This window comes from Acomys russatus, chromosome 29, assembly GCF_903995435.1.
Source record: "Acomys russatus chromosome 29, mAcoRus1.1, whole genome shotgun sequence".
Taxonomy (NCBI): domain Eukaryota; kingdom Metazoa; phylum Chordata; class Mammalia; order Rodentia; family Muridae; genus Acomys; species Acomys russatus.
The window spans coordinates 10,022,266-10,154,228 of NC_067165.1; the positions used below are offsets into that span (position 1 = coordinate 10,022,266).

At 38.6% G+C, this 131,963-nt stretch overlaps 1 protein-coding gene and 1 non-coding gene across 2 annotated transcripts; one reads left to right on the top strand and one right to left on the bottom strand.

Annotated features, from left to right (window-relative positions):
- Positions 1-3,534: 3,534 nt before the first annotated feature.
- Spata6 (spermatogenesis associated 6) lies at positions 3,535-104,308 on the top strand. The gene is made up of 13 exons (XM_051171140.1): positions 3,535-3,787; positions 25,682-25,819; positions 26,959-27,007; positions 40,471-40,512; positions 41,472-41,596; positions 44,576-44,656; positions 49,933-50,226; positions 54,395-54,482; positions 63,654-63,694; positions 74,216-74,400; positions 78,817-78,940; positions 92,649-92,740; positions 103,718-104,308. The coding sequence occupies exons 1-13, from the start codon at positions 3,737-3,739 to the stop codon at positions 103,896-103,898; spliced, it is 1,491 nt and encodes a 496-aa protein (XP_051027097.1). The 5' UTR covers positions 3,535-3,736; the 3' UTR covers positions 103,899-104,308.
- On the bottom strand, positions 29,545-29,648 carry LOC127212124 (U6 spliceosomal RNA). The gene has a single exon (XR_007833507.1). It is a non-coding gene; the product is annotated as a U6 spliceosomal RNA (small nuclear RNA).
- Positions 104,309-131,963: the final 27,655 nt, after the last annotated feature.

Consider the following 131,963-nt stretch of genomic DNA (forward strand, 5'->3'; position numbering starts at 1 on the left):
GACATATGCATATATGGGGTTTGTTCATATACCACTTCCAACTCCCTCTTCTCCAGCTTCTCTCCTTTCTCTCATAGGAGAATAGTCACCCATAAATACGTCCAAATATGTCACTCCTAAATAAGGACTATTTAAAAATACTTTAATTTATCTTTATCTTTATTTTTAATTATGTCTATATGCGCATCTGCACATTGGTATGTTTATATGAGTGCAAGCATCTGCAGAAGCCAGAACAGGGCATCAGAGCCACTGGTGCTGAAGTTATAGGCAGTTTTGAGCTACCCCACATGAGTGCTGGGAAATGGTTTTGTAGAAGAGAAGCAAGCATTTATAACTGATGCCATCTCTTCATCCATAGCCAAACAAGACCTGTAGCCATACTTTTAAAATCTATTATATTTTTGTTCCTTATATCTCTTTCTCCCTTCTCCACTTGAATCCCTTCCAACATCCCAGCACTAGGTAGGAGAAAAATAGTAGTGGGGAGAAGGGGCATGGCTCTCTTTGGCTACTTCCTGCTGTTTAGGGAGTCTGGTTCTTTGGGGCTATACCAATCTCCGTTGTCTGGATATTCAGCGAGCATCAGCAAACGTAGCAGCGGCCTTCTCTTCCTCCCCCAACAGTTTCCTCCAAGCATTCTTCTCATAGCCCTGGTTCCTGTAACAATAGAAACCAGAGTAACAAGTCACTACAGATCTTTAAAGAACAATCAGTACGGCACTGGAACAGAATACAAAGAGCAATGGGCCACTGAGTGTTTAGTAGACCGAGTTGGGAAATGTCATTTAGTCTGGTCAGGGGAGAAACTGAATCTTGGCTTATTTGAACATCACGCACAAGGAACCAGTCTTCATTTATTCAGAAACATAACGTGAAAGTAAATATATAATGTGCATGGGGAAAACATGTTACATGAAAGGAAACAAAAACTATGACTGTAGTTTTCTCAAAATGTGAGAAACTCAAACACAGACTGTGGTGGTTTGAAAGAAAAACCCTATGGGCTTGTATATTTGGTCACCAGTTAGTGGAAGTGTTTGGGAAAATTTAGGCGTGTCTCTAGTGGATGTAAACATGGTTTTGTTTTGATCCCAAATGTGGGCTGTGACACAGACTTATATAAGGGTGTGCAGTGTTTTTCTGCTGAAAACAGAATTGTGAGAGAGCAGGTGATGTTTGTCCACTGGAAGAGGAACTGCCTCTTGTAGGGGCATGGTCTTTGACAACTAATAAACATCCTAGTATAGACTCTAAGAGGATATGTATGTATATATATCCAAAACAAGAGACGGAGTTTTTTTGGTCTTGGCTGTTCATCACTCTACTTCAAGATGCTGCTGGAGAGAAGTGCTCCAGCGAAGGCTTCAAGGCTCAGGGTCCCAGCTGCTGCTCTGGGCTCTGGCTGTTGCTCTGGAATCCAGCAGCTGCAGTTACAGTTGCCTTCACTGAATTGCTGTTTTGCTGTTTAACGGGTCTATTGGAATACTGCGGACTACGCCAGTGGAATTGCTCCAAGAAACTGAGTATAAAAAGGCCTATCTCTTCTGTTCCTATTAACCTCTTTTCTCTCCTATCTAGGGTAAGTGCATTGGAAGGCAGATGTAAACATTAAAGAACCCCAAATAAAGTAGGTACTGATCACTAGTAACCTGACAAAATCAAAAGCAAGATGGTACTTTCCATGTTGAGGCAACCATGAGAGCTCAATAGTGCACTGTTGGGAGGAATAATACGGGGCTGTGGCCTTCAGATGTCAGTTGCATGATTTGTTCACACTTCAAGACTTAGCCACTTTTCTGCTCCTCACACACATATATACGTATTTGTGCATGAGAAATTAGAAATCAAGTACAAAGAAGGAAGTGTATTTGCAACGCACAGAATAGACAAAAGAAAAACAGAGAGGGAAACAACTGAATGAAAAGCGGTTCTTGGGGCTACCAGGCAGGTTGTAGAGAGTGGACTGCTAACGAAGCCATGCACAGGCGTTCAACCTCAGCAGTAGTCAGAGATGCAAAACTAAACCATAACGAACACCAAAACCACAAAGATTAAAAATGCAAACACCAGTGGTGGCAAGAGTGAAAAACAGCACTCATTTTTCTTGACGAAGCAGGAATTGGTGTAGCTTTGGAAGGTAGTGTATTACCTTAAAAATAACACATATGCAAAAGCTACACAGTGTCCGTTCCTATTTACCACACATTAATAGACATTCTAAAGGTTTAAAAATTGCGTGTGTATGTGTACATGTATACACATAACTGTACCAGAATGACAGAAGAGCATGCCGGATCGCCTGCAGCTGGAATTACAGGCAGTTGTGAGCTACCCAAAGTGGGTACTGGGAATTGAACTCTTGTCCTCTGGAAGAGCAAGTGCTCTTAGCCGCCGAACCATTTCTCAAGTGGTAACATATTCCAGAATGTTCATAACAGTATTGCTAATGAGAGCTAAAATATGAACAATATAAGTGATCATCAATAGGACTAGAATAAAAAATGTACACTTATAAATCAATGTACATTTCTGTTTTGGGATGTTATCTAATAATGGGAGAAACTTCAAATACTTCGCATCAATATTGGATGGCTCCCACAACATAAGGAGATAAGCAAATCACAGAAGACTATACAAGTATTAAATCTATTTAACGTAAAACAAGAAAATTGAACAGTAATGTAGTTTGGAAATGGATACATGAACAGAAGACTTACTATAATGAAAGTCATTGCAGGATTTACTCCCAGGGAAAAGCTAGTAAGGCATTGTAGAGGGCTTTTTTTTTTTTTTTTGGCTCAATAACATCCTGTTTCTTAACTGAGTGATAAAAACACAGGCACTTTCCCCTCCATTGTTAGAATGTGTTCTATATCCTTCAATACAGTTAATGTATTTTATAGTAAAATAACTTTAACACGGACTTTAACTGGACAGCCTTTTAGGCTCTTTTTATCTTTGAAGATCTGTGGGCGCGTTATAGAGAGTTCAGACTGAGCAACAGGCAGTGAGGTTCACACAGTGGTGAAAATCAGGAAATCTTGAAGGGAAATAGGTACACACTGAAAGAGGATCACAGAACAGGTGACTAAGAAGATGACCATGATGGTGATTCTGGGAGACATCTGGGATTTTACTTGAGAGATCCTGGGTTCCAGCCATATTTTTGCCTTTGTCTTCGGGGATAATTTCCTGTATCCTATATTGTTTTTGTAAACTGTATCATAAAATTCAAAATTAAGGAAGATTACTAATTATAGTACAGTTGGGGATATTGAGGCCGTAGGTTGACGCCACATGCCCATGATTCCATCACTGCTTTGGAACTCAGGGATTTCCAGTTCTGAGCACACCGGCCCATCTCACAGCAGCTCCATTTCCTACTTGTTTTAGAGTTCACAGCTTGACATCACAGACGAGCTGCCCCGCCCCCGTCATAAGCCCCGCCCCACCAGAATCAGAACCACGCCTACTGCCTCTCGCTCAGGCGCGTCCCTCCCCGGAGCGGCTCTTCCGGCCCCGCCCCTCTAGGCTGCCATGACAACGAGTCCGCGCCCCGCGCTCAGCTGCTGCTCCGGCGGGACCCAGGCTGGACCGCGGGCCCCGGCCTGGGGGCCAAAGCTGCCACCGCCGCCGCCACCTCATCTCCTCCCCGTCCCTGTCCCGCCCCGCGTCTTCCCGCTGCACTCGGGCCGGAGGCCGGGGTCCCTCCCCGCCGCCCCATCCTGCGCGGATGCCGAAGGTAAAGGCGCTGCAATGCGCCTTGGCGCTGGAGATTCGCTCTGTGAGTACCGGCCCCATCCCGCCCCAGCTTCCATGTCCGCCTCCCGCCCTGGCCCTGGGGAGCCCTTGAAATCTCGAGTGTCCTCCCACTCCAGTTTCTAAGGGGGCCTCAGCCCAACTTCCTGGAGCGCTTTCGTATCTAGTCCATACCACTTCAGAGTTCCGGTCCCGGGACAGTCGTTTAAATTCCGCTTTACTCCTGTTCTAGTAAGGGACTCTTGGACCCTTGCTCCAATCTGTGGGTGTGTGGCGTTCCCGCCAAATCGCTGCAGGCTTTCAGATTCTTTCACAAGCTTCCAGTTAGCGTAGTAACCCCTTTTCAATCGAGGTGGAGTTCCTAACAACAAAAACAACTTATTTGTGACATCATTGCACAAAGTTTCTTGCCACTTCCCTGGATAAACCCAACTCCTCAGAAGCCACTTAAGCCCTTCCCTCCAGTCCCCAAACCTTCCTGACTTTGAGAGGGGTCCCTTTGCATCCTTCTTCCAATCGTCTCCCCCCTCCCCCCCCAAGACTGGGTCAGCTTTTCCAGACAGCAGCTACTTCAAGTTTGTAACTTCACTCAGTTACTCTGTACCTTAAGGGGACTCTGTCCAGTCTCTTTTAATAAATCCAACCGAGACCAGGAGCCCTACTTGTCCTCCAGTGAGGGTCTCAGGCCTTTCCAGGTGTTTAGAGGCCCTCATTTCCCTTGATAACAGCAATTTCCTGAGATTTTCCAAGTCCTTCAGCGTCATTTCAGAGAAACTTGTCTCCACTTAGAACTCCTGTACTTTTTCGCGCCTTCATCCTTGAAGTGCCCGCATTAAGGCTCAGTCTTCTTGTTGGTATCCCAGAATAAGTAGGGATGATGGTACACAGTCCCTGCCATTTTCTGTGCCTGTCCCAAGGAGCTCTCTTGAATTTTCTTCCCATTGGCCTCCAAACTAGGCTCTTCTCTGCACTTACCCGATGCTTGCCGCACCCACTTTTTCCAGGGCCTTCCTTCCTCTCTTTGAGGCTGCAGCAGCACAGGAACTTAAATCAGCCTAGAGGTCACAAAATTCTTTCAGGGCTTTAGCTCAGCCTTAAGGAGAAACTTGGGTCGGGCAGGGTACTACTGCAGGAGTGGAGGGCTGGTGAGTTTCAAGGCCTCAAACTAATGTTCAAGACGCAGAGGTTTTTAATTCAGAAACTATACTGTCCTTGCCCGTCTGTGTTTGCATCACAAGCTGACTTTCTGGGAACATTTTTTTTTTCTTCAAAGTAAGAATAGTTTACCAAAACAATGAAAAAAAAAAAAAAAACCGATTTCTAAGTGCGCTAGACCCCGAGTAGGTAGTAAAACTCCGAACTCCACTCTGTAACTTCGTTGTCTGCTGCTGCTTGCTCTCTTTCTAACCAATGGTTTAGCAGCTTGAGGGAGTGCAGCTGCCTGGCTGGCTGGCTGCCCTGGTTACCAATCCTCTGCCAAGAGGAAGTACTCTGTTGTGATTGCAGCCCGAGGGAGACAGAGACATTTTATTCCACTATGCTGGTTTCTTAGTATAGGGTTCACTGAAGAAAATGGATAGCTATATCGCCGAAGCATGCTGGTGCAAATTTATGTTTATAAACACTCGAGTTACAATATTTTATAGTTCCCTAAATCTTCCAAGACATTGCATTTCATCTCTTTAACTACTCTGTGTGCTGTAGATACTGTATTTTCCAGCCAGCAGGAGCCCTTTAAATGACTCTCATGTTCAGAAGGAGCAAAAGTGACCATTACTAATCACACAAGTTAAGGGAGATTAATTTGGCTTTAATTGGATAGAGGACTCACAGGGCCACATATATTTTAAATATCTTTTCAATTGTAATTTTATGTTTAAACTTTGTACACATTTACATGATATAAATGTCAGAGCTGTGCTATGAGAAGCTCTATGTTAAGACAGTTTTTTGACTTTACTCATAACTACAGGTAACCGTTGTCATTGTCATGATATAAACAAATACATATATTTATTTATTTTCTTACACATTAGGCAGCATATTACATAAACTAAACTGTACTTTATTTAATAGGCCCTGGAGATTACTCTGTGTCTGTGAAGAGTGCCATCTGGTTTTCTCCCTGGCTGTTTAATTTTAAAATGGCAATCAAACAGAGTAATTAAATGAGTATTTTAAAGAATAATTCTTGGTTAGGACCTGTGTACATTAATTTGATTCATCTGTGTAGAGGTGCAATATTTGGTGAAAAATTGAAAGCAAATTGCTGATACTACTAGGTACCGCGTCACAAATACTCTAATATGAGGGTATGTACGTAAACACAATTTTGTGATCATAATTGGGGTAATTAATGACAATATCTTAATACTGTGTACATATTTAGTTATCACAAAGATAATTTTTTAGCTTACTTTTAAACCAAGATCCATTTGATCATTAGTCTTAAAGTCCATTTTATTATAGAGAATTCTTTATTTCTGTGTTATTTTTTTCTACGAGTGGATTTTGTTAAGTTCACACATTGATCATTACCCAGATCAATAGTTAGAAATGCACATCACTCTATGAAGTTCCCCCATTCCCCACACTGGAAAGAGACTGCTGTTCTGATTTCTCAGCTTAGATTAGTATGTCAACACTGGAAGCTCATATTGGGATATACTGTAACATGTTATGTCAGGTGTCTTCTGCTGATCATGACTTTGAGATTCAGGAATGTCATATATTTCAGGGAGTTGTCCTCTAAATCATGGGTAATGCTCTCTTGTATATGTATTACAACATTCTCTTGTTTTAAAATGGCAAATAAAAACATTATCTTCACAGTGTGCAAAGTGGTTGTATTTTCTTATCTTTTTGTTGTGACTTGACAGAAGTAATTAAGAGGGCAGAGGGGTGTATTTGTTACTTTTTTTGTCGCTGTGATAAAATACCATGCTCAAGACCAACTTAAGGACAGAGTTTATTTTAAATTCTGGGTTGACAGAGATGGAATCTATCTGGCTGGGATGGCATGGCATCAATCAGGGATAGGTAGCATGGTGGTAGGAGCAGGGAAATGGCTGATCGCATTTTTATGTATGACTATGTAGCAAAGGGAGAAGACCAAATGGGGTGAAACTGCAAACCCCCAACGTCTGCCCCACTGATGCACCACTTCTAGCAAGGCTCCAGCTTTAGCTTATCAAGGTTCCAGTCACTCATCTACCCCCGATATTGCCACAACGGGAGACCAAGTCATGAGGAATGCTTTTCTTTCAAACCACCACAAGAGGTTTATTTTGGTTTACAGTATGAGGGATAGTAAGGCATGGAAGTAGGGTTGGCTTTGCCCCCTGAGGGCAGTTCACACTTGGCAGATTAGGAAGCAGACAGGATCAGAAGCAGGGACAGATTATAACCTAATGGCCGACATCTGTTAGCCAAAGTGTGTCTCCTAGAGGTTCCACAGCTTTCACAAATAGGACCGTATAACAAGGACCGAGTGTTTAGACTCACGAGCCAGTGGGGGACATTTTATATTTAAGCCAAAGCCGTGATGTTTTGATGCATGTGCACATTATGAAGTGATTAGATCAAACAATTTACACACCTTATCACCTCACATAATTTTGTATTGAGAACATTTAAGATTTTGTTTTAGGAAGTTTCATGTTTATAATAGGTTTTTTTTTTTTTTTTAAACCATAACCACCATGCCGTGCATTGTATCCGTAGAACCAACATCTCTATACTCCCCTCAGTCGCCTCCAGCTTCCTAGCAGCCAGAACTGTACTTTATGCTTCTGTGAGTTTGACTTTTTAAAAATATTTTATTTACAAGTAAGATCACACTTTGTCATTCTGGGCCTGGCTTATGTATGTATTGAAAATGCTAGGATTTCTTTTATGTCAACCATGTCTCAAATGTTTAGTCCATTTAAAAAACGATGTTCATCCAATGATGGACACTAAGGTTGATTGCTTGTGAACACGGGTGTTGCAGATGTCTGTTCTGTACAGGGATTTCATTCCCTTTGGGTATATATCTGGAAGTGAGGTTGCAAGGTAGTTATATTTTTAGTTATTTGAGGATTCTTCATGCTGTTTTAATAATGGCAATGCTAATTTGTGTTCCCACCATCTGCATCCAAAGGTTCCCATTTATCCAGATGGCTGTCTATAGAAAATATCCTTTTCTGTTCTGACTCAGCTCCTGTGAGGTGGTATTTTAATTTTTGATTGGCATTTCCTGATGAGCAGAGGTGGATGCACCTTTCCATATATTTGTTAGCCATTTGCATGTCTTTAGCGAACTATCAATTCAAGTCCTTTGCCCATTTTAAATTAATGATTTGTGTTTTTGTCTTTTTGTTGTTGAGTTCTTTTAATATGTTGATACTATTAACTATATGGTTTATCCATATTTTTCATTCTATTAGTTGTCTCTTACACTGTTAATTTGTTTCCTTTGATTTGAAGAGACTCTCTGAGTTGATGCTGTCTGTTCTCTTTTTACCAGTTATTGTATCCTGTTTGTGACAATTATGGTAATGCTCTCAAGAGTCATTCTTACAAAATCTCTCATGGACATTACCTTTAGAAGAGACCAGGCTCAAGTAGAGAATATCCCATGATGTATTGTTGCCTATTTTTTCTCTTCTGCTGAAATTTAATATTTTTCCCAATATTGCTTTTCTTCTAAGCTAGGAGTCTCTGCTTGTGAGTTGCAAGTGCAGCATCCCACTCTTCCCCCTGTCTCTCAGGCCTGTTTGCTTCACTCTGGTACTTGGGGTGACCTTGGAGATGTGACATGTGACCTTGGAGGTGTGACCTGTAATGCTGTATAAGATGAGAGCAAAAGACAGCAGACAGGAAAGGTTGGGCCAGATCACACAGCATTTTGTGTTGTCCAACAAAGCCATATGACTTGCGAGAAAATATATTGCTGGGAGAAAAGTGTGACTTTCTCAAGGAATCTTTCAGGAATGACACGGTATACCAAGTCACATGTTTTTACAAAGCATCTAAAGAATTACACTTCCCAAGGGTTTTATACTTTTAGGATTGGACACTTATCTTTAACAGAAAAGGGGTATGTTTGCTGCTTCAACTTTGTACTTTTTATTATTGAGTATTTCAGTGTTCACATTTTTTAATAGAAGAAAGTAATGTAGAGCTTAATTTGATCAGCAAGGAAACTGAGGAATTTTCTTTAAGACTTGTTTGGGTTATTTGATGTAATTCTGAGTTTTTCACCTCCATATTTACTTCACTTTATTACCCACCTGGAACTAATGACAGCATGCAGCAAACAGTGCTGAGTCTTTCCAGGCTCTGTCCATTTGGACACTTCATACGTGAGATCCTCGTCAAATCAGGAACTGTCATGCCACCATGAAAACCTTCTAATTACATAACATGTGAGAGTGGCAGAAAAGATACAAGTGGGAGACAACATGACTCCTGTTTAACAACAGAAAAAATATAGGCGATAGATGCTATGACCTCCCCATTCAGCAATTGATGCATTTCAGGTTTGCTTCATTTAAAGAAATCAAATACCACCTATCTAGTTCAGGCCTTTCCTTGTTTCCTTTGATCCTATTTTTCTCTCTTCTGTCTGTGAGTTAAGGTAACAAATGCCCACAGATTCTGGATACAGGTGCAAACATACCTTCCAGTTTAGCCCTGGCCAAGCAATTAATATGTAAAAATGTCTTTGTTGTGTGATTTATTTATTTTTCTCTTTTGTTAGGATACTTGGTTTATGTGTTATATGTGTAGATCAGTTACAAAACGCTTGCTTTAAGAAGAAAGCTTTGGATACAAGGGATGGGATAACAATTGAGATGTAATATGAATAAATTAATAAAATATATTAAAAAAGAAGAAAGCTTTGGAACGTTTAGTTTTGTTTACTTAATTGTTATTATTATTATTTGCTGTTGTTGTTTTTTTGCTGTTGTTGTTATTGTGCTGAGGGTCGTGAGCATCCCAGGGAAGTGCTCTGCCACTGAACTGTGACCTCAGTGCTTCTGGGTCGTTTAGAATGGAGGCCCTGCAAGTACTAACCAGCGAGTACATTTACAGCAGGAACTTTGAGTCTTTAGGTATCATTCATATTAGTTTCCCAGGACTGCCATGAAAAATATACCTTAAAATAGTTTATTTTCTCACATTTCTGGAGTCCAAAACCATAAAGGTGACACCAATCTGATGGCTCTAGGAATGTTTTGGACTGTACTACGAAATTGGAGTCCTCTGGTCCTAGCAGTTTACTTTTCTGTGACTGGCCCTGTTCACATCTTCTGCCCCAAGGAATGAATATAAGGTTTTATTATTTTTTCCCGTTAAACATATTTTGAATGCTTAAACATCTATTGATGACAAGTAATATATTTTTCAATGATCTTGTAGGAAAAGCTTTTTTTCCCCATTTCTCTTCAGTAATATTTTTTTCTATTTTGTATTTTGTTTTGTTGCTGGTAAAGGATGTTATGGACTTAAATGTTTAATACGATGAATAAAAGTTTCACATATTTATCATGTACTATTGATTTTTAAAATCAGTGTATGAAGTATTGCATATATTCAGAACGTGTGCAATCCTAAATGTAATCACCAGCAGTGAGGGAGCTAGCACCCCATCTGCTGGCCTGTTCCCCTCCCTTCACATCCCTTCCCCTCCTGTTAACAACATTACTAACTCATCACATCTAATTTTGTGAAAGGGAACTCCACAATCCTGTAAGCCGTGGCTTTGGCTCCCTCATGTGAACCTACCACTTTTTATTTGTCCATCCTGTGGCTGATGAGCATTTCCAACGAGAGCTCCCACAAGCAACGCTGCTGTGAAATCCTGTATGCCTCTTTGTGAACTTACAGGATTTTCATTTTGGGTTCAGCAGCATTACTGATGTCTCCTATCAATCCTAACGGCTACCTGGGTTTTTATGTGGAAGGCCGTTTTATTTGCTATCCGCAAATAAAGATAGCCTTGCTTACTCCTGACTGATCCTTTGTCTTTTTTTCCCCCACTTGTCCTTATGTTGTTGCCTAGAACCTTCTCTGTAATGTTGAATGTAAAAGTACAGATATCTATCTAGAATTTCTGAGTTTAAGAAGTTATGATTCTGAATTTTTACCCATGAGAGTAGATTGATTCTTATGAGATGGCTAATAATACTCTTTGTTTAATGCCATCTTCCAATTGAAATTTCACGCATAGGCAACCCAATATAAGATCGGCTGTAGGGCTTTCATTTGTTGAATTATTGTAGTATGCTTTTATTTTTAACTTTAAAATTATTCTAGTTGAATTATTTTTAATGATTTTCAAATTTAAGAAAACTATTTACTGTTCGCATAGTCGTAAAACTGGACACAAAAGTATTTTATTTTATCCATTTATCTTTTTAATCACATGGACTTGTGTATGTCTCCTTGTGTGATTATGTGCATTTAAATGCCGGTGTCTGCAGAGGCCACAAGAGGGTGTCAGATCCCTTGGAACTAGAGTTATGAATCATCTGACAGGAGTGTGGTTTCTCCACAGGAACAATAAGTGCTCTAACCACTGAGCCGCCTCTCCAGCCCAGGATGTGTTTTTTTGACATTGACCTCTTGCTCCTTTGATACATTATTTTTGGTTTAGTATATAATACTTTCACTCTGCTTTGCTGTCTTGGACTGGGAAAATTTTAAGTTTACTGTCATTTGTTATTTAGTTGGGAGCTTTAGTGTTTTGACTTACATACATATTTTTACTCTTAAAACTTTGTTTGAAACATTTTAGATATATACAATTTTACAAACTATAACATAATGAAAATTACCTGCTCCCAGTTTAAGAAGTAAATATTACAAATAAGAGTGCAGTTTCTAGTATTTATCTCTTTAAGTAAATACCTGATTCCCTTCTTTGGGTTAACCACTTAAGTCTTTCACACTCCTCTGCATTTCTCAGTATTTTTCTCATTATAATATCTGCATAAGGCACTTGATTTGTATCCAAGTGAGGCCTGCCTACCATCTCAAAAATGTTAGTATCATTTTTTAATTATATGACTTCAAATAGTTTATAATTCTTATTTTGTTTCCCACTATAGTTTATGATCTGTTTCCACATTTAGTTTCCAATTTCATGGGATTTATATGTGTATGCTCTAGTCACACCTTCCTACTCTACTTTTCACGTAACACAACTACATATGTGTACTTGTATGTACACATACGTGTTAGATTTTTTTTTGAGACAAGGTTTCACTGTGTAGCTCTTGCAACCTGAACTCACTCTGAAGATAAGGTTAGCTGCGAGCTCACAGACTAACCTCTTGCTGTCCTGAATTTACTCTGTAGCCCAGGCTAGTCACAAGCTCATAGATTAGCTCTTAATGACCTGAACTCATTGTGTAGACCAGGCTAGCCAGGACCTCACAGATCTTTTACTGCTTCTGCCTTCCATGAGCTGGGCTTAGAGTGGGAAGACACTTGCACATTTGATGGAATTCAGTAAAACACCTAGAAATTAAATATTTGCAGACAAGAAGGTGTGGTTGAGAGTGGCATTGAAGAGAAGCAGTGCACTTAGACATATGGGAAACATGTTTAGAGGACATCTCAGGAATTGGCCACATAATTTGCCTTGGCAAACCCCTAACTCTCAACTTGCTCCTTTTTGGCCAGTCTGGAAACTTCTCAAAGTCTTGTGCTTTGCTTGGTGCTCCCAGTTCTAACAGTAAATCTAGCAGACAGCAACCAGCAGTAACCATGCCTCATCTTGAGTACTTGGTGGCTAGAGATTTCCTCTGCCAAATAAATGTTAACTTTGAACTTGACCTGCCACAAAAAAATTAAGATACAATAAAACGTTTGCTCTGCCCAAATATAAAATGTCCTCCAGTCCAATTCCCAGTCAAGCCTTTGTTCCCATATGAAGCCTCACGAGCTGTAGCTGCCGCTGCTCTCCAGACCCATGTTTTAGTCTTCTGAACTCCCCCCAGAACCACCTGTTAAGCTTTGCTTACAGCGATTACACCTTTTTCTAGGCTACTTTCCCAAACCTCCAAATTCCTCCGCCAGACTTCAGTCCACAAAGTTGGACTTAGTTATAGAAATGGCCCTACTTCTCCCTCCATATGCTTGCATCTCTATGACCAAACAGCCGATGGAAACTGGAAACAACTAAAAGGGGAAATCTTTACTGTGGCTCCCAGGTTCAAGCATTCTGCTTCTAGACTTGATGTTGTGTAGACTATCGTCATGGTGGAAGTGTGACATGGAGGTGCTTTCTTCATAGCTTGGATGAAGTTCACGGAGAACATTGGCACTAGGCTGGCTCTCACATTCCACTCTTTTATTATGTCTGTGCCCACAGCACAAAGGAATGGTGTTGTCCATAGTCAGTGTGGTCTTCTCTCCGTAGCAACCAGTCTTCTCTAGAAGTTCCCCCAGACTGTTGCAGACATTCCCCACTAGCCGCCTTCTAGCTGACTATAAATCCAGTCAAGCTGACTGGCAGTTTATGTTTTTTTGATGCTATTATAAGTGATATTTTTTAAAAAACCTTTTAAATGTCATTTTCAATGTGGAAATACAATTGATTTATATATAATGGCCTTTGGCTTCATTTAACTTAATTCAAATTGAGCACAAGTAATAATGTTGTCTTTAGTATATTATTTTACTTCTTTGAACTTTATTTTTTCTTTCATTTACATTTTTTTCTTTTTGTAGTACACTGGCTGGAACCAAGAGAGAACCTTGTAGTATTTAGTGTCAAATTTTGTTGATATCAGGGGCAAGCATTTAATTTTTAAGTATGATGTTTGGTGTTAGATTTAGGGTTCCTCTTAGATATTTTTTTTTATTAGTAAGGAACTTTCCTTCAGTTCCTAGTTTCTTGAGAGCTTTTACAGGAGGGGGCTTAACATTTTGTGAAGAAACCCCTGGATGGTAGGAAAAGAACTGAAGGGAAATTCCTAATATTTAATGTTACAACATGTCTTTTATGCATGGAGTGGTGTCCTAGTTAGGCTTCTGTTGCTGTGGAAAACACCATGACCAAAAGCAACGTGGGGAGCATAGGGTTGATGGTAATGAGGCAAATAATATTTTCATACTCTAACTTTATAAATTCCTGTTTTCTCCTTGAAGTGGAATAGAATCCAGTATGAATCAGGTGTGAAATAAATGTGAAATGTTCTTCCCTTCTCAGAGAGCTTATGGCTGTCACATCTGTTATCTGTTCTTTTAGCTTGTCACAAGGGATAATTTTATGTCTAAGGATTTGACTACTGTGTACAAATTATAAAAGGAATTACATAATCATTTGTAATTTTGCCTGATGTAGTTAAGATTTATCCCTGGGATGCCATGGATGTAGTACTTTAATCATTTTTGCAGTCAAATAATAATCTGTTCTGTAGATATACCACATTATCTATTTATTGGTTGAACAATACTTAAATTGTACCCACTATTTGGATATTATGAATAATATTTCTATACCGGTTTATACACTTTTATGTAGGATTAAGCTTTCAGTGGTCACAAGAATCCAGGAGTTTGATTGCTGGACTTCATGGTTAGCTTCTGAGAAACTTTCAAATATTTTCCATAGTAGGTTTATGATTTTTATGTGTATTGCTTACATATTAAAGTTACAATTTCTTGTTGTTGTCCATATTTTATTATAGCCATCCTAATAACTGGTGGAGATAATTACATTGTGGCTTATATGCATTTTCCTAATCTTAACCAATGTTGAACATGTTTCCAGATTTATTTAACTACTTTGGAGATATGTTCATCTGGTTCATGTATTTAGTATGCTAATACTCTTCATGTGTTTATGGTTCTGTAAATTCTATTTGATTATAATTGCTATGTCATCTTGATATATTTCTTAATATATTTCCAATTGTTATATGATAATTAACCACCTTTCTTTGTCTCTAGTAACAATTTTTGTTTTATTGCATATTTGTTTATTAATGTAGTCAGTATGTTTTGGTTGCTGCTTGATTACAATGTTTTCCACCTTTTTATGGTCAATTATGTCTTTGATTTCAAATGTCTCACAGATATTTATATAATTTATATAACCAGTGGTAGTAGCTTCTGTTTTTTTATAAGCTTTACTATAAAATAAACTTTCAAAGAAATAAAAATATCACACACCAAAATTCACTAGCCCCAAAATCTATGCAAATAATAAACTTATATACAGTTAGAATGGACATTCAGCATAGATGCTGTGAAGCTTCATATTAAATTTTAAACTTTTAGTATTAAAAATATTTTATGTTCTTATCTACCACCCAACCCCCCAAAAATCTGTCACAGAATTTCAACTAGAAAAACAATTAGCTTTAATCCTCTTTCATAATTCATCTCCACTACTTGCATTCACATAATCTCAGAAATGAATAAGCCACATTCTCTAATATGCAGAATGTAGCTAATTATATATGTAAACAACTGTACATGTGGGTACAGGATAACAAAGAAATGAGATCAAGAAAGGCTAACTATGAGGGAACGAGGAAGGACTAAATGCAGAGTATTTCGTCAAAAGTCATAAATTTTCTTAATGTATAAAGGAGGAATGTACCAAAGGGTTGTGAGTACTTATAGCTTAACATAATTCAGAAATTCATATGCTCCATTTTACCATAGGGAAGAGTCGGGGAAACAGTTTAAAATTTTTATGAGAACTCATTTGGCTTGGAGACTATACAAAGTCCTTGTGAGAATTCTGTTTGGCTCCCAGAACAGATGGATGGTAAATAAGACTTTCTGGTATTTACATTAGTTACTTTTGTGTTGCTGTGACCAAAATGCCTGGCAGGAATAGCTAAGTGAGAAAAGATTTATTTGGCTCACAGTTTTAGTTCATCATGACAGGAAGGAAGGGCACTGGCAGTATTCATGGCAGTGGGAACAAGGTTCTGCATGTGATGGTACAGAAGGAACTGGCAGCTGGATGGGAGCTTGAGGTGTGAACGCCTTCCAAAGGCCTGCCTCACCGGCCTGTATCTGAGGTTAGCAACATCTTCCAAACCATCGCAAGTGCTCAGTAGGAAATGAAATGCTCAAAACTGGGAGCTGAAGGGGGATAGTCTAGCTATACATCGTGACACTTCACCTAAAGGTCATAGATACGCTCAGTCAGAATTTAAGTGTCACCATAGTCTTAACATGGTTCAGACTCAAGGAATTCCAGTTTGTTTGTTTTGTTGTTGTTGTGATAAAAAATATGATAAAAAGCAACTAGGGAAGGAAACAACTTATTTCATCTTACACTTCCAGATCAAAGTCCATTTTTGAGAGAAGTAAGGCAGGAACTCAAGTCAGGAACCTGAAGGTAGGAACCACTGAGGAACGCTGCTTACTGTATCTTTCTCTTTGGCTTCCTCACTACATTTCGTATACAGTCCAGGCCCACTGGCCTAGGATAGCACCACGTGCAGTAGGCTTAGTCCTTCTAAATCAATTAGCAATCAAAAAATGTTCCACAAGTATGTCTGCTGGCCAATCTGATTGAGGCAGTCCTCCAACTGGAACTACCTCAGATAACAAGTTGACATTTGAAATTACCTAGGAAATTCCATTCCTTGTCAACTTGGCATACCAGTATGTCACCTTAAAGCATAACTTTTCCTTTTTTGTCTTCCCTAAGATCTCAGGCTAATATTATATAATATAGAATACAGTATAACTTTAAAGTCCCACTGTCTTTAAAAAATTCTATTGATTTAAACACCTATGCTATTCTAACTCCGGGCTTCTGTAAAGCTAAAAAAGAAAACAAGCAAGCCAAACCATGGCCCCCCCCTAAGTTATATACATTCTTATTCCAAGAGAAAAGAACCGTGGCAGTTACAGTAAGAACAGAGAAAAAACATAGTCTAAGTAGCTCAGTGTTTGAGCTCTTGAGGTGTTGGACTCACTGATGACCCTCTGGGCTTTAAAGGGCTAGGGTCACTCCACTTTATTGTCTTAGCACACACAGCTTGTCTCATAGGCTCAAGTCAGCTCTTCTCCACATTTGCCTCTGAACTTGTGGATGCCCTGTGGTTTTAACTTCTCCAATACCTTAATGAAATCAACCTTCCATTAATCACAACTAATTTTTCATTCCCATATGATCAGTATTTACTGTCCCACTCAGGCTTAGAGAGTTTTACTTTTAGATTCTTACTTCAGATATATGGATCACCTTGACAGAGTTTTTGAGGGACTCTCATAAACTTCCCTCTGAAACTTCACTGCTGGTATCCATTTCTTTTGTGGTTTACCTTTTTATTGCTGTGATAAACAACATGACCAAAAGGAATTTGGAGAGGAAAAAGGCTTACTTCATATTAAACTTCCAGGCCAAAGTCCATCTTTGAGGAAAATCAGGCAGGAACCATGGAGGGATGCTGCTTACTGCCTGTCTTTCTCTGGCATGCTCATTTAGCTTTCTTAGGCAGTACCCATAGTGGAATGGGCTCTCTATCAATTAGCAATGAAGAAAATCTCTACAAATATGCCTATTGGCCAGTCTGATGGAGGGACTCCCTCAGACAACTCAGGGTTGGGTCAAGTTGACAGCTGAAGCTATCTAAAATGCAAGTAGTTTTTGTTTTCTTTTTATCAGAAGCCCATATAGAATCAAAAGCAAGATACACAGTGCTAATATATGTGACCATTCCCCTTCTCCAAAAGAGGAAAAGTAAGATAGTAGGAGACAATGACACCAAATGAAAACCAGAACCCAGCAGGGCAGACATTAAAAGCCACAGCTCCATTTCCAGCACCGGGGCTTGTGCTAGCACCACTGGACTCCTGCTGGCTTGGATTTCTCGACCCCTATGGTCCTACTTTTGACCACACATGTCGCTTATCTCTTCGACCATCACCATTCAGTTTGTAGCCTTCTTCAGCACATAGTCCATGTTTCTGGTATCTTCAGCCTCTTATGTCACCTCTAGTGTTTATGCTATCTGAGGAAATCTGTGCATGGAATCAGACCCTGCTATGCATTGTCTTCCCTCTTAAACCTTAGCCTCCAGTGACCCCCCCCCAGTCTTAACATTTTGAATTTCTGCAAAATTAGTACAGTGCGAATGATGGCAGATATTGCTGCCAGATCCAGATAGTGCTGCACCTTCTGGGAACATGGCTGCAGTGACAGACCTCTATGTTCAGCATGTATGACACTGTTGTGGGGACAGCTCCAGTTTCCTCTGATCTTGACATGAGAGACAGTGTATGTTCTTAGCGCCTGAAAGAGAAGAATTCTGATGGGACACAGTAGTAGACGAAGCAGCCAAGAATTTAATTAGAGCAAGCAAAGAAGCAAGAATGTGCTCTTTAGAGAAGGAACGAAGCCTAGACAAGCAGCAATGCTGGGGTCCTAGGGAGCATGGGTCCCTCTTATGCACCACTCCCAAGGGTGGCATTTCCAGGAAATGGGTGTGCCATTTTTTCTCCAGAAAGTTCATTTTACCCATAACTCATTCTATTTTGAATAAAGATAAAGGAAGTATGAATTTAAGTTATTCCTAAAGTCAAAAATTTTTCTAAGGTAAAGGGTAATAGCACTTGGTGCATGCATCCCATGAGGACGACGAGCAAGTTGGTTTTAACTGACCCATCTACACGGCTGCCACTAATTGGACTTTACATCCTGTTTTGGGAGCCCTGAGCTTGTCCATCTGGACAGACCACCATGGATGATTTTCACATCTCATTTCAGGTGGCCACCCTGTGCTATCTTTATGGCCAAGATAGAGTAACTGCCTGTTGTTGGCACTATTCCTCTGGGAGACACGAACAAACACCTATCCCTTTCTTACATGATTCAGTGACAAACCAAAGCATAACTCCATCAGAGTCCAGTTTGGGAAACCATTGAGTTTCCTCGGTAGGTGACCCCAAAGCAGCTTCACCGCCAGAAAGTCTTAACCCACTGTGGATGATGTGTTCCCATAGCTACATACCTGGTCTCCCTTCAGCTAACTCCCAACAGTTCATATACTCTATCACCTCCCAGGACCACAAGGCTACACACAGTTAGGGCAGAATTACGTGCAGCTGGCCAGGTATAGGCTTGAGCATCTGGAATCTTAGAAATTCAGTGACTCACCCCATCACTTCCTTCTATGAGGGAACTTAACACTAAACAAGCCTACTATTGAGGGTCTCTGAAGTAATCAGAAGTCTTCTGAGCTCAGAGGACAAGGCTGTACAAGCACTGCTGCCTGCTGTCTTTTATGTCATATCTGCGGCAGGGGGTCTCAGGTCAGTCCCTCTTACAACTAACCTCTTGCTTAACAGCACTGTTGTTCTATAGAGGTGTTAGCTTTCCAAATGAGTTTTTTCAAGTGGGTTTCAGTTTTAGACTCTGGGGCTTTAAGATGCAGTGTCCTATCCTCAGGCACCTTTCCTATTAGTGTGAGCTACCTACCGTTTCTATTTAATTGTGCTAACTTCTTTAACAGTTACAAAATCTGCACCTACACAGTCTACACCATTAAATGCAATGCTTCCGAATTGTATTTATTTTATATACTTTTGCTCTTGTTTTGGCTCTGAGTTGTCACTATAAACCTGGTTAAAGCAGCCAGTAATAGTCATGCTCCAGCCTGGAAGCCATACCGTCTGCAAATTTCTTCCACAAAATAAATCACTCTGGTGCTTTTGAGTTTAGATTAACCTAAAACTCCAGGAAGTGGGCAGAATGAAGCAGATTTCTTGCTCTGTTCTCTATAGAGTCCTTGTGCCCAGCTGATACCTATAGGTACTGACCTCTCTCTCTCTCTCTCTCTCTCTCTCTCTCTCTCTCTCTCTCTCTCTCTCTCTCTCTCGATCTTCTGAACTCTTCCTGCTCCAGTTTGTACCTCTAAATTTTTCCATAGTCCTTTGCCAATCTGTCCCCAAAGCCTAAAAACCATAAGTCAGATTTAGTAGTAGCAACCGTACCAATGTTATATTTCAGTCACCAAAATGCATGGCAGAAACATTGTGAGGGGCATCTTGGCTCATGGCTTCTGAAGGACATCAATTCATCATGACAGGGATGGGCATGTGATAGATCCCACATACAGTGGCCGGCCACGAGCTAAATCAGAACCAGTGGCCACTATACTTTTCAAAGGTTTGCTCCTAGAGGTCTCTATCTACCAGTTAGGCCCCATATCTCCATACTTTCATAACCTCTCAAAGTACTGCCACCAGCTAGAGACCTGGTACTCAAAATATGAGCTCGTGGGGCACATCCTAGATTTAAATCATAACAGGACAGAATAAAATCCTGTTCAGTGTGTCAGACTTCATTCTTTCCTGCTGTGATAGGAGATTAGATTATAGAGACTCAGGAAGGGGCTACAGGTAGTGCTTCGCCTTGGTGTCTTTCAACTTCAGGTAGATTAGAGAGGTCTGTTAAAGGCATCTGTGTCCTTCCAGAGTTGGACAGAAAGGAAAACCATGAAACCCGACTCTGAAGTAAGCTGTAGGGCTTTTACTTTTCTTTAGATTAAAATGCTCCATAGGTCACACTATATCTTGCAGTACAAAATGCTCTTGTTGTACATTTATCTGAACCGAGCAGTAGTTGTTATGTCTTGGTTCTCTCAACCCAGTTCTTTTGAAATCCATCCACATTCTGCATTTGTATCACTTCTTCCTTAATGCTGAAACATAAGTCCCAGAATAGAAGCTAGTATGTATGACTTTGGATGTCTAGCTTTTCCTCTCTGTCCCGTACATATAGTCAGCAGAAATAGAATTGAGCTAACAAAGTGGAACGGAGGCCATATATGTTGGATATTGACATAAGCCCCAAATAACTAATTCTGGCCCACCCCCAACCTGTTCTCTTGGAATCTTTTATTTTTAAGTGTGTGTGTGTGTGTGTGTGTGTGTGTGTGTGTGTGTGTGTGTGTGTGTGTGTGTACACTGCACGTGTCTGGGTGCCTGTGGAGTCCAGAAGAAGGCTCGGATCTCCTGGAGCTGGAGTTAGAGATGGTTGTGAGCCACCTGAGGTGGTTGCTGGGAATGGAACTGGAAGAACAGTGGGTGCTCTTCACCACAGAGCATCTCTCCAGGAGGACTAACTGGAGTTGGGATGAGGTTTCTCTTGGGGCGAGGCCACCAGGGGATGCTGTGTGCTCTCAGGGGTCTGGGTGATACATCTTGCCTCCATCCCCAGGAGTTTCTGTGGAGCTTCTGAATATGCTCATGTTTACTTCCCTTAGTTTTACTCTGTGCGTCTTAAACTGCTGTACTCCTGGGCTTGCATTCATTCATGAGGCTGTTTCTCTAAGTCTGGACCTGGCTGTGGGTTCTTATCTAGCAGGTGCTCACACGTTCCATGTTTCACAGTGAACAGAGTGAATTTTCCCTGCGGATTTTCAGCACTTACTGTTGGAAAGGGCTTTGTAGCCTGACGTCTTTTGATCCAGCTGCTCTCCTTTACTCTCCACGTACTCACCTCTAGCAATGTGAATTGCTAGAATTGATTCTGCCTATACCTTTTGATAGGTGTGCTTAGTGAATTTTCCCTTAATATAATTGTAGGAAAGATAGATTTACTGCTGTCATTTTGCTATTTGTAGTCTGTGTCTTAGGACGTTGCTTCTTTCCATTATTGTCTCTGGTAGCTGAGAGGTGTACATCTGGGTCTGGCAGGCGGCAGGAAGAGAGAGAGAACCACTGGGCCTTGGGCTTGAGCTTTGACACCTCAGAGCCCATCTCTAGTGACATGCTTCCTCCAACAAGGCCTTAAGTCCACCCTACTTCTTTCAAATAGTGCCACTCCCTGTGAGCCTCGGGGGCTGTTTTATTCAAACCACCACAGCCTCCTCCTCTTGTTCTAACTTTTTTCATTGTTTTATTTTAGTTTTTTTTCATGATTGATTGGATATGAGGTTCACAATAACATTTAAAACATTCTTACTCTGGTGCCTCACATTTGACCATGTCCCCTGGAGGGGGAGACCTGGTGGCACTCAGAGGAAGGACAGCTGGTAGCCAAGAAGAGACTTGATACCCTATGAGAATATACAGGGGGAGGTAATCCCCCTCAGGAACAGTCATAGGGGAGGGGAATAATGGGAAAATGGGGGGGGGGGGAGGAATGGGAGGATACAAGGGATGGGTTAAACATTGAGATGTAACAAGAATAAATTAATAATAAAAAAAAGAAAAACAAACAAACAAAAAAATAAAACATTCTTACTGAAATGGTTTCATATAATATATTCTGATCACTTTTCCCTCCCTGGTTCCTCCCAGATCCTCCCCACATCTCCACCCACCCAACTCCATGCCTTTCTTTCTCTCTGTTAGGAAATAAACAGGCAAACAAACACCCCCCTTCCCCCCCAAGACTCCACTAGAAATATACACAGATCAAAACCCCCACAAAACACTAAATCGGAAACTATAATATATAAGCAAAAGAACAATAAGATTAAAAAAAAAAAAAACCTGTTCAAAAAAAGCAATGTGGAACAAAAGTCTCCAAACCTACCATTGAGTTAGTTTTGTGTTGACATCTACTGCTAGGCACAGGCCTTCCCTCAGATGTGCTTTGTATGTACACTGTATACTCAGTCAGACTCTATTGGAGAAAACTAATTTTTTCTTCACAAGTTGGTGTCAATTGTAATTTGCTAATTACTTTTCATTTTAGTTTCTTTTTGCTAATTTTTTTTTTCAAGACAGGGTTTCTCTGTGTAGCCTTGGCTTTCCTGGACTTGCTTTGTAGACCAGGCTGGCCTTGAACTCAGAGATCTGCCACCTGCCCCTGCCTCCTTGGGAACTGGGACTACAGCTGTATGCCCCTGTGCCCAGCTTACATTTAACGTCTTCATCTTTATTAATCCAATATGGATTAATGCCAGTTTCATTTTAGTAACACTAACATTTTTGTTCCTATTTTGTTCTGTTTTTTACCTTTATTATAGTACTGTTACCAAAAGATTACATCCTTGCACATATAAAAATTACTTGCGGCTTTCATACCTGTATACAGTGTATTTTGGTCATATTTCCCATTTCCCCTAGCTCCTCACCTTCCCGACGCCTCTTAACTTTAGTGTCCTTTTTTTTTTTTTTTTAAGTGACCCAGAGAACTTGATTTGTAGCAGTTTAGTAGCTGTTATTCCATGTGAATATCTCTTTGTCTTTCCGTAGGTACTGGGGATTGAAATTAGGGCCTCATGCACTGTAGGCAATTGCTGTGTCACTGAGCTTCTGTCCCAGCCTTGCCATTGCCTTTTACATAGGTAGGATTCAATATGGAAGAAAAATATGTAACACACAGCTGGGCTCTGCTGCTCTTTCTTTACGTGGACATGAGTTTCTGGCTAATATCCTCTCACGCCTACTTGAAAGACTTTTCTGCTGCTGTACCCGAGTTGTGCTAGTATTTCCCTTGTTTTTAATCTGACAGCCTCTTATTTCCTTTCCTTTGTGATGAACATTTTTCTTTTTGTTTATTAAATTATTTTTTGAAAAATTTCGTTTTTCAGCTGAGCCATTCCACTTTTTTTTTCTGGGTTCATGTTATATTTCTCTCCTTTTGCTTATAAGATTTGTCTTCTTGAATGTCTATTGATTTTTAAACTCAGGTCACCAGGCTTCTTTACCCAGGAGCCTTCTTGTTGGCCGTCACTTTTGTATATTTTACAAATTGGACAGGGACTCCAATGAGGACAGTATGACAAATTTAGTTTTTATTAGAGTGAGAAATGAAGCTAACAGAATGAAGTTTGCTGAGAAACTTGTTTTTCATGATCAGTTGTAAATTATTAGGGGAAAAGTAAAAAATGGAATAGTAGAGAAGAAAATGGAGCCAAAATATCTAGCATAAAAGTATTCTTGACTTCTAGCTATACACAGTGGTGGCACACACCTTTAATCCCAGCACTTGGGAGGCAGAGGCAGGTGGGTCTCTGTGAGTTTGAGGCCAGCCTGATCTACAAAGCGAGTCCAGGACAGCCAAGTCTACACAGAGAAACCCTGTCTTGAAAATACCCCCTTCCCCAAAATATTCTTGACTTATTTGTACCAAGGAACATGAAGTTTCTATACTCTGTGTAATGTAGTGAGTGTTAACATGGCAAACCAGGAGAATTTCATTCTTTTAAGAACAGTATTGGTGACTGCCATGGATGAACTGTCCCTGTCTCAAGTGCTCTACATGTATGACTTAATCGTATCAATCATTTGCTTTGTGGCATTGTTGGTAACCACCTTAGCTTTCTTATGACCTGATGTTCTTATGTATAAAATATCTGTTGCTATACTAAATAGTCTCTAAAGTTTTTAATTCTGAAAGTTCATGTTTTTGTGTAAATGATGAGGAGAAGAAAACCTCTCTCCTCAGGGAATGTATAACCAGATTAAAGAGGAGAGACATCTGTGCCACTTTCTTAGATGCGTACAGATAATGAATGATCTAACTGTAAGAGAACTAAATAGTGCTGTTAGAATTCAGTCATATGTGTGTACTGTTAAGGTAGCATCAAACGTCTGAATGAAATTGAATTATCATAACTGGTGAGCCGACATGCTTTAGGTGGGAAATGACAGTGACCTGTGCCTCAGTGGATGGCAGAAGTACATGCAGAGGAGATGGGATGGAAGAGTAAGGAGCACAGTCCCTGCTTCTTAATTTCTATCACGTTTTTATTTTGTAGGCAATGGAAGAATGTTGGGTAAGAAATTGATTATATGTTTAGAAAAAAGTGAAAATACTATTTTTTCTTGAGTCAGGGTTTCATTATGTAGCCCAGGATATCCTTGAACTTATGATCCTCCTGCCTCAGGGCCTTGAGCATTAGGCTTACTAAAAATGGTTCCTTATATTTTGAATACACTGTTAGGGAGTGGGGTATTATGTAATATTATTATGTTGGATTCAAGTCTTAAAAGAATTTTAATATCCTGTTAATGATATGGCTGAACACTGATGCTGGAATGTGTCAGGGATTGAAGAGACTGCCGTGTGCTGTTTGGGAACTCAACGTTTCCTCTACACACTTTCTGTTAATCATGAAGAGTGTGGTGGTTTGAGTGAGAATGGTCTCCACAGGCTCATATATTTGAGTACTTCGTCCCAAGGTAGTGGAACTGTCTGGGAAGGATTAGGAGGCATGACCTTGTTGGAGCAGGTGTTTAAGGGGGCTGGGCTTTGAGGTTTCAAAAGCCCAAGCCATTCCCAGTAGCTTTTTTTTTTGCCTTGTGCTTGTGGATCAAGATGTAAGCTCTTAGCTACTGTAGCTCCAGTGCCTGCCTGCCTGCCTGCTGTCATGCTCTCCACCATGGACCCTCTGAAACTGTAAGCCCCCAGTAAACTTTTTTCTATAAGTTGGTTTATTTATAATGCCTTATCACACCAATAGAAAAGTAACTAAAACAATGAGGATAGGTAAATGTTATTTATTATTTAAAATATACTTGATTAGTCTAGAAAATGATTTTTCGGACCTTGAAAATTTATCCTATCAGTTCTGATGACAGGATGTATGGACTACTCTTCATGGTAATAGGGAATAGATCCATGCAATTTGCAGTTTTCTTCCTGTCCTTGAGTACAATGATTTATTTCCGCTGAGTGCTACTCCTTCATGAATAAGCGATATTGAATAACTTTATGTCAGCATTCAGCAGAAGTGAGAGACAAAGGCTGACTGTTTAAAATTACTAAATTATTAGGGCATGTCCCCCCAAACAAGTATATATGGTTTTAGACGTGGCACAAATTACCAGATAGAAAGCGCTAGGTTTCTAAGAGGGAAGGAAATACAAAGGCATCTCACAGAACTCAGTGAACCAACCGTCTTGGTGAGGAGTGGCTGTTTGCCGCCATGCTAGTGGGTTAAAACTCAGTGAATTACAATGCAGTTACAGCCACTTATCTAATTGCTTTCAGGTAACTTGTCCAGGAGTGGTGCTGAAAGACAAGGAGGACATCTATCTTAGTATCTGTGTGTTTGGCCAATACAAAAAGACACAATGTGTCCCAGCCACTTTTCCGTTGGTCTTCAATGCCAGAATGGTGTTTGAAAAGGTGAGTTCAAAAGTCAGATCAAGTATTAGCCAGCAAAAATCAAAGTGATTCCAGTTTTGAATAAAATCTTGCAATATAAACTATTATTGCTGACTATGTGCTTTGGTTTAATTCAAAAGACAAGTTGTAACATATTTAGACTTTTGAAAATATTCCTTATTTTATGCACTGAATCTGTTGACTTTTCTAAAGCCCGTTTCTAAAACATCTTATTACGCTTCATGGAAAGCATGGCATCCTGACTGCCAAATGGTAACTTTTGTACAAAATAAGGCACAAATAAGTGAGCATATGTTGAGTTTTACTTAGGAATACCTTGTGCTTTTCTGTTTCACCAAGTCTCTCTCTTCATTTTCCTTAAAAGAACAGCTATTGGTAATTATTTTCAATTGTATTCCCTTTCCTGCTAGTATCTTGTTCTCCAGTCTTCCCTCCTTCCATCTCCCCTTCTCCCCACCCCTTACTCCTGTTCCCTTTCTCCCTCTTTGCTTTCTTAAGAAACAAAATAGCTCACTGTCTTCTCTGTTCTATGGACTGTTGTAGGTACTGATGACACATGATAAACAAGGCAAAACTATTTCTTCCTGAAGCTCAAAATAAATACAATAAATGAAGGATGAGAGAATATGAGAGAAATATATATCTAAATTGTTAAAAAAAGGCAATAATATTTTGAGCTTGAGTGATACCAGCAGTTATTTGGAGGTCTGGTGGGAGAGCATTGTAAGTAGAGAGCTAACAATGGTTTCCTGTGAGGAGTTATTTTGCTGAGAGGCAGATCCAGTTAGAAAACATATTTATGAAATCATGGGGAGCTGAGAGAAACGGGCAGTTCTCATTATTGTTGAAGATTTGTTTGGAGGGTTGACGTGATGATTTATTCCTGTAACCTCAGGATTTGAGTGGCTTTGGCAGAAGGATTGAGAGTTCAAGACCAGCCTGGGCTACATAATGAATTTTTCTTTCAAAAACCAAAACTGAACCAAACAAGCCGAAACCCACAAACAAACCAAGACTTTTCTTTGGTTGCGCAAGGAGAGACATTTTGGGAATATGAATGGGAAAAACAGTCAGTTGCTCATGTCTTCCTTTCTCACCGTGGCCTTGCCGCGCTCCCGTCTCCCGCCTTCTCGTTGCAGGTGTTCCCTGAAGCAGTAGACCCTGGAGATGTGGTTGCACAGCTTGAGTGTAAGTTCTTAATTTCACTTCCTGACTGAAAATATTTTAGGAGTATCATCCTTATGCTATTTTATTTGCAGTTAAATAAAAGTTTAAAAGGTCTAGTAGGATTTCAAAAGTGTTGAACTGAGGCGTTTTCATAATTTTTAGAATTTCAAAGCCCACTTGAAACAGTAAAGTATTTATCTTTTCGTTGTGAATGAACTGAGACTTTTGATCAAGATGGTTTGGAGTGTTCTGTTGGAGGGTCATGATAGGTGGAGCTTTGCCCTGCAGACTCGTACATTGTCACAGAAGTCAAGAGACTCAGGGAAGCTCAAGGTTGCCTGGCTGAAAACATCAGTGCCCTTACCTTAGGTGGCATCAATTGTTCTTCAAGGCTCGGGTTGACAGTACATTCTTCATACCACCTTAGGGCTCAGCTGGAAAAAGCTACACGAACATGTGTTAGGTGTACACTTGGGGAAAGCCCGCTCAGGCTCTGGTTGTGAAATGTTTAAAAGTTGAAAGGGTCTGAGATTCCCAACTGGCCTTTGCATATCGGAAGGCCAGCGGTGGCGCTGGTGCTGGCCATCACTCCTGTGGCCCTCAGGCTCCCCCTCACTCCCCACCCCCATGGCACCTGGCGCCACGCTTAAAGCTTAGGAGAGAGAGTGCAAACAGGCCTTCCTGCTTATTTTCATGGGAATTATGGCTTATTGACTTATCCAGATATTCCTTGTGATTTCATTTCTGTTCTAGGACTTGACTTTGTATTTTCCACTGTGGTAAAGAAGCTCAGTGACAATTGTTGCCTGTAGTTCTACACATTTAGTATTTGCTGAACATTTTATTTATTACCTGGGAAACCATATATTAGAACCATTGGGGCAACCATTTCTCTCATTTGAAATACTTTTTCCATTGAATGAAACTTAATGTTTTCCCTGCTATTTGGTTAGAAATTTTAGGGTATCAGATTACTAGTTACTGGTGATTATTACTTGAAAAAAATCATGATTTCCCTGGTTCAGTTTTTTTCTTAATCCTCTACTCGTGAAGTAAAATGCTGCTTTTTCATGCCGGTTAAGATGTGCGCTGTCCCATATCTTCAAGTGTTGGTATTCTATTGCTCACGTCTCTGTACTTCCCTTTGCTCTGTCCTCATGGCTTCTAGTTTGGCTTTGTGTGTCCCTCTCAGATGACTTCCACAGCAATCTTCACCTAAAAAATCTTTTTTCTTCTTTTAGTCGTCTTTATTTTTGTACAGTCATCTTTGTTCTCTAATGATTTCTAATATGGTACATGAAAAATACACTTAGTGGAGAGACCACTCTGCTCAGTGGAGTGATGCCCGTGTGCCTATCACCTTGCTTCAGTCATTTTTGAGGTTTCGTTAATCTTCTACCGTGTTTCTGCCGGCCACTTATAATATAGATGGGCTGTTTAAATGCATATTTTATACATTGGGTTATTGTACTACAGGTGTGTAACAGATGCAGGCTCTTTAAAGAATAGCCACCATGTTGTTTCCCCTCTTAACAAAACCAACAGTTCTTCAATAAAGCCATTTAGTTATTGTCCTATTTCCTCATCTGTCCCCAAATGTCTTTTTAAAAGTTAGTTTCTTAAAATGAGGATCTTCTCAGGCTTTAGTGCTGACAGTATGTGGCTATTTATTTCTTAATTTCTTTATCTGTAATGGTGTTGCACATTTTTCTGTTTGTTTTTAATTCTGAGAGTGAGAAAAGTAGGTCCTTCAGAATGTCCTATCTCTTATATTGGCTAATTGCTTCCTTACCAATGCTCTGTTTGGCTTGTTTATTGCTTATATTATATAAGCTACTAATTAGAACTGGAGGTGTTTGGATTCAAGATTATTTCATTTTGTTTTGTTATTTGGCAAGAGTCCTTGGTAGTTGCTGCTGTGTACTTATTGTGTCATGTCAAGTGACATGAATATCTTGTCCTCAGTAATGCAGAGATTGGTCGTGTCAGTTCTAGGCAGCATTTTCCTGAAACCTTTATGGTAACTTTCTAGTCATCTTTTGGTCTACTAGCTTTAGCATCTGCTGGGAACCATCTTTTTCACTCAGGTTGGCAAATTGTTATTTTTATAATACACCATTCTTTTCTGTTTACTAACTAAAATTGTGTGTGTGTGTGTGTGTGTGTGTGTGTGTGTGTGTGTAGGCCAAAATTATATGATGTGTGATGTCATCCTGGACTACTCTCCACCTTGTATATTAAGACAGGGTCCCTTACTCCTCTGAACTAGGAGCTTGTACTTTATTGCTGGGGATTCCCTGTCTCTGTCTCCTGTCTGCTGGGCTTATAGGTGAACACCACTATTCCCACAGGCGTTTTCCCTTGGTTCCCAGGGAACTGAACTCTGGTATTTAGCTTGTATGGGAACTGCTTTGCCTAGTGAACCATCTCGATAGACTGTAATTTTTCTTTCTTTCTTTTTCTAATTGAAAATAAATTTTTATATAATATGTTCTGATCATAATTTCCCCAACTCCAGCTCCTTCCAGATCTTCTCCACCTCCTCACCCATCTAAGCATTTAAACAAGTAGGCTTCACGAATTTGCGTGTCATCCTTGCGCAGGGGCCATGCTAATCTTCTCTGTATCGTTCCAATTTTAGTATATGTGAAGGAGGTCTCCCTCAGTCACAGACGTAGGGGAAGGGAGAAGGGGAGAAATGGGAGGGAGGGAAGAATGGGAGGAAACAGGGGAAGGGCTAACAATCGAGATGTAATATGAATAAATTAATAAAAAAAAAAAAGAAGAGACTTGATACCCTAGCAACATATTCAGGGGGAGGAGGTCCCCCTCAGTCACAGTCATAGGGAAGGGGGATTGGGGTGAAAGTGGGAGGGAGGGAGGAATGGGAGGATGCATGGGATGGGATAGAAAATGAGATGTAATATGAATTATTTTATTTTTCAATAAAATGTGTTAAAAAAAAAAACAAGTAGGCACCCCTTAAAAAAACCAATAAAAACAAAAATGAAGGAAGTAGGAGAACTACACACACACCTACAATACCTAGAAGCAGTCTCTACCTGATACTGCTGTTATGTTTTTGTTATCAGCAGTTCAGCTCTTCTGAGATACAGTCCTAGAGGCAGGGAAAGTCTACAATATCTCTGTTCTTTCTTGTAAAATAGCTTCAGCAAAACTCACATGTCATAAATCCATCCCTTGTAGTTGTAGTTCAGAAATTTTCAGAACACTTATGCAAGTGTGAGACATCACCACTACCCAGTTTAGTATATTTCTGTCACCCTCAAACAGTGTCTGAGCATATTTATAGTCAACCCCTGTGTCTGCCTCCACTTCCTGGCAACCCGTTATCTATTTTTCTCTATAGACTTGTCTCATTTCCCCCTGTAGCTTCTTAATTTAGAATAATGTTTTTGAGAATCATTCAATTTTTCTACATACATTGTTCTATTTAATGAACATTTGGACTGTTTAGCTATAGTATCTATTGGTTTGTAGGCTAAGCATTGTGTTTAAAATTTGAATATGTAGTCAGCATTTCAAAAAAGCCGTTACACCATTTTACACTCCCTCAAGTTTATGAAGGTTTGCTTTTTTATATTGTCCCCAAGACTTGATATTGTTGGTGTTTTGCGATATAGCTATTTTGGTGGGTGTATACACATATCCCATTGTATTTCAAATTTGCACTTCAACACTAATGATTTTGAACACCATTCTACATGCTTATTAGCCATTCATATTTTGTTATAGAATGCTTATTCAAATATTTTGCCTGTTTTTGAATGGTGTTTGCTTTCATATTAAATTATATGGATGTTAATTTTTAATACTCCAAATGTAACCCCTGTACCAAGGGAGCAATTTTTAAATCTTTTTCTAGTCTGTGAATTTTTCCATTGTCATAATTATGCCTTTTGAGGAATGTATTCAGTCTAATGTGTCAGTTTTTTTCTTTTATGACTTATGTGTTTGGTATTGTATCTATGAAACTTTGGTCAAGCGAGGGTCACACAATTTTTTTCCTGTTCTTTTAAAACTGTATAGTTTTAAGTTCTGAAATTTAGAGCTGTGGTACATTCTGAGTTAGTTTTTAGATATGGCCTGATGATGACAGAGTACAGCCTTCCCTCCTCCTTTCTTCCTATGGTTGAACATCCAGTTGTCGCACTGTTGCTAGATTATCCTTTTCCAAATCAAATTGCCTTTTGTACCTTACTTAAAAGCCAGGATATGAAGGTTCCTTTGGATTCTCTGGTCTGTTACATTCATCTACATATTTATCCTTAAGTGAGTCTGGCTTGCTCAGTTTGCCTTACAGAAACTTTGAAGCTAGGCTGTGTAAGTCAAGTCTTTCAACTTCATTCTATTTTTGTGGGTTTTTTTTGCATATTATGTTTGTATATTAGTGTTACTTTTACAAAGCTGAAAATGGCACTAATCTAGACATAAACATAAATATTTAGAAGGCTGTTTGATGGGCACACTGCATCAACTTGTTAAATTCTTTCATAACAATCTATTCTTCATCTTTCTGAAATGTACATGTTCATCTCTCTGTCTCTCTGTCTCTCTGTCTCTCTCTCTCTCTGTCTCTGTCTCTGTCTCTCTCTCTCTCTCTCTCACACACACACACACATGCATGCACATACACACACACAAACACAAACATACAGAGGCCCATGGGCATATAGGCACAAGCTCACAGACACAGACACAGACACACAGGCACATGGCTATGGCAGTAAATTGCTGAGAATTGCTCCCTCACTGCTTTCTGATCACTGCTCAAATTTGTCATCATAATCAGACAGGTCTTCTTTCCCAGCCTATATTAGGAGCTCCCCACACTTGTTAGTAGTGAAGCCTTTGCTCTATGACCGTTTGTGCTGGCTAATTTAATGTTAACACAGGCCAGGGTCACTGCAGACTGGGTGAGAATCTCAATTGTGAAAATGCCTCTATAATCTGGCTGTAACCAAACCTGTAAGGTATTTTCTCATTTAGTGATTAATGAAGGAGGGCCAAGCCATTCCTGGGCTGGTGGTACTGGGTTTTATGAGAAAGCAGGCTGAGCAAGCCATGAGGAGCAAGCCAGTAAGTAGCCCTCCTCCATGGCCTCTGCATCAGCTCCTGCCTCGGGTTCCTGGCATGCTTGAGTTTCCATTTTGACTTCCTTTGATGATCCACAGTAATGTGTAAGTATTGGCCAAATAAGCCCTTTTCACCCAAAGTTGCTTGGTTGTGGTGTTTTATCAGAGTAATAGAAACCCTAACTAGGACATCTTTGGAGCCAATTTTTCTATACTAAGATATTTTAAGAGTGAAAGGTTATGGAAATAGTTCATACCCTTCATTCAATACACCATGTGCCTCCCAGGTCTATGTTAAAGGCGCAATTGCTGCTGTAGCACTATTGACAGGTGTGCAACATTTAGAAGGAGCAGCCTATGAGAAGTCCTTGGGTCATTAGGGGTGTGGCCTGGAATTGTAGGAAGTTGGTCTCTTTCCTTTATCTTCTGCTTCTCGGCTCCTGAGGCCATGGTTTTTGCTCTGCCATGAAGTCTTTCCTTCTCCAGATGTCCAAACTAATAAGGCTGCTGATCTTGGGCTGGAACCTCCAGAGTTAAGAACTCAAATACAACCTTTTTAAAAAGTATATCTATTTATCTATCTATCTCTCTATCTATCTATCTATCTATCTATCTATCTATCTATCTATCTAATCTTTGTAAGTTAATTGCCTCAGTTATTTTGTTACATTAATGGGAAACTAACACAAATTTGTTAATATAAATGCCAAAGAAAAAGATGCAAAAAGGACACTACTGTACAAACAAAAACAATGAACAGTTTCTAGCACCAATATTTAGTTTTACTTCTTTTTATAGAATGATAGTCACTTTTCCTCTTTTATTTACTCTGTGACTCTAGTGAATATAACTATATTGAAAGCATACTATATATTTGTTACCCAAGATATTAAATATAGTATAAACATAGCATTCCTCTTTCTTACTACTTTATGACTCCTGGAACTATCCTATTGACCTGTTTGTGGTGCTGTGATCCTTTCCTCAGGAGCATGTTTGTGTTTGAGGATTTAAAATGGATGATCTGTTTGTTTCAGTCCCTCCAATATTCAATAAAGAAAAGACATGATTTATATTTATTTTTCAGTAGACTACCAGGACTCACTGAGTTATGTTGCCTGCTGAAAAAAAATAGCATGCTCATTAGATCTGGTACTTCTCAGTTTATAGGAACTAAGCTGGTGTCTGATCTTGAAAGTGATTTCAGGCGAGCATTTAGGGTCAGAGAATAAATCCTTCAGTGTCTGTGAATGGGGGTGTCCTGGCGTAAATCCTCAGGAGGCTTGTGGGAATTAAGTTTTATATTAAGTGCACAAGTACATTCTAAAATTTAAAGCCTGTAAGTGGACATTTAGAGCACATTATCATAGCAGTCTGGGTCCCAGAACCAAGGCTAACAGCATTCTGACACTTCTGCTTGATGTAGCTACTGCAGGTTTTTGATTAACTGCTTGTGAGTAGAATTTCTGGAGTATTGTAATGCATTTAATTTGTAACTCACACCAGCAATATACAAGTAAATGAGAATTTTTACAGAGGTTGTAGGAACATAGTTCTTAGTTATACAATAATGGGAGGCTATAAAATGAGACTAATTGTTCTGCATGTTGCAGCAGATATGTTTACATTAACTTACTGTTGGGCTTCCAGCTGATCAGTTCTATATAAAGCTTTCCTTTAATAATTTAATATCATTCTCCCACAAGTATTTTTAATTGTAGTAAAATATACATAACATGAAATTTACCACCTTAATCATTTCAAGTGTACAGTTTAGTGGTATTAAATGCATTTATAATTTTGTATGACAATTACCCCCATGTATTTTTTCTAACTCCCCAATTTATCTTTCAAAACTTAAGCATTAAACAATAACTTTATTCTCCACCCATTCTTCTTTGTTTCTATGGAAATGTCATTTATCAATGGAAATTGGTATTTGTACCTTTTTGGGGACGGACTTTTTCTCATGTGGAATACATTCTAAGTTCTTGTCATGGAATGTCAGAAGTCTCTTTCTTTTTTGAGGATGAGTGATATTCTGTTGTATGTATGTATGTTTTTCTATTGATGGGTACTTGGGTTGTTTCTACCTTTAAATATTGTGACTAATGTTGCTCTGAATGTTAATATGCAAATATCTGAGTACTTTCAGTTGTTTTGTATTTTTTTTTTTTTTAGAATTTTTGGAGGAATCAATATTTCCAAAGCAGCTATACCATTTTACATCCCCATTTACTGCACAAGCCTCATAAAGAGTGTGAAATTATTTTACTTTTGATTTAGTTTTTCCTAAGTGTCGGTGATGTGGTAAAAAGTTATATGTGTCAGAGATGCATGCGTCTCTTCTGGAAGAATGTCTCTTCAAGTTTAGGATCATTTAAAGTTATTTACCACCTATTGTTTTGTCTGTGGGTGTTTTGCCTGTGGGTATGTCTATGAACATGTGTTCAGTTCCCTTGTAGGCCAGCTGAGGACATCGGATCTCCTGGAACCTGAGTGACTGAGGGATGAGCTGCCAGGTGGGGACTGGGAATTAAGCAAAGGTTCTCAGGAAGGAGTAACCAGTGCTGGGAACCACTGAGCCATCTCTCTAGCCCCTTGGCCGTGTTTTAATTGGGTTGTTTGCTTTTAGTTTTTCAATTGTAGATTTCTATTTATCCTGGATATCAAACTAATTTTAAATATTTATTTTGCCAATATTGCCTTTTCTGTTGATATTGTGTTTAGACATATAAAAAAAATTAAGGTTTTCTACTTTTTGTTGTTGTCACCTTTGTGTTTGGTGGCTTATCAAAGAAAATCTCCAAACCCAATGTTGTAAAGCTTGTCTCCTACATTTTCCTCTATGAGTTTTAAAGTTTTGATGCTTAGATTTAGTTCTTGATCATTTTGAATTGATTTTATAATTTGTATATTTTTGGGGTGGGGGTTGAGACAGGTTTCTCTTTGTAACAGCTCTGGCTGTCCTGGAACACACACTGTAGTCCAGGCTGGCCTTGAACTCATGGAGAGCCACCTGCCTCTGGCTTCCAAGTGCTGGGATTAGAGGCATGCGCCACCACCTCCTGTCATGTGTAGCCCAGTCTGGCCTCAAATTCATGATCCTCCTGCCTCTGCCTCCTCCAGCAAATCCTACTGGCGTGCGCCGCCACAACCGACTACTTGTATCTCAGGTGGAGGTGTAAAGCCATTCTCTTGCATACGTGCATGCTGTGTTTTCCTCACCACTTGTTGAAAAGGTGCTCCTTTCCCTCGCTGGATGGTATTGGCACTTTATCAAAAGCACCTATTTGTAAGATTTTACTTCTGAGTTCTCTATTCTAGCTCACTGGTATGTATGCTTTAAAGCTAATCTCATGTGTGTGAGCACAGCTAATCTCATTTTCCAATTTGAATACCGTTTGTATATTTTTATTGCCTCTTTGCTCTAAGTAGGACTCTAGTTGAATAGATGCCATGAGCATCATTGCATTGTCCTTGGTCTTAAAGGAGAAGTGTAGTCTTTCAACACTGAGCACAGTCTATTACTGGTTTTCCATATGTGCTTTTCATCATGGTGACTTACTTTACTTGTATTCCTAGTTCTTTCAGTTTTATGAAATATTGATAAATTTTATTATGATTTCTTTTCAAGTGAGATTTTAACTTTTTTCTTTTCTTTTCATTTCTTTTTTTGGGGAAATTTTCAAGACAGGGTTTCTCTGTGTAGCCTTGGCTGTCCTGGACTCGTTTTGTAGACCAGGCTGGCCTCGAACTCACAGCGATCCTCCTGCCTCTGCCTCCCAAGTGCTGGGATTAAAGGCATGCGCCACCATGCCCGGCTTCTTTTATTTTCTTAATGAAGTATATTGTAGCTATCAGATTTCATATGTTGAACCACCCTTGCATTTCAGGGATATATCCCATTTTGTTAGTGTATTAGTTGCTTTTCTGTTGCTATGATAGAATACCCGGACAAAATGTAATTTATGAGACAAAGGGTTTGATTTGGACTGCACTGCTAGAGAGGATACAGTCCTCCATGTCAGTGAAGGAATTTCAGTAGCTTGAAGGCCAGGCTCACTGTCAGGAAGAAGACAAGTAGATCGGAAGTGGGGCCAAATTATGCATCACCAATCCTATCCCCAGTGATGTATTTCCTCCAGCAGGGACATATCTCCTGTAGGTTCCATGGTCTTTCCCAAGAAGGACCAAGTGCTCAAACATGGAGCACTTATGGAGGACATTTCTCATTCAAACCACAATGTTCACAATATAAAATACTTTTAATATGTTGCTGAATTCTGCTTACTACTATTTACTGAGAGTTTTAACATAAGGGCTTTTTTTCTATAGCTTCCTTGTAAAAAACCAAGGATATACATTCATGGTGTCCAAGAGTGGCTGAGGTGGGAAAGCAGAGTCAGTGAGACAGAGGGCCTAGGAGCTGGTTGCTTCTAGCATTTCTCTATGTACTTTAACTCTCAAACTTTCAGGTTATTTGGGGCTACTGGCCTCAAAACTCTGAACTCTCTTAACTCTTAACTGTCAGGCTGATGCTCTGGCTGCTGTAGTTTAAGTCTTTGAAAAAATTAATTAATTTATTCACTTTACATCCTGCTCATAGCCCCTTCCCTCCTCTCCGCTCATCCCCTTCCTCCCTCTTCTCCCCTTTCCTTTCCCTTTTCCTCAGAAAAGAGGAGCCTCCCCTTTCCAACCACCCCAGCTCATCAAGTCACATCAGAACCAAGGGAGTCCTCTTCTCCTGTGGCCTGGCAAGGCACTCTCATTTAATCATTCATAATTAGAAATTTCTACCTTAACATTGTTTTCTCTGTCTCATAAGTTTTGATACATACTCTATTTTTTCCATTTATCTCAATGTATCTTTAAACTTCCTTAATGATATCTTGTTTAACTGATTGATTGGCCAACAATAGGCTTTTCCAGTTTAACTTTTGTTAACTGCATATGTCCTTCTAAATCTACTGAGCTTAATTTGTAGCCTAATATATGATCTAGTCAAGAAAATGTCTTGTGTGTGCTTAGGAAAAACATATGCCCTGTTGTGGAGTGTTACGTGGCTGTTTGACAGCTTCGTCTTTTTTTCCACCATCTTTTGGTTTTGTTGAGACAAGTATCTTATCTACTCTATAGCCCAGGCTACTTTGGAACACAGGCTGGCCTTGAACTTGTGACTGTCCAACTCAGCCCTCTGAGTGATATTAGGAGTGTGCCACCACGCATAGCCAATAGAGTGTTTCATATATGTCTGTTAAATCTCACATTTATGGCGTTTTAATTTTAAGCATTTTCATCTTTTATCTCGTTGTTTTACCAACTATTGAGAGCAGGTTAGTCAATTATTTTGTTGTATGTTTGTTTCCTCTTCTATTAATGATTTTTGTTTCATGTAGTTTCTTGGTCAGTCATTGGATTTCTAAATGTTAATAACTGTTCCTTTTCCCTATTGTAAACCTTTAATTCATGTATATCCTGCTTTGCTTAAGATTTTTTTTTATTTAAAGCCTTTTGTCTGAGGTTAGCATAGATGTCATAAAGGTTCATTGCATGGGATGTTTAGTGCTAACAAAAATCCGTCAACTTTTGTTTATCTGGGGACATGTTCTATTAATTAATGTATTCTTTGATAGTTTCACACATGTACACAGTGTGTATCAGCCACTTTCGATCCTACACTCTCCCATTTCCCTATCACGCAGTCCAGTGTGCTCCCTTCTTCTCCGCAGCTGTCTTTTTTACATCCATGACCGCGTGCCTGTGATATGTTAATTTCTCCAGCACTTTTGAAAGACATTTAAAGAAAACTGGATATTCTTAACTGCATGTTTCTTTAAGCATTTTGCAAGTATTAGCTTATGGCTGCTTGGCCTCCAGACTTTCTTGTGACCCTTTCTGGTGCAAGGATCTTTAAAAGATGCTTTCAGAATGTTAAGTTGCTTTCCCCAGGCTGCTTCGAAGACTTTTTCTTCTAGTTCATTGAGCTTCTTGGGTGTTTATATTAATGTCATTCATGAAATTTGGGAACTTGTAATATTCTCACTGCCCCGCCCCTTTTCTTATCTTGTAACAGCTATTGTCTTTGGCAGATGGTCTTTATGTTTTTACTTGCCTCACTAACCTGCCAGTAACTCTAGTAATCCCTCACTGTCCCAGCCCTTCCTTCCTTGTAAGGATCAGGGTGTCTCCTGCCTTTTCCTCTTCAGGTGATCTTATTATTATATGTTACATCTTTTGTAGTTGTCCCACGATTGTTAGGTATTCTTTGCTTTGCATTTTTCCCTTCAGGGATTTGGAATTCTTTAACTGACATATCCTTAAAGCTTTGAGATTTCTTCAAGCCATATGACACCTGCCACTAAGCCTACCACAGTCATTCTTTATTTCAGTTGCAGTGGTTTTACTCTATAGCATTTCATTATGTTTCTTTTTTTTCATTTTTTTCTTTCTTAGAATTTCCGTCTCTGATTACATGCCTGTATGACCTTTTTATTTTTGCAAACTGCTTACTTATTCTACTAGATCTCTTTGAATTTTATAGTTGTTTAAAATTGTGGAGATATTTTTGGTAGTGGAATAAATTCCAGGATTTTATACATGTTCAGCAAATTCTCGACATTATAGCCCTAGCTGGTTTTTTTCCTTGATTCTATAACTTTAGTGTCCCCATTTGTATGACCAAAATCTTCACACTCTACTCTTGTTCGTTCATGTTTAGTTTGCCATGCACCTTGTTGACAGCCAGTTATGGTGTACTGAGGAAAAAACTGTGTTAGTTGTCCACTGTAATGTATTGGTGAGGTCTGAGGAGAAGTCATTCCGTGTTCTGTAAGTGGAGCTACTCTTTGATGAGCCCACACCCCTGTTTTGGAACTCTACCAGTGTTTCCAGACCCTATTTCTCCCTAGGACAGAAGTGTTTGATAGTTCATTATCTCCTTTCTCTCATGTACAAAAAATGGTGGTATTCAACTTGAATATTTTACCTGTTCCTGGTAGATGCTTGGAGTTGGCTGTAGTTGGGACTACGCTTGTATCAGGTCGATTAGGCTTTTTGGCTAAGAATCTGGTGGATTGTAGGCATTAGGCATTGTTATTAGATAGTTTAAACTCTGATAGCCTGTCTAAGTGTTGTATAAACACTGCTCCCCAGTTGTTCCTTGATATGCCAATAAAGCAGCTTACAGCTAACTGAAGAGCAGGGGAGAGAATAGGCCTGGACTTCCTGCCAGCCTGGGAAGGAGGACTTAAAGAGGAAGCAGGGGATTCAGCCAGTGGTGTAGGTCCAAGAAAGAGCCAGAGCCTAGGACAGCTACAAAGTGCAACTATTGCTGCCATGTTTGCTGAGGGTAAGACAAAATAACACAGTTAAGAACAGACTTAAACTACTCAGATTGTGTTGTGAAGCCTTGTATTATAAAAGAGTCTCAATTATTAGTGTGATAGCTGGGTTAAGAAATAAGGTAAAAGAAACAAACACTATTTTATAAAAATAAATTCAAGAATGGATAGAACCTGAGGAAAATTTTTTTTTCCAGAGAGAAGGCCTGTTACAAATGCTGTGGCATACTCCCAAATGCTTCCTTTCCCCTGGGAGTTAGAACTTTCCCCAACATTCACAGTGAGGATCCTGACGTACAACTAAAATCTCTTTCCCTGAAGCTGCCAGAGAGGCCTCTGCATCTGTATTTCTACTCTGTTATGATTCCTCCCCTTCCCCTTCCTTTGTCCTGAGGCCACCTCAGAAGGGTTGCTCATCTCTGCATCTTAGGCTGGAGTCAATCCTTCCAAGCACCATATATGGTAGACTCTAAGTCCTATAGCACAATTTAAGCAACTCTCTTAAAGGACATTAAATTCCTGTCATAAGTGGCATAGGTGTTACATTCTGAGTATATAGAAGACTTAGTTTCTGGATCTTCTATTTTATTTCCTTAGTTTTTAATCTTAATATTTAATTATTGTGTAGGGGGCACTTGTTTCTGCATTACTGCACATATGGAGGTCAGAGGCATACCTTGGGAAGTTGCTTCAATTATATGGGTCTCGGAGATCAAACTCGGGTCCTCAGGCATGGTGACAAATGCTCATATACACTGATCCACCATCTATACACTGGATGTATTTTGGCAAACATAAGTGAAGGATATAAGAAGGAGCCCTATTTATTTCATCATTGTAGCCTCAAGTTGTGACATGAATGGAGAAATTAATATTTCTTCATAGCAGAATACATGGATAGAAGGATAAATGAGACTTTCATTCATGGAAAACAGTAGAAGTTAAAGGAAGGAAGGAAGCATTTATGCCTTTATAATGAAATAGATTAAAACAAGTTGTTATTATTGAGTTTTTGACTTAAGGAAATTTTCCTTCAAACTTTCAGATGATACTGCAGTGTTCGAGTTGATACAGCTAGTTCCACCAGGTATTGTATTACTTACTGATAAGATGACTCTTAATGGAACTCATCCTGGTGAAATGGTTCTAAATATCTCTTCTCCCTGCTTCTTACCAAATTACTTTTTAGACCACTGGTTTGCTATTATGTTAAAAAAAAAAGTATATACAGAAAGGTGAACATCAATGGCAATTTAATGCATTGTTATGAAATTAAGTATGTTAAGATAATTTTCAAATATTTGATGTTGATTTTTTTCAATTTTTGAGATTTTTAAAAATACATATTTTTGATAATGAAGTAGGGTTTTTGTTTGCTTTTGTATGTTGACTGTTATTGGGAATGAAGAGGGTTGTAGCCTTACTTACAAGGCAAACACTGGTTCCTGAGGCAAGAAATTATCTATTAAAGTATAGAGACTTAATTGTGGATATTGATTTCTATGATTATCAAAGAAATCTTAGTTATATCTTTGTTTCTGCAACAGATAACTATGTTTTATTAAATACAAGTAATCCCAGAATTTTCAGTATTACACATATACTTAATTCACTAGCTACAAAGTCTACAAAGTGTCTCAATATTTTTAATGTCCTACTCCATGATTGCAGACAGAAAAGACAGAAGACAGGAGAGAGGCTAAAGATGGTTACAAGGTTGGGATGTATAAATTTCATGCACCTTTATGTTTTTAAAGAACTTCGTTTTCTAAGATTCCCTAACTTCTCACTGAGTATACATGAATATCCCTGATCTCCAAAGGTGTGTGGCAGAGAACTGCTAATAAATAGTGTATTTCTGAAAATGAAAAAAAATGTATTACTTAATGTATCTTTATTTTACTTTTCCTTTTATAGAAGATAAACACTGCCTTGAAGCAGGCATACAATAAGGCATCAGGCATTATATATATATTATACGTGATGATTTTGTTTCTAAATAGAATGTTTTGTTATAATTTGAATCATAGGATATCTTTCTTATAGTGGGAGAAACACTGTCTACCTATGATGAAAATACGCGAGATTTCATGTTCCCGGGTCCAAACCAAATTTCTGGACACCATGATTCAAACCGCCAGGTTACCATGAGAAGGATTTCTGGCCTCAGAGTAAGTGATTCTGCTTTCCCAAATCAGCTCTTGATGCAGGCTCATGGGTGAAAACCACCATGTAGGTCTCAGTACCTTGTACGTGTAAAACTAATTCAAATTTAATTTGGTTTTAAACTTGTTTTGTATAATTGTTTTATTTTAAGCATCATGAATGTAATGAAAATAGCAAAAAATAAATCATCAAATTTATTATTTTCTCACATATCACTGAAAGTCAGCAGGGGCGGGGATGCACAGGATGGCTTCTATAAGGAACTGAGGAACCCAGAAGACATGGAACAGGATATAAACTGAACATTAAAATTGAGCTGTAAATCCAGCCATATACAAAATACAATAATTGTATTTACATATAAGTAAAAATAAGTGCTCTAGCCAGTGGTTTGTGCTCCTGGCAAACAACAATCACTCTTCAGAGTTCTTGTGATTGTGAACTACCATCTTTGAGTCCCACTACTATGACAAGGATTCAAACATTATCTGAAATTAAGTCATGTCACTTAAGGTTTTGCTTAGTAAGCTTGGAAAAAGTCCGGTGACCTGTAGGTAGCTTGGGTTCATGGGTCGATTGATTTAACATCAAAATGATCATACGTTTTAACTGTGGTTGCCATGGTGGTAGTGGCCATGGTTACTTTCTCTGTACACTCTTGAGTTCCACAGCATTCTCATCTTTGACCTGTACTCATACTCAGTATCTTATGAAGTAGCATTTAACGGACGCCTCTTGATTGAACTCAGTGAATGAATAACTTCTTATAATCGACTGTGGCGAAACTTACATCTGACATGGTGTGACTTCATTTTGTGAGTTTGGCTAGGCTCTCGTGCCCATGCAGTAATAGGGATGTTACTGTAAGGGAATTTGCTGATGATGTGAAGATTCATGAACAATTGACTTCACATAAAGATTGCTACTTGACAATGCAAGTGGCCTTCATCTCAAGTTGGAGAGACTGCAATAGCAAACACTGAGGTTCTCCGAGGGAGGAAGAATTCTGCCTCATGGAAGTAATAGAAATCCTAACTATTTCTCATATTCCAGCCAGCACCATAGACCTTCACACCCCAAATAGTGTGTCAAGTTATTCTTTAGTCTCCACTTTACTAACTTGCAGGAATTAATGCCCTAAGACAAATCTGTGTATATAAATTGTCCTGTTGTATACTAGACCTCAAAGGGTTGGAAAAAATACAGGATTAAATATTGAGAACTCATAGCTTGGAAGTTTAAAGTGGAAAGCCACAGGCTAGGTGGTGATAGTCTTGTACTTCTTGGCATCTTCATTACAGTTGGACTGTTCCTACAATGGTGGCTAATGGCACATGTTTAGTTGCACAGCAAGCCATACTAACCAGATTTCTGGAAGTAAACATGATGATGGATTGTCTAATGACATATTTTTCAGTCTGAATCCTCATCATTAAGTGATACATGATGGCATTTCCAGAAATTCTTCAATACTCCCCTCTCTCTGGATTTCAGTATTGTGAGGCACCAGTGCTTCTTGTCTCCATTTTGTCTCCTTTTGAACAGGACTATCCACAGGACTGGCCTGCGCTTGCTGCACATGGGAGCGGTAGGCATTTGCCGTATAGACAGCTTGTCTCCTTAGTTCACAGGTCTGACTGTGAAGATCTGTATCCTAGGAGCTATAATGAGCTGTAACCAAGGAACATTACATATTTAAGGATTCATTTTACATGCTAACACTGGGCTTTAAACTGAGTTTGTAAAGTTGTAAAAGGTTAAGACTTCTTGTTTTTATTTTCATTAGGGAGTATGAGTGTATTTTGCATGTAAGAGGAATACAATTTATAGTCAAAAGGAAGACTGCATATAAATGTGTATATGTATATATATATGTGCATATATATATGTGCATTGATATATATCCATTGAAAAAGTACCCTAGCTCTGAGTGTTTGAATATGAATGACACCAAGTTTTAGACAAATCTATTGTGCATAGTAGTAGATACTCAACACTTGAGTATAGCAGATATCATTGATATTGATTCTTAGGCAACTCAGAGTTACCCTTTGTAATGGATGTGTTTTAAATTCTAAACTTAGTTGGTCACTGACAGGGCTTGCAGAGGGCTTGGTCAGTGCGTGCTTTCTGTCGCATCAGGGAGAAGCTACTCTAGGGATAGGCGACATGGCTAACAGTGCATGTATAACGGCTTCCAGCGGTTTCCTTGGGTGCTTTGTAACTGGTGGTCCTTTGAACTGTCTTCTTTTCTCCACTTACCTCAAAACTGTTTAAGCTAACGTTGGAATGTTGATAGAAATAGAACACATATTAATATCTGTACCTGAATATAAAGCATATTATAGGAAAAAAGCTTTGGAAAAATTTCGGAGACCTTCTCCATCTGAAGATTGCACATCTAGGAAGCATTCAGACTATTCCATTAAAAGTATTAATATAATGGGGTGGTTTAGAAGGAACTGGAGGGATGAAACAGAAGGGGAAAGTAATGGAATTCTATTTTAATTAAAATATATTAAAATATAATAAAATAAAAAATTAATGGACAGTTAAATATTGTATACGTAAAAGATAATGGTGTTTTGATGTATGTAGAATTTCTGGAATGGCTAAATAAAGCTAATAATTATTTCTTGATTATATAGTTAAATGTCTTAAATTATAAATATAAAGAGAGTTGAAATCACTTAAATACACTCACATATTTATGACTAATATGTCATAATTTAAAATCTTCAAATAGTTTGACAGAGAGACACTTGAAAATGAAAACAATTAATTATTCCATAAAAGCAATATAATTGTTCCTAACTAAATCATTAGCAGTGAAACTGCTAATTAGTAACATTTATCATTACTATAAATAGATCAAACTAACGAATGCAGTGTTCTCTCTTGACAAGTCTTTGTTATTGTAGATCCTGTTTTCACTACTATCTCTTCATGGAAATGTGTAACAATATTATTTGTTAATTTCACAGGGAATTGCTCCAAAGCTGGAATTTTCTACAACTTCAGTGATCACAGAATGTCTGATAAGCTCAAGGAAGTGCCGCACTCAGGTTAAAATAATTAACTGCTTAATGTTTAGTTGATTCATGTTGATGGTGTCTGTATCTCCTTTCATCATTTTCCCCCACAGTCCTTGGTTTGAGTAAAGCAGTTAGCAAAGTGCTCAGCAGCTTGATTGTATCTTAGAGAATAGGGAGGGCTAAGCTTAGCCCCGTGGCAGAGGGCACCATGTTGTTTGCTTGGTTATTTATTTTGTCATGGACTTTTTTAAAATTTATTTTTAATTTATATATTCACCTTGTATCCAAATCATAACCCCCTCTCTCTTCCTGGTCCCTCCCTCCCACACTCTTCCCCTTTTCCACCTTCCCCTTGTCTTCAGAAAAGGGGAACCCCCCCCCCCCCAGCCTATCACATCACATCAAGTTGCATCAGGAGCTCCTCATCTACTGAGGCCAGGCAAGACAGCTCGGTTAGGGCAAAGTGATCCAAATCAGGCACAAAGCCATGTTGTAGACAGCACCCACTCAGCTAACTAGGGGACCCACATGAAGATGAAACTGCTCATCAGTTACATGTGTGTAGGGGGCCTACATACAATCTATGCATGCTCTTTGGTTGGCGCCTCCATCTCTGCAAGCCCCCATGAGTCTAGGTTAGTTGACTCTTGGTCTTCTTGCAGCATTCGTGTCCCCTCCATGTCCTATCCTTCCCTCCTACTCTTCCATAGGACTCCACCTAATGCTTGGCTGTGAGTCTCAGCATCTGATTCAGTCAGCTGCTGGGTGGGGCCTCTCAGAGGACTGTTAAGTTAGGCTCCTTTCTGTAAACATAGCAGAGTATCAGGGCAGGGGTTGGCTGTCTCCCATGGGGTGAGTCTCAGGTTGGGCCAGGCATTGGTTGGTCATTCCCTTAGTTTCTGCTCTCTCTTTATCTCTGCACATTTTGTAGGCAGGGTAAATTTTGGTTCGAGAGTTTTATGGGTGGATTGGTGTTCCCCTCCTCAGTCTCCATGTCCCTCACTGTTAGGAGGCTCAGCTAGAGACATTGCATATCTTCCCTGTAGCCTATCCTGTTGCAGGTTTCTAGCTTGTCTCAGTGATGCCCCAGCCTTCAGTTCCCCTTTTCTTTCCAGGCCCTCAAACCTGCCATTTTCACTCTCCCCACATATAGTTCCCCCCACCTCCGTTTCCCTCCACATATCCTTTTCTATTCAGATCCCTCTCTATTTCCTCTTCTACTGTATAATACAGGTAATAGCAAAAGCTGGTTGGAGACTTCCATATGTTTCACAGAAGTTACTGGTGACTGCAGAGAGTGTAGAGGATAGCATTAAGCAAATGTGGTTGAATTCTCAGACTGGAGACTTGATGTTTATTGAGTGTGACCTCTTGAATACGTCTAATTCCTTAGAGGATTGTTGCCCCATGGAGTGACAATCCTGTCAGATCAAAGCAAGTGTGGATGGTCCAGGCTAAATAACTCCTGTTTGTGATGGTTTCTTTTGATAGCTTCTGCACCTATTATTCTTCATAATCTAATTGTTACTGGGCCACAGGGCAGTCTTCTGATGGACAAAAACCTTGCCCATAGTTATCTCATCAGGCATAATTCGTGTGCAGTTTCATAAGGGCCATGTAATAAGGAACTGGCTGTGATGAAGGGCCGGTAACATATAAAGCTCAGAGGATTCAACTGGGCCAGCACTGGACAGAGTGGAATCATAATTGGACATATTGCTATTTTTTCTGAAGATGATAACTGACCTAAGGAAAGAAAGGGGCAATTAGTTCCCAGAGTGTTGGAGGAGACGGTACTTTGTTAGCAAAATATTTAAGTTTCCAAAGTCATTCTGTAACTGTCATCTAGACACAGATGTTGGAAGTCTGTCCAGCTGTGCTGACTGTGTGGGGGAACCTGACTGACTAATTTCTGAGATATTCACTGTGCACATTTGTAAATGGTTAAAGATGCTTAAAATGCTTTGCCCAAAATTCAGGTTTTTTTGTTTTGTTTTTGAAATGGAGTATATGTAGTGAATGAATAGAAAAATTCTTTTTTTTTTAATTCTTACATGACATAGAGCATAATACAGAAACGCTTAAATATTTTAAGTGTACATGTGAACACAAGAGCCCTTCTAAACACAAGGCCCTCCCCTTCAGTTAGGATCACTGTACTTTATTTATTTAGGAAGTAAGAATTTTCTGGGAAAAATACTATTCTTTTTAGTTGTTTTGGAGTTGTCATTTGATCTTAACAAAGATGTAAGAGGGTAGGTTTTTACATTAGACAATGTTTAAAACTGTGTTTTAGCTCTATACATATATCTTGATATGCTTTAGCAGGGCGTCTGTCTTATCATGCATAAGGTCCAGAGTTTAATTCCCTGTCAGGGGCGTGCGGGAGTTGGGGAAAGAGAAGAAAGAGGCACGGATGGGAAGGGAGAGGAGAGGGGAGGAGAAAGAAAGGTTAGGAGGGAATGATGAGAGAAGGAAGAGGAAGGAAGGAAGGGAAATACAATTTTCAGATTTATGTTTGTGTTTGTCAACAATTTAATGGATAAAAAAATTATGTGTATTGATGTGAATTTCTAGGAGAAAAATACCTTTCTCTTCTAATTCGTTTACATACTCCAAAGTACATTTTATTGTTACGTAGTTAGATCTTGATAGTCTTTTTAGTATGTTGTTAGGCACTGTTAAGATGCAGTGTCTCACAGGTTTTGTTGTGTAACAGTCCTTACGAACTTACTGGCTTAAAGTAGCAAGCACTTCTCAGTTCTGGAGCTACAGGACGGTGCCTTCCGTCTAGATTGGCTGGTTAAGCCTAATGGTCTGGAGTGCTTTTGCTGAAACCTGTCATTTGGCAGAAGTTGTATTTGGAGTGGGGATATTCATGTTTGCTATTGAGCTTGACCTCAGATAGAGTGATGGCCATAAGATGCTCATCATCTAGCAGGCTAGTAGTTATGGCTTCTTCATTTGCTGTAGAAAGAATCTCAGGAGAGTTGATAACCTTTTTAAAAACTTGGCCTTATGACATAGTGACCTGTTGGTCAAAGAAACTGCATAGCGAAGCCTATCATGGCCCCGGAGGAGAAACTACCATGGGTGTAGATAAGGAAAGGAAATTATGGAAGTCATTTTGGTAACAGCACACACAGCTAGTGTCTCAAGTTTTTGTAGGCAAAACGAGGGACATTAAGGAATGGCTGTTTGTGGGCACCATGCATTTTAATGGATGCTGTGAAATTTGTAACTTCATTAATGTTCACCACTCAAAAACTTTGCTGAAGAGAGCGGGTGGAGTTGGTATCCTAAGATTTGGTATAATCAGAGGTGGGTGGGTAAAAAGCAACCTAAGCACTGCTGTAGGAAGCCAACAGTGTGTAAAGAACTGGGAGATAGACGGTCAGGGACTGATGGGACAAATGGGGTTAATAGTAGACACAGGGTAGAAATAGGTTGAGTAAAAGAGATTTTTTTTCAGCAAGAGATTCACACACTGTAGCTACAGTGGATCTGTATAGAGGAGAAATCCAAGATGTGGTTGACAGGGTCAACTAAAGATGAGCCAAATTCCAGGTGTTAGATTTACTGCTTGAATGTTTTAGGAAGCCTCAAAGAATCTTTGTAGTTCTAGAATATCTTAATTAATAGGAGTCAGTGTGATGCCATAGAGCTGGGTAAAGGGAGAGAATGGTTCTTCCATGCCCACTGGAGTCATTGAACACCATGGGAGAAGGTCCTGGGGCATGCCACGAAGCACACGAGAAAGAAAATGACTTGATATACCGGCCTGCGTAGAACTCAGAGACTGTTCTCATTAGAGACGTTCTTATTTCTTCCTTGTATTTCTGACATGGAAAAACTGACTCTTATTTTGATTCATATTTATATTTTAATCACTTAGTCCTTGCACTTAAGGGAGTTGAGAAAATAGAGAAGAAAATTGGGTTGGTAGTTTTTCAAGGGATTGAAGTCTGGAAGACAAAGATCTTTAGCTTTTAATTTTAACTAAAACCCATATGACTCTATAGAATGTGTGAAGAAATATATTTACTTCCAATCTATTAAGGAACTTGTAGCCAGGCGTGGTGGCGCACGCCTTCAATCCCAGCACTTTGGAGGCAGAGGCAGGCAGATCACAGTGAGTTTGAGGCCAGCCTGGTCTACAAAGCCAGTATAGGACAGCCAAGGCTACACAGAGAAACCCTGTCTTGAAAAACAAAAGCAACAACAACAACAAAAGGAATTTGTAAAGCAGAGTGTAGCAAAATGAAGGATTATCTGAATAGCAGCAAAGTTGGAGCCATCAGAGTTGCTTTCATTTTTATCACATCTTATTTTGGACAAGGCCTCACTTATTTTGCCCAGCCTGACTTAAAACTGAGGATCTGGAAGCTTTCTTGCCTCACCCTCCCACGCAGTTAGATATGTAGTCATATGCCACTGAGCCTGGCTCAGATTTATTTTTTTATCTTAAAAATTTCAGAGTAATACAAGATTTATAATAAGATGGAAATATTAATTATTAAAGTTTATAATCTCTTTTTATATATATTTTATTTTGTAAAAATATGAGTCCAGAAATAAAGTCGTATTTTTATCTGTCATTGAATTGTCATCACTTGGATCTTATACTCCTATATAGTGTTTGTAATTCAAGTAAAACACCTCAGTAAAATGTAAACTGTTATAGATTATTGTGTTGCACATATGCTATACATGATTTATAGTAAAATGGATTACACTTTTTTTTGTAGCTTTCTTTATGACTTTACAACTGGCGACGCAAGTGTATTTTAGACAAGAGTTCTTTGTTGCCCTAGAGCATACTGCCTCAGTATCCTACCCAGGATCAGACATGTGTGGCCTCACCATACTAAGCATGAACATTTAAAAATTAAATGTAGTCTTTTAAATTTTATAGTCCATTTCTTGAATATGTAAATATAAATAATAAATGTTTGTACATTATTTTTTACTTTACTGAAAAACTTAAATCTTTGACTTGTTTTTAAAATATGTTTATTTCTTCAAATTTTTCAAGTGATCAAGCATTGGCCTTAGTTTTTATTAAGCCCATGTTTAGACTTAAGAAGGAAGTTTGATATAATAAACTTTTTTAACTAGGAGAATATGGATTTGATTCCTGGGCCGGTACATGTAATGATTGATCAAGATGGCTTTGGTAGCTTTTGTTTTTAAACCTTGTATGTATTACTCTTAAATATTTTTTGGTTTTTAAAAACTCTTTATCATATGTACACAGTTTCAAAAAGTACCTTCTGCCCACATGAACGTTTATTTCTTATGTTTAGGATAAATTTACTTACCATGCAGCTCCAGTTGAAAAACCCCACGGCAGACTGCCATGCAGAACATCAAGATCACAGAAGAAAAAGTCCAAGTCACCCGAGAGAAGTAAATACTGCATGAACACCAAGAGCTACGAACAGCCCACGATTTCCTCAAAGTCGCATTCTCCATCTCCCTACACTAAGAGACGGATGTGTGAGCTCTCTGAAGACACCCGGCGGCGGCTGGCCCATTTAAATCTGGGACCCTATGAATTCAAAAAGGAAACAGATAAGCCTCCATTTGTGATTAGACATGTATGTGCTCATAAGCATTTCCATTTGAAGCTTATCAAATCTACTCAGCCACTAGAATATTATGCTGAAACAGATTTCAATAAGCAGCTCATATAAATATTTTTTCCTTGAAATCTTAGCCAGCAGCTAAAGGTTGAAAACTAACATAAAACCGTTTGTTCCCCCTTTATGCCTTCAGTGCTGACAGATCGTGTTCCGTTATGCATGCCGTAATGACTCGTGCAAGTACCCGTTCCCTCTCACCTTACACAGTGGGCAGCGTTATAAGGGCACAATTGAACTTGGGTGTATCTGACGTTGATACTAAAATGCTAAAGTAGGACTTTAAAAGAGAAAACAAAGTTTCCTATACAAAGAAAGCTCCTTCTAGCCTTGTAAAGAATGACAGTAGAAGTAGATGTCCTTGGGGAAACCTCTGGATCCTGAATCTCTGAAGCCAGCCATTCTTTGATGGACATGCATAGCAGGGCCTTTGGAGCTGTGGGTGAGCTAGTTCTAATCCTTCTATGCACAGCCCTGCGGTATGGAGGAGGCTAGAGCTTTGTGCCCATGGTAGTGAGACGCTGGTCAAACTGGCGTGCCTCTGGTCAGAGCACTCCATCACAGGCTCTCTCGGTGCCTTGACGTTTTGTAAAGTGCTTTTACCTTGAAAGCCACTCTACCAAAATTTTCCTTATTAATAAAAACACTATATACTTGCATATATGCTAATAATAAACTTTTAGGTTTAAATGCCTGTAGAAGCAAGTAGTTACTTTTTCTAAGTTCTAAAATACTTATCTATTTTAGAACTATTATTTGGGATAGACCCTTTTGGAAGTTCTTGAGTCTTCTCTGTGACACCCTTTAAATTTAAACAATTTAATAATTTTAACAATTTGAAATTATGTGGCATTTCTTGCCATCTTTATGTTTTGTCTATGAATCAGTCCTTTTTCTCTCAAACTAAATTAAAATTTTTAAATTAAAATCTACAAACTACATTTTATTTATAAAATTATAATGTAATAATAATACATCTCTATGGTAACATCTTTTAAAGATATTCAGATATAAGTATGTATACATTTATTTTACGTGCATTGGTGTTTTTTTTCTGCGTGTTTTCCGTGTGAGGGTGTTGGATCTTCTGGAACTGGAGTTACAGTCAGTTGTGAGCTGCCATGAGGGTGCTAGGAGTTGAGCCTGGTCCTCTGGAAGAGGAGCTGGTGCGCTTATCCACTGGCCATCTCTTTAGTCATAGAGATATTCTTATTTCTCTAGTTTGATCACATATTTGGTCCTGTTGTACATTATTCAGACATTAATTTGTTTGTATTTATGATGGAAATTTAAGAATGCCTTTATCCTGAATTAAAAATTAAATGGAAAAAGTATATACTATCTTCTAATTTTAAAGAATAATTTTAAGGAATTGCATTTTAATTGAAATGTCTGTATATGAAAGCTAAGAAGGAGTATGGGTGTTATACACAAAAACGTTGGGACACAACTGCTCTTGAAGTGTTTATTAATATTTTCCATGGCAGTGTTTGAAAATATACTTTATAAATGTTTTTGTTTTTTGATAAAATCTGTTTAAGTTACATTTTAAATTTTTAATTTTTTTGAGTATTTCATACATGAATATTGTATTTACATCACCTACCTCTCTCCTTACCTCTCTAGATTCTTGACATCCTTCAAATACATAACTTCGTCAATAATTACTGTTATGTATGCTTATTTATATAAAATATATTTAATACTATATAGTATATGTAATATATGTATATTATATAATATATAACATCATACACACACACACACACACACACACACACACACACACACATACACAACCCATCAGAAGGCTTGTCTTTGGAAAAAATCATTTCTCCTTCTCAGAAGCCACAAGCTGTCTGTAGCTTTTGAGTTAAAGGCATGATAGGGGTCTTGTGCAATTATCTCTATCCATGTTAGCATTTTACTACTGTGATTACCCAGGTACTTTTTAGGTAGTGGTGCTGTTGAGATGTTAAGAGCTGGCTTTGGTGGTACATACGTTTTATCATAGTACTCAAGAGGCAGAGGTAAGTGTATCTCCACGTACAAAAGCAGCTTGGTCTACAGAGCAAGTTCTGAGATAGGCAGGGATACATAGTAAGACCCATTCTCAAAAACAAAGAGACAAAAGCAAATGAGAGATTTTATGACTTTTATTTTAGAGCTTTTCTGTGAATATAAATGTATACTTCTAAGTATACATGTTCAAATTGTCTATAGTTTGAGTAGGCATTGGATTTAGAAGAAATTTAGGGACCCAACAACCATTTATTGTTTAAGAAGTACTTAGAAAACTGGTAGCAAAGGATGTTTAATATTATGCACCTGTGTGCAACAAATAGTCCATGGTCAAAAAGACAATCCTAAGTCAGAAGTGACTTTCAGAATCAGTTAATAAGCTTGAAATACATTGTTGCAATGCAGATGAGTCAAACAGCCATCTTTTCACTTATGGCTAATAGAATCTTTTGAGGCTTTACACACACACACAGACACACACACACACACACACACACTTTACTTACCATTCTGTTTTAAAGTGTACAATTCAGTGGTACCAAGGGAATTTCATGTTGTACCTTAAGACCTTCCCCATCTGGCACCATGTGCTCATGACGTGCTGCTCATTCTCCCTGATCCCCACCACCCGCAAAGCCCCTAACCTTGTCTCCGTAAGGTTGCCTGCTGTGCCTTTTCACCTAACTAGAGTTAGACGACTTATCACAGCACAACTCATTGATGTTGCAGGTGTTTGCACCTGATCTTTTTATTACTGGATATTACACTGTATAGATAAATGTCTCTTCGTTTATGTGTCTCTTTGTTTATATGTCTGTTGATAGATGTTTGTGTTGCTTACACCTTAGCTACTATAATCAATACCTTAATGAGTGATATGTGTACAAGTATTTGAATAACTCTGTTTTCAAACCTTTTGGGTAAATACCAAGGAATAGACTTGTGTTATCCTGTGGCAATTGTATGTTTAACCTGAAGACTTGTCAAACTGTAACCTCAGAGTGGCCACAGTTTGCATTCCCATCAGCTGTGGAAGAGAGTTGCAGTTTCCTTACATTCTCCCGGCATGTTCTCTTTTTTGTTTTTTATTTTTTGTTTTGTTTTGTTTTGTTTTACTACATTTTTCTGTGGTAGTGAGGAACTAAAGCTAGGGCCATTGGATACAGGCAAGCCTTAGCCCAAGCCTGCTTAATTTTCCTAGTCCTTAGTGAGTGTGAGTGTCATCTCATTGTGGTTTGGTTCGCGTTTCTCTAGTGAATGATGTGTTAGTGAATATCATTTATTTATTCATTCATTCATTTATTCATTCATTCATTTTTTTTTTTTTTTGAGACAAGGTTTCTCTGTGTAGCCCTGGCTGTCCTAGACTCACTTTGTAGACCTGGCTGGCCTCGAACTCACAAGTGATCCACCTGCCTCTGCCTCCTGAGTGCTGGGATTAAAGGTGTGTGCTACCACGTGAATGTCCTTTAAAATGCTTACTCAAGCCTTTTGCTCATCTTCTGATCGTTTCCCTTTTGCTATTGTTGACTTGTAGGAAGTCTTCCTATGACGTAGGTTATGATCTTATCATACATGATCGACATTTTTGCTATCCTGAGTTCACTTGTTGCTCGTTTTATTGTTTTTTGATTCATAACTGGTTTTAGTTTTTTCAGTAGGCCTATCTTTTTGATGTATTTATATCACTGTGACATATTTATTTTTAGTTAGAAGATACAGTTGACCTTATTTGTCAACTATAAACTGCTCAGCAAAGCTAAGATACTATTTGAATTCCACGTGCTTGCTAAACTTTGTAAGTAAGGTGGAAGAGGTCACTCTAGGATATTTTTATTTTTGTAACTTTGTTATAAAAAACAAAAGGTGAAATGGGGTACTTAGTACTTAACTGCAAATTTGGTCTTTTTTGGTGGCATTTAATTTCAGCTTTGTTGCAAATGCATTGTTCATATGTGATTCAGCCCTGACTTTGGAACACAGCAGCACTGTGGATTCACCTGCTGTGTGGCAGATACTCTGGTTCTTTAGCAGTGCTGTAAGATTGAGAATGGGAAGGAAAGGTTGAAGCACTGTTTCACATTGCAAGTTCTCTTTCCTCTAGGTTGATCCCCCAAGTCCCAGGGCTGATACTTTATATGGATCACCTGGCAGAGACTGTGAACGAGATGGATGGGCCAGGATGCAGAGTGGTAAGGGCAAGCTGTCTTTCTTCACTCTAGTTGCTTAAGCTGCCAAGCCTTACCTGACACTGATTAATCAAAACACAGTTTTTACTGCATTATATTATATATTATATATAGTCAATGACATAATATATATTACATTCCCTGCTACTTTCTTTCATATTAACTCAGTGATTAGTTTATCAATAAGGATTGGAGATAACATGGGAAATGTTACCATGAAAAGTAGGTGAGCACATGCACTTAGCAAATAATACCTAAGATGTTGGATCCTTTAGGTTTAATTTATAAGAATGTATTTTAATTGTTAGCCCAGTCTCTGTGACAAAGTAAATTTCTTATGTTCAGCATAATGTTTTTTGTTTGTTTGATTTTTGTTTTACTTTTTGAAGATGCTTAGATGACATTGTACAGTGAAGTATTTTTGAATATTAATAATTAATATCATTAGATAGTGGCTAGCAGCTTAGTAAGTATTTACTGACAACCTTTAATGTTAATTTACTACACACTGAGAAAGTCATAGTAGAGGAAATTATATAAGAGGAAGAAAAATGGAATCATATTGTGTAGTAAGCTTGGATACCTTCTATTTCTAGCTACAGTGTATACCATCTTTTTATTTTTTATTTTATTTTATTACACATGTATAAGACAAACTACATACAGCAGGGAGAAGCATGTGACAATCATGAGAATAATGAGTTCTGTACATGTTACATTCATAGTGGCTTGGCCATCTACATTCATCTCGTTTGAAGCAAGTGTTTTTCCTGTCTTGTTGGGTCTGAATTTCAGAATGAGATTCAATATCTCTCCTATCTCAACTCTAATGGCTTAACTTCTTTATCTTGATCTAAAATACTATCTTGTCTTCAATGCCCCTCAGAGACTTGAGAAGGAATAAAACTTAAATTCCTGAGTGAACCAGCAGTGTGGGTTAGCAGCTTCCAAAATGTGCAAATTAACTTAAGACAGTTTACCGCCTGACCAGTCCCCTAATACACTTTACAGCACTGGAGCCTCATCTTCAGCTTTCTGGCCCAATATCTCTGCCAGACTTGTTCGCAGGGCAGGCACTAGTGAGGACTTGCTTACTCTGACTTGACAGAGTGCGCCTGTCGACTCTGCCTGCATCTAAGTCGCCCATTTTTAGGCAGATTCTGTTTGTGGCAGGAACGAGGACATTTTGCCCAGGGGCTATTTTGCCACATAGGAGAGACTCCTCCCAGCAGACTACAGGGACACTTACAGAGACTAAAGCTGGACACTGGACAGAGTGTGTAGGGTAGCCCAATCAGACCACAAAGGAAGAGGTCACATATAGTACAGGAGATAGTAGATACGCTAGGATCAGATGTTAGTGGAGGAGAGCTCCCCTATCTAAGGACTAGGGGAGGGAGGGGTAGGGAATGAGAGAGGAGATGGGATGGGGGTAGATGAGGGAGGAGGTGGGATCAGGAGGGGATGAGAGAGGGGGCTACAATTGGGATATAAAGAACTCAAACCTTTTAAAATGAGGAAATGATAGGCTCTTTTTTTTTTTTTTTTTTTTTTTTTACAGAGGATTTTTTGTTTGTTTAAGCACCAATAAAGAAAATGAATTTTGGTTAAATTTGGATATCTTTATTTTCCATCAGAATATTTGATGGAAGACTTAGTATATTCATAGTTTCTTGAAAATTTTTCCCTTTCTTCCTTTCCTTACTGCCCCCCACTATCTCTATTTCTTTAGACAAGGTGTGTATAAATACCTCTGGCTATCCTACAACCTGCTATGTATACCAGGCTGGTCCCAAACTCACAATTTCTCCTGCCTGTGCCTCTCAAGTGCTGGGATGTATGCCACCATGCTCAGCTTGAATTTTTATAAGGTATTTTTACTTATATACAGAATAGTAGATTATGTGACAATAAAAGACAAGTGTTGCACTTTGTTTCCCTATGTGACATAGAAAATGGGCTGTGTGAATGAGGTAAACAGAAGTAACTTGTAGGCAGATGTGTTGGGTAGATTTACCTGCAATGCTACATGCCTGGTCTCTTGACAGTGGCCAGCAAAATAGTTATTGTCCCTAATGGCCTGACTGAAGCTGTCAGCTTCCTGTGCAGAAATACTTTGAGGATGTCAAGAGGAATTACTTTTTTCCTTGTAGATTTTTGTATTTTGATGTCTTTTCATACAAACATAGAAACAGTACAAAGTTCCTATATCCCTCTTGCTCAGTACCCACAGATAGCACTTACTTTCATTCTCTCTCACATTTTTCTTTCTCCTCTACTTTTCCTGATTCCCATATATAATGCCTTTGCATAAATTGTCTCACCAATACAATTACTATATGCTGCACTGTAGCCCCTAAACCTTTGCATTTTGTGCGGCGCATGCATGTAATCCCAGCACTTGGGAGGTAAATGCAGGAGGATCAGGGGTCCAGCGGCATGGCAAACTTGAGGTCATCTCAGGTTACATGAAACCTTGACTCACCAATCAAAAACAGACCAATAAACAACCAAATCAATAATACATACTTTGTATGTTGAAGCCCAGGCCCCACTGTGATGGCAGTTAGCAGTGGTTAGAAGACATTGCAAGAGTGGGGCCCCATTATGTGACTAGTGTCCTGTAAGAAACAAAACAAAACAAGTGTTTTTCTCACTGCTGCATTAGAACTCAGCCAGAGGGCAGCACCTGCAATCCAGAAGGAACAATGTTACCAGAACTTGGTCTGTATCTGGCCTCCTGAACTATAAGAAACGATTCCCTTTGTTTAAGCCAGTCAGCCTATCACATACCTTGTTATAGTAGCCCTAGTAGACAGATACAGACATCATCTTCTGTCTTATAAGCCATGTATCCTTTTGAAGCCTGTCATTTTGCTCAACAAAATTTAGTTAAGTCCATCTTTATCAGGATTGTGAGGATGAACTGTGTCAATGTTGACTTAAAATCATCCTGTAAAACTGTCTAGCCACAGGTTCTTTATCTCACTTGACAGTACAAGATATGGGTTCCATATCATGGATAGGGCTTTAAAGCCTATTAAAAAGTGGTTGGTGAGTATATACCATTTGAGTCTCTCTGCTTCTGGGTTAGCTCACTCATTATGATCATTAGCCTAGCCCAAGGGGCAGGTCCCAATAAAGTCTGCACCTAGCAGGAAAGTGGGATAGAGGTGAGAACATCCTATTGAGACTCTAGGTGAGAAAAATATAGGGGATAGGGAAGTAGGTGGATCCAGAGGGTCGTAGAAACCTACAAGAGGAACACTATGATGGGCAGATCTGGGCGCAGGGGTTCTGCTTGATCTAAGGCACCAACCAAGGACAAAACGTGTAGTCATCATCAAACTCCTACCTAGATCTAGCCAAGGGACAGAACATTCTCCACAGTTAAGTGGAGACTGGGGACTGATTTTCACAGGATCTCTGGTGCCCCATATTTGGCCATGTCCCTTTGTTGGGGAGGGCCAGTGGCACTCGAAGGAAGGATAGCGGACTACCAAGAGGAAACTTGATACCGTAGCACCATATTCAGGGGGAGGAGGTCCCCCTCAGTCACAGTCATAGGGAAGGGGGATTGGGGTGAAAGCGGGAGGGGGGAGAAATGGGAGGATGCATGGGATGAGATAGAAAATGAGATGTAATATGAATTATTTTATTTTTCAATAAAAATGTGTTAAAAAAAGTGGTTGGTTACTCCGACAGCATTCAGGCCACTGTTACACCAATTGACATAGTCTTGTCAATCAGATCATTATTTTAGATACCAGAGTTCACAGCTGGGTGAGATTGATAAGTTGGAAGACTATTTTATGAAAGTGAACTCTATATAAAATTTCAGCCTTTTACTGACTTTGATGTCTATTGTTTTAAGTCAAATAATTTAGAAATAACATTATAAACCCTAAAATTACATATCAAGTTAATAGCAACACATGGTAACATTTATCAATCCAATAGCATGTATGTGTCAAATATTTAACTTATTAGGAAAATGCCTAACTTTAAATGCCTTAGCTTTCATTTAAATACATCTCTCTTTTGCTTTCTCATAGAGCTGGGCTGTCATTTCTAAGAGTCTTTATTTGGTTCCTTTAAAAAATTTATAATATCTTCTCTCTATGTGTTTATATTATATAAGACAAAATTCAAGTTTTAGTACACAGATATTTTTGATGTATTTTATATGGATGAAATTGTCACTGTAATCCATTTATGAAGCATCCCTGTTGTGTCAAAAGCTTCCTTACCTTCTTTTCATCACCTGTATTCTCACCTGCAGTTCCCATAGTGTCACATAGCTTGGCTGTTACTGGTACGCTGTATGAGGATGTGCTTTGAACTCTTCATGTAGACAGATACTTCCACTTCTCTTGGATCTACAGGAATAAAATCCCTGATGCATGTCGTGAACATATTAAAAAATTATATTTTCCAAAGTGGCCACACTATTTTATAATCTTACTATGAGTGTTTGGCATTGGCAGTTTCACCACATCCTCAACAATGCTTGATATTGTCTTTTTAGCTTTACTGTTGAGTGTGTAGTCCAGTCCTAAAAATGAAAATGATAAAAATACATACTTGGCTTTTTATATATGCAGGCTCTGCATTCATGGGTTCAACAAACCACATATCCAAAATATTTGTCAGAGAAAATTTATGACTTTGCTGAATATATACAAACTTTTTTTTATTGTATTGACTTCTGAAACAATATAGGACCTATTCACATAGCATCTGCATTGCATTTATATTAGAGATAAGTAATCTTGAAGATGTGGAAGTAGTCAAGAGGGTGTGCATAGGTTCTATTCAAATGTCATGCCATTTTATGTAAGAAACTCAAGAATCTGTGAAATTGGTGGTGGTGGTGGTGATGGTCCTGGAGTCACTCCTGCTGGGAGCTGAAGGATGCCTGAATTGGAGATCAGAAGAAGTAGTTTCAGATGAACAAAGCACAGATGAACAAGAAATGTAAAATGCTGTTAATGTTCCTTTCCCCGTTAGCATGTTGCATCGCTGGAAAGATGTTGATACACTGAGGCTTTCCCTGAGATCCTGATATAGGTAGAAGGAATATAGCTCCTTCTCAATACCAGGAACATGCTTGGCAGAGCCAGGAATAGCCTGGAGCCAGGGTCTCAGGAGCTCTTTCTCTGATGACTTGATCTGGTAAAAACAGAAATGTGCTTGGCAGAGTTAGTAGTGGCCTAGAGCTAGAGTTTTGGGTGAGCCATGGCTTCAGATTCTGAGAACCCAATTCTTCCAACCACAGGGCCGATGATTATCAGACCAAAGCCCACTGTGTGCTTGGTCTGTAATATTCTAGAGATACTCTGTGTTGTGCCCCATCCCATGCAACATTGTTTATCTTCCCTCTGACTTATCCCATTGTATGGTAGTGTCTGCTGACTCTGCCCCATTTCTACCTGGAAATAGTATATAAGATGCTATACTTCCTAATAAGCTTCCTTGGTATGAGACATAGCTTGTTCAAGACTTCTTGATACCAATTTTAATCTGTCTCCTTATTTTTTGATCTCATGGTCCTCTCTCTCAGGACCCTGTCTCTGAGGAATGAATGTCTGGTTGGCCCAGGTCAAAGAGATATTGAACCCTAGTATTATTTCTTAAACCTGGATGTCCTAGCTTTGCTTGTGGTTATGGGGAGTGAGTTTTGGCAGAAACATTTCCCTTTGCTTGATGAAGACTCACCGGAGAGCAAGGCCAAACTTAAGGCACTGAGTGGGCATTGGACAGGCAACCATGGGTGGGGGATGATAAGAGGGCAGAAGCTCTTTGGATCTTCAAGCAGATACACAGTTGCATTAGGGAATTATTGTTTAAGTAAATAACTTACGGAGCAAGGCACACTTCTGTGGCATTATGCAAAGAAAGAAAGCCAGTGTCTTTTGTAGCTGAGCACTATGGAAGTTGCCCAAATAGAGATTGACTGACACATAAGAAACTTAGTTGTAACTGTCAGACTGAGAATTACTTTGACAAAAAGAAAAACTACATTTTAGATGAAACTCTTTAAATTCTTGTTTGAGGTCACAGTTGGCTCCTAGGAAATGAATCACATGAGCCTGTGGATAAGGTTTAGCTAGGGATGAGGAAAGGTATTGAGGCAGATTTATTACTGGAGCCCTGCTGTGAATGGTTCTTTAGGAATGAATGGATGTGGTTTTCCTGTTGCAGGCATTGAAGGAAATGGCTTCTGATTGTTAGTTCCTACTTGGCACTTGATTCTTTCAATTGCCTATCACATCTCATTGGTTAACAAATCTATAATTTGGTGTCAGCTTTTTAAGTCTAAGAAACTTTTTTATTCTATATTATTTCCTGTATAAGAAAGTCTTTTCATTATATTTATGGAAGAAGCATTGAGCTAATGGGAGACTTTACTTCCATTGCTTATTATCTAGGAAGCTTTATACATTTAAAGTATAAATAATAATCAGTTGTAGCTCCTCTACTATGTTGTCCATGCTGCTATACAAAATGTTGTAGAATGCTTGGTTTAATAAGCAAATGACAGTGACATATTCTGCATTTGTGGAGCTTCAGAAAGTTGAGACCAAGATGCTGGGACCATACATAGTCTTCTATCATGTCACTGTGTACTCACATGAATTTGTGGAGGGAGGAGGAATAGAAAAGACAGCAAGAAAGGGAGTGAATAAGAAGACTCCTGATGTATCTTCTGAAAGAAAATCATGTCTTGAGGCTTGCTATCATGACATCATCTAAACACTATCACCTCACAGAAAACAATTACAGTGGGAGTGAGTGAGCACTTCATCATAGGAGTCTTAGAGGAAGAGGGGTACAGAGATTCAGTTTTTATCACGTTTCATGCCACTATTGGATAAAAAACAATAGCTAATATTATAAAATATTTTCTGCTAGTAGCTATTTTGAGTACTTAGATTTCATTGTCTAATTATCATAGAGACCTCATGAAAGCTTAGAGAATTATTTCCACTTTATGAATAAAGAAACCTGGGCTTTGAAGTTGTTCAGGATCACACAGTATCTGAGCTAGCTCTTTTCCATTTCTTCAGACTGTTTCTAAATAGAATCTTATGCATCATGCCCTGCTCAAGTTTCCTCAGGGTTACAAAGCTTGTTGGTTGTCTTCAACCTTGAGGGATTACCCTCTAATATGTTTTATATCATTAGCCGCCTGCACCTTTCCTATGTCTAGCCTGCTCTTTCATGCTTTTGTTATTCAACATTGTACACTCTAACTAAGATACATTCTGAGTTTTTCATGACCACAGGCTATGACTTTTATTTTCTTTGTCTCCCACATTTAGAACTCAGTTGGTTCCTAATGGTTGGTAAGAATGATTAAATGGGAACACTGGGAGCCTGAAACATCAGAGTAAAAGCTTAGTTGGTAAGAAAAAAAAAAAGAATATTATAAGGCTGTCAAACTATGATGAATTTATAAATGGTTGTGAAAAGCAGAAGACATACTAGTGTGTTAATATGTGGAAACTGTTGGTATATACCAGTTGCCAGAGAACTGTTATCTCAATCTTTAAAAAGTTAGCTTCTCCCTCCCTCCCTCCCTCCCTCCCTCCCCCCCCCCCTTCTCTCTCTCTCTCTCTCTCTCTCTCTCTCTCTCTCTCTCTCTCTCTCTCTCTCTCAGGCCATGTTCTCATCAGTCTTTGATTTCTTCTGATGCTTGTGGTCATGTGTGCTTTTACTCACAGAAAAGTTGGATTTACCTTTTTAAAAAAATTTTTGAAGCGTAGTTGAAAAAGTTTGATTCCTATTGATAACAAGTTGACTTTCTTCTTCTTCTTCTTCTTCTTCTTCTTCTTCTTCTTCTTCTTCTTCTTCTTCTTCTTCTTCTTCTTCTTCTTCTTCTTCGTCGTTTTTTTGAGACATGGTTTCTTTATGTTATCTTGGCCATCCTGGACTTGCTTTGTAGACCAGGCTGGCCTCGAACTCACAGTAATCTGCCTGCCTCTGCCTTCTGAGTGCTGGGATTAAAGATGTGTGCCAACATGCCTGGCTGCAATAAAATGAGAAAAACATTAATATTTCCACTGACATCTAGCTTGATTCAAGACACCAAGGAAGCAAGCAACTTCCTTCAGAACTTATTGAATATAAACTATTTTGTGCCTTGATCTATATAGATTTTTCCCCAGATAAAGTTGAGAGAATAGACTATAGAAACTTATGGCTAGAATATGTAAGGCAGAATAACAAATATGGTTCTAGTTTGCTTACTGAAAATCTAACAGATTATATTATACTTGAATCTTCAAATTGTGAGTCCTTTAAGTAATACATAGAAATATATATATATATATATATATATATATATATATATATATATATATATATATATACATACACTCTATGATGTTTCTATCATGTAATTTTTGGGAAGATATTTAGGATTCAATTTCAAAACTCCTATGTGGTGACTATTATGCTGTCCTCTGTCACAGTGTATATAATGTAAGTTTGGATGTTGATTCTAACCTGGGTAAGCATTGTTTTCCTGCTCTTGAAACAAGGACTGAAACAGAGATGGAGTATGTAGCTTGACTGGAAAAATGTATCTAATGTGGCAGAATTAGTTATCTTTTTTCCTTTAATTTTATTTTAATCATTAGAAATTACAGTAATATATAACTTTTAGACAATGTTATAAAAGGTAGACATCAGGCAAATTCAGAATATTGGCCTAAAAGTTTAAGGAGAATGATTTTGGGACCATAGAGTCAGTGTTGGAGCCTGAGGTGTTAAGTGACAGCTGTTCCCTAGCAAAATGTACAGGTTCCCTACACTCCACCACAGATATAAGGGACGTCTCATGATAAACTGGCTTAGTGACTGAAATCACATATTTTTTTCAGACTCTAATGGTTTACCAAAGCAAATCATTATTTCTCTGCATGACGATACTTCCTACTATAATGGAGATAGTGATTGTGAAATCACAGAGCTGTTGAGAACTGGCAGAGTTTAACTTGTTAGGCCGCCATCTTAGCACTGTAACACCACTGAAGGATTGTAAAGTGTTTTTGATATCTGCTGAATGACTTGGGATTGAGAAATGCTGATGACAGTAAAAACCAAACGTGAAGCCAATGCCTCTCGGATGTCACTTATTGATCCTTTGTTCCGTACGGTCTTTTCCAGATCATCATCACGTTGGCTGCTGCAGATCCAAGGATTACAAGGTATGGTAAACCAGTTATGTTATAGCAACTTCCTTGGTTTTCAGCCAGCGTAAGTATGTTTCTGCTGGGCTGGAGAGATGACTCAGAGGTTAAGAACACTGACTACTCTTCCAGGGGTCCTGAGTTCAATTCCCAGCAACCACATGGTGACTCACAACCATCTATAATGCGATCTAATGCCCTCTTCTGGCATGTAGAAGTACATGTAGGCACAGCACTATATAAATAATAAATATTTTTTAAAAAGTATATTTCTGCTATATAAATTCTGACAAGTTATCATTTTCATTTTTTAAAATAATGTGAAAGCAGTAGTTGTCACAGCATGGAATGTCATGGTTTTGGTAGCTGCCAAGGGTGCAATAGACCTTCATGAATGTCTTCCTACAGATATGCTGTAGGTTTCATTATCCATTTGGAATAATTGTTGAATTTAAATGTATGAGAGTGTGTGTATGTGCTGCATCTGGGGTACAAACACAAACACTGATTTGTGTGATATGAATGTGTGTTTAGTGCATATATGTAATACATTAAATACATTTGTCTACAATATGAGTGTTTTAATGTATTATATATGATAAATTATATATATGTACACATACGCATATGTGTGTCTACACATGCTTATTTGTGCACACAGGTATCATGGCTAATATCCTACATGGAATAGGGAGGCTTCCTTAGTTATTCTAAAGGCAAATTTTCTTCATTAATTTCCTTTAAATATGTTCTATAGTTTGATTATATATTTTCATCTTTGTTTGCTGTCTTCTTTTACTAATCAATAACTCTCAGGCTGTTGAGTATGTTATTGATTTTGCTTCTTAATAATTGCTACTGCCTAGCATATTGATATATAACATAATATGCATAATATATAGTATGCAAATTGTATTAATAGATTGTTAAAACATCCAAATATGGAAAAAAAGGATAAGATTTGCATGCCACTATCTGGCTGTAAGTTGACATTCATTTATACATAGATGTGAAGACTCTCTTCTCAGAGTGTTCTACCAAGAACTATGCTTTAAAGCATTTTTAATCTCCTGCCCTTTGTTAGATTCTTTATGTTAGGGCTTTCCTTGGAGATGGTGAGTGGTGAGTAAATTCACAGATTATTTCTGAATCCAGGATGAATTTTTTCATGGAAATGCACTTATCACATCAACTATGGAGATAGTAAAAGATTATTTTTTATGGGCAAATAGTAGTTTGTGGATAAATACTCAGGTAGTAGAAAAATGAAGTATTCAACAAGAAAAAACTCTGAAGCTTGGGGTGTACCAGAAAGTTTATAGAAAAGGAGCGAACTGTCTCTGTCATTTTTCATTTTGGAAGCTGCTAACCTGCACTTCTGGTTTACTCAAGTAATTAAGTTTCATTCCTTCTAAAGTCTCTGATGAGGTTGAAGACCAGATATTTCAGTTTTACAATTAAGCTTAGTTGTTTAGGAGCTGATGTATTTAGGTCTAGATAGATGTTTTAAGTTGGTAAAGATGAGATATGATATTGATTTACATTCAGAATTTTAGGCTCACCAAGATAGGAAAGATGTTTTCTCCAAGGTTGCCAAATTCAAATGGCCAAAACATGAATGTAACAGTTTTATAATTCCTGACTGTTTTCATGGTTCATCTTGCTGTATGTAGTTTATTGTATTTATGGGTAATAATATAAATGTACATTTTGAAAAAGTAAAATAATAAAAAAGGAAAAAAAAAACAAAGAAAAGACAAGGGCACTTTCCATATAGGAAGAGAGAGATGAGAGTCAGTAGCAGGAGAGCAACACGAGGGGATGCTGGAGTAGGTACAGTGTTCATGGAAAAAGAGAGGTTGTTGATGGATTTGAATGTGGCGTGTGCTAAAGGACACACCTTTTTATCCCCGAGACTGCCCCTCTCCTGGTATGCCTTCTGTCTCCTTTTGGACAGTTTCTAGAATTTCAGTCTTGATCTACTCTTTTGAACAAATTTGATATTCTTTAATGTTGATGCATAATAATCAGCTTTTTCATCCTTATTCACTTATTCTAATTTATGTTTTACTGTTTACTCCATCCTGAACCAGTGTCCTCTTTCTTCTCATGTGCAGTTGCACATGTCTTGAGTATAGTAGGTACTCATTTAATACATTGGTTCTCACGGGGGACGACATCTTCAAGGGACATTGTATTTACCATGATATTGTTACAGTTACGTAGGGAACTGGTTTGGTGAATGCTGAGCCGACACATGTTCTGTAAAGACTAGGATAATCTGAAACAGTAAACATTGATTTCATATCACACATGGCTTTCAGGAACCTCAAAGAATGTTAAACAGGTGACAGCATATGGGTAATTAATTATCAGAACCTAGAGTTTGGCATTTACAGAAAACCCGGTGATTTTTTTAAAACATTATTTTAGGGTGTACTGAATCATAGGTATACATGTATACAATTTGTTTCTTTAAAACCATATACCATGATTTTTATTGTTTTTTCTTTGCTTTTTGTTTTTGAGGCAAGGTTTCTCTGTATAGCCTTGGCTGTTGTAGACCAGGCTGACCTTGAAGTCACAGAGATCCATTTGCCTCTGCCTCCCAAGTGCTGGGATTACAGGTGTGCACCAGCACCTGCTGGGCATGATTTTTAACTTTGTAAATTAGTGGTAGTGTAATGATATTTTTTCCTAAAGCATGTGTTAAATATCTTATAATTAAGCTGTACACACACACACACCCCAAACATTTCTCCATGTCATCTTTTCTTCCTTTTACTGTCTGACTCAAGTGAATGCTGCCTCTCATCCTTACCATTATTCTGGAGGTATTTGGGGTAAATGACTTCTGAGAGTTTCAGAACTAAGGAGTTATTATATCTCTTTATATAAAATAAATAGGAAGTCATCATACAGAAATTGAGAAACATTCAAATTAAGAAAAATGTCCTGACTCAACATTATGAGAGAAAGAACCTCCAAAGTTATCACTTAGTTTATTTTGCATTGGCCATTTACTTCTGGATATGCAACCTACCCATAAGAGTGGCTTGTTTCTCCCTTGGAGAAAACTAATCTTTTGTTTGTCAGTGGTTATCAATTGGAGATAGCATCTGGATTAGGGATGGGGATATGTTTCCCCTTGTCCTTTTCATCCTGTAGCTCCCTCTGGTGCAGCCTCATACAGGCCCTCTGCATGCTGCCCCAGTCTCTGTGACTTCATGTGTGCCCCAGCTCTGTTGTGTCTAAAAGACCTTGATTTCTTGGTGTCCTCTATCACTTCTTGCTCCTAGACTTTCTCCTCCTCTTCTGCAGAGTTCCATGAGCCCTGAGGAGAGAGATTTGATGGAGACATCCCATTTAGTGCTGAATGTTCCAAGGTCCTCTTACTCCCTGCATGATGTCTGGCTGTGAATTTTTGTATCTGTTCCCACCTGGTGCAGGAGGAAGCTTTTCTGATGATGGCTGACCAAGGCACCGCTCTATGAGGACAGCAGAATGTCATTAGGAATCATTTTGTTGCTACATTCCTTTGGCTGAACAGTTTTATCTGGTTTCCTCCTAGTCCTTTACTTATCTAGACTCAGGTACTTGGCCACCCATGTGTTATTGTGTATGAGATCCATCTCTTGGAGTGGACTGTAACTGAAATCAGTTATTGATTGGATACTCTCACAAGCTCTGTGCCACCCCTGCACCAGATTATCTCGCATACAGGTCACCATTGTAGACTGAAAGTATTCTGGCTGAGTTGGTCTTTGCTTTTCTCCTCTGGTAGCATCATAAGTACCTTTTATAACCATGAACCTAGTCCATAGGGGTGAATACTCCAGGTAGGCAACAGCTTGACTTCTCTGTGTTCTGTAGGTAGTTTCCAGACATGCAGCCTTGCTGTCAGTTTGTGGAGAGCAGCCAATAGCCTTGACAGTGGCTTGGGTTGTTTGAGGGTAAGAAATCAATCAGATGTAACCTCTTCTCAGTACTGGAAGCTTCTTTTGGTTATGAGAGATGTCCACTTGGGGCTCTATATCCCCTGGTATTTGTGGTTTCATTTAGATCACCTTAATGCATGTATATATTTTACTTTTACTTTATTGTTTCCATATGACCCCTTAAAATGGCCCTTAATTTTAGTGATTTCTGCCTATATTTCCCTTTCTCATGCCTTTCTTCTTTCCCACTCCTCCCTGTTTGATCCTCCAATTCTAAGCTCCGCCCCCTGGCCACCCATAACTATTTATTCCGGTGGTTCTCAAACTGTGAGCCTTTTACCTCCTTGGGAGTCACATTCAGATAGCCTGCATATCAGACGTTTACATTACAGTTCCTAACAGGAGCAAATTTACTCTTATGGTGTAGCAACCAAATAATTTTATGGTTGGGAGTCACTACAATATAAGAAACTGTATTAAAGGCTCATAGTATTAGGAGGTTAGGAACAGCTGATCTTTATATTTCCCTCTCTTAGGAGGATCCATTTCACTCTATATGTGTCCCCTATGGGTATAGAGAGTATACGTTGCTTATCAATGACTTAACAGCTAACATCCACATACAAGTGAATACATACCATAATTGTCTTTCTGAGTTACCTCATCCAGGGCGATTTTTTTTCTAGTTCCACCCGTTTACCTACAAATTTTATGATTTTTTTATTTTAATGGCTATTTTGTTGTGTAAGTGTACCATGATTTCTTTTTTAAAAATGTTGTTTGTTTTATTAATTTATTCAGATTACAATTAAATTGTTATCCCATCACTTATATCCTCCCATGTACCATGATTTCTTTATCCACTCATCCTTTGACAAGTATTTGGCGGTTTTCAGTTTCTGGTTGTCATGAATGGAGTAGCAGTAAACTTGGTTGAGCAAGAGTCTCTGTGGTAGAATAAAGTGTCTTTTGGGTATATGCCCAGGAGAGATATAGCTGGATCTTGAGGTAGATCCATTCCCGTCTTCCCGTAGAACTTCCTTACTGATTTTCATAGTGGCTGCCCAAGTTTGCCCTTCTACATTCCTTACTCCACATTCTCACCAGCATGAGCTGTCATTTGTCTTATTGATTTGGTCATCCTGGCTAGTATAAGGTGAAATCTCAAAGTAGTTTTGATTTGTATTTTCCTGATGACTAAGGATGTTGACCCTTTCTGTAAGTGCTTCTTAACCATTTGTGTTTCCTTTTGAGAATTCTGTTTAGATATCTTCCTCATGTAAGTTAATTAATTTATTTTTATTTATTTTATTTTTAAAATTAATTTGTTCAATTTACAACTAAATTGTTCTCCCATCACTCATATTCTTCCGTTCCTCCTACCCTCCCACCCCCACCCTCTTACCCTCCCTTAGGTCCATGTCCAAGGGAGATCTCCTCCCCCACTTTATGGTCGCAGGCTAACAAGTCTTATCTTGGTAGTCTGCCTATTCTTTCTCTGAGTGGCACCAGGGCTCCCCTCCAAGGGGAGGTCGTCAACTATGGGGCACCAGAGTTCATGTCAGACTTAGTCCCTGCTCTCCACATAACTGTGGAGGATGTCCTGTCCGTTGGCTAGATCAGAGTAGGGGTTCGGTGTTTACTGCTTGTATTGTCCTTGGTTAGTGCAATAGTTTCTTCCCCATTTTTAATTGGGTTGTTTCCTCATGTTCGGCTATTTCTTTTTAGTTCTTTATCTATCTTCAGTATTATCACTCTTTCAGATGTGTAGCTGTTAAAACCCCCTGTTAACTATTCTGTAGCCACCCTTTCCAAATGACAGTGTCCTTTGTCATACAGAAGCTTTTCATTTTCACGAGGTCCCATTTATGATTCTTCTGAGTGCCAGTGTTAGTTTAGAAAGTCTTTTCCTGTAGAGCAACCTCTTAATCTGGCCTTTCTTTTAGTTCCTCTGATTAAGAAAAGCCTTAATGTTTTGTTTTCGTTTTAATGCTTAAAGCGTTTTTCTATCTTAACCTTATACCATCTGTGGTTTTTTCATTTTTATGACTATCTTTTAATGTCCATTCTTAAAATAATTTTTCCTGAGAACATCACTTTCTCCCCATCACCCCTAGGTTTATAAGATGTAAATGACAAAGTTTATATATTTTCTGTATGGAACTTGATGCTTTACATGTATACATATTTTTCTTTTTTATTATTATATTTCTTTTCTTATATTAGAGCATATATGTATATCTATGTACACATGTAATTAGATCTACCTGACATCTATTATCTTACATTGTTCTTGATAATGTTTAATGTCTTAGCACTTTTCACATATTATGCACATATATTTAACTGTAGTCACAGTGCTGTGCAACAGATCTCTGCATTTCTTTCATCTTCTCTACTTGGAACTCTGTCCGTTTTGGCCAAAGGTTTCCTCACTGTTTCCCTTAACAGTCTCCACTTACATTCTCTTTCTGAGTTTCTCAGAGTCTTCAGGTAAGTGGGGTCCTAGTCAGTTGTCTTTCTGAGTCTGGCTTACTTAATACAATGACTTTGGAATCATGCATTTTATTGCAAATAGCAGGATTTCCTTTTTAAAGGTCACATAATATTCCATTATATTTATCAAATTTTCCAAATTTTCATGTTGATGGACACAAATTGATTGCATATATGCTCATTACTTCTTGAGAGACTCTGCTAAATGCAGATAAAAGCCAGTCCAACTCATATTTCTTTCCCCACTGTTTCCTTAGAGAATAAACTTAGAAGTTATTTGGTCTATTTTTCAACCTATTGCAGGCAAGAGTTTTATTAATTCTGTTGCTGCCACTTATATGAATCTTAACTTTTCTAACCCCAAATATCTGTTCCCTTGCTGCCTGCTCCCAAGGAATACATAAATGAATATTTAGCTTTATGTTAAGGCCAGTATATTAAAATATCAACTTCTGGGTTGCTCAGGGTAATGCTATTTGTTATGCAAATAAGGTTCTAACTTCAGAAGCTAAATATAGTAGAGATTTAAAATTTAATCAGTTAACAAATAGAAAGTGCTTCTGAACTTCTCACTCATTCTAGGCATCAATCCATTTGTGGCTCTCCTTACTCTATAGCTTCACAGTCCCTTTGTGGCTGTGGAGAAGGCTCTGTTTCCTAGGAGGCTGCTCTTGGAATGGGCACTTATCTCTGTTTGGTTGCCAAGAACTGACCACAGTTCGTCCCTTGATGCAAAGATTGCTTCTTAGCGCCATCTCTGCTCTGGAGCAGGACAAGATGAGTTCTGATAGGTGCCTAGTGGCTTCTATCATATTCTAGACGTGAATTTCTCGCCTGCTCTTTGACAAGGCTTTTGTGACTGAAGTTACCACGATGGAAATAAAAATGTAACAAAACTAGACGTCACCTCCACTCTTGTAGGTATTTCATAGTAATGTGGATATTCATAGATCCCATGTATATTTGGACCATAATAAATATCAGGGATTCTGCTCATCACCTTTCCATTAGTATAAACACTTTTTAGATTTTATTTTATTTGATGTGTTTTACCTGCATGTATACCATTTGTATGCTTTGTACTCATGAAAGTCAGAAGAGGGCATAAGATAGCATGGAATTTGAGTTAAGGATTTTTGTAAACCAGTATGTGGGTGCTGGGAGCCAAAGTTGAGTCCTCTGTAAGAGCAACAGGTGCTGTAACCTCTGAACCATCTCTCAAAGCGCCATCTTTGATTATGGTAACAGAGACCTGAGGTAATTACTTATTTTTTAAAAAAAGGTTCTGACTCACAGAGCTTTAGCTCTAGTTTACAGTTCGTTGGCCCCTGTGCTTTGATGAGAGGTCATATCATGGTGAAAGCATGTGGCAAAGCAAACCAACTTCCCTCAGGAGCCAGGGTGCATGAGAGAGGTTCACTGGATTCTACAGTCTCCTAAAACCACCTAGTAGACCCCGCCCTAAATGGTTCTATCAACTTCTGGTGGAGCCTTTCTGAGGATTAATCCTTTATTACATGGGCATTTGCACAGCATTTAAGAGAATATAGCAGTTAAAAGCTAAAGGATTTGACATGATCAAGAATTGGTACAGCGTCTTGAAGACCTCGAGGTCTGTGGTTCTAATGAATCATTGGTGAAATTATATCATTTAAAATGAGCAGACAATTTGGAGATTGTTGTTAAGTAAATAGCCTACAGCATAAACACCTTAATACATATGAAGCACTTAAATCTGGTTGGAAGGAGCATGTACCAAACTGAAACAAGTGCAGGAAAGTTTATCAGTGTTGACTAACTATTTGGGGATTCATTCAGATTATTGGTTTTTCAAACATAGGACTTGAATCTATGATTCTAAAAGGTCAGAGGCGAGCTATTCAGGAGGCAGTTCACCTCTGAAGCAAGCAAGCTAACAAACAGCAGATTCCAAAACACAAACCTAGAAGCCATAATCTGAGAAGTAACCTAAGGTGCTACTGCAAAGAGAACAGCCAAAGCCCTAATTCCTTGGGCCTGGCTCAAAGGTGAATTTAGCAATTTATAGTTGTTCACTTAGATGAAACATTCCAAAAACTTAGATGAAAATACCAGAGAGATACAATGTAGAACTATTAGCAATGCCTTACCACAGTTTTCAAGTCTAATGAAGACATGAAAATATAACTAAGAGGGTTTAGTATCCTGGAAGACCGAACTTAGCTTTGGACTTAGTTTAACAAACCCACTACAAGAGTTATTTCACCATGACAGCTAGAGAGACTCCTGAGAAGGGAGGCTGAAGGGATCATAGAGTATCTTAGAAGGAAGGGCCTTTACTGCATTGAGGATTTTTTCTGGATCTAAGATCTTTGCATTGTAGACTTTAGTGGGCCAGGGTTGTCAATAGCTAATTCACCAGCTGTCTGTCCCAGTCTATATGCTCTATTGATCTCAAGACAAGCTTTTTAGGGTGTAATACAGAAAGAGAGGCCACCACCTTGGCCATAGTGTCTCTGAAATCAAAGCTTATGAGTTGATATTTGTAGGGTCTGGAGTCATGAACATTTTAATGGAAGACTTTCAATATGCGAATCTAACTGGTAAAGTTTGTATATAAAAGCTTAGGGTTAATAAACACTGAGGCTAGCCACTTAGCAAGTCATAAGAGGTGAATAGCAGGGGTTGGAGAGATGGCTCAGATGTTAAGAGCACTGACTGTTCTTCCAGAGATCATGAGTTCAATCCCCAGCAACTACATGGTGGCTCACAACCATATATAATGAGATCTGATGCCCTCTTCTGGTATGCAGGTATACATGTAGGCAGAATACTGCATACATAATAATAAATAAGTAAATCTTTTTAAAAAGGTGAACAGTGAAGGAAAGGGGCCATCTGTTTTGAGAAAGGAATTGCATGATCACACAAAGAGAAGAATCAGTATTATTTTGAGAAGGGTACCCAATTGATGACTGAGCCTTATTATGGGAAGTTCTGTGATAAGTACTGAAGGCGTTTACTATTTTACAGCCTTGTTTTACTGGCTAAAAGTTCCTTGAGAAAATCAGGAGAAGGTACTGTAGCATGAAAGTGGGCTTTAGTTCTTCACAAAATTAACCCAAATGGATGCAAGTGTTCTGGGTCCTCCTATTTCACTTAGGTATATGTTTTTCCCTTAATGTGTTACACATTATTAGATTTGTTGAATTCAGCAAACTCAAGTTGCATCCACTTATCTTCAAATGATGTACTTTTGTGTTCTTATGTCTTAATAAAACTCTTATCATGTATATATGCCACATTGTCTTTATTCAGCATCCAGCCGTTAATGGACACTTGGGCAGATTCCCCAACATGGCCATTGTATCGTCAGAGCATTATCATAATGTTCTCCTTATTGTGAAGTCCCCTCTGACTGCTCCTTTTAAAATAATTCCTTTCCATCTGCTTCCTATGGCGGCATTTCTTGTTCTGCTTCCTCTGATGTAATGCTTCTTATTTTACTTGCGTATCATGTTATCTGTTTAATGTCTTAAAGCTATTTCTGCTTAGTAGAAATCTGCTACTAGAGGACAAGTTCCGCAATAGCTATACTAAGAAATCAGTGGGTTGGTCATATGTGTTCTTTATTTTATATACACCAATATAGATACTTGTCCCAGCCCTACTAAAAATGTTCTGAGTTAATGAAATTGTATCATGTTGTGACTACCTAAACATGACCTGTACAAGAACAACAATAGATATGCTTATGTGGGTTGGGGGAAAGCAGGAAACCTCAACCATACACAAAGAACTGTAGGCATCCAAATAATGCTCAGAGCAGGAGAAATAGTTTTACCAAGGAAAAATACACAAGTTGGTTAGCCAATGGTCAACAGACTAGACTGAGCAAGGTGTTTTCATGTATTTAGAAATATACATGTGACAATTGATGAAAACGAGGCCATATATTTGAAGGCAAGCAAGGTAGGTTGTATATAGAACATTTGGAGGGAGGAAATAAGTAAAAATACATTGTACACATTTTATATAGTATGTAGATGTATGTACGTATGTATGTACGTATGTATGTACGTATATATGTATACAGATAGATTCACACATTTTTTTAAATAAACAGGTTATCAGGTCACCACATGGGAGAGACTTCGAGGATCCCTTTGAGAGGTGTGAAGAATATTTGAGCCCAAGGACATGTAGCAAGCCCCAGCATTCTGCAAGGACCTTACTCGTCCATTCAGCACCTTCAACAGTACCAAAGCATTGTCCAAGCCCTGTGCTAAATAGAGCCTCTCTCAGGGAAAGGTAAGTGTAGTTTCTGTTTTTTCCTCATCTTTTGTTTTTGATCAGGAAGACATGAGTTCAAGGCCAGCCTGAGCTAAACCTTTCCTACTTTGAATACTCAGAACTAGAAGCAGTAAACAGCACATTCATATGAATTGATTATTTATAAAATTAAAATTTGATTTTAATGCTTAAATTGTTTGTTAGGAAAATATTATATATTGTGTTGATATTTCTCCCTGGCACAATTTACTGGAAATGAGTTTATTAATCATATATGGTTCTCTGTTCCTAATTAATGTCATTTCTTAAAGGTGAGAATCTGACTGAGTGTGTGATAGGTTGTTTCAGTAGGCCCATGTGTGGTTAACTATAGTTGGTTTACCGTAAGTATACAGATAGTCTACGTTGAATTTCCGATTAGTCTCCATGGTGAAGCATGCATTGTGGTGTACCATCTGGCCTCATTTATCTCCTGCCAGCAACCCAGGGGAATCTAAATCACAGGAGGGGTTAAGCTCTCACTCTAGGAATACTTATATCCCCGGTCAGAGGGCTGGTTATATGTGGGCATGGGAAAATCCACCGTTTTATATAAAACTATTCTTATTCCATTAAATAATCTAAGTTATTTTAAAAACTTTTACTGAGAAGCTGAAACTGGAGAAATATTCTTGTAATGCCTTGTCTCTCACATTCCATTTTTATAGGTGGCATAAAAAAGTAGCCACTAAATTCTTAAGACATGTTAAGTTCATTCACCAGAGGTAATTAACAAAGGCTTAAGTAGCTGTAGAGACTCTAGCAATAGTCTAGCTGAAAATAGCTACTTTGAGCAAGCTTATGGTTGCTGAATTAAAACATCCTGTTCTGAGCAGATAGGCTTATCTGTTTCGTCATAAGCTTTGTATGCATTTAGACTGAGGGAGAGAATGTGAGTGTGCTTGTGATGCTGGCTACTTGATGCTGAGATAGAGAATACTGTTAATTTAATTTAAAATCGGTTTTTGAAAATTTTATGCTTAGTGCTATATTTACATCATTTCCGTCTCCTCCCTCCCTACAACTGCTCTCCTGCTCTTAAATTCATGACCTCTTCTATAATCATTATTGTTATACACTTACGAATGTATAGATATATATATCCCTACTAAATACATTTTGTGTTGGTTGTATATACATGTGCTTAGGGATGACCACTTCGGATTGTGTGACCTGTCAGGGTGTCTTCCCTGGAGAAATCTGATTCTTCCCCCGCTGGTGGCCATGGATTTCCTGTAGCTCTTCTTCTAGGGGTCACTCAGAACTGTAACTGTATGAGTCTTGCTTGGGGAACCATGTTGCTGAGATTAAATGAGCGCGTCGTCTCTTTCATTGCAGACACACTATCTTGTAGTAGGCGTGCTTGTCCTCCGGCTTTTAATGTCTTTCACTCCCTCTTCTGTCATAGTTCCTGAGCCTTAAGTGTAGGGGTTGTGTTGTAGATGTAGCAATTGGAGCTGGGCACCTTGCCGTCCCCTGTCTTCTGCACTTTGACCAGTTGTGTAGTGAGATACAGAATTTTGCTTGATAGTATTTCTAGTTCATTAGAATCATGCATTGTGTTACAGGAGTGCTCCCATGTGGTATGTGCGCACGCACACACACATACATACACACACATGCACACACCCCTCCACTTTAGAAGTTTCTTAGAAGCTCTTGAAAGGGGGGTTTCTGAAGAAGTCTGATAACTTGAATCTCACTATCAGGGGCTTTATTTGTGCATTTGCTCAGATATTGAAACACAGTGAATGTATCTGTTAAACCTTCTATAAGAAGCGTATGTTATTGTGGTTTTGTCCTGATACTTGTCATGTATACATATATATATATATATATATATATATATATATATATATATATATATATATATATATATATATACACACAAACACACACACATATATATATGTATATATACATTTTCAAGAATGCTTTTACTTATATTGCCTTTGTGAATATTGTTTTATGCCCCTTTAATTTTTAAATATATTTTGTAACATTCTCCAATTCTAAATGTACTGGGATAGCACAGTATCAATTGAGAAGGGACCTGAGTTATTTTATCTGTGTATACAATTTGACTGTCTGTAAATTCTTTATAGAGTATAGCTAAAATTAGCTTTTCAGTTATATTTCAGTGGAAGAAATACCTTAAGAGTAAATATTACTATGTACATTCTCTTTCTTCCACCTCCCCTCTAGTTTCATGAGACCTGGTTTCACTCTGTAACCCCAACTGACCTGGAAATTGCTATATTGACCAGGCCGGCCTAAACTTGTGCTGATACCCCTGAGTCAGCTTCGGGAGGGTTAGGACACTGTATTTCCTGCTGAATAGATGTGCTTAAGCTTTTTGCTAAAACAACGTGAGCATTCTTAATATTTGACATTGCCTGTTTTACTATTGATTGGATGAAAGTAAGGCATACTTAAAAAATAAATGATGAGCTAGTTTGAACTTACCAAAATAAGTTAAGGCTTTATTGCTGTATTGTTTGTGGCAAGCAGAAGTTTTTTCCCAAGACAGTGTAGCGCCTCTATCATGATGCAATTTATTTATAAAGAAGGACACACTCTGAGTGTTCAACTCATATTGCTAGGAGCAAAGACGCCTTATTCCTCTCAGGACTCAGCAACCCTCTGTAAATGGATTGCAGTCTCAGGTTTGGTGTTTCTAGGGCATTACTAATACATTTGCAGGTGTTTACAGAATTCATTGAAGTCTTGATACAGTTTAAACTGATATAAATGTATATTGTATATTCCAGGAAACATCAGAAGTTTTGTCTAGTAATTGTATGTATGTCAGAGCCATAGCTACAGAAGTTTATATGTATAGGTATTCATGAAAATTATGATTTCTCTAAGATTGAAAATGGTAACCTTTTAATCATGTTTTAAATAAACAGACTAAAAAAAAATTAGCAGTTGTAGCCAATGAATTCTTATTTTAGTGAAGGTACTCTTTTCTTTTCACCTATTTAAAAAATACATCCAGAAATTGCCATGCCACAAAATGGTTTCAATTTTGATTATAAGTATTTCAGAAGCACATTTCTAAATATAAATATTAATATTATTAATCCAGATTAGTTTTACACTTTACAATGTTACTAAAATTAGGCTTGAATATTAGCATAATTTAATTAAAAGGGAATTGGTACCCTTTTATATCCTGTTTAAGTGTTTCTTTTTCTTTTGTAAATCATATTAAAGTATGTGAGGCAAGCATTTCTTATACCATAGCACAGACTAGTGGACCTATTCATAGTGCCATTGGGGAGGCCCTGGAGTTGCACAGTTGCATCTCAGAATTCCACACTCGGTTTCATATACTGAGGCAATTGTTCCACCAAACCACCTGCATAGGTGCAGCTAATCTTCCTTTTATCTGTGTGAGAGATTTAGGTTTGAGGTTATCTATTAAACTGATTGTCTATTGATTATGTCCTTTAAAGTAGATCCTTAAAGCCATTTATCTCTTTAATAATCTGTACTTTGTACGATAATGTAATATTCTAATTTTGTAAGAACAATCTGAGAACAAAAAGAGGCCAAATTTAAGTAATCTATGCATATACTTCTAATTTCTTTATAGAGGAATTATCAACAATACTTAAAATATATGCATTATTTTTAATGGGATTTGGAAATTTTCATGATTACTTGAATAAAATAAAATAAAATAGCTTAATTATATTAATGTCAATTTTAAATAAAAGAGCAGAATGAAGAGAAATAGATACTTTATTTCTTCTTTGACATTTTAAATCCCAAAATACAGACTCTAATTAAATTCATACTTTTCTCATCAATATTTAAATATTTCATTCTTTTAAAAAATATAATTCTCATAGTGGATAGAGAGGTGACATCGCCTTTATTGAGAAGGGACTATTTTCTATTCTGAAAGAATGGAAATGTGAGTAGATTCTAAGTATTTTAATTTCTTATATATAATTTGCTTAATTCATAAAGTTGGTGAGTTGTATGTGTAGCTTCTTGTTTTTTCCACACATATTTCAGAGTATATTAAATTATTTGAGAATAAGTACTAAGTTTAAAGACATGGTATATGGAATTATTTTTCTGATATGAAATTTTATATCTTTATATATATAGATATGTACTAAAGAGTGATGTGTCAAAATCATTAAAGTGATCAGATATGTAGGTTTAGTCTCCCAAATACATGTCAAAATTAATTATTAAGACTATGTTTAGACACTGTAGAAAATTAATACTGTAGTTGAGAATGAGTGTATATATAAGTTCTTTCTCTTCATATTTGGCCAAATGAAGAAATTATTTTATGCTTATAAAGGTTAGGAAGAGGTTTTTAATTATTATTGTTTTTCTCTCTTTAACAGTTACTTACCTTTGTGCCCACAGATTCCACTCTGATTGGTGTTCATCTCCAAACTGTGAAGAGATCCATGACCGGGTAAAAGACGTATTAAAATCACATCAGGCTCATGCTCATGCGCATGCTCATGCGCATGCAAGACACATATGTGTTAGTTTCTAAAATTTTCTTTTTATTAAAGGCTTTTTAATAGGCTCCCCAAACCAGCTAAGGTGCTTTCAGGTTGTGATTCTTAGTTATGGGGAAGGAAAACAAGTTCTCTGAAGGAATCTATGGGTTTTCTACAAGCAACATAACTAACTTCCTGCTTGGCCAGAGCCTTTTGTTCACGACTTTAATGTATTTTATTACATTTATTTTCTCTGTCTCTGTCTCTGTCTCTTTCTCTGTCTCTCTGTCTGTCTGTCTCTCTCTCTCTCTCTCTCTCTCTCTCTCTCTCTCTCTCTCGTAGTGTGTGTGTGTGTGTGTGTGTGTGTGTGTGTGTGTGTGTGTTTGTGAGTTTGTGTTTTATGACACATGTGAAGGTCAGAGAATAAGCTTGGCTGAATCAATCTGTCAGTTCTCTATTTGCACCATATTTGTCCTGAGGATTAAAATCAGGTCCTCAGGGCTGGAAGCAAGTGCCTTTACTACCTGAGCCATCTTCGGGTCCTCAGTCATCTGAACTATAAGAATTTTAGTCATAATTATGTCATAGCTATTACTAAATATTTAACAATTAACACTAAACATTTAACATACTAAACATCACTAATCATTTAACATACTAGAGTTTTAACATTGGTCATCGGAACTATAAGCATTTTTAGTTCTTATTATCTTATAAAATCTAAATGGTTACTTTGTAATAACAATATAGAAGTTTTCGTAATGTGGAAACTCTTGTGCATTTGGTGAAGGTGCATTTGATTCTATAGGTAGACTGTGGTGGTAGGGGATGTGTGTAGGGCCTCTATTGCTGGGCCTTTGCAGATCTTGTTAGTGGCTTAATTAATAAAGACACAGAGACTTTATATAATTTAAAACCGTTGGCCGTTTGCTGGGGGAGTCTCTGAGCTAGCTGGCTAACTTAACCTCGGCTGCTCTGTCGTTCTGTCTCCCCCTGTGGGTCTCACTGTCGGCTTACAGTGCCATTCAGCCTTCCTCTTGCCTGCCTCCTTTCTGGGCCTCTCCTTGAGTCCGCCTGCATCCTGCCTGCCCAGAAGTTTCCTACTTCCTGCTTCCCGCTCTGGCCAGTCAACTCTTTATTACACAAAAAGTCACGTACTAGTCTGAACCAATCAGGAGTAAAATATCCATCTCTTATGGGTCGTTCTTTGGCAGGTGGGGAAGAGCAAGCATTTACAAGTAGAAAACCTAGAAAACCAAGAAAACCAGTGATGGGCCATAGAGTGACGTTCTAAATCCTTCCAGCATTTGGCTCACTTCAGGCATAGAATTACCAATTGTAAATACAGAGACACACCTTTTCAGTGTGAGGGATACACAAAAGAAAGAAGAGCAGGTTGGGAAGAGCAGGACATAATGTTTTCTGAGATAAGGTAAACATGCATTTGCATTCATGGTAACTTGGAGCCATAACAGTGTAATATTTTTGTATTAGGTTTTTAAATTTCATTCATTATTTTAAACAATTACTTGTCATAGTTTGTATCTTTCAAGTCATAATAGTTTTCTCTTACAAAAATAAAAATCTACCCTTTTAATGAAGGTTATTGTAGCATTTGTTTAGATTTAAGATTTATAATCTGCCTTTCTTTTTTACTATTTTAATTATTCTATTATAAAAACTATTCTGTTATTACTTGGCCTATTTTTCCAACATATATACATGACAAATTATTTCTTTGATCACTTTTCTAATAGTATTGAGGCATGTAAACTTTTTGTATGTTTATTATCATGTATTTTATTTCTCTCTGTATAAAACATAAGTTATTATTGTTCATAAAATAACAATGATCTGTTTTAGCCTCATATTTTTCCTATTCCCCATTATGTATGAGCAGTGAGAAACTGAGATTTTAAAGTGGAATCCAGAGTATTTCCATCAGTATAAAATTGAAGTGTTTAAATACAGTCCTAGCAGAATATATGTAGGCTGTGCATACTATGAAGGGCCAACATGAATGAAAGAAGAATAGTAAAAGGAGAAGTGTGCCAGGCCAGCAGAATGGAGGATTCGTATTTGAAGCCTTGGTGAGCTTTAGATCCCATGATGTCATAATTTAACTTCTTTTTGGTGCTGAAAAGGAAAACCAGAGCCATGTACATATTAGGTTAATGCTCCACCAGTGAGCTATGTTGCTAGATTATTTGATGTTATCTTTAACAATATTTTTGTTTTATATGTAAGACTGTCTTGCCTAAACATATATATTTATATCATGTTTGTGCCTGCTGCCCACGAAGAGCAGAAGCAGGCGCTGAATTTCCCAGAACCCATAACTGTAGTTATGGATGTTTGAAAGCCAGTGTTTGGGAACTAGAAACTGAGGCCCTTTGTGAGAGAAGCAAGTGCTTTTACCTATTGATTCACCTCACCAGCTACCTTTTGATGTTGTCTTAATCAAAACCCCAGCATAGTGTTAAAAACCTAATGTTAGCAAGCGGATTCTAAAAGACAGAAAAACAAAGGAGCTTCCAAAATCAAGACAAGCATCAATGAGATGCCTCAGCAAGTACAGGTGCTTAATGCCGAGCCTGACAACCAGATCCCTGTACACATAAATGCACGGGCATATGTGCATGCAGTGAATAAGTAACCTAATGAAAAAAGTTAAAATTTTAAAGAATTTCCTACAATGTATACAATGAAATGTGATCATGTCTCGTATGTCTCCCTCTAACTCCTCCCACATGTGTCCAACACAAGCCATTACAACCTCATGTCTATGCCTAAATGTTTTTAAAAATCCCCATTTAGTCCACTTTTATCTGTACTTAGCACTGAAGCATGGGAAACCTACCAGTGGTTACATCTTTAAAAAAAATGATTCTCTATTTCCCAACAACTATCGACTGCCAATAGAAATTATTCTGAAAAGAAAAAAGCTGGAGGCCTCTCCATCCAGCTGTAGCAGTTGATTCTGTTGAGGACACTTTAGTATTCACTAAGCTGTAGACATATCCAGTGAGTAGAATGGAGACTCCACAGACTGACTTACACAAACGCTGTAGCTGATAAGTGAAAAGGGTGCAAAGTCAATTAAGCAGAATCCCGTCACTGCTTAACATTGGTGCTGGAGTTAAGCTCCTCTCCTCTGGTTTTCAATGTAGGCAATTCATTGACTCAACTGTCTCCCCAACCAACGCTTTGTATTTTTGTCTTGTGAACAAATGGTTCTGTAAGAAAGCAAAACAAAACAACCCAGCAGCGACAACAACAAAATTCTCTCAGTCGCTAATTCACAACAGACCAAGAGACCTTATGTATTATAAGACGTTCAAAGAAAATGTAGACAATTTAAATTGAAATGAGACAACCTATAGCAGACAAAACCAAATTAAATTGGACCTTATAAATTTTATGTTTGCCTAATGGAAGTTACTGGTAGAAAACTAGACTTTGTCTGGTTAAAAGTATTTTCGGCAGGGCCTGGATTTGATATGAAGACCCATGTTTGGTGGGGAGGAGGAGTAGAGGCTAGCCAAAGCCACATCACAATTGAGTATTATGTTCTTTTTGGTGTCTTGTGATGCTTTTAAAGCGTGCAAGCACTGGGCTGGAGAGATGGCTCAACCACTAAAGGCTAGGCTCATAAGCACAATCATAAAATACAAAGTCCTCCAAATTAGCAAGTAAGTGGTCACAGATTAGAGGAGACTTAAGTCTTCTGTACTGAACCTGTGTCAGTACAAGGACATTGTTGAGAAGACTTGGATCCAAATACAGTTGGCAGCCATGTATTGTACCAATGAGAGAGTCTTTTTTTTTTTTTTCTGATTGTACCACGCTTATGTCAGATGTTCACATTAAGAGACCCTCAATAAAAGGAGTGTTTCTGTGTGTTGTTCTGTCCCACGTTTGTAACTTTTCTGTATATTTATAACTGTATTTCAAAATTTAAAAGGTAAAACATTCTTGAGAGTTTTATTTCAGCCCTCTCAATTTTAGCAAGAGTTGGTGTGATTCCAGGTTTCCTTCCCCTCCCAGGCTCTGGGTATAATTTTTGCTGGCTCAGCATGGATCACACTTCCTTCTGTTTGGGCAGGATTTCTGCTTTATTGCCTTCCCTCACTCTGCAGGTTCCAGTGCCCATCATGCAGGGGGCAGCAAGCCCAGCTTTGCACCAAAAGAGTATCGTTGGAACTTGATGATTAGAACTTTAATTTTTGTCTATGGAGCATTGGGGATTACCAAACCCCTGCTGATTCGTCTGTCCTCCAGCAATATACCTGCTGAACAAAACATAGGGCCTTAGCATTTGTTCTGTGCTAAAGATCCACAGAGGCTCGCAGGAGAAAGCCAGGTGGCCCCTCATCTCACAGCTTTGGGGTTATCTCCTGTGGAGAGTCTTGTCAACACAGTTACAGTTGTTTGAGCAGCTCTCTGGTGATTTAAAATAGCAGAAGAATTAATGTAATCAGTCTATTCCATCCTGTTCAGAAGTAGGAGACTTTCACTCCACTTTTAAAACTTAAGTTTGCATTTGCCTCTTATTGATAATGCTGCTCATGCTGGCTTATGCTAGACACTAATTTCAATACAGTCCAACAGCAGAGCACAAACTTATAATTAGCTAGCATTTCCTGCCTGTGTTCATTTATATAGCACCCCCTCCCTGAGTAACTGTGTCCCCATAAGGAACATACACCGTGTTTAATAAACCACTGAATGAATATGAAACAGTAAAAGACAAAACAAAACAAAAAACCCAGTGTGCTACAGCATGCAATTAAGTACATGAATGTAAAGCATATGCATGGCTTATTGTTCTTTCAGAGAAAATCTGAAATCGGCATATAGGAATAGTAACATTTATTAGAGGCTAGGGACTCTGCACACATCAGTCTACTTTTTCCTTACAATAATCTTGTAAATTAAGTAGTGTTTCAAAGACAAGGAAGCTGACATTCAGAAATGTTGTGGCATGTCTAAGGTACATAGCCACTGGAGATGCCTTTAACTAAGATCTGCATCCAGGTAACATCCTTGGTCTTAACCACTGCTTTCTTACAGTGATGATTACTAAGTACATCTTCAGACACCTAAGCACAGAGATGCTGTCAAGCTTAAACACATGTGAGCCATAGATGTGTGTGTGCATGTTCAAAAATAAGTCAGTGTGAATATAGAGACATGGTGCTGACCTACTAGGGGTTTCATTTTCTATTTATTTATTTATTTATTTATTTATTTATTTAATTTGGTAAGCCAGTTAACTTGGTAACAGTGAGTGGGAAGTTGGTTAGGCTAGGAATAAGGGTTTGGAATGACACGTACCAAAGTAGCATGACGGAGGAATCAGTCAGAAAGGATGTGTGATTTGTCGGGAAATAATGCAGTTTAGATTTGGTAGTTTGAAATTGAGATATGTGTTTAGTTGGAATTCATTTATTTTCCATAAAGTTATGCCAGGCACTAAACTAAGTGATATTTGATGCATCGTTTGGAATTAGACTTTTGTCAAATGTATTTCTATACTTTTTTCATATGTGTTAAAAGTGTTTATATATTTAGTATATGTAGCATGCTTAGAAGGATAGCTATGTAACAAGCATCTAATTAATGATTAAGATCATGCACCTCCTAACTAGCTGGGGGGGCGGGGTACTTCCAGTGCTCCATAAACTCACAGACCCTCTAGAGTCCAGCACTGCGAAGAAGTGTGATGTCCCACAGATGTACAGATCCTGCCATTGCCTCTGATTCTACATTCAGGGCCGGTGCCCCTCCCCACTATGCCTAAAGGAAGCTGGAAGGAGACACTAAAAGAGATAAACCCAGCCCTGGAGAGTGGCTCAGTGGCTAAGACTACTTGTTGCCCCAGAGGACGACCTAGGTTCAATTTCCATCCCCTACCATGGCTCACAACTATTCATAACTCCTGTTCCAGGGGAACCCAACACCTCTTTTAGCCTGTAAAGGCACCAGACACACATAGCCACATACATACATACATACATACATACATACATACATACATACATACATTAAAAAATACATCACATAGGCAAAACATGCATACACATAAAACAATTTTTCCACTTTTAAAAATAGATTTTATTCATTTATTCATATTACATCTAAATTGTTATTCCATCCCTTATATCCTCCCATTCCTCCCTCCATCCCATTTTCCCCTTACTCCCTTCCCCTATGACTGTTACCAAGAAGAGACTTGATACCCTATGAGCATATAAAACAAAGTTTTAAACTGATAAGAACAGATCTAGCCAATGGGCAGAACATTCTCCACAGTTGAGTGGAGAGTGGGGTATGACTTTTACACATACTCTGGTGCCTCATATTTGACCATGTCCCCTGGAGGGGGAGACCTGGTGGCACTCAGAGGAAGGATAGCAGGTTACCAAGAAGAGACTTGATACCCTATGAGCATATACAGGGGGAGGAAATTCCCCTCAGGAACAGTCATAGGGGAGGGGAATAAGGGGAAAATGGGAGGGAGGGAAGAATGGGAGGATACAAGGGATGGGATAACCATTGAGATGTAATAAGAAAAATTAATAAAAAAATTTTAAAAACCTGAAAAAAGTAAACAAAAAAACCCCAAATTTTTAAAAAGAGAGAAAGCCAAGGTAAAGAGCAAATCAGCAGAAGATCCACAGAGTTGTCTGCTAATCTTGTGCCTTCAAAACAGGAACTAATGCCTTGCAAAGAAGGGAGAGAAGATCCCTGATGAAAGAAAAGAAAAACAAACAAGCACCCTGCTGAGCACAGAGATGCCAAAACAGAGTGGACACCAAGAGCTGAGGAGCTGCAAATGCCAAGGGGAGGGTGCAGGCTTCATAGCTCAACTCATGCACAGTGCATACTGAAATATTTTATCAAGTTTTACTAAGATGCAAAATTTGGGTTTTTAAAGCTCTTTTATCACACAGAGAACGTCATTTGTTTGGGAGGATGGCATATGTGTCACTAAGAGACTATCTCCTGCTGGATGTGGGGGAAATGTCTTTCTCAGATTGTTTTTGAAAAATCTCATCAGGGACTCCATAGTGACACGCATGGCCACCTAGGTGCAGAATGCCTTGTTGTGTGGGAAGGCCCAAATTCATTTTTATTTTCTCCTTCTCTTCTACCGTCAGCGTAGACTTAAGTCTCCCTGAAAACACACTGGGCTTTTGCAGTGGCATGAGCCATGGTTGCTGAGGTTTGCCCCTTTAAGATGATGGTTACTCTCTGTCCAGATCTCATAGCATGAAGGCAATGCAGGAATAGCTTTTCTAAAGCTCCTTCCCCCATCTCTCTGGGCCAGAAGCTTAAGAAGCCCTACTGTACTGTCTTACCCAGTCTTGCCTCATACCTGGCTCCTCTATTCTCCTTGTTAGGTAGGCTACCCTAGATTAAGTCACATTCTGTACAATGTCCCATCCACCCTATGAAAGGATATAAAAGGTACTTTGTTTTGGGGCATTTCATTAAAGTTACTACACTAGGATTACTCCTGTCTTTCTGTCCACAGCATCTATCTTACTTTAAATTATTCCTCGTAATGAAGCTATTTCCAGGTTTTGGTCCTTGTCTTGGTTTGTTGTTGTTTTGTTTACATTCATGGGTGTTTTGCTTGCATACAATTCTGTGCACATGCCTGATGCCCTTAGATGCCAGAAGTGGGTATTGGATCCACTGGAACTGGAGTTAGAGACAGTTGTGAGCCACTGTGTAGGTGCTGGGATTCAAACCTGAGTTGGCTAGAAGAGCAGCAGGTGTTCTTCAAGTGCCAAGCCTCTCCTTCCCTTTAAGATCTCATCATGTTAAATATGAGGACATCTCATTGGGACTCTAGGTGAGAGAAGCATGGGAGAATGGGGAAATAGAAGGATCCAGAGGGTCCTAGAAACCTACAAGAAGAACATGATGGTCGGATCTGGCCCAGGAGTTCTGCTCAACTACTGAACCAACCAAGGACAATACATGCAGTAAACATCGAACCCCACTCTGATCTAGCCAATGGACAGGACATTCTCTACAGTTGAGTGGAGAGCAGGGACTGACTCTGACATGAACTCTAGTGCCCCATATTTGACCACGTCCCCTTGGTGGAGAGGCCTGATGGCACTCAGAGGAAGGATAAGCAGGCTACCAAGATGAGACTTGATAGTCCATGCACATATAGTGGGGGAGGAGGTCCCCCTCAGTCACAGACATAGGGGAGGGGAATAGGGTGAAAGCAGGAGGGAGGGAGGAATGGGAGGATACAAGGGATGGGATAACAATTAACATGTAATCTGAATAAATAAATTAAATAAAAAAATTTCATCATATTGTCTATAAAATAATGTAGACATTTTTAATGCTCCCACACCTCAAGGACTGACCGTGGTGTTCATGGTTGCCCTGCCTCCTAATAAAGGTTATTTCTGAAAGGCCATTTTGTTTGAGCTGCTTACCATAACCAACCTCTGTCTTCTCCCATACTTCTAACAGACCAGATTTTGTCTTTTAACACTTCCAAGCCTGACTAGTGAGTTTTCTTTCTCTCTATGTGGCTTGTCATTTTGAAATTATTTGATGAGATATTTTTGTCTTTACTTAACATTTTTATCAATACTTTTTAGAAACAAAATATAATTTAGTGTAATTTATAAAATGTATAGCTTGATAATACTTTTTCTTTTAAATATTTTTTTTCTCCCAAGATACACAGTGGAGTTTCTGGGATATCATGTTTTCTTTCTCTTCCCATTTGCATAGAATTTTAATTTCCTTTTTTTTTTTTTTTTTTCTCAGTTTAATTTGGATCTGTTCCCAGGTGTTATTTTACTGTGTGGTTTTATGAAGAAAGGCAACTCTGACCGTTAGTTTTGCGAGTTAATAGATCCCAGGTGTCTCTAGCTCCTGTGGAATTTCCTGTAACCCTGTGCTCACCACTGGAGGAGTTGAAAACATCTGCTTTGGGTGGCTTAAGTTGGTACACTGAGCTTCTGAGACTTTCGAAGGTATCAGGTGGATGCAACGTTCCCCCCCCCCCCAGTACCAAATTTTCCTTCATAGGTGGCGACACCAGCCTCCTTTATTAATTAAGGTGTCTTGCTAACATGTTGTCTTGTCATTTCATTGTGTGTGTTTGTCATGGATTTTTTAGTGTTGCTATTGGGTAGTTTTAAATTTTTTACCTCATTATTATGTGTTTTACTCCTTTGTGTAAGAGAATGAATTCTAACAAAGTGTGTATCGTGTGTAAAACAGCATCTGTGTCAGCTGCAGCATCATTGGAGCCCCCGGTTATCCTGTGTAATGCCTGATAGGCCTTCTTTTCACTAGACAACACAGTATTCTAATATATATCAGTATTTAGCTTAGTTTGCTATGGTTTTGAGTATTCAAAATTACATACTGATTTTATGTCTGGTTTCTTTACCAGATCATTGTGTGTGTAGTAACATGCATATATTCCTTTTTTCTTTGCAAATAGATTCAGCAAATTATGCTCCACAATCTAGATATTTTCATTCATTTACATGCTATTTATGGGCACAACAACAGGAGTGAGAATTGACCTTTCACAAAGGATACTACAGTTAATCCACTGTGTTTATTATTTGAGGCTAATGCACATGTACTATTGTACACAGTACTGTGTTGTCCTTTGATGTACACACACTAGTTTGAAATGTAACTAAGAAGGACTTATTGGGGGGACGAGGAATTTGGATGTGCATATGTTGAAAATAGTGTAATTATGTGTGTATACATTCATATGTATAAAGATATGTACATATATATGGAGAAAGGGAAAGAAGAAACAAGAAAAAGCAGAAGACAGGGAAAAGATGAGGTGAACTTAACATGAAATTCATTTCTGTTTTACATACTTCTAATATACCTAACACCTAAAGATTACTATATAAAATAATTTAAGAACTTTTAAAATCTTGACCCATTTGTGAAGTCTTTGTTGACAGTCAGATAATTTGAATCTTGAAGCATTTTTCATTTTGGATTAGAGAGATGCCTTCTGATTGTGAATTCTTGATTTTCTTATCCATGTTGTGAAAGTGTGAGGCTAGTTGCTAACCCAGATCAGCATGCTCAGTCAGGGCTTATTTAGGATTCTAGCCCCGTATGTCTGCAAGCATGACTAGAAGAGTTCCAAAATAAATGGGCCACAGAGCTAAACAGAGAATTCTCAACAGAGGAATCTCAAATGGCCAAGAAGCATCATTTCTTACTTTTGGACATTGGACTATATTTTTAGACTGTTTGATTCTGTCTCACAAGTTTCTTGAACTCTCTTTTTAAAGTTTCAATATTATTTGTATTACTTTGTATAAATGACTGTTTTACCTTCATTTTTGTCTGTATACCATTGTGTGCTTGGTTAATGCTGAGTCCAGAATGGTATTAAATCTGAGGAACTGGACTTTCAGACTTGTAAGCCACCTGTGGGTCCTAGGAACTGAACGTGGGTCCTCTGAAAGAGCAGCCAGTGCTCTCAACAGCTGAGCCATCTCTTGAGCCCTGGACTCTTTGCAGTTTATCAGTCTGCTTGCTTTTATTATGGCTACTTAATTTGAAACTAAATTAAATTTGATTTTCTATTGATTCTAGTGTGCCGTTACACCTACCTATTAAATTGCTTATTTCACTGACTATGTTTTTAATTTTAAATCTCTTTTCTTAATCTTCATGGACTCACTTCTAAAATTCTTAAAATGCATGTCCAGTTTGTCCAACTTCCCACCAATTTTTGTGATCCTATTAATCACAAATAATAATTTAAAGTGCACATCTCCTAAAATTCAGTTTTTCAGATATGTTTATATTTGCATCTCTGTCATTTTTACTTTTTCTTAGCAGTGAGGGGTGGCCTGGCTCCAGGTGCACTGCTTGTGTTTAATGTTTAGATGTAGTTCTGGATATATTTAAAATGCTTCAAGAAAAAGAGATGCACTGTAAGCCCACTTTTGAAAAGATTGCCTCTCTGATAGCTGAACATCTGTAATCATCATTGGTTTTGCTCCCAATGTCTTAAACAATGTCTGTTTTTTCCAGCTTTCCTAGTTTGCAACAGAAGTAGCCATTATAAATTATCCTACCTAACCCCAAGGAATTTCTGTATGTTTTTATGAGGGGGGGGTGTCTCTTTGTGCTTTTTCTATTGATACCATATATCATCATGACTTTATTGGCTCAAATTGATCATCTTATATTTCTGTAGATTAGAGGTCTAACAAGGACCATACATGGTAAAAATTAAAAGTAACCGTTGTATGCCTGTCTCCCTTCACCAGCCTCAGTAACAGGTGCTGTGTCTGTACATGGTCTTTCTGAGCACTCTTTCTAGTCAGATCCTTCTGGCTTGTTTGTATATGCATGAGATGAATATTCCTATGTGTAGTCTGAAAACTAGAAGGGAACCGTGTTGTATTGCAGTCTGATTTGTCTATTGGGTCAGAATTCCCCACCATGCCATATTTGATCCAGATGGGCAGTGTTCTGTGTGAGTGGTGTTAGCAGTGTGTTCTTAACCCCTTAGTACAGCCCTTCCACTTATTTTTTGATTTGTCAACCTTTGTCACCTGGCTGTGCGACAGTCAAGAAAAAGCCCTAATGAGAAGTTTGAAAATTGATGATTAAATACTTATTTAGGCACTAACTAAAAGGAAGCTAATTTAACTCTTTTAATAGTGGAAAAAATGTTAAAAAGTAAAGTGCTAATAGAAACATATGGAATTATTCATAATGATAACACCTAAAAGTCTTCACAACTAAAATTATTTGTATGTTTTCAGAAAGGATTAACTTGATTGTTTATTAGTCACTGGTGTTTTAGCAGTAATTGTATTTTCTTACCTGAAGTGGATGGGCCATTTCTCTGTCAATGCTATTCCTTGTGTGTTTCCATTACCTGCTCTTTTTACTTCTGTTCATGTTGTCGAAGGAGTGAGAGGTGATGGCTAAGGTTAGAACAATACTTAATATGAAATTATAGGAAACACACTTGTGAACTGACTGTGACAATTATGCTTGCAAAACTAGATCAGATGACCCTGTTTCCAATGCCCTACTATCTAGAAGAAGTTAAGAATGGGCACACTGGCTCTGTGTGTTTATGCCAACTAACTCACATTTCAGTTTTTTTTTTTTTTTTTTTCTTATTTATCACTTTGGCCTCACATCAGTAAATCTTTTCTGTAAATCACGGGTGCATGCTTACATGTGTGTAATTTTCTCAAGTATTAGTATTTATGCCTCAGAAGGCAAGAATAATCTTTTTGGAGTTTATATAAAAATATGCATGGCTGTATTTTTTTTTATTTGCGCGGCTTTATTAACTTGCGTATTTTGATACATCCACTACCATTTTTTCACTGTTCATAAAGTATCTTCTGAATGCCTAGTCTTTACTAACTAGTACAACCCAGTTAGAATAAAAATAATGTGCTCTTTTGAAAACATGTATACATACCATTTAACTCTTTTTGCTTCTGGGTGAACTCACTCATTATGATAATTTCTAGTTCAATCCATTTGTCCACAAATTTCGGAAATTCCTTGTTTTTAATAGCTGAGTAGTATTCCATAGTGTAAATGTACCACAGTTTCTTTATCCATTCTTCTACTGAGGGACACGTAGGCTGTTTCCATGTTCTGGCTGTTATGAATAAGGCAGCTATGAACATGGTTGAGCATATATCCCTGTTGTGTGGTGGTGCATCTTCTGGGTATATTCCAAGGAGTGGAATAGCTGGGTCTTGAGGAGGCCCTATTCCCATTTTTCTGAGAAAGCGCCAGATAGATTTCCAAAGTGGTTGTACGAGTTTGCATTCCCACCAGCAGTGAAGGAGTGTTCCTCTTTCTCCACATCCTCGCCAGCATGTGGTGTCAGTCGAATTATTGATCTTAGCCATTCTGATGGGTGTAAGATGGAATCCCAGTGTCGTTTTGATTTGCATTTCCCTGATGACTAAGGAGGTGTGAGAAGCCTGGGAGAATGAGGAAATAGAAGGATCCAGAGGGTCCTGGAAAACTACAGGCGGGTCTGGGTCCTGGGGTCCTCCTCAAACTATGGCACCAGCCAAGGAAAATATAGGCAGTAAACTTCGAACCCCTACCCAGACTAGCCGATGGACAGGACATTCTCCACCGTCAAGTGGAGAAGGAGATCTGACTTTCACACAAACTCTGGTGCCCCATATTTGACCATGTCCCTTGGATGGGGACACCTGGTGGCACTCAGATGAAGGATAATAGGTCACCAAGAAGAGACTCGATACCCTATGAGCATATACAGGGGGAGGAGCTCCCCCTCAGTCACAGTCATAGGGGAGGGCATGGGGGGAAAGCGGGAGGGAGGGAGGAGTGGAAGGATACAAGGGATGGGCTAACAACTGAGATGTAATTTGAATAAATTAATAATAAAAAAAGGAAAAAGAAAAAAAAAGAAAACATGTATACAAGTAACATTATACAGATTGAGGTTATATTTAATATATATGCTTATACATATATGGGGAAGGGGAAATAATAAGGGATATGTGGGAGGATTATCTAAAATCAAGAGAAATAACTTTTAAAATGTTACTGAGAAATAACGCATTCGCAACAGTTTCTTTCCCCGGATATCCAAGCACTTGATTCAGTGAGACAAGAGGGGCATTTTCCACAGAACTGTAGCCACCATGTTGGAAGTGATGCAAATTTAATCAGAATCTTTTAATTTTTCAGGATGAGCGAGACCCAGAGAAAGATGAGGAACTGGAAATGAAAAGAGGTCTTCTATATAGAGACTCTGCCTATGACAGTGACCCTGAATACAGGTATGGACTTGCTTTTGTGTATGGAGATCTTTCTCATAGCTCGTGTAAAAATAACACATTTATCTCTCTTCTAGATTTTAATTTTATTTTTCTAATTGCAGGCATGCATGTCTGTATGTGGACATGTGTGTGAGTGCACATGCCTGTAGAGTCTGGAGACCTGGGGCCTCTGTGAGGCTAGAGTTGCAGATGGCTGTGAGCCGTCCAACAGTGGTGTTGGGGTCTAAACGTGGGTCCTCTGCGATAGCAGTAGACACCCTGAACCACTGAGCCAGCCCTCCAGCTCAGCTAAATCTTTTCCTTACTGAAGCTTTTGTTGTTGTTTTAAAATAAAAACACCTTGGAAGGTAGGGAGATGTCTCCGGAAAGAGCTTGCGGTGCACTGGAAACAACCTGCTGTTCCAGTCCCCAGATCCATGCTGGGGGCAGAAAACAGATACAGCTGTGCACTTGTGTTTGTTATCCCAGCACTGCGAAGGCAGAGGCAGAAGGGTCTATGGGACCTCTTGGTTAGGCAGTGCACCTGCATTGGGGAACTCCAGATTCAGTGAGAGGCCTTGTCTCCAAATAATGTGGAGAGCAACTGAGAAAGACCCCAGACATGGAATTCTGCCTCAACACACACATGCTCATCCATTTGCACATGTGTGCTCACACTCATCCACACACATGCACTCACATTCATACACACATACAAATGGCCAACTCATGATGATATATTTGGGATTTATTTGACTAGTCAGCAAATCCATATGTTTCATCATACATTTATCCTAAACTAAAAATTGTTTCCATAATTTTAGACAAGTTACTCTTTTCAAAATAATGGAAGAAAGAAATCTGTTCTAAAATTTCAGGGATATTAGTAATAAAAATATGTTTGAAAGGTTATACTAGCAAATTTTATATTCAGAGTTCTGTTCAAATGGCGATAAGACGCAAATTCAAAAACTATGAATCATGGGTAGTTGCACTCATCATTGACGCTATTCCATGGAGTACTTTAAGAGTTTTTCATTATGAAATTTTTTAGGGACTATTCTCTATGAAGTGGAATTAATTTCTTCCGATCTGGAATTTGCACCAAAATCTCTGATCTTTTCCATGGTAAGCTTGGCTGGAACTTCTATGAACATGTGAGGGCATGGTATATGAATGCGATCTCCTTTCCCAAAGTCATTACCTAACAGTCAAGAGGTAGCCTGGACCTCTTATTGTAGGTAGATTTGTAAGTGAAACAGTCAAAAGAGGAAAAAACAGGTTCAAAGCACACAATTTATGCAGAGCCTCTTCTCTCTCTCTCTTAAAACACTCTTCTCTAGATTGCTATACCAACTAGTATTTTGCCAACTTGGTGCAAACTAGAGTTACCTGAGAGGAGGGAACCACTTTTAGTCAGAAACCCTAAGTAAGCAAAATTTAAAAGCTTCAGTAATGAAAAGATTTAACTTGACTGGAGAAATGGCTCAGTGGTTAAGTTCTGTGCTCATTTTTGGTGCCCTTCGTTTATGTTCATTCTTGGGCCAAAGATTGGGTCAGTCAGGCCTTCAGAATCTTTTACAGGATTGTTTCGAATATTTGCCCTGGAAGCTCCTCCTCAGGTATCAGAGTGCTGTTTTAGTTTATCTTCAATTCACGTGCCTCCTGTTAAGTGGGACTGAGAGGTAGGCGCCTTCTCTGAGCAAGTGATGAAAGCTTTTCTTCCTAGGAAGTCATTTTGTGAATTCTTTGCTTAAGGAAGAAAACTAAGTGGCCTGTGAGTAACTAGTCTTTAGTGTGTCCTTAGGAGCCGGCTTTTGCCTAATGCTGAAAGGAGATAGAAGATGGCAACATAGCGTTTTCTCCCTATACTTACTATGTTTAAGAGTACTATGCCTTGGAATACTTCCCAAAGTGTAGTCCATATTAGAAACATTAACATCCCCTCTTAAAGATCCAAAGACTAAGGACTCCACCTGAGGTATATTCTACTGGGAACCTGGGGAGTGGCCCAACAACCTGAGCTATGACAGTGACTCTGGTGCATATTAAGGCTTGAGAAGCATTTCTAAGCTTTATTGATACATATAATGGTTTCTAAGATTCACTTTTGAATAGCATTTCTAAAGCAGTGTTATCAGACAATAATATAACCTCTCCTTGTTATCTGATCTAAAGCCTCGGACTGAGTCTTTTCCTTCCCTCCCTCCATCCATCCATCGCTCCATCCATCCATTGTCTAGAGCATATACAGCATGCTCAGGACTTTTCTGCATGTTTTATTCACTGTGATTTTTACTTGATAGAAGCTATTTATTGAGTTTTATGACAAAAAGCCTATATCTTACAATCTAAAATACCTATAATCATACAAACTCGAATGTTACAACTTTAAAGTGCTAAGCATACCAGCTTCTTAATTTTGTTACTTATGTATCACTTTTCTGTTCTTGTGATAAAACAACATAATCAGGGCATTTTATAGAAGAAACGATTTATTTGGGCTTATGGGTCCAGAGAGCTAAGAGCCGTCATGCCGGGAAAGCGTGGCAACAGCAGGCAGGCATGGCAGCTGAAGCCAGAAGCTGAGTGTTCACACCCTCAACCTCAAGCGTGCAGCAGAGAGAGAGGAATGGAAGTCGATGTGCTCTACTCATAAAGCCTGCCCTCAGTAACATCCTTCATTCAGTCAGCTTGCACCACCCAACTCCCCACATAGCACCCACTGCGGCCAACTGTCCAGTGCTGGATAGTACAGAGGACATTTCTCATTCAAACCACGTGTAACCACCTAGCTGCTTCTTAGAATTACTATTGTTTGCTTGGTGTATCCATTTTCAGACCTCCATTTTATGTAAATATGTGTATTATGTATACATGTGTATATATGTACCTATGCTTATTTTACCCGAAGACAGTTTCTGAGAACTGCGTCATTAGCTGTGTGTGAGAGCTGTAAGCTTGACCTTCATTTGAACTGACAAAACAAAAAAATCAAAAACCACAACTACCCAAGCCTCACATGGTTCACATTTGTTTTCTAAATTAATCATCAATAATCCTTTTTCTTCCTAATCCACTCCAAATTGCCTAAAACATTTCTCTTTTATTCATATACTATAGGCGTCAATAAAACATGTATGTAATTTGTCATCTATACTTTATTAATAGTTGAAATTGATTAGTTCTTTTATCTTTGCCTCTGTCCTTTTTTGTATTTTTTCTGCATAGCAATGTCACGATTCAATAAAGAGCTGTCTAGTCAAGGAAACAGTCACACACTGTTGGAAATAAGTGCGGCATGTACTGCAACAATACCGTCCTTTCTTTGAAGCCAGTGGGTGCAGCATTTATAACACGTAGCAGGGATTTACTGAACGATTTGTGCACAGGTGCTGAGCATATTATTGATAAAATAAGAAGTGAAGTTGTTTTAAAAGCCCATTTCTATGATATGATTTTTAGTGCCTTACACACATTTTGAATTTAGTAATACACAGCAATTAAAAAATTAATTCAGTTGTTCACAATTTATAGGGGATTCTAGAATATCTGGAGATAAATAATACTGTGAAAAAAAAAGAAAAAACAACAACAAAAAAATAATAATACTGTGCTAGGGATCCTGATATTTGTGTTTGCACCTCTCTATAGACTTTATATGAAGGCTCATGGTGCTCAATGAGGTCTTCGGTATTTTATAATGCAGAGTTTTACTTGTTTATATATATGTGTGTGTGTGTGTGTGTGTGTGTGTGTGCGTGTGTATACATATATATGTGTATATATATAATTTGTTTTGAAGAAACAAACACCCTTATCCCCTTTTCTCCCATTCACCATTCCTTCACCTCTGCTTTTCCTTCCAAATGTTATGTACTCTGTTTTATAAATCCACTGAGTTCTCTTACAATAATCTGTATGTTCGTGGATGGAGGGTCATCTAATGGAGCACGTTTACCCTCTCAGGGCCATACCCTTTCCAACAACCACAAGTTGCCAGTAGCTCTTGAGCTATGGATGGGACTTTGTAAGCACCACTCATCCATGCTGGGATTTTGGCTGTGTCAGACTGTCACAGCTGCTGTGAGTTCCTGTGTGATGGGTGTGTCATGTCTGGCAAATTCTGTTTCGCTTTAGATGTTTACTTACTACCTACTACGTCTGGATCTTAGAATCTGCTTCTTTTCCACAGTGATACCTAAGCTTTGGAAAGAGGTGGTAAACAGATGATACAGATGCCCCATTTAGAGCTGAGCACTCCACAGCCTTATTCTGTGCATGTTGACCAGTTGTGACCCTCGGTATTCTCCTGTAGCTACTGAAACAAGTTTTCCTGGTGGGGGTTGAAAATACACTAATCTATATGTATAAAGATAGGAACTTAAAGGACAGCTGATTACTACGTCCATTCAGAAGAGTAATGGCATTCAGCTCTCTACTGGGGAATATGACCTGTTTAGCCATAGGTTATGGCCCAATCGATAGTGCCAGATACGAGTCCAATCTTGGAGAGTTTTAAATTCAATCAGAAAGTGGTTGGCGTCTCCCATAATATTCATTTGTGCAACTGTAACATGAGTGGTCATACCTTGCCAGGCCAGTCCTTATTGTAGCTCATAGCTGAGTAAGACTGTTGGTTATATTGTTCTCACAGAGTCGTGTGCACAGAGCCCTCCCGCGCTGCAGCTAATGTTAGAGCGTCCAGCTCTACTATGAAACCTGTAAGGATGAGATTGTTCTGGTTAGTGCTAGCTTGATTTCTCCATGCTCTGGAGCTCGGGTATATGATATCTGTGGCAATTGGGTCTTGCCCTTAAGTTTCGAAATACTCAAGAGTGATAGTAATACCCTATAAGATTTTGAGGAGGGAATTGGCAGGGAGTGGGGTTCTGGACAAACCGAGAAAGGGGTAATTCATGCCTAGCACTGGGCTTTTTGTCTGATAGACTGGATTTCTGAGAGGGCCACCCATCCCCTTGTTGTAGGGTCTACTAAGCATCTATGATAACAGGTCTCAATAAGTCATTTTCAAAGGTCTTCAGAATTGAGTTATACCTCCCTGTATTTCTCAGTCCTCTCCAGCGCTACCTCATTAACACTTCCCATATCATTACTGAGCTTTCACTGTTCGTGCCATGTGCTTTCAATCCCCTAGAATTTCAACCCCCATTACCCAGAACCCCGCTCCCATGACCCCTTACTTGTTTTCTGTCATATATGGGTACTCCAATTTAGACACATGTTTGAAACTAGTTTGAAAACTAACATTTATGTATAAGCGAGTACATGCAACCTTTGTCTTTCTGGGTCAGGAATACTAGATGTTCATTTCTAGCTCCATCCATCCATTTACCTGTGAATTTAGCAATTTCATTTTCCTTTACAACTTAATATTCCATTGTATATATGCATGGCATTTTATATTATCTATTCACCAGTTGATGATCATCAAAACTGTTTCCATTTTATTGCAAATAGGGCAGCAATGAATATGGATAAGCATCATCCCTGTAGGACGATAGAGAGTCTTTTGGGAATTTCTTAAGGAGTCAGATAGCTGGATCATACACTCAGTGTATTTCCGTCTGTCTGAGAAATTTTCAACTGAATTCCTTAGTGGCTGGAAAAGTTTGTATCTTCACCAGCAGTGAATTAAGTGTTCCCTTTCCCAACATCCATACCAGTATTTGTTGTCCTTTTACAAATATTTTTATTATAATTTATCCACATTATATCTGGATTGTAACCCCCTAGCGCTTATCATCCTGTTCCTATCCTCCTTTTCTCTTCTGCCCTATTCCTCTCCCCTGGGCCTGTGACAGGCCCTCCTCCCCCACCTTCTGACCACAGCCTATCCAGCTCTCATCTGGATAGCCTGCACCCCCTTCCTCTAAAAATCTTGTTTGTACTGACTGGGGTAAGATAAAATCTCAAAGCAGTTTTAATTTGTATTCCCTGCTGTTGACCATTAAAACAAACATATATTTATTTCTCGGCCATTTCTTTTTCTTTGAGACCCTTCTGCTTAATTCCTTGGTCCTGTTTTAAATTTTTGTTTGTTTGTTTTCTTGTTATTGTTTTATTCACTAACTGTCATATAGTTGGTGAGAATTTTTCCCCTACTCTTCAGGTGATCGTATCTGGAATGTTGTATCCTTTATTGTACATAAGGTTTTTTTTTAATTGTATGATATCCTATTTGTCACTTAGTGACTGTACTGCTTATGAATATTGGCATTCTTGTAAGAAAGTCCTTTCCTGTGCCTGGAAGTTCAAGAACATCTAATTTCCCAATGGTTTAAGCCATTAGGTCCCATGTTCATGTTCTTGATCCATTTGGAATTGCTTTAGGCAGAGTAGGAGAGTTCCAGTAGACATCAAGCTTGACTGGGACCATTTGCTGAAGTTGTCTTTCCTACACTGTATGTATTTGGCCTCTTTGCCAAACTTCAAGTGGCGCTAAAAGTGTGGCTCTGTATTTGGATCCTCAGTTCTATTCCATTGATAAGTGTGTCTGTTTTTATGCCAGTACCATGCTTAGGCATCATGGTGATGCCTCTTGCAGTGTTTTCATTGTTGGGGATTGTTTTGTTAATCCTGTGTCTTTGTGTTTTCACATGAATTTTGAGAATTTTTTGGTGAGGAGTTGCATTGGAGTTTTGATGGAGTTTGCAGTGAGTTTGTAGCTTGATTTTGAGAGTATGTTCATTTTTACAATATTAATCTTACCAATCTTTAAGCATTGGAGGTCTTTCCATCCTCTGGTATCTTTATCAGTTTCTTTCTTTGGGGTCTTACAATTCTCTTTGTACAAGTCTTTTTCTTCCTTGATTAGATGTGTTCCAAGGTCTTTAATTTTGAGGCTATTAGGAATGGGATTGTTTTCCATAATTTCTCAGCACGTTTGTTGGCATACAGGAAAGCAACAGGTTTTGTATGTATGATTTTTGTATCCTATGACTTTGTTGAATGTATTTATCGTCTGTAGAAGATTTTCGGTGGGTTTTTAATATAAAAAGTCTTAGCAAATTGGGATACTTTGTCTTCATTTTTATTTGTCTTCTCCTTTTCTCCCCCTTTATTGCTCTGGTCAATACTTCAGGCACTATAATGAGTAGGAGTAGAAAAAGTGGACATCTGTGTCTTGCTCCAGATTTTTTTGTTGTTGTTGTTTAGAATGATGTTGGCTTCTATGTTGTCTTATGTTGAGATGTGCACCTGTTTCCCTAGATCCCCCAGGACTTTTATCATGAAAGGGGTATTGAATTTTGTTAAAAGCACTTTTGCATCTAATGAACATCCTTTTTCTGAGTTTGTTTGGTGGATTGCTTTTATTGATTTTATTCATCTGTGAATTTGGGGCATGAAATAGATTTCAGCAGAGTAGATGATATAAAGTTGGGTCCTTGAATTCAGTCTAAAAATACTTTATTGAAAAATTTTGTATCAGTGTTCATCAGAGAGTTTACCTGCAATTTCTTTTTTTTTTTTTTTTTTTTTTTTTTTTTGGTCTTCATGTGGTTTTGGTATCAGGGTATCTGAGGTATACTTTAGTTTTTCTTTGATGGTCTAGTAGAATTTTATGCTGAGTCCATCTGGCCCTGAGGTATTTTTTAGTTGCAATATGTTTAATTACCCATTTCTAGTTCATTGGTATAAGTCTGTTTAAATTATTCACCCCGTCTTGATTTAACTGTGGTAAGTCATAAGCATCTAGAAATTCACCCATTTATTTTAGTGTCTTCGTTAATTTGGCTAAAAGTATCTCATTAAAATTTTAAAGAACTAACTCTTTTTCACTGATTACTTGTGGTTTTTGTTTCTGTTTCATAATTTCAGCTGTAATTTTGATTACCTCTTCCTTCCTGTATATGGTTCTTGTGCCTTTAAGTATATCACTAAGTTTTTAAAGTTGAGATCACTCCTTTTTTTTTTTTTTAAATGAAGACACTTAGTGCTATAAACTCCTGTTAGGACTACCTTTATTGTGTCCCATGGGTTTGAGTACAGTGTGTTTTCATTTTCATTCAATTCTAGGAAGTTTTAAGTTTCCTTTGATTTCTTCCTTGACTCAACTGTCATTCAATAGTGTGTTGTTTAGTTGCCACAAGTTTGTGTTCTTGTGGTTTCTACTGCTGATGACATTCAGTTTTATTCCATAAAGGCAGATAGAATGCCACCTTAGCTCTGCTACACAGAGCCTTGTCAAGTTCACAGTTAATCCTAAAAGGTTTCCTGTCATTTATCTATTGACTAAAAGTCAGGAAGGTAATAATTTGAAAGCAGTCTTGAGGCACGTATTGTCTAATGGAACCAAAGCAGTAGTAAATCCAATGTGAAAATACAGTGTTTTATGAAAAGTATTAAAAATTTGGTTTATAGTCTAAAGGGAACCCATACCACAGTTTAAAAATTAGTAGTCTTTTTAACTACTTACCATTAGAGAGGTGAATAATGATGTAGTTTAGAATTGGAGGAGGGAGGAAAAAGGCAAAGAAATGATAAAAATATAGTACTTATATATATTTTTTAAAATACAAAATTTAAATTATAAAGGTAAATGCAACTTCAGTTGAGTAGGTTTATTGCACTGTACTTAGTATTAAATAAAATATATAATCAGAGAAGTGCACTAGTACCTTGTTATATAGTAAAGGTGATGACTGAGGACCATGGTAAGGCAGAAACAGATTTGTATTTAGCGAAATAGTAACAAGCACATGGATTAAAGAAGACAAACAGCCAGAAAACAGTCAAGCAAACTAATGTGAGGGACAGAGAAGGTGGGCACATAGGCTAGCAGATCTAGTTATATAGAATAGAGATGTAAGCAGATTTTTCCATAATGAATTTGTCTATGGTTTTCCTGTATATGACTCAAATGTTCAAAATAGTGTCACAGTGACAATAGGGATTATATCTGGAGAAAATTTATATGAAAAGATTTTAATTAAATTGTCGAGACTATTTCCTTTTACAAAACTAAAAACGGAAATGTGATTGTGTCAAAATACTAGCAAAGAGACTTGGCAACAGTGTTTTTGAAGCTTATGCTAACAAAATAAAATTTTGAACAATATTGTATTTATTCTTTGAAATTTTCATATATTTTTAAAATTTATTTTTTGTTGTATCTATCCACTCATTTACCCCTTCCACTTTCTCCTTGTACCTCCCATCCCATTTCCCTTCCAACTGTATGTCTTCCTTTTGTTAATAATTCTCTGAGCTCTATTAATGCTGACCATGAGTACATGGGCTATACATGGTGCAGGAGCAGCATGCCAACAGCCATGTCTCCAAAGGAGAGCGACTTGCTAAAACATCAACCTTCAGTTGCTAGGAGCTCCTCTGCACAGGGTGGAACACTGAGGCCCCCCTCTCTAATTTGTGCTGGAATTTTCACTGACTTAATCTTGTACAAGTCTTCTTCAGATAACCACTGTTGCTGTGAGGTAACACGTGTGACAGCCATATCATGTCCCCAAATCAGCATTTCACAGCTCTCCTCCCTGAGCTCCCAACTCTTACTTTCTGCCTTGACACCTGTGATATTATTCGCAAAACCTTGGGTAGGTGCGGGGGTTGGGGTGGTGATGTTGACATAAATGACCAAGCACAGCTAAGTGCTCACAGTTATTTATACTCAGTGTTCTGACCAGCTATTACTTTGCACTAACCCCTAGCCACTAGAAAAAGAAGCTTCTCTGAGCAAAGCTGAGAGTGACAGAAATGAGTAAAAACATAACTATTTGGAAGGTAGTTTGGCAGAACACCTCTGTAGCAAAAGAGTAACAGTAGGCATCCCCTAGGGCCTGTGGCCTCCCAGGATATGAACTTTTACAAGGTATGCAGTACAAGGCATGAACTTATTTCTATGGAGGGAGCCTCCTGTCTGATCAAAAAACAGTTGCACCATGGGCACATCTTTACATGCAGGTTGATATTGTAGAATGCAGTTTCCAGTGCTGAGCAAGACCATGGTGTCTTTTCTCCCCAGCAGCCTGCATAGCACCATCAGGAAGAAGTTCCCTAGTCTGCTGAAGTGGATTTATTCATGTCCAGAATCTTACTATCTTGTTATGGTGGACATACAAGAACAATGACCTATGCTCTTGTGGGTGCCTCTGTGGCCTCTGTAACTTGTATGACGGTGGCATATGTGTGTGATTTGATTTGAAAATATAAATATTTTGTGTATTTGAAAAATTTTATGTAAAAATACTATATATATAAGTGAGGTAGGGTTTTGGCCCAATTTTCTATCTTTAAGTCACTGGGATTGCAGACATAAATCACTAGGCCTGGCTTTTCCTAAGTATTGATTTCTATCTGTCTACCCACTTCCAAATGTGAGATTGCTGATAAGCATATAGAAGCATTTAACTTAATGCATATAATCATTTCTTTATCCCAAATACTATACATGTACTTTCTATGTATTCTCTTGAATTGTACAGTTATGTAAAAATGTAATTAAGGAGGTTGAAACTAAAAGCTAATTACCTAGGGTTCCAGAGCATACAAGGAATTTTGGCTTTAGACACTCTGTTCTTACACTGACTGTATCACAGTATCTCTGCTGTTTTTTGTTTGTTTTGTTTTGTTTTACTACAAGGTCTCTCTCTATCCACCACGCTGGCCTCAATCTCACAGAGATTGCCTGCTTCTACCTCTCAAGTTCTGGGATTAAAGTGTGTGCCACTATGCCTGGGTTCTATGCTGTTTTACTTTACTTTTCATTCCAACACAGTTTTTTTTTTTTATTTTATGCTCGTAGTTTCATATGAACAGCTTAGTTTTTCCTTTATAGAGAGTCTTCCTTTATAGAAAGGCAAAAGCCTCAATGCATTTTATTTCTCACAGTCCCAACAAACAGAGTATCACACATAAAGTACTCTGTAAATATTTGAACTCATACTAGTGCCTTTAACTTCATTTTACTGTTGTTTTAACCTGTTTTAAAAGACAGTCTTTTCTCATCTTTTCCCATAGCACTTTTCAACGGCCCCGTGGCTCTCTCCATTTGGATGAAGGTGAATACTGGCCCAACAGAGCAGCCTCCTTTAAGGGGAAGTCCCACCGACCTGTCTTTGAGAACAGCATGGACAAGATGTACAGGAACCTGTACAAAAAGGCCTGCAGTTCTGTTTCTCACACACAGGAAAGCTTTTGAGACCATCTACTATAAACTGTATCCGTGTCAGCTTCTCAATGAAAGCGTTTGATGTGATCTATATTTGTATGCCTTTCTTTAAAACAGGTGTTCACTGAGTGACAGACTTGAACCAGCATATTCCTTCAAATGGTAAACTATGAGTCAAGCCTTTATTACAGAAGAATGTGCTGTTTCCAATGTCAAAAGTCTACGATTCAGTCACAGCCTCTAATTTGTGACTAGGCTGTGCTGCCACATTTGCTCCTACTACCATCAACAAACTAAAGAATAGGTTCTTTCTGGAATGTTCTTTCATTTTCATTTCCTTTTAACTTTCTTTTCACCTGCTTGGCTGGTGATCTTTTCTGGGTAGTATTTAACTAATATCAGCTCACTGTTCTCAGTAATGAGCAAAAAGATGATCTCTGCAGAAATGAATTTCAAGAATTCAAACCTGTTTTAACCAATATTTTCTACCCTTTTCCCTTTAGAAGAGGCTATTGTATTTCTTGGGTACTAAAAATGAGCTTTCTTTGTAAAACTTACACAAGCATTCACTGTTCTCTGGAAGACTAGCTGAGTTACCTGAATGTCTGACGGCTAGGTTAGTTCCCTAGCAGACTATGAATGACCCCAAATGTAGCTAATATTTTAGTATTGAATTATTTGCAATGTTTTCTTCTAGGGAAATACATTTTGATGCAAACAGAATAAATACAGCAGCCTGTGCTAGTAAGCATGTAGAAACTAAAAATAAATAAATGAAAATAAAAGAATTATATTGTAAATTTACCTCTAGTATTTTCATAGGTATCACATGACCCAGGCAACTAGCATCCACACTTTAAGGGGGACCATGGAGCAATGAAATTACCCAGTAGGTGTCATTCAGAAGACACTCATAATCCTATTGGTGGGCTGATAAAATGTGTCTCCTCCCACTCCCAACTCTCATGAAGTCAGTGACACTTTGTAAGTACAAAGAAAATGTTTACCATTTTTACCAGAGTGAAGGAAGGTAAAATGGGACTAGGAAGTGAGAGTCTGCCAGAAGCTTGAGGAGTTGACTACAAGGCAATGTTTCCTCAGTGACTGTTGACTCCACCATTTGTTAATCCAACTTTTTTGATGTAAAAAGAAAAAAATCCTTGACTCACACTCCATTTAAATCTGAGATTAAAGTATGACATACATTATGAAATGTCGTAATAGAACTCTTAAATGTGTCAAAGCATTTCAGTTTGGCAGTGTGTGATATATCAAAAACACCATCAGTAAAAGCATGGGTGAGGCTTCCATCTCATCTCTGCCATTTTCTAGCCGAGTCTCTTGAATTCTGCACTTAGTTTCCTCAGTTGCCATAGGAAGAGTGTCTTGTGGATGAAAACCAACACTCTATGAAGTGGGTATGGGAACATATGTCTGACCTCCACACACACACACACATGCACTCACACACTCAGAGACCCATTGATTGAACGCTAGGAGTGGAAGGTGCTGCAGATGTGGGAATAGCACCTATAAGCTGACCCTTTGCATAGGTTCCCACAGACACAGGGAGCCCTGCACGTTAGAACCTTTAGTGGCTGTGGTATGCTTTAATATCCAGCAGATACTCAGATGCACAACTGATATTCCCTAAACATTAGGGAGTTATCTCAGAATTTTCTAAGAACATTTGTTATTGTAACCACCACTCCTTACTCTGTACCGTACTCCCAAATTGTGTCCTGTGATGTGTTTGGACACAGGCTAACAAAATGCTGCATTATATAAAAACTGAGTTCCCTTACATAGATTAGTTATTATAATGGTTTGTGCAATATGTTTCTAAAGATTAACATGAATAATGAACTTTTAAAAACCCACATCTGGGCATTGAAGAGATAGTTTCTTGAATGCTTGCTATGAGCAGGAGGACAGACTGCAGATCGCCAGCATCCATGGAAAAGCTGAGTGCTGCAGGGTTCCTCTGTAATCCCAGTGCTGAGGAGGAAAGAGCCCTCAAGTGCACTGGCCAGTAACGCAGCTGAATCTGAGCTTGAGCTTCAATGGAACACCATGACACAATAGATAAATTGGATAGTAACTGTGGAAGGTACTTAATGAGCAGTGGCCTCAGGCTTTGGCACACATGAGCAAACACACACAAACATGTACACATATATTCCATATCCTGAGTGAAAATTGGTATATTTTGCTTTAAGGGGGAAAAAGCTATAATTTAATTCATTTAAAATTACTTTTTGGCCAAACATGGTGACACAATTATAATCTCAGCACTTAGTAGATCGAGGCAGGAGGATTGCTGCTGTAAGTTCAAGGGCAGCCTGGTCTATATTGTGACTACCAGGCCATCCAGGACTACACAATAATATGACTTTGTCTCAAAAAGAAGAAAAGAAAAGGAAAAAATCCATTAAACATTTCTATTTTCATAAAAATACCTCAATAAACATAAGTGCTTACTACACTTGTGACTACCATTAGGTATGGTGAGAACCACTGAAGGCCATGTCCCATAGGGAGCTGCAGAAGCTGCTATTCTGGAAGGCGTTTGCTTGAGTTCATTTTGGCATCTCTGTGAAGGATGAGAACAAATTCCTACACATGTAACACCTTTGATGACTGTCTGCCCGTCCACTGTTCCCTAGGGGGAAGGATGGTCCGTTACTCCATTGTTGTGGGTTTGTATACTGTATCGTGTGTGTAGAAAAATGCCTTTGAGGACTAATCCTATTTTTATCATAAATAGAAATTTACTGTGTTTCATATAAATCTAAATAATTGTTGGACTAAATTTGAAAGAAAAATAGACTTTCTCTTCGATGTTTTTTTTTTTTTTTTTTCTATTTAATTTTAAAAGGCAGAGATAGGGGGATCACTGAGTTTGAGGCCAGTTTGGGCCACAGAGTGAGATCCTGTCTCAAAGCAAAAAGCAACATCTCAGGAAAGTTAGGGGGAAAAAAAAATCGTTAGCCAATGAAGAAATAAAATCCCTGGTTCTATTAGTTATAATTTCAAGTCATTAATTCTTACTCAAGTTTGATTTTTCAGACATATGCGGTGATAAAGAGATCGATTTAAAACAGTCTTCAGCTCTCTGTTATTGTTTACTGCATTAATGTGAATGATCAGGAAGTCCCAGGCAAGGGAGTTACAGTCTGACTTCAGAGATTAAAAGCCAGGAGTAAATACAGAGGTCTGGTAATGCACTTAATTATTAATAATTGCTTTACTGAGATACAACCCTTTGAAATATGAAGTTCAGTGGTTTTTACACTGTTTCTGAGCTGGACAACCACAATCCAGAACAACCGTCCCCAGAACAAAACCTGTATGTGAACAATAACCACTTCCTGCTGCCCTTGCCCACAACTCGCAGAAAGCACCAGTCTATTCTCTCTTTGTTTCTCTTGCATATTTTATATACATAGTATTATACTGTGTATGACTTGCTGTGTATGGCTTCTTTCAAGTAGCATAATATTTTCAAGATCTCTGCATGTGTGTAACATGTTTCAATATATATCTTTTTTACTACTAAATAGTCCAATGACTTAATTTTTTGTTCATCCCTTCTGCTGATTGTCAGCTAAGTTTTCCCACTTTTGATGTATTTTGAATATGTATATATCTTATGGATAGATCATTTCACATTTTTTAGTATCTATTTAGTATTTGAATTGCTGTCATATGGGCACAGTGCCAGCATGTTGTACAGTCACCTACTTCTTTAAAAATTTTTTTTAATTTATTCAGATTACATCTCAATTATTATCCCTTCACTTATATCCTCCTGTTCCTCCCTTCCTCCCTCTTTTACCCTATTTCCTTCCTCTAGGTCTGTGACAGAAGGGGACATCTTCCCCCACCATATGGTCACAGCCTATCAAGTCTCATCTTGGTATCCTGCTTATTCTTTCTCTGCGTGCCACCAGGGCTCCCCACCAAGGGGAAATGGTCAAATATAGTGCACCAGAGTTCATGGCAGGGTCAGTCCCCACTCTCCACACTACCAATGTACAGTCACCTACTTCTTAAGACTCCATTAGTCTTTTCCACAGAGACCCTCACAATTCCTCCCAGTTGCTATGCATCTTCATGGCTTTTGCTATATATGATCCTTGGTAATAATGTTTATAGACCCCAGGTGCCTGTACCCCTGTACCCCCTACTGGAACTACTTCAGCCCTGGTTGCCAGTTTACTGTATGATGCTTGAAACTGGAAAGTTCCCACCACTGTCCCAGTTTTCTAACCCTGTTGTGCCTGTGGCAAACTCTAATGGCTTTGTGTATGAAGACATTCAAAGAATCACACATTAGGACCAAATGATAGGTATCCCTTGGATACAATGATAGTTCAGTTTGGAAAATATTAGCCACTATGATGTATTGCAGAATCAGATTGGAATGCAAAAGCAAGTGGTCACTCAATAGATGCAAGCTATTTGTCAAAATTCAGCAGCTTTTCATAATAAAATAGAGATACAGGGAACTTATGCCCATGAAAATTCCTGTCTGGGGCTGGAGAGATGGCTCAGAGGTTAGGAGCACTGACTGCTCCTCCAGAGGTCCTGAGTTCAATTCCCAGCAACCACATGGTGGCTCAAAACCATCTATAATGTGATCTGATGTCCTCTTCTGGCCTGCAGACAGAGCACTGTGTACATAATAATAAATAAAATAAGTAAATCTTAGAAAAGGAAAGAAAGAACAAGTGAAAAAAAAAAAAAAAAGAAAGAAAAAGACCCCTGTCTGTCATTTCTATAACAAAGTATTGGCATTAAGTTTAAAAGAGGAAAGGTTTATTTTGGCTCATGGTTTTAGAAGTTCCACCTATGGGGGATTTGTTACTTGCTTCTGGGCCTGTGATGGGCCAGCACACTGTGTAAGGCAGCATGTGACTTAGCAAAGCCGATTTGTCTCCTGCTGGGGATACCAGAAAGACAGAAGAGATAAGTGTCCCACAGTCCTTCTATGGAGACCACTCATCTCATTAGAGCCCAGTTTTTGTTCCTGCTACTTGCCAAAAGTTCACCTCTGGAAAATAGTCCCTTAAAATGCTTAGCCCCTTTGGAGATGCTTAAGACATGAAGTTTAACAATGATGTAACCAGAGGAGAAAACAGAACATCGTTGTAAGATTTGGAATGAGGCAAAAATGCCTGCTCCATCTGTTAGGATCAGCCTGCTCCTGAAAATCTTAGTAAAAATGTAAATGTGACCAATGTTAGAGTGAAATATAAAATTATGTTTTAGATGACATGATCCCACAGATAGGAAATCATAAAGATCTCTTCTGAAACTGGAAGATGGAACTATTAAAAGCTCAATGACGTTGTAAAGGTGATATATAAAAATTGTGTCATTTTAGACACCACAAGGTGTAAGTAAATAGGAAAGTTGAAAAAGCAATACCACTTACATTTGTAACAAGAATGAAATATGCAGAAATTAAAGAGATGAAAACCTACATGAAATGTATGAGTCATTGAAGAGTTTAAATATGGGGATCCAAAGACATGTAAATTCAGGGTTTGGAAGAATTTACATTGTTAAATGTCTGTACCACGCTAAGCAAGCTCTGTGGTCAAGAAAGGCTTCCACACAATCCTAGTGGCAATGTTTAAATACAGTGTTCATATGGAACCATTAAAGTCTTCAAATAGCCAAACCTATTGAACCAGAAGAAAGCTGGCAGTACTTACACTTTCAGATTTTGAATTACATTTGAAAGCTGTAGTATAACACCATGCACTGGCACAAAATCAAACACACTGAAAAAACAGAGCAGAGTGGAGAGCTCAAAAGTAAACCACACAGAATTGGTTAGCCTTCAGCAAAGATGTCAAGAATTCAAAATGGAGAATCAGCTCTTTGAAAATTAGAGTTTGGCAAGCTGTATTAAACTGAGATACAAAATAAAATTAGATCCTATTCTACTTACAGAAATCAACTCAAAATGGAAGAGAAAGTCGAAACTAAGAGTTTCAGAAGAAATATAGAGTTTATTGAAATTAATCTGCTTTGCAACATTGTTTGATTCACTTAACACACAGTGTGCAAAACAATGAGGCCCCAATAGCAAAGAAAACAGTGAAGATGAAAAGTCAGAACAGCGAAAAATATGAATCATCTAAAAACACAAAATATCCAAACTACTTTATGCTCTAACAGTTCCCACTTGAGATACATATATACATACGTGGACATACTACATACATTTGTATGTATGTGTATATGCACACACATAAATCAGGATCACAAAGAGTTCTGCATATATATATATGGAGTTGGGGGTGTTTTGGGTTTGGTATTGTTTGGCTATTCATCGCTCCACTTCAAGACGTTCGATCCAGCAAAGGCTTCAAGGCTTTGGGCTCCAGTTGAGGCTTCAGGTTCTGGCTACCGTTCCAGGTTCCAGTACCAACTTTGGTGGAATTGCTGGTCTGCTGAAATTCTGCCGACTACACCAGGGCAGTCACTCCCAGGAACTGAATTCAACAAGGTCTACTTCTCCTGTTCCCATTAACCTCTTTTCTTTCCCATCTAGGGTAGGTGGGTTGGAAGGGAGGTATAAGCATTATAGAACTCCAAATAAAGTAGGTTTGGAAAAGGTGACACCGACAGGCCTTTTACCCAAGTACTCTATGGCTCAGTCAGTGTTGGCCAAATGACTATATAAAAGACAAAAATACATGAAGGACCAGTAATAGCCATGCAAACATTTAATTCCATTTGGATTTGATGAGAAGTCCTGAAAAAAAAATGTGCTGTCATCTATCCCATCTATATGTGTATTTAGGAGAGAAATGGAAATGGTGAACAGGAAATCTTGATTGAAGACCAAATAAGAAGCAATAGTTCCTCTTTTCTGTGAGCTCTTTCTATAGTAACATTTTTTTTTTCCCCCAGAAGGACACACTTCCATTGTTTTGTAAAAGTTTCATAGTATAGCTTGTATTTTTACTTTTCTGCTCATTGCTTGGCAAGCCAAGATTCTCATAGTTTTTACAAATAGCCAGCTCCTAACTCTCTGTTGCAATGGGTGATAAGTTCAGTGGTATGCAGCAGACCTAGGAACAAGGGCTTGGGATTGTTTGAACATCTTTTTATTCCAATGGAATTTAAATCCCTTCCATAAAATGCAAATTTCTTAGTTCCTAGGATGAGGTTGAAGATGGTTTCCTTCCCCCAGTGTGGTATCTGATTTTAGTTCACTCACAAGATACTTCTTTTTTTTTTTTTTTTTTTTTTTTTTTTTTTACTTTTCATTGAAAATAGATTTTTTTTTACTCCCTGAGAATCCAGGCCATTTTGACCAGGAACATAGGTAGGCTAACTGCTGATCTTCACTTCTTCCTCCCCAAATCCATCCCCTCAATCTCATCCCTGGCTCTTTAGCAGACCACTTGCTGCACATCTCCCTCCTCACCCCAATCTCTAGGGGTCGCACGGATCTTTACCTCCAAAATTTACCTCAACTCTTCTCATTATCCCAGCAACCCATTAACCCTTAACCCCAGCAGACATCCCCTGGGAACCCACAGGCTACTCAGGTCAGGGAGGCAGATAGCCTAACTATGGATCTTCCTGTTTCTCTCCTTCAATTCCAATCCTTCAGTCTCAACAGCATTCTAAAGCATATCACCTGGGGCAACTTCCCTGTCCTCTCTGCTCCCATCTCCAGTAGATCAAGCATATCGTCTTCTCCAACCTTTCTCCCATTCTGTCCATTATCCCAGCCCACAACACCAGCAAGCATTCTCTGTGAATCCAGCAGCCAAGCCTGTAAAAGAAGCAAGTAGGCCAGTGTATCATGTAGGCAAGCTTCTATTTTCATTCTCCTTCCTCTCCTCCAAGTCCAGTCCCCCAGGTCCATTCCCAGCTCTTTAGCAGTCTATTTATAGTGGCCTCTCTCCACTCTCTGCCCTCATTCCCAGGGGACTAAGAAGATCCTGGTAAGAACATCCTGCTTTGACTCCTGTGGAAACTTTCAGGCCCCTTCCCTATCCTTATTCCTAAGGGTCAGCTCCCAGTGCCTAGAAACACATTCTATCTTTAATCCTCAGTGGCCATATCTTGCAGGATCCCAGAAGAATTCTCTAGCAGTCAACACACAGCTATTGTGTTCTCCTGTGAACCAGAGAGAGCAACAGAAACAGGAACAAAACACCTACTCAACCAAGACAAGATGAGATAGTAGAGCCTAGAACTATAATCTTCCTAAACCCAGATACTTAGATCTAGCATAAAAACACAAACAGCCAAGACAGTATGTCTCCACTAGCGCCCAGAAACACTACTATAGTAAGCCCTGAAAACGAATCAAAATTGACCACTTAGACATAAAAATAAGTCTCAACAGTTACAAAAATTAACAACTTACATCCTGTCTGACCACCACAGATTAAAGCTGTATATCAACAACAGAAACAACTGAAAGCTTATAAACTCATGGAGAATGAACATCTCACTACTGAATGAAAAATGAGTCAAGAAAGAAATTAAAGACGCTCTAGAATACAATGAAAATGAATACAAAGTATTCTTACACTTATGGGAGATAATGAAGCTGCTGAAAAAGACAAGTTCATAGCACTAAGTGCATGCATTCAAAAAAAAAAAAAAAAATGGGAGAGAGCTTTTAAAATTGAACACCACACCTGAAAGTTGTAGAAGAAATCACATCCAAAACAGTAGGCAGCAAGAAATAATCAAACTCCGGGCTGAAGGTAATAAAATATAAACAAACAAACAAAATAATCATTTTGTCCTGTTGATGGTGTCCTTTGCCTTACAGAAGCTTTTCCTTTTCTTGGCATCCAATTTATTAATTGTTGATCTTAGAGGCTGAGCTGTTGGTGTTCTGTTTAGAAAGTTGTCTCCTGTACCAAAGCATTCAAGGCTATTCCCCACTTTATCTATTAGATTCAGTGTATTTGGTTTTATGTTGAAATCTTTGATCCACTTGGACTTAAGTTTTGTGCAGGGTGAGAAGTAGGGATCTATTAGCACTCTTCTACACGCAGAAATCCAGTTAGACCAGAATAATTTGTTAAAGATAATTTCTTTTCATTGTTCTATGGCTCTTGGTTCATTGTTGGCAAGCAAAAGAATGGAAAAAGATCTTTGCCAACCATATATAGATGTCTGACAGAGGACTAATATCTGAAAAATAACTCGACAATAAACACTGACAAATGAAGTAACCAAATTAAAAAATGTGGTACAGAGCCGAACTGAGGATTCTCAACAGAGGATTTGTTAATAGTGAAGAAGCACTTGAAGAAATGTTCAACATTTTTAGTCATTGGGGAAATGCAAATCAAAATGACTCTTAGATTCCATATTATGCTCATCAAAATGGCTAAGATCAAAAACTCAACTGACAGCATATGTTGGTGAGGATATGGATCAAGGGAAACACTCCTCCATTGCTGACAAGAGTGCAAACTTATACAACTACTTTGGAAATCAACTTGGTGGTTTTTCAGAAAATTGGGAATAGTTCTTTCTCAAGACTCAGATATCCCTGTCTTGAATATACACCCAAAAGATGCTTCACCATATTATAAGGTCAGTTACTTAACTATTTTCATGGCAGCTTTATTCATAATAGCCAGAAACTTGAAACAACCTGGATGTCCCTCAACTGAAGAATGGATAAAAAAAAGTGTGGTACATTTATGCAATGGTATTAAAAACAACAACATCATGAAATTTGCAGCCAAATGAATGGAACTAGAAAATATCATCCTGAATAAGGTAACCCAGACACAGAAAGGCACGCTTGGTATATACTTACTCGTAAGTGGATATTAGTCATTAAGTACAGAATAACTAGGCTACAATCCACAGACCCCAAAAAGCTAAATAACAAGAAGGGCCTGAGGGAGGATGCTTGAATCTCATGGAGGAGGGGAAACAAAATAGACAGCAGAAGTAGTGGAGGCAGGGAACAGGGTGGGAGGGGGTGGGGAGGGAAACAGGGATGGAAACCAGATGTGGGAAGCAGAGGTGAGGACTGGGAGAGAGAGCCGAAATTGGTGAGGAGCATCTGTGGGATGAGGGAAGCTTCCAGAAGTCTATGGGGATGACCCTACCTGAGATCCTAGCAGCAGAGGATATGAAGCCTGAAATGGCTACTTCCTGCAACCAGGCAGTACTTCCAGTGGAAGAAAGGTGAAACCAACCCACCCACTAAATATTAGACTCAAAATTTGTCTTGCCTATAAGAAGTGTAGGGATAAAAAATGGAGCAGAGATTGAGGAAATAGCCAACCAATGACTGGCACAACTTGAGACCCACTCCATGGGTGACAGCCAACCCCTGACACTATTAATACTCTGCTATGCATGCAGACAGGAGCCTAGCATAACTGTCTTCAGAGAAGCTTCATCCAGCAGCTGAAGGAAACATGCAGAGACCCACAGCCAAACAATAGGAGCTCAAGGAGTCTTGTGGAAGAGTGGGCTGAAGGATTGAGGGACCCAGAGGGGTCAAGGACACCACAAGAAGACATACAGAGGCAACTAACCTAGGCCCATGGGGGCTCACAGAGACTGAACCACCAGCCAAAGATGATGCATGGGCTGGACCTAGGCCCTTACATGTATGTAGACCATGTACAGCTTGCTCTTCATGTAGGTCCACTAAAAATTGGACCAAGGGATGTCTCTGACTCTGTTGCCTGCCTTTGAATCCCTTTCCCAAAGCTGGTCTGTCTTATCTGGCCTCAGTGGGAGCTGATGCACTTAGTCTAGCTTTCATTTGATGTGCCAGGGTGGATTGGCACCCTTCTTTGAGGAGAAGAGAAAAGAATGGGAGGGATATGAGGGTGAGACTGGTAGGAGAGAAGGGAGGGGCTTTGATCAGGGTGTACTGTGATTAAATAATAATGAAAAACAAAATAATCAGTGAAAATACCGTTGGTTCTTTGAGAAAATTAAGATTGACAAACCCTAGTCCAAATTAACTAAAATGCAGAGAGAATATCAAATCAACAAAATTAGAGTTGAAAAGGGAGTCAACAACAGACACTGAAGAAATCCAGAGAATCATAAGGATATACTTTAAAAATCTACACTCCACCAAATTGGAAAATCCAAAAGAAATAGATAATTTTCTTGATGCATACCACTTATCAAGGTCAAATCAAGATCATATAAGCAATTTAAACAGACCCATAACCCCTAATGAAATAGAAACAGTATTTAAAAGTCTACCAACAAAAAATAAAACCCAAGTTCAGGTGCTTTTCCACTAGACTTTGAAAGAAGAGTTACTTGCCACATTCCCCAAATTATTCCACAAAATCAAAACAGAAGGAACATTGCCAAATTCATTTTATGAAGCCACAATTACCCTGATACCCAAACTAAATAAATACCCAACAGAATTATAAGCCATTTTCCCTTAGGAATATAGATGTAAAAATTCTCAATAAAACACATGTAAACCAAATCCACGAACTCATCAATATTATAATCCACCATAGAGACTTCATCTCAGAAACAGGGATGGTTCAACTTATATAAATCAATAAATGCAATCCACCACATAAACAAGCAAACACATAAAACACATGATCATCTATTTAGAAGTTTTCAGAAAAGGCCTTCCACAAAAATCTAATACCCCTTTATGACAAAATTCTTAAAGATGTTATGGATACAAGGAACATGCCTAAACACAAAGGCAGTTTGCAGCAAGCCCATAGCCAATATCAACTTAAATGGAGAGAAACTCAAAGCAATTCCACTAAAATCAAGAACAAGACAAGGTTGTCTACTATCCTCATGCTATTAGTACTTGAAGTCTTAGCTAGGTAATAAGACACTGGAAGAGATTAAGGTGATAGAAATTGGAAAGGAAGAAGTCAAAGTATATTTGCAGATAATATGATTGAATACATAAGTGATCTTAAATTTCCACCAAGAAACACCTACAGCTGATGAACAATTTCAGCAAAGTAGTTGGATACAAAATTAACTCACAAAAATAAGTAGCTTTCCATATATAAATAATAAACTGACTGAGAAAAATGGGGAAATAACACCACCATTCACAGTATCCTCAAATAATCATAAATGTCCCTGGGCTTTAAGCCATTGTGTTTATATGATTGCCATAGCAACATAGCTTGAACTAAATGTTCTCTAATAAAGAAAAAAACTTGATTTACTCCCAGTCCCAAACTAATAGGTGTATTATCCAAGTCTAGGCTAACTTGCCAAGGGGTCTTCTATTGTAAAATATCTTTAAAGCATGATGTTCCAAGCCCACCTTCTATTGCTCTCAAAACAGATTCTAAAGAAACTTTTCTACATCTAACAGTATCTAGCCAGGTACTGTTATGTCAAGATCTTACCAGTAGTTTCAAGTGGTTTCTGCCTGACTGTTCACAGTGATCAGAGCCAAGATTCTATTATTGTCTCAAGCCTTTGGCCAGATGCCTTCTTTCAACATGCTCTGTGGGAGAAAGTTTTCCAGTATGAATTTAATTGGGGCTGAGAAATAAAGAAAGTTTCAGGAGAAAAAGTAGATTTCAAAGTAGTTTTTAGGCAAAGTAACACCTAGGTCATTTATAATAGTTAAGGGCAGTGGTTATCAGCTGGAGATCTTTGGAACTTTGTCAAACAAAGCCTCAACAACTGTTCTGGATGTCTATAAATCATGCTAGACAGTCTGAGGTCTCTGGAACTTTGTCAAGCAAAGCCTTTATGACTTGTCCTTATATATCTGACAGAAAAACATTGAAAAAGATATCAGAAGACCTGTAAGGTTAAAAAAATGCCCTGACTCAAAATTATGAAATAAAGAACCTCCAAAGATACTGTTAAGTTTGTTTTGTGTTGGCCATCTACTTCTAGGCATGGGGTCTGTCCTTAAGAGTAGCTTGCTTCCCCAGTGATTCTCCCTTGGAGAAAACTAAGTTTTCATTTGCAAGTGGCTGTCAGTTGGAGATAGTTTCTAAGTCAGAGTTGAAGGCATGTATTCACTTCTCCTTTTACTCTAAGACTCCATTTGGTGAAGATTTGTGCAGGTCCGGTGAGTTTATATGTGCACCAGCCCTGTTGTGTCTAGATGTTTCCTTTGTGTCTTCCATGCCCCCTTCTTGCTCTTACACTTTGCCTCCTCTTCTGCAGTTTAATGAGTGCTAAGGAAAGGGATTTGATGGAGGTATCGCATTTTGGGCTGAGTGTTCGAAGGCCTCTTTCTGCATAATGTCTGGCTGTGGCTCTCTATATTCCTCATTCCTGTCTTCTGGAGGAGGAAACTTCTTTGATGTTGGTTGAGCAAGGTACTGATCCATGAGAATAGCAAACTGTCAGTAAGAGTCATTTATTGCTATGTTCATTTAACAGAACAGTAGTATTTTGTTTTATCCTAGTCCCTGCCCATCTAGTCTCACTCTTGGGCACCCAAGCAATGCCAGTATGGGCTCCATCTCATGGAGTGAACCTCAAGTCAAATCAGATATTGGTTGGTTACTCCTACAAGTGTTATGCCACTGTTGCAGAAGATATCATCACTATTGCATATGAGAGGTTTGTAACTGAGTTGGTGTTTACCTTTTTCCTTTGGTAGCATGAAAAGTACGTTCTAGTACCATGAACACTAGTCTGTAGGGATGAAGGCTGTAGATAGACAACAGCTCAACTTCTCTGTGTTCACTGGGTTGTGTAGGTATTGTTCTCTTCAGCAACAGAACTTTACTGTCAGTTTGTGAAAAGCAACAAGTAGCTTCGTCAACAGCTTGGGTGTCCCCCTGAGACCTCCCCTGCCCAATTAGATGTAGGTCAATCCCCATATTAGAAGCTTCATTTTTTGACAAGAGATGTCCAGTTGGGACTCTTTCTTTTCCATCAATTAGGGTATCTTTATATATATATATATTTCAGGAAGTTTCTGCTGTGTTGGGTTTCTATAATACCTCTCCAATAGCTTAGTTTTATCTGTCCCTCCTTATTCCCCCCCCCTCACCTCCTTTCTTCTCCATCCTGTTTGATCCATTTGAAGGTGTCTGGGGGAAGGAAGAAATATGTGCTTATTTATTTTCCTCCCTGTACATCATTGCATTCATAATCTGACATTTTTACATATCTGTAAACTAAGGGAAATATCTAATCTCAGCCTAACAGATTATAATTTAAGGATCAAACTTCTGCAGCTCATCACTGTAAGTCCAGGCACTAAGTGGCAAACCTCAGGCTTTAGCCTCTGTCTGTTCTCCTTCGTATGTTTCAAATGGTAGTCAGTATCTCTTCAGGAGGAACCTCAGGGATTAAAATAGAAGTGGACTCATAGAAATATGTTAAAATCTATGGCAAATTTCTAACATCTAAATGCTCAGAAAGGATCATGCCATCAACCAATGAAAGAGAAATGTCTGTAAGAAATACCACCAGATACGCATTTTAACTGACCCGAGAGTTCATAGAGAGCAGCAGTGATACCAGGGGTACTTCCTGGGACACTTAGTCATCCTCTTCAGCAAGAGTAACCACACAATCAAGCATTGCTACATTTCTGTTGATATAAGAATTTATAAAAGTTTAGTATTCCTGGCTTTGATATAGTCCAGAAGAAAAAGGAAAGCCTTTCATGAAAGACAGTATCTTAGAACCTAGGTTGAGAGAATTGAAAATAAATGTATCTTTCCAGGCTTCCAAAATTATCAAGGAAAGACAGCATCTTACGACCTAGGTTAAGAGAATTAAAGAAATAGATGCACCTTTTCAGGCTCCCAAATTTGTCAAGGAAACAAATTCCTCACTTATAATAGGGCAGCCACTTACAACTTTTCTGAACTTGATTTTCAATTACTCATGGACTAGGATATGAATAAACACCACCATTGTTTTTTTTTTTTTTTCATAGAAGTATAAGGACTAAGTGGTAATGTATTTGTGGGCTCTTTCTGACATGTTAGGGACTAGTGCTTTGACTGTATGCATAGTTTGAGAAAGGGAAACTGCAGCCTGAATGGATTCCATCTGTTACAATAGCAGTACAGTGGCCTCTAGGGATGAGGAGGTCCAGGTTTTCCCCTAAAGTTGTCACTGCAGTGTTTGTTAGCACTAAGGCATGCACACATGTTCCAGCTTGCAAGGGGGGTACTACAAGCTTTATTTGGTGACAAGAGACATCAAGTTGGGGCTCTGTCTTCTCCATTATTTTACGTTCCCTTCATATATGTGTATATTTCAGGAAGTTTCTGCTGTATTAGGTTTCCATAATATCTCTCAAATAGCTCTTAGTTTTAGTTATCGCTCCCTATTGTTGATTTCTCACTCCTCTTCCCTCCCTGTTTGATTCATTTGAAGGTGTCTGGGAAAGGAAAAAAAATATATATATATACACACACATATATATGTATGTATAGTGTATATATGTATGTATATGTGTATGTATGTGTATATATATGTATATGTGTTTATATATGTATATATGTGTGTATATGTAATGGGATTTATTAGAGTAGCTTACAGACTATAGTCCTACTAGACCAGTCATCATTTTCTCCTAATGTCTCCAAGAATCTAATAACTGTTTGGTTTATAAGGCTATATGTCTCAGCTGGCATTCAGTATACATTAGAATCTCAAAAAAAAAAAATAAGCTCTAATATCAATGAAGGACTTAACTCACCAGTGAGAGTCAGGTCAGTTAGACAAAGAGAAAGCACTTCTTTATTCCATGACCTTTATATGGGCTACCACCATGAGATGTGGCCCAGGTTTAGAGTGAGAATTCCCACCTCAAATGATCCAATCCAGAAAAATCCCTCACAGGTGTGCTCAGCAGCTTCGTTTTAGTTAATTTCAGATATAGCCAAGTTAACAACCAAGAATAGAAATTTCAGGGGTTTACCACAGTTGCGTTTTACAAGAGCAATTGTAGCGTTCTGTTGTGGAGCGTGCTGGAGAAAGCAATGGGACATAATCATTTTCTTGAACTGACACTAGAATATGTAGTCCAGAAGACGGTTTCTAGGTGATTTTAGTGAGTGTGACTAATCAATACTAATTTTTGGAAGATTACAGTGTGTGCATACTTGTGCATATATATGTGAGTGTATGGCTATCACATGTTACTACAAAAGAATTATCATTGACCAGAAAAGCAGCACAGTGGTTATGTATGTGGCTTCTGCAATCATACTAATGAATTCAAATTATTCAATCGCTTAACTGCCTGTCCTCAGACAAATGTCTGAGTCTCAGTTTCATGTATAAAATGAAGATGCTGCCACTCTTTTAAGACTACTCATCAATTACTAATTGCTTAAGACAATGCCATGCATCTACTAAGAGATGTACAAAAACATTCTTCATCATCATCATCAGAAGCAGCAGCAGCAGCAGCAGCATCTAACTGGTAATTTATTAGATTCATTAAAGACACTTATTTTTAAAACAATAACCTAATGTAGTTACTTCCACCTTTCATAAATAAATTATCTTATGAAGTAGAAGGTTATTTTGTAAAGGAATCCACCATATTTCACATTCACGTGGGCATGCTAGAAATCTTTAAAATTTTCTCAAAGAGTGGAAAAAAATTATGCTTTCCTGTTCTCCTCTGTGTCCTGGCAGTGAGTCGCATATAATTCATTCCTACAGTTGTCCTTCATAAGGAATGTGTGCTGGCATAGAGGCTGCATAATTTGGAGAGGTTTTGTTGATCATCTTAAAACAAAACCACGCAAAATCATCTTGGTTCTATTGCAAACCCAGAGAACTATGGATTTTTTGTTTTGTTTTTTGTTTTGAGTTTTTGCAAAAAAAAAAAAAAAAAAAAAAGGAGAAATATGGCCAGTTAGGAAGTATTTTCAAGTGTTTATGTGGGGAACATGGTACAAAGAGAACATTTGACTCTATTGGACTCTTACCTATCAAACACCAAGTGCTTGGAAGGTCTACTTCCACTTAAGGTTTGTAATATGTTAACAGCCTAGGTTTGATAAAGTCTGTGTACTCATTACTCATAATTGTAACAGAATACCTGACCAGAAGAAAATTGGAAAAAAAAAGTTGAACAGGGTGACATTTCTAGGGGACACAGATCATCATGGAGGGAAAAGCATGGTGCTTGAGGTTGCTGGACACACTTCACCTGCCATCAGGAAGTAGATGGAGGGCAGTAGGGCTGGGCCAAGAAAATTAAGGTTCAATGCCAGGGACCCACTTCTCCAGCTCCAGATCAAGTTCCAGTGTCATGTGAAGGCTAAGTAGCCAGAGAGAGAGAGAGAGAAGAGAGAAGAGAGAAGAGAGAAGAGAGAGAGAGAGAGAGAGAGAGAGAGAGAGGAGAGAGAGAGAGGAGAGAGAGAGAGAGAGAAGAGAAGAGAGAGAGAGAAGAGAGAGAGAGAGAGAGAGAGAGAGAGAGAGAGAGAGAGAGAGAGAGAGAGAGAGAGAGAGAGATCGTAGGCTCATGGCTATCTTATAATGCAAAGTGTACTTATTCTCTTTTCAAAAGTCCATATATCTCCAATAGTTTCAGTACTGGTTAATATCTCTCTTTTAAGAGTAAATGAAACCTTTAATTACAAGAGCCTGTAAAATAAAAGAAAACACATGATGTATATGCATCTGGCACACAATGGCTTAGAAAACATTCTCACTGCAAAAGGAAGAAACTGTAGTATAGACTATCTACAATGACCAGCTCATCTGCCTCCACCCAGTCTCACCTGAGTGAACAGCAAAGCTGCCATTACTCTTAAAGCCTCCACTTTCCCTACATCATCCGTGATGTAGCTACGTATGAGCTGTCCATGCTCCAGTGGATGGTTCTACACCCATGTCCACAAAGGAGGCCCTGGTTCAATTCAGTGAATAACAAAACAAAAACAAAAAGGTAAAATAGTGGGAATGGCGCTTGTTGGAAGAGATAGAGGTGGTTGGTGTGTTAAGGACGAGGAATGGGACTGAATATGACCAGAATGTTTTATGCAAATATATGAAATTTTCAAATAATAATTTTATAAAGGTTACATGCACTAGGGGCATACATAACATAAGCAATGTAGGAGACAACTGTGTATGCTACCACGTCCCTAATCAGTGAAGGAAGGAGTCAGATAACCAGCCCTTCATCTTGATCTTAAAGGATGGTTCTATCAGAGAGAAGAGGTGGGTTTTAGAGTTTGCTTGGAGTCACAAAGAAACACAGTACATTCAGAAATTGAGACAGTGTAGTATGGTTAAAAGACAAAGGCAAAAATGTGTGGCACCCGCCCCACCATCGCGGTACCGAGTTGAGGGCGAGGGACTGCGGATTTAACACACACACACACACACACACACACACACACACACACACACACACACACACACACACACACACACACACACACACTAACACAGTGGGTCCTTCGTGGTAAGAGAGCAGCAGCTGCAGCCCCAGAGTTCCAAAGAGCCTTCTTATAGGCAGGAAAACAGGAATCCTCCTCCCAGGTGAAATCCCTCAAGAGGTAATTGCGCACAGGAGGAAAAGTCTCGAGGAAGGGAGGGGCGCATTCTCAGAGCAGTAAACATGACTAGCTAACCAAGATAAACACAGATGTGGAAGCTGCTAGAAACAGGACATGAAACAGGAAGACAGGCAGGCAGCCCAGTCGGGCCTGGTTCTTACAAAAATGGTGATATTGGGTCCAAGGCATGCTTGAAATCCATGTTGGAATCCATCCAATTTTTTTCTTTTGATTCCTATAACATTTCAACTTTCTCTTCTTTCCAAAACCATCTTTGGGCATTTAAACAATGTTTTTTGTTGCTCACAGTATTATTATTCAGGTACACCTGACATTCCAAAGGACAAATTAAAGCTAAGGTTAGAAATTTTGTAGTATGTGCCCATACGTGACAAGCTGAGCTTTTATCTGAAGTTTCACATGAAGAAAAACATCAGAGATTATTTACAAAAAATATATTGGCTTCTGAATGAAATTAAACTTCTTGTAATATATACTTGTAAGATATACTTTCTGAATTGACCTTTAAACCATCTTTTAAAAATGTAAAGAAAAAAAAAAGTTAAAACTTAAACTGTGTTTTAAAAATCTGAAGACAAATTCCTCAAACTTAAGGTGAACTTTGAAGAATAAATATTGATAATATAAAAGCATTTTCTGGCAATAAATCCTGAACTCATTGCTAAAGATTTTTCAGCTTAAACCCCTGCTGTTTGAATACACAGAAAAGACTTTATGTAGATTTAAATTTTTGGCTTAAAATATTTTTCAAGAAGAAAAAGAACAGAATACCCAGTTGTTGTCACATTAGTATCTGTAAGGTGCCTGTACTTTGAGTGACTAGAACACTCTCCTTGCTTTGGATCAAGAATGGAGCCATATAGGTAACAGGCACCATTTCTTAAACTCCAAAGATTAGTAAAATATTTTCTGATAAGCTAATCAATATTTCCTAAATAAAGATTTAATCTTTAGTTGTACTTTTGAGGAACCTTATGGTACAGCTTCCATGAAGCCATCATCCATGATGCACTTTGTGGTGATGCACTGTTCAGGTACCACACAGTGCTTAAGATGCAGGTGATGTGGTGATACTCTGAGGATAGAGAAGGCAGGCCTTAAGGAATGACTGAGATGGGTTTTATGGCAAGTGTTTTCATCTTCCAAGTAAGGTGGCAGATGATAAGTCTCTCTGATGTACCCAGCCTGTGTCCCTACAAAGCATAATAGCTGTGAATGAATTTATCAACCCAGGTAAGAGCGGGGCAAGGAAGCAGTCAGGGGCAACTGGGAACTGGTGTGTGGAACTCAGCACAAGTAGTTTCTGGGAAGTCAGTGGAGAACTTTAACATACCTTCTCTCTCTCACATGTCTGCACAGCAGAGATGCAGAACAGTCACCAGAACCACCCACGAGCTTGGCGGAACTACCTGGGAGCTGAAGACTTTGAAGCAGAGAATAGGGTGTAGCTCACATCACTAGGAAGCACCTGACTTTCTTTCACTTTCTTTCCCCCCCTATACACCAGGACCACAGAACAGGCTGAAGAAGAGCTATAGCATTGAGCTGTGGAACCAAGGGCCATATACTCCTCTGTGGGCATAAAGTAAGGGGCCTTATGTGTGACACTGGGAAGCTGGGGCAGGCTTCCTCCTAAGGCCATTGCAGAGGTCAGTGAGAACCCTTTAGATGGGCATCCTTCCTCTACTAGAGTGTTGCTGAACTAGACCAAGGAGAGAACTTAGAGCTACACCACTGACTCAGTGCAGTCCTAACACAAAAGACCCAAAAGGTAACTAATTTAAGCTCCATGGGGGCAATAGGTACCCCATGTCTGGTTAATTGGTTTGAGATGAAATGTCAAATTGTACACACACGTCCATCAGCACAGCTCACCACATAACACATCACAAGGGTGTTGCTGTTATTTTAATGGTATGACCTAATAAATGTTTATTATTAAGCTATAATTATTATAGTCCTATTATTTAACCCTCTTTCTCAAGCAATAAAGACACAGACACCTGTTGTATTTTAGAATAAGCCTTATTTTACCTGGGGCTTGGCAGATATTAACCCCCTAAACTACCTCCCAATATTCTTCAGACTCTATCCCATGCCATCTGTTCTAACATTTTCTATCTTGGTTACCTCCAATTCATAATCTGAAAACTTGCTAAGATTGTCATTTGGGTCATTTTTTTAAAGCCATATGGAACTTCAGAGTTCCTGCTCTGAGCCCATGTGGCTCTTTTCTATCCTGTGGCAATTTTCATGCCTCTTCCTCCTCTGGTCTCATCTGTTTCTCCTTCCCACAATCCTCTCTGTCCTCAAAACTCTGTGAACCTTCACCATGCCTACCTTCCTCCAGCCCTGCCCAGGTACCGGCTTTATTTATTAGTCAAACAGGGAGACAAGGTTAAACAGCAATTATTTGAGGTAGGTGACAGTCTGCAGTAAGAATCTCTGGGGACAAACAATTAACAAACACAAAGCACCAGAGCATACTCCAACATAAAGGAGAAAAAAACATCACAAGGAGAGAAGAAAACATCAGTGAGAGAAGATAAAAGTTATCCCACCATGGAAGAAATGTTAACTCTTAAATTTTAATATACTTTTATTTTTTATATTTTGAAATTATTTTTATATTGTATATATAAAAAAATCACTCTGTCTCTGTCTCTGTCTCTCTCTCTCACACACACACACACACACACATACACACACATAAATACATTTTATTCTAGAATCTTCCCTGTTGCAGAAATACCTTGCAGTAGTCTTGAGTTAGTGTATATGTTGCTCCCTTAGGCTGTATGACTGTTCTGTATGGTTCCCCTACTACTCCTGAGTACACTTTTTGTGACTTTCCTGGGGAGATGCAACATGCACACACATGCTTATCCTAGATAGAGAACTGATAACAGACCAAGTCCAGCTTGTTATTGGGGTTACTTACAGGTGATGGATGGCAGGTTACTTACAGGAGCAGAAATGCCTCAAAGACAGCTGCATCACTGAAGCCCTCTCTAGCATGGGTGGCAGTTCACCACAGCTGGAAACACGGAGCAGGTGAACAGAGTGGAGAGTGTCCTTCTCTCCCATCAGTTTAGCTGGCCTTACGTTCTTCTAGGCAGTTTGGCTTGTCTCTGCCTCCTTCAGGCTTCTTGGCTGGTCCAAGAGTCTTCTTTGCAGCTTGGCTTATCTGAGAGTGACTCCATCCTTTTCTGCTTATATTCTCTTGGGGAATGGAGAAGCCTAGCGAATCTACTCAGACTCAGGTATTTCCTGAAGCTGTTTTGTGGTGTTTACTTTCTGTTTTAATGGTACGTCCCTGCAGGATGAAGTGCTTCTTCTTATCCAAGGACAGTAGTTCTCAACCTTACTAATGCTGTGACCCTTTAATACAGTTCCTCGTGTTACGGTGACCCCCGACCATAAAATTATTTCCATTGCTTCTTCATAAATGTAATTTTACTACTGTTATGAATTACAATGTATGTAAGTGTCTGATATACAGGGTATTTGATATGTAGCCCCTGGGAAAGGGTTGAAAACTGCTGCCCTAGAACAACCTGTTGCTTCACCTCCATGTAAACAGTATACCCTAAACTGTCTTCTTGATTCCCTTTCCTTTTACTTCTTATGTCTTAAGACATTTCCCTTCAAGTTGGAAGGACTAACCTCTGAGGAAACTTCTATACAGCTGTACACTTTACTATTCTTCCTACACACAAGCTTTATTAGCGAGGGTTCTCTAGAAGGGCAGAATGGACAGATGAATTTAGTACAAAGGGTTTATATCGATTGTTTTACATAAAGCAGGTTGAGCAGTCTTAAAGTAGCTGTCTGCATTCAGGGAGGCTGTGAACCCAGCCACCCACTCAGTCCAAAAGGTTAGGTGCCAGTGTCAGTCTGGTCTAAAGGACTTCTGGGTTGCTGCTGACCTTCAGTCCATGTTGGAAGGCCAAAGAAACTAGATTCTGCCTGATGTCAACAAAGTATGGCAGCAGCATTGGTAACAACAAAGCAGATGCACTCACCAACAAAGAACTAAGGCAGGCAGGCCAAAGCAGCCCTGCTCTTGCACAATTTTTTTTTTTAATCAGGGCTCCTGTCAGAAGGTGCTGTGACCTCTGGGTAGAGCCTTCCTGCATTAATTAATTGTTTGAGGAAATACACTCACATACCCTCATAATGAAAGTAATACTAATAGGGAAATTCATAGCTATAAGTACTCATATATAAAGAAAAAGTAAACACTGGGATATCTTAAACAATTATGTTTCTTAAGGCCTCAGAAAACAAGAACGAGCCAAACCTCAAAATGATTAAAATAAAAGGAACAATCAAGTCCAGTGCAGAAATTAGTAAAAATGAAAACAAACAAACAAACAAACCAATCAGTGGAGGTAATTTGGAGATATTTTTCATACTTTACTGCAAATTTCTATATATAATTATAATATTCAGTTTTCTTTTTGAAAATATCCTACTGTTTTAATGTATATATTTATTTTTAGATACTCTTTTTTTCTAAAATGATACAAGAATTTTATATTGGCTCTATGCTATTGCTTTGATATATTACAAAGTAATTTAAGAGTTTATCATTGTTGGAAACTAGGTTGTTTCCTAGTTTGTTTGGTACATGTTTAAACTTGGAAAAACTGTGTTTGCACCAAAGGTAAGTCATGTGATCAGATTATGCAGTGTGCAAGCAGTAAGTGGCTGACAGAAGGGTTGCTCTTCTTTGCTTGCTTGTTTGTTCCAGAACTTTCTACTGTTTACATACATTCCAGCCTCAATGCCATTCTCAGAAGCTTTATTTGCCTCACATTCCTTTTTTTGGTTAGGATAAGGCTTAAATATAAAAACCCATCTGCGAACCATATTGCATATTCACATTGAAGGCTAGAAATTCATTTTTAATTAAAACTTTAGTCGGCACTCACAGTTCACTTTGTCCTGTTTTTATTATGAAACACTTCAGTCTTATCCGCCCCCCCCCCAAAAGCACATATGTGTGGAGCATTTCAAGATGTTCCTTGTTGTTCATGTGGAACTAGTTTCTGTACGCTGTCAGCTCGCTGCCATATGTCCCAGCTGCTCATTTTATTTTCCTCTTGGCGTTTGTGGAGGCAGCATCTTGTATGCAATGCAAGCTCGTTTCGTCCCCGTCTCGCCTGTGAGACATGTCAAGTTGTGGCAAAGCAGACTGCAGACACTGCAGAACACTTCGGCATGGTAGGTGTCCCAGAATCAGGAAGGCCGTGGCCTTCTTGAAACTCCAGAGTGTGGGGTGATGTGTCCTGAATTCTTGCCCCACGTGGATGGCTGTATTAAAGATACTACTTGGTGGTGTTTAATCACAACTCATGGAATAGAAATAGCAGTTCTTTAATAAAGCTATTAAAGTTCAAGCTGGGGTTTGGGGGTGTAAAAAGAGATCACCCCTTTATTCTCAGCAATGCTACATCTCTCTTTATGTTCTCTGAAAGTGTCTACACAAGTGTTCACACCATTTCAGGCGTTTTTGAGAAAAGCTATTACGCCTCTGTTGGGGAGAATTAAAAGAAGATGAGCTAGCTAGCTGAAAAGCAATGATGATTTTGTGGAAGTTGGGTTGGAAAAGGCAGTGCTGGCAACATTAGAAGGCTTTAGTGCCTTTAAAGAAAATTATTGTTCTCCGTGTAATATTAACTCATAAAGCACCAAACTGTCTGCTATGTGACCTTGTGAATTTCTCAAATAACTGGAGATATATTTTAATTTGTTCTAGTAACTAATTCAACCCAGTCTTCTTAAATTTGCTGAACATATATCGTGTTTTTAGATTTATTAAAATATGATTGAAGTTGCATATATTTAAGGCATGTTGTCTAATTCCTTGATACATCTATTTGCTGGACAATTTGGCTTGCCAGTAAGAACAGCAGCTGTTGGACTAGCCAGTACTAGTATGGATACTGGGATAGGGAAGAGCCATTTGCATCTGCGGTGTGGCTTTCTCTAAGCTAGCTTGTCTCAGTTTGGTTCTCTCCTTGTTATTAGTTTATTTGACCCTATTCTACATTTTTAGAGAGATTTAACCTAGGGTTTTGCACATAGATTTTATTTTTCCCACTCAAACTTTTGGTGTTCATCTTTTCTTGGCTAGTGGTTCTTATTATTTAAGAACTTGACTCTCTTCTCCAAATTAGTTATAGAGTATGTAATAAAGTTTGTATGTCATAGCGTAGCCTCAGAGTTGGGTTATTAATCCAGTCCTATCTATCTGGTCCTGATTATTACATTCTTTTTCCTTACAGCTGTGTAGGAAGGGGAGGAGAGATAGGCTCCATCAGAACTTTCAGATTTCTTCCAGACAGTGTGCATTGTCAGTTGACTGGTCTCTTCAGCCCTTCCCTGACCTGAAACACTGTAAATAATGTTACACCTCAGGGCTACTATATTCACTGCCATGGGAGGCCCCCCCACACCACAGAGGGGATACAGCATGGTGATTCACATAGAAGTGTTTTCTGTAGTGGCTGGCACACAGTAAGGTGGAGATCGGCCTCTATTAATCAGATAGCTATGACTATAATTTGTTAATTCACTAGAAATTTTATTTATTGTGGGAATTTGTATATCTTTACAAGAGATGAGATGAAAAGATATACTGTGCTTACCTAGCTGTGATTCAAAGACAGAAACAAGCCAAAGAAAACTAAAACAGTGAAGATTACCGCCCCCGCCCCCGTCTAAAGCATTCTGGATGGCAACTCGCCCTTCTTTAATCTTCAGCCATTCTCTCCACACATGTCCTTGCATAGAAGTCACAAGTATATTTATTTTGATTAGTGGCACCTCTCTTCTGTGACCACGCAGTGTTTTCACTGGGAGCACTTTTCTAGTAGTTTTGTGGCCCTGAAACTTAGAGGTGTTTTTTTTTTTTTCTTCTTCCTCTTCTGTGTCTAGAAGCAAGGCTATTTAGGACCAGATAGTTGATTAGACTGTCTGACTCAGAAAATGGGATGACCATGAACTTGGCTGAAGATTCAGAAACATAGCTAGGGGACAACAATTATTAATAGACTTCAAATACCAGCAAACACTTCAGGGGTGCAGCAGAGAGAAAATAAAACACAAGGCCTAATGGCTTTTGCTGTGGGAGTCTGTAGGGAAGGTTGGAAGGAGGCAAGTGTGGGACACAGCATAGTCTTTTTGTCTGACTGGGTTAATTGAAGCCGATTACTACTCTGTCTTGAAAGACAAAAAATAGCCACCAGCTACACCCCGTGATGTAGAGGAAATGGAGTGGGTTGTGGTTCAGCCAGAGCCTATCTTCAGAGACATAGCATGAGATGACAGCAAGTATTACACATAGGCAGATAAAAAAGATGGATGAGCCTGGTTCTCCGTTCTGGTCCCATCCCATACTCTGTGATTGCAGTGGAAGTAAAGGATGCTGACTAGGGAGTATTTCTGGATCCTTCCCAGTGTCGGGGAAGAAAGTGTAAAGGAATGGATAGTGATGTCAAACTGAGATCCAGGTCTGATGGTGGGCCTGACAAAAATCTCTGGAATCTCTGGCTTCTCAGAGTCCTGTGTGAGGCTGAAGTGGCCAATGCCTTTGTGCTTATTAGCCTTTGGAATTTGGGCTGCCTTCCCTATGGTGAGTCCTAGGTAAGGAGATGCTATAGCTGAGGCAGCTCCTGACCAGGCTGGTAAGTGAGGGCTGTCTCTGTATAGAAGTGCCAGTACCCATAGCTCCAGTTCTTCTCTTTCTCTTTAGATTTAAATTTAAATTTATGTAAATGAGTGTTTTACCTGTTTTTGAGAAAGTACACCGTGTACATACAGTACCTAAAGAGGCCAGAAGAGGGCGCCGGAGCATCTGGAATTGAATAGCTTGCTCTGGTGGTTGGAATTGAACTCCAGTTGTCTAGAGGAGAAGCCTCTTCATAGCTGAGCCATCCTTCATCCCTCCAGATCTTTTTCTTGGAGAGTCTGGTGACACATCTCCAGTGTCCTCACTACTCTCACTCTACACCAAAATTATTATTAGTATTTACAGTAAAAACCCTTTAGAAGTGTGGCTAGACATAGACAAGCTCCATCACTTCCTTTTCTCATTTACTCCACAGGATAATGTCTGAAATATATCTCTGTCCACACAAGGAGCATCACCACCTCTCCCCTACTAAGCTGCAGATCCAGAGCTAAGTGTGTGAGATTGGTAGGGTTTTTCCCAAGCCAAGTTCATAAAGACAGTTACAGCTTTGACCTCTTAACCGAGCCCCAGAAGGATACACAGTGCTATACCAGTGAGGCGCTCACGGTATCTATGAGTCTTACTGGTTCGTGTGTGTGTGTGTGTGTGCATGTGTGTGTGTGTGTGTGTGTGTGCATGTGTGTGTGTGTGTGTGTGTGTGTATTTTCCTATCCAGGCCAGATATATGCTCTGAATATCAAGCACTTTCCTTAACGGAAGGCTGAGTTATTCTCAGTCCTCTTTCCCACTGTGCAGAGAGTCTATGGGTTGTTTTTGAAAGCTCTATTTAATTCACTTCTCCCTGATCCCTCTTCCCTACAACTGCCCCAATCTCAGCTCCCATTCAAAGGAAGATATCCTTTTGTTATGTGTACTAATTCTTAAATTTCACTTTGATTTTTTTTTAAACTTTTGGCTGACACATTAAAACATAAAATTTCACATAAAATTTACATATGAATTGGACATCACATGAAATTGTTATACAATTGTTTATTTATTTATTATTTTTATCTAATGGTAATAAATAGTGTAGCTCAGATTATGATGGAAATCAAGCTCTCCTTTTTTTTTTTTTTTTTTGCCCATGGTTGAAGCTTTATCGATCATCATACCTTCAGGTCTCAACATGCCCTTTATCCCTCTCTCTGACACCTCTGGCAACTTCTCTGATCTTATCTTATGCTTTATCTTGTGTGAGCGAAATTACGCAACATGTGTCATCTGGCTTATTGCAGCAAGCACAGTGTTTTAAAGGTCCGTTTATACTGTAGTGTACAGCACAGGCTTATTCCTTTTTATGACTTCATGGTTTTCTACCACATGTTGTTTATCAAGCACGTGTTGAAATGCTCCTTTATTGCTCCCGTGATACTGCAGCGGCCTCATAAATTCCCATCCTACAGGAGCTGCTGACTCCATAATTCTCTCTGTTGCCAGAATGGTATTACTAAACAGATAAGAGGCTTCCTGGATATATTAGTTTCTTTTACGGTGTCTGGTAAAAACTCACTCTTGCATCATCGTTATCATGCTGTACCCCACCGTCATTAGTGCCATGATTTGCTCCTCTATGGGCTCAGCTGGCTTGTTCTTCCACTGTGTTCCAGCCACACCAGCTACTTCACTGGGCCCCCAAATGTATAGCCTCTTACTTACCTGTCTTGCCTTGTACTTTGTAATGCAACCCAACCTGGGGTTGAATATAATTCACCTTATTTTGTTGCATGGAAATCTCACACAAAAAAAAAAGAGTTAAGGGTCAGAATCTAAGACAAATGTTTCCCTCATGGAGGCAGCATCTCTAATTCTACCAGGTTCACATTGATCACATAA

What these genes read in the sequence shown, in the direction of transcription:
- Spata6 (XM_051171140.1), top strand. Translation starts at nt 3,737, where the DNA reads ATGCCGAAGGTAAAGGCGCTGCAATGCGCCTTGGCGCTGGAGATTCGC. An exon ending in GAAGGATTTCTGGCCTCAGA is followed by an intron (nt 41,597 to 44,575) that starts GTAAGTGATTCT and finishes TTAATTTCACAG; the next exon opens with GGAATTGCTCCAAAGCTGGA. An exon ending in ATGGGCCAGGATGCAGAGTG is followed by an intron (nt 54,483 to 63,653) that starts GTAAGGGCAAGC and finishes GGTCTTTTCCAG; the next exon opens with ATCATCATCACGTTGGCTGC.